Source organism: Glycine soja, chromosome 2 (genome assembly GCF_004193775.1).
Source record: "Glycine soja cultivar W05 chromosome 2, ASM419377v2, whole genome shotgun sequence".
Taxonomy (NCBI): domain Eukaryota; kingdom Viridiplantae; phylum Streptophyta; class Magnoliopsida; order Fabales; family Fabaceae; genus Glycine; species Glycine soja.
The window spans coordinates 4958707-5071538 of record NC_041003.1 but is presented as its reverse complement, the minus strand read 5'-3'; the positions used below and the strand labels follow the sequence as shown (position 1 = coordinate 5071538).

The 112832-nt window shown below is 31.6% G+C and overlaps 12 protein-coding genes, 2 non-coding genes and 2 pseudogenes across 20 annotated transcripts; 10 read left to right on the top strand and 6 right to left on the bottom strand.

The window, feature by feature from the left end:
• The first annotated feature begins 11928 nt into the window (after positions 1 to 11928).
• On the top strand, positions 11929 to 17993 carry LOC114382291 (cytochrome P450 90B1-like). Its single transcript, XM_028341603.1, has 8 exons — positions 11929 to 12337; positions 12578 to 12902; positions 13081 to 13236; positions 13368 to 13622; positions 13766 to 13858; positions 14265 to 14343; positions 14524 to 14630; positions 17603 to 17993. Exons 1-8 carry the CDS (start codon positions 12126 to 12128, stop codon positions 17840 to 17842), a joined length of 1467 nt encoding a protein of 488 aa, XP_028197404.1. The 5' UTR covers positions 11929 to 12125; the 3' UTR covers positions 17843 to 17993.
• A 1120-nt stretch (positions 17994 to 19113) lies between these two features.
• On the top strand, positions 19114 to 26160 carry LOC114382284 (succinate dehydrogenase [ubiquinone] flavoprotein subunit 1, mitochondrial). Its single transcript, XM_028341591.1, has 16 exons — positions 19114 to 19474; positions 19568 to 19744; positions 20842 to 20929; positions 21107 to 21253; positions 21328 to 21468; positions 22257 to 22342; positions 22438 to 22530; positions 22625 to 22688; positions 22810 to 22953; positions 23183 to 23370; positions 23856 to 24030; positions 24112 to 24282; positions 24400 to 24469; positions 24567 to 24687; positions 24785 to 24822; positions 25624 to 26160. Exons 1-16 carry the CDS (start codon positions 19376 to 19378, stop codon positions 25724 to 25726), a joined length of 1905 nt encoding a protein of 634 aa, XP_028197392.1. The 5' UTR covers positions 19114 to 19375; the 3' UTR covers positions 25727 to 26160.
• A 5213-nt stretch (positions 26161 to 31373) lies between these two features.
• Positions 31374 to 33029, bottom strand: LOC114370540 (F-box/LRR-repeat protein At3g48880-like). Its single transcript, XM_028327925.1, has 2 exons — positions 32649 to 33029; positions 31374 to 32224 (listed from the first exon to the last, which is right to left on the bottom strand). The coding sequence occupies exons 1-2, from the start codon at positions 33011 to 33013 to the stop codon at positions 31645 to 31647; spliced, it is 945 nt and encodes a 314-aa protein (XP_028183726.1). The 5' UTR covers positions 33014 to 33029; the 3' UTR covers positions 31374 to 31644.
• A 7355-nt stretch (positions 33030 to 40384) lies between these two features.
• Positions 40385 to 44215, top strand: LOC114382272 (phosphatidylinositol transfer protein 3-like). Of its 2 annotated transcripts, XM_028341581.1 has the most exons (7): positions 40385 to 40586; positions 40768 to 40976; positions 41287 to 41381; positions 41793 to 41969; positions 42676 to 42774; positions 42899 to 43144; positions 43705 to 44174. In XM_028341581.1, the coding sequence occupies exons 3-7, from the start codon at positions 41316 to 41318 to the stop codon at positions 44005 to 44007; spliced, it is 891 nt and encodes a 296-aa protein (XP_028197382.1). In that variant the 5' UTR covers positions 40385 to 40586; positions 40768 to 40976; positions 41287 to 41315; the 3' UTR covers positions 44008 to 44174. The 2 variants fall into 2 exon arrangements, with proteins under 2 accessions (XP_028197382.1, XP_028197373.1); XM_028341572.1 differs by lacking the exon at positions 40768 to 40976 and having other exon boundaries at positions 43705 to 44215.
• Positions 44216 to 46808: 2593 nt separating this feature from the next.
• On the top strand, positions 46809 to 51084 carry LOC114369747 (annotated as a pseudogene).
• Positions 51085 to 51729: 645 nt separating this feature from the next.
• On the top strand, positions 51730 to 51816 carry TRNAY-GUA. The gene is given in 2 exon segments: positions 51730 to 51766; positions 51781 to 51816. It is a non-coding gene; the product is annotated as a tRNA-Tyr (tRNA).
• A 1078-nt stretch (positions 51817 to 52894) lies between these two features.
• Positions 52895 to 52968, top strand: TRNAI-UAU. Its single transcript has one exon. It is a non-coding gene; the product is annotated as a tRNA-Ile (tRNA).
• A 716-nt stretch (positions 52969 to 53684) lies between these two features.
• LOC114382264 (protein N-lysine methyltransferase METTL21A-like) lies at positions 53685 to 54807 on the bottom strand. Its single transcript, XM_028341560.1, has one exon. The coding sequence runs from the start codon at positions 54742 to 54744 to the stop codon at positions 53965 to 53967; it is 780 nt and encodes a 259-aa protein (XP_028197361.1). The 5' UTR covers positions 54745 to 54807; the 3' UTR covers positions 53685 to 53964.
• Positions 54808 to 55587: 780 nt separating this feature from the next.
• Positions 55588 to 60162, top strand: LOC114382246 (AP-3 complex subunit sigma-like). Of its 3 annotated transcripts, none has more exons than XM_028341547.1 (8): positions 55588 to 55794; positions 55936 to 56015; positions 56103 to 56145; positions 56223 to 56284; positions 56757 to 56853; positions 58050 to 58120; positions 58440 to 58531; positions 59785 to 60162. In XM_028341547.1, the coding sequence occupies exons 2-8, from the start codon at positions 55947 to 55949 to the stop codon at positions 59849 to 59851; spliced, it is 501 nt and encodes a 166-aa protein (XP_028197348.1). In that variant the 5' UTR covers positions 55588 to 55794; positions 55936 to 55946; the 3' UTR covers positions 59852 to 60162. The 3 variants fall into 3 exon arrangements, with proteins under 3 accessions (XP_028197348.1, XP_028197333.1, XP_028197341.1); XM_028341532.1 differs by having other exon boundaries at positions 55589 to 55740; XM_028341540.1 differs by having other exon boundaries at positions 55589 to 55759.
• An 88-nt stretch (positions 60163 to 60250) lies between these two features.
• Positions 60251 to 66828, bottom strand: LOC114382232 (pyridine nucleotide-disulfide oxidoreductase domain-containing protein 2-like). 2 transcript variants are annotated; one of them, XM_028341515.1, is made up of 15 exons: positions 66372 to 66826; positions 65238 to 65417; positions 65046 to 65103; positions 64394 to 64444; positions 64087 to 64169; positions 63454 to 63541; positions 62894 to 62935; positions 62723 to 62797; positions 62568 to 62636; positions 61971 to 62086; positions 61696 to 61808; positions 61342 to 61421; positions 61032 to 61152; positions 60766 to 60832; positions 60251 to 60651 (listed from the first exon to the last, which is right to left on the bottom strand). In XM_028341515.1, exons 1-15 carry the CDS (start codon positions 66779 to 66781, stop codon positions 60519 to 60521), a joined length of 1686 nt encoding a protein of 561 aa, XP_028197316.1. In that variant the 5' UTR covers positions 66782 to 66826; the 3' UTR covers positions 60251 to 60518. The 2 variants fall into 2 exon arrangements, with proteins under 2 accessions (XP_028197316.1, XP_028197324.1); XM_028341523.1 differs by lacking the exon at positions 60251 to 60651 and having other exon boundaries at positions 60943 to 61152; positions 66372 to 66828.
• Positions 66829 to 69055: 2227 nt separating this feature from the next.
• On the top strand, positions 69056 to 73036 carry LOC114382221 (7-methyl-GTP pyrophosphatase-like). Of its 3 annotated transcripts, none has more exons than XR_003660214.1 (9): positions 69056 to 69192; positions 69533 to 69604; positions 69685 to 69759; positions 70704 to 70787; positions 71469 to 71538; positions 71632 to 71723; positions 72121 to 72162; positions 72274 to 72412; positions 72772 to 72836. XR_003660214.1 is itself a non-coding variant. In XM_028341496.1 (9 exons), the coding sequence occupies exons 1-9, from the start codon at positions 69166 to 69168 to the stop codon at positions 72841 to 72843; spliced, it is 615 nt and encodes a 204-aa protein (XP_028197297.1). In that variant the 5' UTR covers positions 69064 to 69165; the 3' UTR covers positions 72844 to 73036. The 3 variants fall into 3 exon arrangements, 1 of the variants encoding a protein (XP_028197297.1); XR_003660217.1 differs by having other exon boundaries at positions 69058 to 69192; positions 72121 to 72147; XM_028341496.1 differs by having other exon boundaries at positions 69064 to 69192; positions 72332 to 72412; positions 72772 to 73036.
• Positions 73037 to 75298: 2262 nt separating this feature from the next.
• Positions 75299 to 77245, bottom strand: LOC114382213 (GATA transcription factor 18-like). The gene is made up of 2 exons (XM_028341484.1): positions 76299 to 77245; positions 75299 to 75972 (listed from the first exon to the last, which is right to left on the bottom strand). The coding sequence occupies exons 1-2, from the start codon at positions 76758 to 76760 to the stop codon at positions 75676 to 75678; spliced, it is 759 nt and encodes a 252-aa protein (XP_028197285.1). The 5' UTR covers positions 76761 to 77245; the 3' UTR covers positions 75299 to 75675.
• Positions 77246 to 84266: 7021 nt separating this feature from the next.
• LOC114369739 lies at positions 84267 to 84699 on the top strand (annotated as a pseudogene).
• Positions 84700 to 92679: 7980 nt separating this feature from the next.
• LOC114382207 (epoxide hydrolase 4-like) lies at positions 92680 to 96536 on the top strand. Its single transcript, XM_028341472.1, has 4 exons — positions 92680 to 93433; positions 95348 to 95437; positions 95527 to 95594; positions 96385 to 96536. Exons 1-4 carry the CDS (start codon positions 92780 to 92782, stop codon positions 96521 to 96523), a joined length of 951 nt encoding a protein of 316 aa, XP_028197273.1. The 5' UTR covers positions 92680 to 92779; the 3' UTR covers positions 96524 to 96536.
• A 902-nt stretch (positions 96537 to 97438) lies between these two features.
• LOC114370531 (sugar transporter ERD6-like 4) lies at positions 97439 to 104223 on the bottom strand. The gene is made up of 18 exons (XM_028327916.1): positions 103999 to 104223; positions 103799 to 103861; positions 103617 to 103706; positions 102486 to 102545; positions 102262 to 102327; positions 101728 to 101793; positions 101558 to 101633; positions 100863 to 100927; positions 100570 to 100662; positions 100397 to 100477; positions 99950 to 100034; positions 99767 to 99813; positions 99591 to 99653; positions 99423 to 99482; positions 99259 to 99324; positions 99126 to 99185; positions 97790 to 97904; positions 97439 to 97671 (listed from the first exon to the last, which is right to left on the bottom strand). The coding sequence occupies exons 1-18, from the start codon at positions 104146 to 104148 to the stop codon at positions 97559 to 97561; spliced, it is 1419 nt and encodes a 472-aa protein (XP_028183717.1). The 5' UTR covers positions 104149 to 104223; the 3' UTR covers positions 97439 to 97558.
• A 2006-nt stretch (positions 104224 to 106229) lies between these two features.
• On the bottom strand, positions 106230 to 111598 carry LOC114382198 (sugar transporter ERD6-like 6). The gene is made up of 18 exons (XM_028341461.1): positions 111069 to 111598; positions 110557 to 110619; positions 110381 to 110470; positions 110206 to 110265; positions 110059 to 110124; positions 109892 to 109957; positions 109716 to 109791; positions 109084 to 109148; positions 108813 to 108905; positions 108593 to 108673; positions 108396 to 108480; positions 107693 to 107739; positions 107540 to 107602; positions 107386 to 107445; positions 107238 to 107303; positions 107085 to 107144; positions 106826 to 106940; positions 106230 to 106760 (listed from the first exon to the last, which is right to left on the bottom strand). The coding sequence occupies exons 1-18, from the start codon at positions 111261 to 111263 to the stop codon at positions 106648 to 106650; spliced, it is 1464 nt and encodes a 487-aa protein (XP_028197262.1). The 5' UTR covers positions 111264 to 111598; the 3' UTR covers positions 106230 to 106647.
• Between the last annotated feature and the right edge of the window lie 1234 nt (positions 111599 to 112832).

Below are 112832 nucleotides of genomic sequence, written 5' to 3'. Positions count from 1 at the left end.
TATTTATAATATATTTTTTCATATTAAAAAAAAGTGAAACCTCACCAAAAAATATTTATAATATTTTTCTTTAGTTACCTTTTTCCATCATATTAAATTACCTATCTTATTTTGTATTTCTCTTTTTCTCTTCTTATCTCTTATATAAGGAAGGTTTCGAAAAAACTGTTGAATAGTATATAGCATTAGTCTCCAATCATTACAAAGTATGTTTAAACAAACTCACTCAGTATATAGTTGATTCATTGTGATGGAAAAAGATAAAAGAATTTATGTACTTCAATTTTTATAGTAATTTTCTCATTTAACTTGTCTAAACATTAATTTTAACTTGTAAAAAAAAATACTCATAAATAAGTGATGGACCTTATGGTCTACATGGTTGCATAAAGGAGAGGATGCAAATACATATGTGATGGACCTTACAAAATTTATATCCTAGTCGTGGTTAATTATGAGCCAAGGCAAAGGGCTTTTCCTTTTCTCTTTACGAATGATCTTTAAATCCTATATTTTGCATTAAAGCTTTGTAATAAGAATGACTTCTATATTGTCAGTTTTATTCTTCCGCCTCACTTACTTATTGTTCCTTGTCTACTTTATTGTATATTTAACCTTCGAATCTTTTCTTTACTCTTCTTATTTAATTTTTATTTAAGAAATATAGAGTTATACGCGCCTTTCTTTTTCTAGTAACTTTACTTTAGACTCAAATAGAAGTAAAAATATCTAATTTTAACAATGATTAAAAATATTAGTTAAATTCATTTTTTTTATTTCACACAACAAATCACCGTTAGTCATATTTAAGTAAGAATATTTTTAGAATAATAACATTAGATAAGATTGAATTAGTTAAAATTTATTGATATTTAAATCCATGTACTTTTTTATTTATATTTTTGAATTCAAGGATAATATAAGAATAACACGATTGATTAAATCATATTATTATATAAGATCTTTTTAATTAATCCGGACCCTTTAATAAAATTAGTTAATTTAGTTAATTATATTAAATTTATTAATAATGTATATTATTTTTTTTAAAATCCTTTATTTCTCTTCTAACTTAATAATTTTTCAACTCTTTTTTAATGAAAAATAGTTTTTCACCTAATTAACTAATGTTTGAAAAAAGAATATTATAATTAATTAAAGGTATTATTATAAAAAAAAAAGTACCATAATTAAAAGAATGTGTTATAAAAAGGAACAAGTAATAAATAAGTGATACCATTGAGACAAATTAATTTATATCTCTTAATTAAATAGTATGTGATAATGTGCATTGTGCGTGAGACTACTCAGATCATGGTGTGGGCATGTTTTGAGCCACACCAGTGCGTGAGGAACGATTGAGGTCCCCCCAACCATGGGCCCTGGGGGCCACTTCCCCTGCTCTTTCTCTTCAATGCCCCAACACACATTTACATCAACTTCTTTGTACGTTCTCATTAATCACCCCCTGCTCTTTCAACATTCAACTTTCAACTTTGAAGCTTAATTTGTTTGCTTTTTGTTTCCTTCTTGCAATTGAATAAAAGCCCTTCGTGTGTCAGCACAGGCACCTCGTTTGTGTCAAAGACATAAAAGGCCGGTTGTTGGTTGGGTTCGGGGTGTACTTGTGGGGAGTGTGGACCGGAACATTATTGGACTTAAAAGCTCTTATGCATGCCAGATTGCTGCAGAGTGAGAATTGTGTTTTTCTATCTTACACTCGATGTTATGTGGTCTCCTAAAATACCCTACAGCTTAAATAACAAAAGTGTAAAAAATCAACTACCATTAGATTATCAACTTAAAAAGAGATTTTGAGTTGGAATCCTATATTTATAACTATGTTAAATATATTATATGTCCTAGAGACTTAGAACAAATCCATTCAACGAGAAAAACACACTTTTCGAGGCATGAACAAGGAAGCAACATGAATGTTGCGTTTGGAAAAATGTTGGTTACGGTAAACAGAACATTTTACAAACACGTGCATACAGTGTTCTTATCCGACTCAATTAGGATAATTTCTAATGCTATTTAAAACAGAAAGTGCAGAGAATCTGAATACTATTATATGCGCTAGGGACACAATATTCAACTCAAATATTTAAAGTCAAACGGCAATTACTGTAGCCTTCTGCCATGTACTCCCACCCCAAACTTACTCTTCATCTTTCTCTATCAATTTATCTGGCTTGTATTGGCTAGGGTATTTATTAGGACTTTTCATGGTCTCAACGTCAACTGAAATTTCAGTACTGAATCATCTTAGTAGCTTAATAACTCTATATATATATATATATATATATATAATTGTTAAATATGAGTTATTTTTATAATAAAAATATATTGAAATATCTTTAAAAATATTTATTTAGCAGTTATTTAATGATAGATTAAAAGAGGAAAATATCAAAAAAATATCAAAAAGAAAAATTTTTAGATTCACTTCAGCAACTATAAATAGAAAGCCAGACCACAGAGTCTAAGACCACGAAAAAACCCACTCTAGTAGGGGTTTCATTTACTCCCTTTTTTTTCTTTCACCCATTTTATTTCATCCGTTCTTGTACCCTAGTGTAAAGCCTTCAATGACCATAAGTGGTTAAACCCCTAGTTAGGACCTAACAAGCCTAAAATGTCAAACGATGTATGATGTATTTCTCATATTTATCAATGCAAAAGGAGTCATTTCCAGGTTTTTTCTATTCTATGATCTTTTCTATTTTATCTTGCATTTTCATATTTACATTCTTTTAGGGGTTAGACACTCGAAAGAGGGTAACTTCTAATAAAGGTTTAAAGAAAATATGCATGAATAAGGTTCCTGAAGATGAGGTGGTGGAGAAGTTCCTGAAGAAATACTTCCTGAAGACTCTTACACATGGGTTTAGCGAGCTAGTCCAGCTCAACATCTTCATTGACGGCTTGCAATCCCATTCCAAGCAGCTCCTCGATGCCTCAGCTGGTGGGAAGATCAAGTTAAAGACTCCAAAAGAAGTTATGGAGCTAATAAAGAATATGGCGGCCGGTGATTATGTCATTCTCCGTGATCGAGCCTACACGCCTACAAAGAAAAGTCTTCTTGAGCTCACTTCTCAAGATGCTATGTTGGCTCAAAACAAGCTCCTGGCCAAGACCTTAGAGACTCTCACAACAACTCTAAGTAATCTTCCTCAATAACTGCATGTAATGCAACATTCTTCATCTTTAGTCATGCACAATAAGAGATGCAACATCTGTGGTGACACTCATGAGTCAGGCTCATGCATGGTCCAAGACGACGCATCCAACGCAACATTATCATATCTTGAATTTTTTTTTATATTAATCTTTTATCTTTCTTATCTTTCACTTTTCTTATCTTATCTTTTTTCTTTATCTTCTATTTTTATCTTTAAATTTTTTATCTTTTCTTTTAAACTTTTACCTTATCTTCTATCTTTCTTTATCTCTTATTTTAAATTTATTATCTCTTGTTTGTAAATTGAGTTTGCATCAATCTAAGTACAAATAAAGTCCTTGTGGGTTCGACACTCGAACTTCCAAGTACTTTATTATTATTTATGAAAAATTTGATACACTTGTCAACAAGTTAATATATATATATATATATATTAAATTATATTTTTTTTATCACATGCCTTTTCTTTATTTTTCTTTTTTATTGATTTGTTTGTTTTTATTTCTCTGTCTTGTCAATAATTTTTATATAAATTTGTTATATTACTAACATTACAATATCTATTACTTGAAATAATGAAGCAAAAGACTAATTAATTTGACGAGTAACTAACGTGTTATTCAACGAGAACTACTAACAATTTGTCTTTTTAAACCAGTATGATATTGGTGTGATTATTGGAGAGTTTAACTAATGGATTCTGATTGGATTATGACCTAAAACTTTTTATATTATTAGTGTATTAAACTGTTTTATTAATAGTTTTCGTTATTTAAAATATGAACTATGAACAAGGTTAATTAGTTGCAAATTTGCATCACTCTCATTTTCCCTCTGTGGAGGTTCTTCTGCTAATTACTACTAGTCTAGGAACTAGACCATGCTTAGCAAAACCGTACTTGTATTGTCATGGCGTGCGCGTATGTCGTTTCCCTGCAATCGAATATAAATGTCACGGACAACAATTTCCTTGAAGTGCATTCTCTGTTTGACCTTGATCCTATGTCACACACGTGCTCTGCGTGCATTTCTCTTACAAATATTCCTACAATGTGTTTGGTATGATCGAAAGAAAAATACTGAAATTTATGTTGAATAGAAAGTAGCAGATGGAAAATTTTGAATTTTGAATTTTTATTTTTTCTCCAATCAGATAGAAAAAAAATTATATCATTATTTATATTTTCTAATTTTTTTTTCTCTCAACTAAATAGACAAACCTTTTATTTATGGTCAAAAACTGGTTGAAGAACAAAAGTGGAATTGACAAAAAAATTAGGACCAAAATATAATTAATCCAAAAATTATTTTATCAATTACGTATAAAAATTAAACTCGATTAAAAACCAAAAAAAGTTCTTATATAAATATTTTAAACATATTTGATCGTGTTTTTATCCAATTATATATAAAAACTATAATAACGCGGATCCTACTAAACAAGTGAAATAGTCCTTAATTTTAATCAACAATTTTTTTATTCATAAAAATAAAAAACAAGTACCGAAAAATTTAAAATACTTCATATATCTTATTGAATCACGTGAATTATAACAATCTAATTGGGATTATAACAAACACTTGGCATCAGCTTAGCCCCTTTTGCCTAAAAAAAAGAATGAAGTGAATTAAAAGCGGTAAGTAGCTATACATTTTAATTAAGAATTTGATTTGAAGACTTGTTTGTGTGCAATAAATTATGAGGCACGCGTTTGATCCCACACACACAGAGTCACATTCATCATAGGCTTTGTGGTGGCAGGATTAGCAGTGTTTCTCACCCGCACGAGTGCCTTACGGCTCCTCTGCGTCCTTTTCGTTTCGCGTCATCGCCAGCACCAGCAAGTGTCTATCCTCTGCAACTGCAAGCATAGAAATACACAGCAACAATAGCACTACACAAAACACATAAATAAATATACCAAAATAACAGTATTTATTTTAATTCTTGTAACTTTTTTTTTAAAAATAATAAATGTCACGTTAGTAAATAAACTTAAATATATTTTAAGTTTATGTAACTTTACCGTTTTTTCAGTTTTAGTTTTTCTATGTTTTTTTTTAAGTTAATGTAAGTTTGCGTTATTTTTATTTTAATCTTTGTAATTTGTTTTGTTTATTTTTAGTTGTTATAAATTTATGTTGTTTTAATTTTAATTTTTTTATAAAAAATAATTTTTTATTTTTAGTTCCTATACGTTAGTTTTCGTTTGCAAGAATTGAAAAATTGGAAAAATATAAACTTATATGAATTAAAAATAAACAAAACAAATTACAAAAATAAAAAACACACTATCATGTACTAAAAATAAAAAAATTACACATACCAAAATTAAAAAAAAATACAAATTTGCAAAGACTTATTTAATCTTAATAATAATAATATTATCAATGTTAACAAAAATACTTTCATAGTGCCATGTGAATAAGAATTAAAAATAAAAAAATAATTTACATAGATTAAGAATATAAATAATATAAGGAATAATTAGGCTTTTAGGCTAACCAGACCTTTAAATAGATTAGGGCAGACATTATATAATGTAAGATTTAAATATATTTTTTTATCTTTAGTCAATTTTTTATTTTTATAATTATTAATTATATTATTTTTATTTTTAGTTCATATAAATTATATCATTTTGTTTTTAATTTTTGTAACTTTTTTTTTCTATTACTCTCTTAATGATATGACATTTTTTGTGGACGTGAGACTAATTAGTGCCATCGTGTGTTGATGTGGGCACTTGCTGACATCAATAATCATTAGTCATATTAACCATTTATAATGACAAAAACTAATGAAAAAAATATGGAAACCTTCTAAAAAAATTAGAAGAGTTAAAATAAAAAAATGCATACATTATAGATATTAAAAATATATTTAAGTCATAATATATAATTTGGAAAGTTAAAACTATCACAGTCTCACTCTTTTTAATCTTTCAGTTAAAATTTTAAATTCTTTTTTTCCTTTTTATGCATATTTTATATAATACTATTCTTTTAAGATATCATCCTTTTATTCATGAAAATAAATATTTTAATTTATATTTTTTAAAAGAAGTTATATACAATTTAAAATAACTTTATTTTACAATTTAAATTATTTAATGTAAATCTAATTAAAGTATTATTTGTATATTAAAAGGTATTTATTTATTATGGATTTTCATTACAACTAACATTTTAACTTTGCTATGCATCAAATAAATTAATACTTACTTTTATGCAACTCAAATTTATAATAAATAAATATTTTAATACCTAAATCGTATACAATTAAATTTATAATAAAAAATATTTAATATTTATTTAAATTAACTCAAAATTTTCATTTAATTTGTTTATTTGTTGAATCTGTTTGAATTTGAATACCCTACAAAACTCAAGAGTACTATGATTAGAGCTTATTTTAAGTTTTTAAATTAATGAACGAACTCTTTAAAAGACGTGGCAGTGTTTAGACGTTGAAGCACATTGAAGACACTTAGCCAAATTTTCCAAAGCATTCTTATTACTTGATTTGAAGATCCTTTCATCCAACATAGATAACTTATAACAAGGTCAAATTGAAAAGGTATTGTCCAATAGGAGTGTTGGATGTTTCTATTGAAAAGCAAGTGTTGGACGACCAGTTATAAAAAAATATTTTTAGACGTACGTTTTTTGTGTACAACGATATTTTGGATGTTTTAAACATGTATTATTTTGGACGAAACTAATTTATGAGAAACTCAGTTTTTTTTAGAATATATGAGAAACTTAGTTATTTCAAAACAATTTTATGTGAGCAGTTATATAAACATCTTATTAAGAGATGTAACTTCCATAAAAAATGAAGACACATGATGTAACTACACATGTAACACATTAATTACTATTTTTTTTTCTGACTATGTAACACATTACTAATTCATTCACAATTTTAGAGATCGACATACGAATTAATTTAACCTAATTAGTATTATATATATGTAAGTGTGTAACTTTTCTATTTCAATTATTCAAATATATATATATATATATATATATATATATATATATATTTCAAAGATAAAAGTTAGGAGCATTTATGTGCTTTCGTATATTATAATATAAATCATACGTTCTTAAGTTCTGCTTTATATTTTCAAAAAAATTAATTTTTTTTACAAAATGAAAATTAGATTAATTTGAAAGATACTATTAAAATTAAAAGTGACGAGTTAAACTATATATGCATATTAGAGGATCAATAATCCTTCCCATGCATGCATCAAACATATATACATGAAACATATATAATAATATGTCACATGAGATAGCTGAATTATTGGATAATGATGATTTACGATTGTTCTTTATTCTTTTTACCCATCGTAGCTAATTTCTATTTTTCTTCTATTTTATTACATGCAGCCACGTTTGAACACACCATGAAAAAAAAAACAAATAGCACAACTCTTTAAATAGTTGTATTTTTGAAAACCTAATAGTATAAACAAGAGAGATAGATATAAATGATTGAGTATCCAATTTGTAAATTGGATGTTAAGCTTGAAGCCTTGAAAGTTTTTTATTACAAAATGATGTTTAATTGGTGTATGAACTTGCAATGACTGCAAGTATTCCTGGTGATGATTAAAGCATTTTTGTACATTTGTGTTCATTGCCATATATAACTAAACCGACAGATCTTATAAGCAACATCGAATTAAAGCCAGTATCTACTAAAAAAAACAAAGCATGCAACAGGTGGACGTCCACCATATTTAAACAAATTAAACTCTTTAAATATTTGATCCACGTATGGAAGACTAAATTATTTGCAGGCCGGGAATCCATTCTCAGAAGAATTGTTCGTTATTGTTATACTAACAACCAATTTGATTGTCCAAATATTTATCAATTTAGTTTATTTTATTTGACGGACCCCTCCTGGTGATCAATAAAGGTGACAAAACATTCCTTACAAGGTTTAATATAGATGCATTTTTAGAATCTGAATTCAAAATTATTGAGTAAATTAGAACAACTCCTTACAACTGGATATTACACAGTCGATGATTATCACATTAATCTTTAAAACATTGATACTAACTTGTTTGTTTTAAATTTTAAAATCTTTATAATGGTTGTTTGTTAACTAAGTTTTATATACTTGTGAAAGGATTAAAAGTAACCCCTTCTATTAAAAATGATGACTACTATTTTAGACGTGTGTTTGGAATAATTTATTTATATCATAAATTTAACTTATGACATAGGTACGTACTTGTGCAAAGAGACGGATGCTGGGGGACAAGTAAGGGTCTTAGCTTCCTTTCCTCTCCTCCATTGAAATTTCTCATGTATATACATGCATACTTTTAAATGGTTTAGTATAAAATGTGTAAAACACAATTTATATATGTTTTTTTTTATGAATTTATGTATGTTGTTATTATAATATTGATTAAGATCAACTAATAAAAAAATTGTGTAAAACTAGATATATTTCTTGTTATTATTGTAATGATTAACTGGTGGAAAATTATAAAAATTTTAATCTCTCTTTAATATATTTCTAGATTCATTCCTTCGTGCAAATATATTGAAAAATTTATGATATATTCATAAACTGATTTAACTTGTTTAAATGAGTTACCTAAGATAATTTATGAAATTAGTGTTAAAACTTATATGAAATGCGTTTAATCATATTTCCTCTTTGATCTATTTAGAAGAAACAATTTCTCTCTCTCTCTCTCTTTATATATATATATTAACATGTAATTTATGTTATGTGTGTAAGTGTTTATATCTAAGTATTTATTTATCTAAATAAATCCCAAATTGGTGATATTTTATGTTGTTATTATTATTATTAGTTTTGTTAATAATTATTGGCATGTGATTGAAGGTCAAAATTTTACCATATAAACACACCGTTGTGCCTTATGGTGGCGCCGCCATATCCGGCTTCCCTTAATAAATTACGTATGGTGGATGGGTGGAAAAAAAAATCTCACATCATCTTATATGGTGGCGTCATGGCCGCTATTTAACGACACTGCTCAAAATATGTTATAGAGGATTAACAACGATATGCAAACTAAATTTTTGAAGAACTCCCGTGTTCAAAGAATAAACAAGCTTATAGACTCCACAATAGATATTATTCTTGAAATGAAAGAGTGAAAGACTTATAGGCAATTGTGCATGGTTTGCGTTAAGCTTGCACCCGCCCATATTAGAACATATTGTTGAGTTGGACTTTGGTATATATTTCTATCATTAATAGTTTATGTGCAAAGGAACATCCTTGTTTGCAATTGTTGAAGAAGTGCACCGTATTAGTAAAAGGTTATTGCAAGTATGTTTTTCTCATGTTTATAGGTAGTTAATAAAATGACTGACTCATTCGGCCAAGTTTGGGTTGTCTTTGGATTGTAATCATCGTATTTTTTTTACTAGTATTCCTAGTTTCATTTAGATCCAAATTTTATATAATTTTATATTTCGAAATTATGTGTTATTGTTTCCACGTTATGCATGTCATTCGATGACAAACGCATATCCAAACATACCGGGGACATGGATTTTAGAATAGATACGGTGTTAACACGCTATTTAACCTAAACTATTAATGTTAAACAGTACATGATATATAGACATTTTTATATACTAAATACGTTTAAATATTATTTTGATCTCTGTAATTTTTTTTTTAATTTTGATTCCTGTTAGTTCATTTTTGTTTAATTTTAGTTTTTGTAAGTTTATATTTTTAATTTTGATTCCTGTAATTTTTTCATTCATGTTTAATTCCTGTAATTTTTTTGCAATTTTAGTCTTTTTAAGATTTTAATTTTTTATTTATAATTTCCATAAGTCATGTTTACAAGAATCAAAATTAAAAAAAAACAGAAATTTATAAGAATTAAAAATGAGCAAAAAAAATTATAGGAACCAAAATTAAAAAAAAAATAAACTTATATTACTAAAATTAGAAAAATAAACTTACAAGAACCAATATTAAAAAACTGTTAACTTACAAAAACAAAAAGCATATCTAAGGCTATTAAATATTAATAATATTTATTACTGTTTTTCTTATTTTTCTCCCTTTATTGTATCGTATACTTCCTTTGTCTTTATTACAAGACATGATTTAGAAGAAATTAATAGTACTTTTTATAAGACATTTTAGAATTTGTATGAAGTATTTTAATTTTTTTTGTTAGTGGTCCTTATTAAATATTCGATGTATTTGTGTTTATTTATTGATAGTGATATATAATACTCTTAAGCATTAATGTTTTAACATCATAATAAAAAATTAATGATATTAATAAGGTTATAACTCTTACATTAGTAATACTTTTTTTAAAAAATCAATTGAATTAATTACTTTATTTGCGTGATTGATGTTCAAAGATCTCAGGACAAGAAAGTATCAAATATTATATTTATAATTTTTTTTATCTTTCTTGTTTATTGAAATTTCCAGGTTGCCTATTTGGTGTATACTAAATTTTTTCTTATAATTTAATAAGAGAAATATAAAAAGCAAACAATATGAGTAACAACTTTTTCTTATTATATTTTGATAAATGCTAGCAAATGTTCTTAGGGTATTGATTAAGGAACTAAAAGAAGAAATATTTTTATTAAAATGTATAAAATTATGTTACTCATAACTCTTTTTACACTCTTTTATGATTTTCATGATAAATACTTTTTTCCTTTTAGTTCCTTAACTAATATCCTAAGGACACTATTTAGCAATACCATGTTTTAAATAACATTAATCAATTTTGTTAATTCTTGTGTAAGTTAGTGAAATTTTTTTATACCAGTATTTAGATCTAGAGTATTACTCCTTCTATTCACCTATGTATAAGATCTAATTAACTATTTTATTAAAATTAAGAAAAGTAATTAATTTAGTTGATACCAATAAATTTTCTTAAATTTATAATTTTTTTTAAAATTATTCTTATCATTAATACTTCTCTTTTTTAATAGTTTGTCAATACACTATTTTTTTCTTTTATTAGGGGATATTTTTAGTCTAAAATAATTAATCCAAAAAATATTATAAATTGAATCTTTCAAAAAGGAGTAGGCATAATTTAAAACTTGGATATTTTAAATAAAAACGAAGAGAGTACTATAATTAATTAATAGGAAGATAGACAAAAAAAAAATACTCACTCCCTCCCAAAATATTAGCCGTAGTATATTATGTTATATAAATCAAGAAAAAACAATAAATAAATAAAAGAGAATAATAATTTTACAAAATTAATCTTATATTATTATTAATTTATTTATCGATTATAATTGTTGTTCTCAGTTAATATTATAAGAAACATAAAAGAAAAAAAATAGTAAAATAAATGTAACATGTGTCCTTACGATGAATAAAATTATACTATCTATAACTAATTATTAGCATAACTCAAAAAGTTATTAATGTTAGGTTGAAAACTAAAATGATAATTATTGAATGATAATTTTTTTTTCTTATGCAACAATTTGTAACGAGACCAAGGCAGTATTAATGAGGTGCTTAAAAAATTTGAAAGTCTATACGCCATTACTCCTCTTAAAATTGAGTGACAAGTTAATCGACATGGATTCAAACATAATAAATTAAAAAACTGATTGGTAAAGTGCATGTTTTCCAAGTGTAAAGCCTACTTCTTCGCTACTTTCCGCTGTTCCTTTTCTTCTTAAAGACAGAAGAGAAGCTTATAAAAGGCCCCCTCCTTGGCTTCACACTTTCATTAGGCCCGATTCCATTGAAACACCTGCTTTTGTAATTTCACTAAGCCAAAAAATAGAAGCTCCTTTTCATCAAGTGTGAGACCTTTTTCCTCATCCTGTTGCACACTGCACATGCAAGTTTCATTTGTTTCTTTTTTCTTTTTTGCTTCATAGAGAGAGAGAGAATCAGACAGGTTTAGCTCCCATGTCAGACTCACACCTGATCACTTTCTGTTTTCTTTCTTGTTCCATCCTTGCTCTTATTCTCATCACCTTCATTTTCACCAGAAGAAAGAAACCAAAGTTTAATCTTCCCCCTGGCCAAATGGGGTGGCCCCTTCTTGGGGAAACCATAGGGTATTTGAACCCTTACCCTGCTGTTACACTTGGAGAATTTATGGAGAACCACATAGCAAGGTAAAATCAATCACCCCCCAATACACCATGAAAAATTAAAAGAAAAAGAAAAAGAAAAATAGGCCCTAAAGAGTGTATTTTTTTGGATAAAAGTTATGTTCAACTTAACTTGCTTTCATCCGAATGAGACAAAATACTCGTTTCTCGGTTTGGTACATTGGAATGTGTGTTTTTCAGTTTGACATACTTCTAACTGCAATTCAAACACTCACTAGCTTAATTGTTCAATAATATGTGCAGGTATGGTAAAATTTACAAGTCAAACTTGTTTGGGGGGCCAGCCATAGTGTCAGCAGATGCAGGGCTGAATAGGTTCATATTGCAGAACGATGGGAAGTTGTTTGAGATCAGCTATCCTAAGAGCATTCGTGATATACTCGGGAAATGGTCTATGTTGGTCTTAGTAGGGGACATGCACAAGGAAATGAGGAACATTTCACTCAACTTTCTCAGCAATGCTAAGCTCCGAACACATCTTGTCAAAGAGGTCGAGAGGCATGCCCTTCTCGTTATTAACTCATGGAACAATAATTCTACATTCTCCGCTCTACAAGAAGCCAAAAAGGTATCTAACTAACCACTTCTCTTGTCAAAATTTCATTACTACTACCTCCTATGTGGATGTTTTAGAATTTTAAAATCTAGTTAATGTTTATTTAGTATGCACTGCTACTAGTGTTACAAGTACAAACATCAATGAATTACTAGTTAAAAGTTAGTTTGGTTGATTAATAAAATTGCAGTTCACCTTCAATTTTATGGCGAAACGTATAATGAGCTTGGAGCCTGGGAATCCCGAAACAGGACAATTGAGGAGAGAATATGTGTCTTTCATGAAGGGTGTTGTATCTACTGCGCCTTTGAATTTGCCCGGAACAGCATACAGGAAAGCATTAAAGGTAGCAATAGTCAATTAATATTTAATACTACTACTACTTTAGACTTTAGAGAACCCTTTTTTCCCCATAAATAATTAATTAATAGTGCTACTGAATTTTTAATTTTTAATATTGTAAGTTTCCTTTTACAGTCTAGGGGTGCCGTAAAGAAGATTATAGAGGGGAAAATGGAAGAAAGGAACAAGAGGATCCAAAAGGGTAACGCAAGTTTGGAGGAAGACCATGATCTTCTAAGTTGGGTTATGACGCACACAAATCTTTCAAATGAGCAAATACTTGACTTGGTATTGAGCTTGCTCTTTGCTGGCCACGAAACCTCATCGGTAGCCATAGCTCTAGCTATTTACTTCTTGCCGGGTTGTCCTCGAGCCATACAACAATTAAGGGTAAGCATGTAGTACCACGATGCTACGTGGAATGTTTTCTTAGGACAATTAATTACAACGACATACACAAAAAAAAAATAAGATTAACTTTACTCCTAAGTTCTAACCAATAGGAATTATTTTGTTTTTGGAAATAATAATAGGAAGAACACGTGGAAATAGTCACTTCAAAGAAGCAGACAGGGGAAGTTGAATTGACTTGGGATGATTACAAAAGAATGGAGTTTACTCACTGTGTAAGTCACATATGAATATATGATAATAAATTGGGATTTATCTTTCTGTCCTTTTGTGTCTCTTTTTCTATAATACTTCTATATGATAGATGATAATCAGTGTATTTCGGATACTGGGTAAGAAATTAAGAATATAATTTTTTTTTATTAAAATACATAAAATTGTGTTTTAAATATTTTTTAATATTAAAATTTTATTTTTTCAATTCTTTAACCAATGACTTATTGCCTTTAGGACTTTGGACTCTGAGATATTGGTTGTTGAAACCCTATTTCTAATAACAGTAATTTTTCTATTTTATAAAGTTAACATTTTAAAAGTACTATCATATGGGGGATGAAGCCCAACATTAACGTGTTTGCATATGTTAATAATAAATATTGCTCTTTCTTTGTCTTTGTGAAGGTTGTGAACGAAACACTTCGATTAGGAAATGTTGTGAGGTTTATTCACAGGAAGGCTATTAAGGATGTTCACTACAAAGGTAAGAAATTAATATAGGAAGATATATATAGATGGTATCACTCTTTAAGTGTTTATTTACATTTTTGGTCGAAAGAAAAGGAAAACCAAAGAGGAAAGATAGGCTTAAAGTGTTATAGTAGAAGGGCTTTTTTTATGTGTATTGAAAATGTGTTTTTGTTTGTGTTTGTGTTTGAAAAAGGTTATGATATTCCATGTGGGTGGAAAGTCCTTCCGGTGGTTTCAGCTGTGCATCTCGATCCTGCACTTTTTGACCAACCTCACCAATTTAATCCTTGGAGATGGCAGGTCAGTTCCATTTATAACTTATAGACTCATTGCACATTTGCACGCCTTGCACGAGTATTATTATTACCCTTCCCCTTCTTTTCTTCTTTTCTAAAGCCAAGGTTTAAAGAGAATTTTAGAAAAAGGGGGAAAATATTATTAAGCACTAAGCAGAGGTCCCCATCATCCCCTAGCACTTGAATTCAATTGGTGTTAGCTTGCGACTGTGGATTCCCACATGCAATCACTCCCATTACTGGGAAGTGTGGCCCGTGAATGAACAAAATTCAATTGATGATGGGGGGTTGAGATTTTGCCAAAACTAGCAAAGGGTATATATTATTAGTTGCCTATAGACTATAGTCATAGTCTTGGCCAAGACAGCACGGATAATTCACAACAATGACATTTTGGATGCTTTGATTTAATTTTTTAATTTTTTCTCTTGCTACTCAAAAATTATAAGTGAGTTGTGTATCAGACACTCACTTACATCCTTATAGAATATGATTCATATCTTATTAATTAGACAAATCTTTGTTGGTATTTTTTAACTTTTATATTAATACAAATGTAATTATTATAATATATTGCTGATTTTATGTTTTGTGCATTATGGTATTTTATAATTTTAAAACTTATTAAAGTCATATGTACGTTCATGTTCGTCGCCTAAGTTTATAGGTGTTAGGTCCCTTTAGCTTGGTATTGTAGCTTCCTTTGTAGTTTTAGTACATAAAAACACTTTACATTCGGCGCTTCAGAATCAGCCCCCCCTCCCCCACGAGGTAGACACGCCGTACAGCTTTGACGAAGCTGAAAAGAATGCATGATCCTTTGATCCTTGTTGTTGACTTAGTCCTAACTAGATAGAGTCACATTAAAAAATATCCATACTTTGTGGTATGAAAATAATTAACTTACACATTAAAATAAAAAAAAAATGAACTATTTCATAGAGAAGTGACTATTAGTACCAATGTCATGTTCGTTGGCAGAATCACTATTACCTAATATATTTTATGGATTATAAGCAATCATAATAATAGTATAATGGATGAAACTTATGGTTGGTTTGATAGGAGAGGAAATAAGAGAAAAAATATGATTTGCAAAATGTTTTCTTTTGTTTGGTTGAAAAGAAAATATAAAAACAAAATGATTTCTAGAAATAAAAATTTAAAAATTTTCTTTATTTTATTTTATTTTCAAATAAAATTTAAAAATTGTTGAAAGGGAGCATTAGATAATGAAAAAAGAAAATGGTTGAGTTGGAACATTGGTAAGGAGAATAGTATAGTAGCTACAGATGAAGTGTCGTAATCAGCGGGAGAAGGATCTTGGGAACAGAAGGGGGACCCACTGGATGCGATGAATGATGATGGTGTGCACGTGTGGGGGCGGGCCCTGTGGTTGCAGCAGTAGCAGATAATAAATGCCCGTGTGCAAGTGGCCCCTCTCACATGCACGTGCATGTGTGCCTTTTCTTTTATCAGCCTCTTCTCTTATCTATCCTCTAATGCCCCTACTCTTTTTCAGCAAATCAATACTGCTAGCCCGCTAGGACTATTTAATTATACTACTACCTTTTCGTTCTAATTATAAGCTCTACTTATTTATTTTTTTTTGAAAGAAAATAACTAATATAAGAAAGTTTTAAAAAATAATTAATTTTGTTCAAAATATTAAATTTATTTAAAAAATTACATTGTGAAAAAAATTATTAAATATTAATGAATTATATTTCTCACTCTAAAATATTTTTTTATTTAAAATTACTTTAATGAAAAAATAATTAATGTAAATATTTTTTTATGAAAAAATAATTAATGTAAATATTTTTTTATGAAAAAATAATTAATGTAAAGATTTTTTTATTTAATCTTACTAAAAAAATGAAATCATATTTTTAATTTGGGCCTTGTAATAATGATCGAAGTAGTATTTCTAGATTTTGTAGACATGCCCTTCAAAAATTGTTAGTCTTGTTTGAATTTTTTTTTTTGAAAATGAATCTTAATATTAGTATTTAATAGTAATATTATATATATATATATATATATATATTTATACATGTCAACAATTACATTAAGATAATATGTGATGCAGTTATAAACATATTTTAATAATTAGATACCTTGTTTAAATAAGTTTCTCCATAAATACTTAAAAATAAATAATTAAATCTTTTTTTAGGTTAAAATCAGTTTTTTAGAGAAGCAAACATTATTTAGCTTTTCCAAAAAAAAAAGTGATTTAAACTTATGTATAAGGTTGTATTTTTTTTTATAAAGTATAAGGTAATATTTTTTTTCTTCTCTCTTATAGGTGTTTATAGATAACTTTATTGAAAGAGAACCAAAGTCTTAACTCAGTGAATTATCAAACATGTGAGTGATGTGCATACTTCGTTGCTCTCATTATACATAAAAAAATGTAGGTGACAAGTAGAAAAGGGAATAATGATAGGTGATTGGGAAATAAATTCCACTTCAAATGAAAATACAATGTTATTGTATAAAAAAATAATTTAAATTATAATTTATTATGCAGAAGTATTTAGTTTATCATTGATTCATTGAATTTTGTTACCAACAATTACAACTTAACACTTTTGAAAAAGTAATATATTTTTTTCACTAGAAGTGGATCCATCTTTTTATTTTTCCTGGATTCGACGAGTTTAAGAGAAATTAGGAACCCTAACCAATTGAAGCAAAAGGTATTAGTTTAGTTTACATAGGTTTAATTTTGTCTAAATCCTCTTAAGGGTTAAGAGATTCTGATTCTATGCAGGTCCATTCAAAGTCAATCATTTTGTGGCCCAAAATAAAAACATCGAGGCCATTTAATTTGTCAACTTAGGCCCAATATAGAAGCCTAGAAGACTATTTGTTTATACCTATTTATAAAGAAATCTATCGAAATAGAACTAATATTAAAAAATTGATTGATTAAATAATTTTGCTTTGGCAATGTGGTTGGAGATGCAGGACAAGAATAAGAGTGGAAGTTGCGAAAACGCGAATGTTAACATGAACTTGATGGCGTTTGGAGGAGGACCAAGGATGTGTGCGGGATCAGAGTTAGGGAAACTTGAAATGGCTGTGTTCATCCACCATCTCATCCTCAACTACAACTGGGAACTTGTTGGAGAGGATCAACCTATTGCATACCCTTACGTTGATTTCCCCAAAGCTTTACCCATCAAAGTCCAAACACTCCTCATTTAGTAGCTAGAAGAAGGAGGAGAAGAAAGATTATTAATGTAGTTTCTAGTTTTTTTTTCTTCATGCTTTTGGAAAAAAAAAACCATGCTTGTTTAGGTGCCTTCTTTCCAATGTGTAGAAAGTGAAAATAATGAAAATGTGTTTAGTTTATTAATTTTCATAAATTGCAACTTTATCAAACAATATATCAAATAATTTTCTGCTAAAATATTTTAAATAGAGATAAATAGGAAAAAAATATATTTTTTAAGATGAATATAACATAATAGTAATGATGTAAATTTAGTTATTAAGTTTTACATTGTATGAATAAATTAAAAATTAAAAAATCATGAAATTAAATCAAACCATAAAAAATGATTTGATTTGATTTGAATCACATGTTAATTCTTTGGTTTCAAGAGCTATTCTTTTAAAATTAAATCAAACTACACGATGAACCCCCAGAATTATCGATCGCCGGTCTAAATTTTTGTTCTTCTAAAACTTCCATTATTAGAAGAAAAGTTAAAAAAAAAAACACTTCTTTATTTTTCTTCTTACTCTTAGGATCAATTTGTTTAAACTTAAAATAAATGTTTTTTTAAAAAAACACTTATTTATAGAAAATAAACAAAAATAAATGTTTTTTTTAAGAAAATCAGTTTAGAGAAATACAGTAAAAAAATATTTATTTGATTAAAATAAATATCTTTTTCAACAAATAATTTTAATTAAACTTACTATTAATTTTTAAGTCAAAATACTTTCGGAACCCAAAGTCAACTTTGCATTGTTTTTGAATTCTTCTAAAATTAATAATTACACTTAAATTTGGGGTAAATTTACAACAGATATGCTGGTAAAATATTTTCCTTCTCCCATACGTTTGTTCCTCAACCAAACAGTCAGCAGAAACTGTCATGCAGACTATTCATATGATCATATCTACACTTTTTGGCAGTTGCGGTGCGTTTGAAGGCTACGTGGACTGTCTAAATCATATCAGTCGTGGCCAAAAGCACACCAGCCACCCCTCGCTTTTTTACGATGCAAACGTGTCTTTCTGAATCATCTTACGTCGGCCAAAATACCATCTAGGTTCAAAAATATCCACAGCTTCTTGCATGATTATAGATTTATTCTAGTATTTTCCTGCATTCCTAATAATATTCCACTTGATTAAAATTTAATTTCCCAAACAACCATAGTAGTAAAAATCAGAATACATCTAATATTTTTGTTTCACATCCAAGGTTTTAAATATAGTAGGGTTAGTCATGTTGTGACTTCGTTTCATTTGTTGATAAATGTGATTGATGTGGTCCAATAATTACAATCTTGTAACAGCAGAGTTTGCGTGGCATTTTTTCCATTTATTCCGACCATCCAATTTGCTACTCCTACTTGTCAAAACAACAAACGCGAACACAGAAAATACTAGTAGTATCAAATTTAAGAACCCGAGACCAAGAGTACTAGAAAAATAAAATAAAACACTACATATAAAATTAGAGAGAAGGAGAGCGTGAGTGTGTCTGTGTCTGCGCTTCAGAAATGTGGCGGTGCGTGGCTCGTGCTATTCGCGTACCAGCTTCGGAGAGATCCATACCTAATCACCAACCACTTAGATCTCACATTTCAAGATTTTTCTCTGTGCGAATCAATGCATCAACTTCAACTCTCTCTCAATTATTCGTTTCTGATTTCGCTGATTAATGAAATGGTGTCGTTTTGGTTGTTGTGCAGGGTGGTGGTGGTGGTGGGAGCTCCTCGTACAACGTGGTGGATCACAAGTACGATGCGGTCGTTGTGGGCGCTGGCGGCGCAGGGTTGAGAGCCGCCATTGGACTTTCGGAGCATGGCTTCAACACTGCTTGCATTACAAAGCTGTTCCCAACTCGTTCACACACTGTTGCAGCTCAGGTACCAGATCTTCATATGCACGTTACTTGTTTGTCGTAATTTACGATTTTTTGTTGTTGTGTATTTCGGTTGCTTATACTGTGACACAACTTGTTATTCATTTAGTGAGGGTTAATAATCAAATTAGTTCGTCGATCATGTTAAATTAATCCCTTAATGGTGGACCAAGGTTTCTATTTTGTTGACCAAATTAGTCCCTGAGGGGTGATTTTATTTGGTTAAGACGAAATACACATTCAAGACAATAAATGTAAGTTCGTTTTTACTTTTTTTTGGCTAAAATATATTTCTAATCTCTCAAATTTAAAGCACTTTTGGTTTAGAAATCTAATTCGTAGAATATTGTTTTTACTTTTTAGCCCCCCAAAGTGAATTTAAAAGACTTACAAGAACAAAATTCTTGTCTTTCTTTAGTTCCTCAAAGTGAAGTTGAGGGATTAAAAACAACAATTTACAAATTTGAGGGACTAATTTTTTTTTTTAATTGGGAGACCAAAACCAAAAGTGTCTCAAATTTAAGAGCTTAAAAACATATTTAGGACTTATTTTTTATTCTTTTTTGGAACTAGTAAGATGACGCTATAGCTTAAAGGGGCTAATTTGACTATTTGTTCTAAATAAATCTATTTACGGACCACCGAATGAGGGCTATTGGTAATGGTTTTAACTAGATGAATATAGCAGTGGTAACCTGCTAACTTTTGATTTATTATCTCTCTGATGATCATACACGCTTAGAGATATTTTAGGCATGAAGTATCGAAAAAAATGAGATATTTTAGGAATGTAATAAAGTTGATGTTACTCATTGGTTATAGTAGGTTTGGTGATGTAATGTATCCCCATTATGATTGTCTTATGGTCACTTAAATGCTACAACTTCATCCTTGTTTGACACTTTCTTTAGGGGATGAAAGACGCTTTAAGCTCAGTTATGTTGATTATAGCTTTTCATTGATGAATTGGGATTTTGATTGCCTTTTAATACCCTATCATTATGTTTTATCTGTTTGTATAATTCGTTTGTGAATTAAAAAGTATTGGATGATGCACAAAAGTGTATTAAGTTTTCATCATGGGAATAACTTTGTGTATAGGGTGGTATAAATGCTGCATTGGGAAATATGACTGAAGATGATTGGAGGTGGCACATGTATGACACTGTTAAGGGAAGTGATTGGCTTGGTATGAACTCACTCAATCTTAAAAACTTTACTTTACATTTTGTCTTGCAAAATTTTCATATAACTAGAAGTTGAGTAGTTTGCCTTTGTGAATATTGTGGTGGTAGAGATTCTTTTAGTATTTGCTCTTTCTTTTATTTCTTTAGTGGATGTGAAAAGGCAAGCTCTGTGTTTACAGGGGACCAAGATGCCATCCAATATATGTGTAGGGAGGCACCAAAAGCAGTCATTGAGCTTGAGAATTATGGATTGCCATTTTCACGAACTGAAGATGGAAGAATATACCAGCGTGCATTTGGTGGTCAGAGCTTGAACTTCGGAAAAGGTAAATGCAGATTTTGGAAGAGGGATATTAGCCTTTTTCCACTGAGAGTTCTGACTTATGTTCCTTTGCTATAGGTGGTCAGGCATATCGTTGTGCATGTGCTGCTGATCGAACTGGGCATGCTTTATTGCACACTCTCTATGGCCAAGCTATGAGGCATAATACCCAGTTTTTTGTGGAATATTTTGCATTAGATCTATTAATGAACAGTGATGGTGAGTTGCTGCAGAAAGTAGTTTGTTTTCAATGAACAATGTGCGATCAATTAATTGAACAAGGGGTCAGCATTCATAGGGAGTGATTTAATGGGCATACAGTGACTGGAAATTTCCTGCACAACTCCGCTGGAAAATTATACAGTAGTATACTACCCTCATTTGCATTTTTGAGTCTGATTTTTTTTTTTCAATTTTTCAAATTCTCGTGTATTTATAGGAATAATACCTCTCTTTTTTTGGTATGTCCAGAATGGTTTGCAAGCAATTTCAAAAGTTAAGTTTACAACAAGGGGGATTTATCACGTGTTTTTCCCAGCCAATCTGGAAAATAGAGTTAGCCAATACAATGTTATAGTAGAAAGTAAAAACTGAAAATTGTCTTTTATGCATATCTTTAAAATATAAAGAATTTGGATTTCCTTCTCTCCTTGCCTGCTGACTCATTTGGTCATGATCATATCATGACCAGACTGCTAGCAGCAATGGAGGTGACAGAAGAAAAAAAGTAATGAGAAAAATGGTTAAAAGTTCATTGTCACATGTTACTGTTGTAGACCATTTTTATGAATGGTACACCAAAAACTAACTTGTCTTCCTTTTTATCTGTATTTAAGATTTAAGATGTGAGATTACGATGGCTATATTTTCTTTTCACTTATTTTTCTCATGTCTATCATATTAGTCCTTAATATTTATAAATATGCTGTTACTTGTTGTGAAGACGATGCTGCCTGTGTGTTGGAGTTGATGATAAAGTTAACTAATTCTCCATATTGGAAATACAGGTACTTGCCAAGGAGTGATTGCCTTGAATATGGAGGACGGAACATTACATCGTTTCCAAGCTTCTTCAACAATTTTGGCCACAGGGGTACATGATTTTCTTTGCTTGTTTGACATTGAAGTTTTTAATTATACTTGTTGTGGATATGTGTGTGCTAATCTTTTGTTTCACTTTCACACCAGGGCTATGGCAGAGCATACTTTTCTGCAACTTCAGCACATACATGCACTGGAGATGGCAATGCCATGGTTGCACGTGCTGGGATACCACTTGAGGTCTCTTTTTGGGCTTTGCAATTTTCATTATTAAGCTGAAATCTTATATAGCAAGTATTTTATTACTCATGTTTTCTTTTCATAAATTTGGTAGGATTTAGAGTTTGTACAATTTCACCCAACTGGCATATATGGAGCTGGCTGCCTTATCACAGAAGGTTGGTGTTTTAAAGTTCTTATTTTCATATAGGTTCACATTTGGTTGTATACTGTAATGTACTCTGGGCTAATTAAGTTGAAATATATATTGCTTCTCATTTTCTTTCTTGGACCATGTAGGTTCTCGTGGTGAAGGTGGAATTCTTAGGAATAGTGAAGGTGAGAGATTTATGGAACGATACGCACCTACTGCAAAGGATCTTGCATCAAGAGATGTAGTTTCTAGGTCAATGACTATGGAAATCCGGGAAGGCCGTGGTGTAGGTATGCTGTTTTTAAGTTTGATAATAAGTCCTTATTAACATAATTGTTACAATATTACTTTTGTGGAAACCAGTGTTTGAATATATTCAGCTGTGTCTTCTAGAAACTAGAAATACACATTATTTTCTTGAAGCATGTCATGACCTCTATATTCTCTGTATTGGAAAATATTTGATCTTCCAGTTAAGCTGGATATCTTGTCAATATTGACAGTGGAAATTGTTTGCAGGACCCCTGAAAGATCACATCTATCTCCACTTGAATCACTTACCCCCAGATGTTCTTAAGGAGAGGCTACCTGGTATCTCTGAAACAGCTGCTATTTTTGCTGGTGTGGATGTTACTAAGGAACCTATTCCTGTTTTGCCAACAGTGCATTATAACATGGGTGGTATTCCCACAAATCATCATGGAGAGGTACGATCTTAAAACTAATCTTTTAACCTCCAATTAAAAAAAAAATAAACAAAAGAAAAATTTAAGAAACAGAGTAGAAAATAAATTCAAAACATAACATAATTAGTCACTGTCATGCCTGTATATAGTTTTTTTCTACAGCAACTGTTTATGGTTGTCATAAATTAGTGTTCTTTGCTTATTTAATACATGATATGCTTCTCCTTCAATTTGAATATGTATGAATAGCATTTGGTGCTCTCTGTACCCTTGCAACTGTCACATTGCAAATAGTGATATCTTTTTTTTTTATTAATTTTTGTTGTTGGCATACTTGATTACTTGTATGGATTTAATAAAGTCAATCTTATACTGTTATGTGTGAAGTTAGTATAAGAAAAGCAATCTTGTTCTTTGGATTTGTTATATTTCATTTCATTTTTCTTTAAATGAAAAAAGGAAATGAAAAAAAAAATTTAGTCTAATATGGCTTTTTTCTTATTCAGGTGATTACTATTAAAGGTGATGATCCCGATGCAGTAGTTCCTGGATTAATGGCTGCCGGGGAAACAGCCTGTGCTTCAGTCCATGGTGCAAATAGGCTTGGTGCAAATTCACTTCTTGACATTGTTGTTTTTGGTAGAGCTTGTGCAAATAGAGTTTCAGAAATCCAAAGGCCAGGCAAGATTCTTTTGCAGTTATTAAATGGATTGTGTATGCTGAAATGAGGTGATAAAAATGCACCTGTTTCTCGTTTTGCAGGAGAGAAACAAAAGCCTTTAGAGAAGGATGCTGGTATGAAAACAATTGCTTGGCTGGACAAATTGAGAAATTCAAACGGGTCGTTGCCAACTTCAAAAATTCGGTTAAATATGCAACGAATAATGCAAAACAATGCTGCTGTGTTCCGTACACAAGAAACGTTAGAAGAAGGTAGTACTTTGTTGATCAATAGTGCTTGGTCCTCTTATCCCTACTATCCTTTTCCCATGGTACATCTTTACTGCTCCTTTAATTTATCTTCTCTGAATTTCATCTTCCCTGTGGCAGGTTGTCAATTAATTGATAAAGCATGGGAGAGCTTTCATGATGTCAAGTTGAAGGATCGAAGTTTGATATGGTAAGACTTCTTTGTCCAATGCCACTTGGATTCCTATTATTTCTAGGAATCGAATCTACTTGTTCATTTTAAAAGTTTATTGGCTCAATATTCTCAGGAACTCTGACTTGATTGAGACCATTGAGTTGGAAAATCTTCTGATAAATGCCTGCATCACCATGCACTCTGCTGAAGCAAGAAAAGAGAGTAGAGGTGCTCATGCCCGTGAGGACTTCACAGTCAGTACTATGAACCAATTTGTTATCTACTGTGTAAATTTCACCCATTAATATGAAGTCTGTCTAATTGAATGTGTTGCTTGCTTTTAATTTACAGAAAAGAGATGATGAGAAATGGATGAAACATACTTTGGGGTAAGTCATGTTTCATTTAAATTGTTATTTACATCAGTAGACATTTGGATTTAGCCGGTTCTCTTCATTTCTAGTGGGAATCCTGACCCTTTTAGTGTATACAAGCTTTTTTTTTTTCTTAAGTGCATCAGAGTTTGAGTCTTGATTCTCTTGTATTGGTAGAGAAACCAAACAGTAAATAAACCAGTGACGCAAGTGAAATGGTATTTTCTATTGCATTATCTGGTATTTGTATTATCTTTAAATCAAGTGATCCTTGATTGAAGAACCTCTGTCACTGGGTTGTTTTCATTACAGAAAGAGATGAGCCTTTATGCAATTCAGGGTCTTTGCCATCTTTAAGTAAACGCCATCAAATTTGAAGTGATGGCATGATACAATATTGAGCTTGCATTGATTTTTGGTGGCAAATTATAAATGTTTCTGTTGAATATCGTATTTTTAGTTGAAAATTCCATATTCACTACAGTTTACAGTTGTAAGATTAAAGAACAATGACTTGGTTATTTTGCAACCAACTAGAGAAGTTGAAAAGCTTGTAACAGTCATGTGGGGAGTGAGGTATTTTGTTTGTGTTGCTAACCATGAGCATGGTATATATTTTGGTTAGTGAGCCATTAGCTTTTTGATTTGTCAAGGCACACTTGTAATATCGTTGCAGGGCTTGTTGGATCATATAGCCTAAAACAAAATTGACTTTAGTTTGCAGGATTTGTTACAGTAACACTTCCGTTTTTAAAATACTTATGTCTACGAGTTGCTTTCTTTCTGTTAACCGAGTTTTTGTGTATTGATTTGCAGATATTGGGATAATGAGAAGGTGCGGTTAGATTACAGGCCGGTGCACATGAATACGTTGGATGATGAGGTGGAATCATTCCCTCCTAAAGCTCGTGTTTATTAGGATACTTACTGAATTATTACTATGGATGATTTATACGGATTGGTTCACGAAGTATGAAGTATGGAATGGCAAGTGCAGGTGAAAAAGGATTCAATAAAGTGTCGTAGATGCATGACTTTGATGATAATCGTTTTATTCATCATCAATGCTGAACATGATCTATTCCAGGCAATCCTCAATGATGTACGATGTCTGTATTTAAAGCTGAAAATAATAGCCATAAAATCCCAATAAGTGTTCACTTTGTTGATCAACTTTGACCAGTGTACAATGTGCTAAGGGTTTATTTTCTGCTCCCTAGTAGTTTTAGTCTGTTTTATATTCATTTTTATTTTTCTAACCAAAGTAGCAAATGGAAGCCAGCTGCTAAAGTGGCTTATGGGAAGTAAATTGTGGAAAATAATTGAAGCATTATTTTAAATTGAGTTTGTTAATCAATTCGCACGTAGTTATTTAAGTTTAATCAGAAATTTCGGATTTAAGTTTTGTTCCAGCTCTTCTGCTGTTCGGTTTAGCTAACGTGTATATGCAGTATCCAATATCTGGTTTACATAATTAGGTACGTATAAAACTTACGCCTGGAGGACTTATTTTCTTAAAATTAAATGACATTCTTTCATTATATAAATTAAAAAATTAGCAAAAAAATGGTTTATATTAGAAAAATGTTATATGTAAAACAATTTATACAACATCATGTATAATCTTTCTTTTGTACATCATTTATCATTTATGTCATAATGATAAATGATTTTTTTTATTAAATTAGGTAGTTTTGTAAAATTATATATCTCATACTAAATGGTTCTGAAAATTATTTGTCAAAGATAAATGATTTTTATTTTTGACATAAAAAAATAACTTTTAACATTGTTGTAATCAAATTGATGTAAAAAGGTGATTGATGTCAAAATTCTTTTGAATTTATTTTTAAGTAATTAAAATTATTTAATATTATATATTTAATATCCTTTAAATTTTATATCATTTAAGAGTATATATTTAGTATATTCTTTAACACAAAATATTTATTAAATTAGATTGATTATATTAGATTTTACTCAAACATCAATATTTTTTTTTCTCTTCAAGTATTCAACCATTAATGTTATTTAAAACGAAATGCAGATTGATTATATTAAATGAGTATCTTAACTTAACAACGCAGCTAACATGACATGCTCCATCCCAAAAAATGGTTGAGATTAATAACAACGAACATATTAATTGTTATGACCATTAACATTTAAAAGAGTTTAAACGGAATAGGGTGATTTTCGATAATGCTGATTTGGAACCTGGGGCCATTCTGAATTCTATCAAGCATGTCACTTGGCAATGGATTGCATATAAAAGGGGTTTCACAGCGGGGATCCTTTTTTCCTCGTGGTGTTTGAATCCGTTTGGGTGTTAATGAGGGCATTTTTTGTTCTGCATATACTTGGTATAGCTGCAGGTTTTTGCTAACTCTTTTGGGTTTATATGTTAACATAGGGGTATATGGGATAGTGGTATATATGTATAGTGCCTTACTATACTTCCCATTTCTTATTTATGTACCTTCTTAACTATTAATGCTAATATAACTTTTGCCTTCCAAAAAAAGAGTTTAATTATATGATTGATTTAAATCATGACGTGTGTGTTGATATTTTTTAACATGAATCTCTTAAATATATTTTTACCATCTGTGTAAAAAAATATTTTTTCTCATTCTCTCAGTCTCTTAGTATTAACATATTATTTTAATTTGAAAAATATGTGATTTCATAATTTTAAATGTTAATAGCTAGATAAAACTAAATATTTATGAACATTGGAGCACGATTAACAGTATTTCACTTTCATGATTTTAATGACATAAAAAAATGAGGACTGACTATGTTCTTTTCTAATTAATATATACAGTAGTATTTATTATTATGTAGGTATTTAGTTAAGTGCAATTTACCCCATATAATATATATGATATTATTAAGAAGGGACTCTAGGCAGTAAAGCAGTAAATATGATATTATGCTTGTTGTTGGTCTATGGGTCGTTAATATAGTGGAGGAAGTCATGTTCAGAAATGCCTGATATTGAATATATCAAATTATTCACAAATGCCTCTCATAATCTTATGTTGTCATGTCTTGGCTACTATCAAGTATTATATTAAACTTAATCCTGTTTTGTATAATATCAGATGTCTTACTTCTGCCTTTTATATAACTGTATTGTTTGCATTATGTTTATGTTTAATCGGTTAACCTTACGATTTTATAGGCATTATTAGGTTATGTGCATGGAGCTCAAATTGTCCATGTATCTGAACCTATTCATGGTTGTTTGTGGTAAGGTTAAACATTTCAAAACCATCTGTTGTTTTTCAAGTACTTACTATGAAATTGCAACGTTCAAGAAAATAAATATACCTAAGATATACAACAATATTATCATTTAAAGGTTTTCATATCCATTCCTTCCCCATGCTTGTTAAATTTAACTATCTGTGTACTTTACAGTGAAGTTAAGCACAATGGCTGCCAGCTTTTTTGGATGTGTTTGGTTTATCGTTGAATTCCGTTTACATGCATTCAAATGCAATGTTTTGTGAGAAAAATAACAAATTATTACTTCTCCTTGATTATACAGTTCGACATTCTCTAAGGGAAAAACAAACGCACAAAAGGCGGTAGAAATTAAGATTTCAAGGTTTGTTCACCCTTTTTCATAATTCTACAAATTTGAATCCTTTTAAAGTCATTTTTAGTAATTGTTTGTTGAAATTCTTATGACTGTTCTATTGATGTGTTTGGCTGAATTGCAGGTTCATAGTAACCTTAGAGAAATATTGAAAGAATATCAAAACCATTTAAAGGATTAAGTATAATTTTAACGACATGGCTATGAATGGATGAAGTTTTGGACCCTGATTTTAAGGGAGAATAAATATCCTATTTGCAATTTCATCTTCATATTAATAATAGAAAAAACACTCAACGAGTATGGAAGAAAAGCATTCTTCATATAGTAAACACAAAGAATATCCCTTAGAATTATGTAATTATGTAATGGATATGATGGGTGTACATGATAGGAATCAGTATATGGATACCAAAGTTTATATGATGGAAATGACGCCAAGCTCGAAATCATATATTCTTTCAGAATATATATCACCATGAACGGCTTTACATATTCAACCTCTTCAGTCTTCATATAAATCAATAACTAGGCGTTGGTGTATGTTTAGTGCCTTGTTTTGTTTTTTTCCTTCACCTCATTTCTCCGCGCCTCATTATAAGCTTCATAAACATTCCAAAGAGACAAAAATTATCAGTACTGGATCTTAATTATTAGACAAATTAAATCATTATCCATTAATTCACTCCAAACAAGTTGAATTATTGAAGGGGGAAATGGCGGCATGATTTTTTTTCATATTTATGAAAAGCAAACCTGGGTGATTTTCATGGATGAACTTATCTTTCTCAACTTTTGTTGTGGATTGTTTTCCACCACTAGCCCCTTCAAATCCTTTTTTCATATTTAGACATCACATTCCTGCAATTGTTAATTATATTTTATTTTATTATTAACTACATTAAATCGAATTAAATCCTCGAAGACCTTAAATTAATTAAATAAAATAATGCTTGAAATACATATGTATTATATTTTCTTGATAAGTATTGTTACGGGATGGATATAGTTAACACAACTATTACTTAGTTAATAACAAAAACACATAAAATAAAATAATGAGATTTAGCATATGAAAAAAAAGAAGTTATAAACCAATAATATAAAATAATTTTATACTATTATCTAATCATAAATTATTATGTATAATAAGTTTATTGATTTTTACAATAATTATCTATAAAATTATATATCAATAATAAATTATGATTGGATTATAATAAAATTAATTTATACATTAAACTCTTAACATATACTATATGTTTAATTAATTTAGAGTTTGCATCGATGATCTATGCTTCTTAAAAAAGAATATTGGTTCACGATTAACAATATCTCCCTTTCATGATTTCCACAATAAGTTATTTTTTACTTACTCTGTCGCTTTCTCAGTCAGGTTTTGAGTCTTATCCATAATACTATCAGGGTGGGTGCTGAATGTCAGTGTCGAAGTTGATCCCCTACCTAGATTGGAAGAGAGAGATCTTGGAAACGGAGTAAATATTGGATAGGTTAGAAATTTCATCATGGTGTGAAGCATCATCTTTTTATGTGTTTGAATAATTCAAAACATGTAGCAAAAGGTATAGTTAAATTTATATATACACTAATTACACCGGATGGATCAATGTGGGGGATGGAAAGTTATGGTCAATGTGATATCAAATATGACTCACACAATGTAAGAATAACCAAAAAAATTTAGTTGCGGGTTTTGAGCTTTTTTCATAAGACTGTGTCAAGACATCAAGCTTGTGGGTTAACCAAACAAATGGCATGTCTGAATCATTTGGCTCACAAGCAGCGCCATGAAGGAGAGACCAACAAATAACGTGAGGTATTTCAGTAATTATATTTTTATATACTTACTATGGTTGATGCGATATTATATATGTTACCACAATTGGGTTATACATGTATTTTCAATTTCATAATCAAATTAAATATATTTATCCTAAAACTAAATAATTTCTATATTTATCATTAGTTAGTTCAAATGGAAAGTCCGATACCAAAGCATGGAAAATGTACCCACTATTAAATCAATTGTTTGATTTCTATTTTCAAAAAGTATTTTTAGTTTTCAAAACATGCAATTAAACAAAGTTGCTCAAACAGTTGGTGAAAGGTAGTGCAATTGAGGATGTGGTTGAATGAAATGAAAAACAAAAGAATACGAATTGAGTGAGCATCGTTTTTTCCAATGCAATTTTGCTTCGAAGATTTGGTTTTGGTTGCAGCAATCAATGGATTATTTCAGAAAGAGGTTTCTTGTGCAGATGCTAATCTTTCTTAAAAGACTCCCTCAATTAGTGTGCCCGTCAACTTAGGGCTTTATCTAGAGAGCAAATGTCTCTGCACCATGTAGAATCATTTCCCTTTGCACCATCTAGCTCCCCCCATGTCACGTGTTTATTACCCAACACCTTATAATTAAGTGAAGCAACTTAAACCCTTCATATCGAGAAAAATAATTAGTTAAAGAAACATGATATATCAATAACTCGTAATAAGAAAGATTTTGTTTCTCACGTGTATAATGAAAGAAATACGTAGCAACGGAAATAGAAAACTCACCTTGTATTACTATTATATTATCAAATATACATGCAACATTCACAATGAACACTCATACTTTGAGGCTACTGACAAGTGAGAGTTAGAAATCTTTAAATCTTAATTTGTCTTCAGAAAAGCTTGCAAACTGATAAAAAGTAGATATTTTATGGGTGCTACCTTTGATTAGTGAATTATCTTATCCGACTTTAATAAAGGTTTAAAATACATTTTCAGAATTTGGTTTATATTTTCCCTTGCATGGTTTTATATAATTTTACCACCAACAACTTATTAATGTTTTTAGAGATATATTATTATTACACAACAAGTTTTGCCATTTACTACCAGAATGTACAAATGTTCTAGCTTCTCTACAAAATCATGCACCCAGAAATTTGTGATATATATGTATTTCCAGCATAACCATTGCATTGAAGTATTTTCCCAGCAAAAGTACTAGCTTATACATCCTTATAGCAAATCAACACTTAACAATCAAAGTTTTATCCAAGTAAATGGATAGGCTAACAGCACAAGAAAACATGTTTAGACAGGAATCAACAAAAGGTAATTAAATGTCTATGAAAGTTAATTACTTGAAGCACAAAATGAGTGAGACCCAAATAATTAACAAGGTTTGATGCAGCACAAACAAAACATATTCAGATAGATTAATGTGCAAGAGAAGTTATCTCGTCCTCCCGCCACAAATCCTCTGAGGCATGGATAAGAAAGCTTGTAATTTGGAAAATTCCGGCAGGAATAATGCTCCTGTCATTCTTGCACCTAAGGCATGATCCTTCTTTACAATATATAAGCTTTCCGTAATTCGATGGCGGCAAATGCTTTTGTACATAAGTAATATCCACAACACCGAAATCAGAATATGGTGCATCTATAATGGAGCTATGGCATATATTCACCGCCTCCAAATGTTGGAAGGAAGTGAACACACCGCACAAAGCACCCATGCTTGTCATTATGCACCGAATGCTCAAAGCCTTCAAGTTAGGGGCACATTTAAGCAGCGCTTCAACATAATTTTCTTCAAAGAGGAGGCAACCGTGACTAAATTTCATCTCTGTTATGTTCTTGCAGTATTCGGCAATTGCAGAAAATATGTATTTATTGGGGTCATCGAAGGAAATGGTAATGGACTCTAGGCCCCCCCATGACTTCATTGCCGTATGCACTGCTTTTCTTGAAAAGACACATGTATTTGGTAGAACTAGTCGTTTCAGATTTGGGGTCCTACAAAACAAGACAAAAGCACCATTATGTATTAGACGATAGAAGATGAATATGGGTGTGGGATACTAAGCATTAACGGGCATTATTTCTGTATAACCATTATGTATCTAAAGGGTCATGATATTATGTTTGTTTAGTGTCTTAATTGAAGAGTTGTGTATTAATGCCTATGAGTTGCATTATTATAAATAGAGAATCAAATTATGTAACTAAGTATGTCAAATGAAGAGAATCTCCTTGATTTTTTATAGTCTCCTCTTCTTTTTTGCAACATGTAATACCAAACAACTTTTATATATATGCAATATTTAATTTAGACTTCTTAATTAATACTGATGGGTGTTTTGTTTTAGAAGGTTGTATAAATAATAGTCCAAATGCATGCACAAATTAAAGGGTAATTAAGAATAAGAGAATATGTTACCTTTCAGCAGCTATGATGAACTGCTCATCCGTTAAGTCAACATTGTAGTTAAATATTAAGCAATTTGTATTTCCATTACTCAGACTCAAAACATACTTTAAGAATTGAGTAATTTTCCCCCTCGAATGCTTGTAAGCTCCCGGCTTATTATTTTGTATGTTGAAAAGGTATGAGTTATTGAGTTCGGACAGATCAATTTTGCGCCAAAGAGACGGGTCACGACAAGCTTTGTTCCACATTTTGCAGACCAGCGAGGCAACTGCAAGGTCCACAACATTGAGGCTCATAAGTATTGTTATTATTATATCAATTGACCGAAAATCATTCCAGACACCGGTCGTTGCAGCTGAATTGCTATTATCCATTTCTTATTGATGCTTCCTGCAAATACATTAAATGTTTCACATCATCATTTCAACTTTCTCATGAATCGGAAAAACGCAAATCACAAAACCCTTAAAAGGAAATCACCATGCATTTGACTGCATGTGCTAGGAATTAATGAAGCCAGAAATTTAAAGATTCTAAAGAAATACTTATGCTTCATTCAAGAAATTATCACTATTTGATATGAATCTCATTGACAAATACCATTTCACATCCTTTTTAGCCCAATGTTTGCAGTTGCAATTCGTATCAATTAGGTGTGTCATTGGCAACCTAACATTTTTTTTTGCACTATATTATATGTATGAAATATCCTCTGACTTATCTTTATCTTATTTCCATATTTTTGTTCCACACAACATAATATGTAGGGATGAATTACATAAATCAATTTGGGTCTACTTTAAGCAAAAATTGAAATCAAATTGGGTAAACAGACTCGGTCAGATTTAGTAGATTTTCTTCAATTCAAACTAGACTTTCTTTTATTTGGGTCAAATTGAATTGATTTTTGAGTAACCCGACAAAAGAGGAAAAAATTATAAAATAGGATAAAATTGGGAAAATTGAGGGGAAATTGGACAAAAAGGATCATTTAGGGTTAGGGTTATTAATTTCCCTAAATTTGAACAAATTGAGGGGAAATTGGACAAAAAGGATCATTTAGGGTTAGGGTTATTAATTTCCCTAAATTTGAACAAACAGACCAAATAAAATTAAATAATAAACAAGAAAACTAGAAAAAGAAAAAAATACAGAAAATGAAAATCATAAAGATTACAAACCTTCAACAAACCTTTGAATGATTTGTGAAAATATGAGTATTTGTGAGTGGTGAAGGAAAGGATGAATAGGATTTGGAGAGGGAAAGAGAGACACTTGAAACTTGAAGAAACAAAATACCAAGTTAGGACTTGAAGTTGAGAATAAAAGAGAGAAATGACAAGAGAAAAGAAAAGAAGAGAGAACTCACTATGCAATCCAACGATATTGTCTAGAAAGCGGTAGAACTGATGACCAGATAGTGAAGATGTGACGTAAAGGATGTTGTTTACTTTGTTAGGAAAAAGTGCTCAACACAAAAAAGGAAAAAAGAAAAATGAGATTCTCAACTCACTTTCTTTGTCTCAATTCAATTCTCATCTACTAAAATAAAAATATATAATTATTTTAATATATTAACTAATCAAGTTGGGCCAAGTCGGGTTGAGTCTCAAGTTAATTTGTATAACCAATAAACTCTTAACCATACTTGACTTGATTGGCTTTCTCATTCTTTAATCCCACTTGATTCATGAACTTGATCAAACTAAGTCAATATCAATTGAATCAAGTAAATTTTTTAAGATTTTTTTGGATAAGTCTAATCCATATTCACCCCTAATATATTTCAAGTAAGATTTTGCTATCAATTTCTCTAAAAGGTACTCTATGGTCAATCCAATCCATGATTAGTCCGATTGAGTATTAGTTAAGGAATATTTAAAATAATTTATTAATTATTTAATATATTTTTTTGAAAAATATTAAATTCTTTTAATAATTGCTTTTAATAAAATAAAAATATTAATTAATGCATTTAATATAATAAAAAATCTATACTTTTAATATAATAAATGCTCTGAATAAAAAACTATTATTTAGGAATATCTACTATATTTAATTAATTATTTAAAATAATTTAAAAAGTATTAATTGATTTAATATTTTAATATGATAAATGCTTTTAATAATTTCATTACTATTTTTTATTTTATAAACTCATATTTAATTAATATATTATTATATTTTTATTAAACATTTTTGAAGTTGTAAAAAACTATATTTTACAAGACCACAAGGCTTCCTAGTAACATTATTCATCCAATCTCAAAATATTTTTTTTAGTAAATTACACCCATGTTACCAATATTTTATTCAAATTATATATACCTATGAGTTATCTGACATTACTTTAACACATATTATACATCATTAAAATCATATCCTTAACTAAAATATATTAGACACAATTCATAAAAAAATATTAAAGTTCGTACGCTTAACTTAAAGATATCATAAACAATTAGTAGAAAACATAGGTGCAAATGTAATTTCTCCATAAATTATACATAGAATATTTATATAAATAATATATTAATAAAATTAATTAAATATTACATTAATACTCGTGTCATCACAAATTTTATAAAAATTGGAATTCAACTTATAATTATAATTTTGCGCTATCATTTTTCATAATGAATATATGGTTATTATATTTTTTTTATTAAAATTAAGTCAGTCAAATGGAAATCATGAAATAAATTATAGTATAAATTCAATTCAAAACTTATACTTTTAATAATATTATCATTACATTTATTAAATTTAATAAATAATTATATTTAGTAAATATAATAATTAATACTATATAAGAAAAAAATAAATATACATATATATTTATATAAATACAATACTATATATAAAATTAACGGATGGTAAGAAATTAAACATAGGCTTGCAACGGTGCAAATGTAAAAGTTTCAACAATGTTTGTGAGGAAAGGTACTCAGCTTTATACGTAAAAAAACAATTAGGTGGTTTTTTATCGGTCAAATAATGGAGGAATATTAAGTGCATTTGGTTAACAGTATGAGAGTATTTCTGTAATGCCTTTCATATTTTTTTAATATTAACGTTTTCTTTTAAATTCATATAAAAAGTAACTCAAAAATAATGCTTTTGACAATAATTAAATTATGTTTAGTTTTTTTAATTAGAAATGCATAAGTGATTATTCAAGTTTTGGTATTTTTGTATATAGTAACATATAAAATTTGTTCGTATGAAAGATACGCAAAGAGATTGAAATGTCTACAATCCAAATTAGCACTATGGCTTGTTAGTTCATGATATTCATGTAAATTGTTTTATTTTAACTAAATAATGAATTGAATATTTTGCTGTTTAATAAGTACTGAGGAAATAGGTCATCGTGCAATTTTCACAAAATTATTTCGTAAGAAATATCGTTCTTCTTTTATTATTGCCGAAAGAAAGTAGTGTCTCCCAATAGCTCCCCCATATAAAAATAAATAAATATATTTCTTCATGGAGTAGTATGATTATGAGCCCCATGCATATCGCACATCATTTATACTGCATTAACATTACGTCTGTTAAATAAATTGAGCGTCATAGTTATATTTCATTATTCTTAAGTTGATGGCAAGATAAAATATGCTAACCCCCTTCATTTTGTGTTATTTCTTTCTCTTCATGTACATGGCAAAAGATGGAAGTGAAATCAAATGTTCCTCCTATATATGCTACATTTGTGGAAATGAGAAAGTAGATCGTCAAGGTTTTAATGACATTTATAAAGGGAGAATTTGAATCCTAATATGATCTCCCTATTTATTGTGGCCAATAAATTTAAGAGGCTATATAATGATAACTTTCTCTTTTTCCAGAATCTGGTAATTTACCCCACCAAACATAGAACATTCTCCTCTATAATTGAATATATATAGAGAGAGAGAGAGTGAGAGTGAGAGAGTAGTTTGACTGGTATTTGGAAGGAATGTACACATATGAAATAATGTTAGTACTCAAATATGATAATAAATTAGTGAAACTATGTAATATATACATATATATTAAATTATATAAATAAGTCTTATAAAATATGGGTGTTATATTTAGAGGTATTAGAGTCTCGTTCTAGTGAGTGTTGGGTAGGGACTAAGTGTACGTTGTGTCTACCATATTGGTGTGATAGTTAACAAATGGCAAGAAGAAGACATGTTTTAATGGTGGAAGCTATTCAGGCTATTAGGGAGATGGTTGCAGTTATGTTGCAACAAACTAATCAAAGGAATGAAGAAGTAGCCGAATTTCAAGGTTTATCTGAATTCAAAAGGAACAATCCTTCAGAATTTGTAGGAGGATATGGTCCGGAGAAAGCTGATTTGTGGATTCAAGAAATGGAGAAAATATTTTGTGCAATGACATGCACAAATAGGCAAAAGGTTACTTTTGCGACCTATATGTTGGTCGATGAGGCCAAGTATTAATTGGTGGGATAGTACAAGGAGACTTTTAGAAGTAGTAGGAGTGGAAGTAACTTAGGAAGTGTTTAAGAACAAATTTGTAGTAAAATATTTCCCTGATGATGTAAAAAGAGCCAAGGAAATAAAATTATGCAGTTGAAATAGGGAAATATGACTGTAGGAGAATATGCAACAAAGTTGGATGAATTGGCAATTACTCTGCTTACTTTCTGCTTCATCCCGATGAAAGGATGAAATGTATTAAGTTTGAAGTGAGTCCATATCAATTTAACATAGGAAGAGGTCCTATTTCTTTACACTTTCAAGTGTGTTGCTCCATTGAGACTTCACAAAAAATTAAGGCATCATGGAATATAAATAGTTTTTCTCCTCACACAGACAATATTGAATGGATATCAATGTTGTCTGCCTATATATCTAGGTATTTCTAAAGCTCATGTTGTACATGTTGCAATTTTGAACATATTCCAGTTTGAAGCATTGAAAACTTCTCATATCAATCCAATAGATTTTAAAAAAAGTGATCAATTACCGCTTTAAATTCTTAATTTATCCTAGATATGTAGGAAAACAAAAAGACGGGATAAAAATGGAAAATCAACCTCCATATATATGTAAAATCAATAAACAAAGATTTAACAATTTTATACAATCAAAATTGGATTTGAACCTTGGTTTGATACCAATTGATAAATTTTAGTCTGATATATAAGGAAATCAAAAGCACCAAATCAATCCCAAAATTGCAATATGTATAACAAAAGAGATTTAGAATTACTTCGATAGACATATTTGATCTATTTAGTGTCAAGAGTGAGGAGAGAAACTATTTCTATTCCATGGCGCCTTAATTTTCTGTGGAGTATCAAAAGTGCAACTACACTGCAAAGCGGAAAGAAATATAGGCACAGGAGATTTAGAATTACCTGGGTACACAAATGACATTTGATCTACTTAATGTTTACGAGTGAGGGGAGAAACTATATTTCTACTTCATGGTGCCTTAAATTTTTGTGAAGTCTCAATTGGGCAACTACATTGCAACGTGAAAAGAAATAAGGGTTTCTCCCTATGTTAAACTGATATGGAATTACTTACCCATCATAGTAATCCAACAAACAAGGCCAACCACATTAATATATATTACTAACATTATTCTATCTATAATGATATTAATTTCAATAAGTATCAATATAATTATCAGATAACTAGGGCCAACAACAATAACATGCTCTAATATTTTTTACATCTTTAATTTTTTTTATAAAAGACAAGGATTGCTTAAACATGGAAGATCTCAACTAGATTGACACCTAAGAAGATACCAATTGTTTGTCATGCTATGTGAAGTCCAAAAAAATCTAATTCATTCAAATCGAAGAGTGAAAACCTAGTTGGTTTGGTAAAAATCAAGGAAGATATCAATGATGCTCTAAGCGTGGAGGATGCAAAGAGGGATGTGGTGGACATTGAAGAATCTAGAACCAAGTGGTGAATGAAGCTACAAGGGTTGTTGTTTGTGAAGAGGAGCACAATAGTGATGAGCTTAAGATTAGCCTTGTAGTTTCATTCCCTATAAAGCTCTTAAGTTTATTACTATTGTATTTCTCTTCACAATCAATAACCATTAAATCTTTATTCTTCACTTGTCTCTTAGATTCCTTGACGTCCACCACATCACTCTTTGCCTCCTCCACGCATAGAGCATGGTTGACATGTTCCTTGGTTTTCACCAAATCAACTAGGTTTACGCATAGAGCTAGCATGGTTGACATGTTCCTTGGTTTTCACCAAATCAACTAGGTTTTCACTCTTCGATTTGAAAGAAATCAGATTTTTTGAACTTCACATTTCATGATAGATGATTTGAAAGGAATAATAATAAAATTAATTTCAAAAAATAAGTGTGAATCATATACCCAAATAAGATCTTCCACTGCTGGAAACGTTAACGCCCTCTATCTGCAAAAGATCATGGATCCTTTTTTTACTGATAAAAAATAAGGTGCACACGTTGCTTTTAATGCAATTTTACTTTAAAAACAATTTGCTTTAATTTGATCAAATGAGTTTATCTCCAACGAAGAGAGCAAGAGTTATACATCTTAAATTACGGCAATGTAAATTGTGTTGCATGTTCTTTTATCACATCAACCTTCAAAAGCATCAAACAATTTGCTCTAATTTAATCAAATGAGTTTATCTGCAAAGAAGATAATTTATGCATGTGTAAATTATATTTTCAAATTCATGATGAGTTGATGACTATCGTGATTAAATTGAATTTGAAAACTAACACATATGTAAGGAAACAATAAACATGTAAAACTGGTATGAAGCACCGAGAAGCAGTGAAGCACTAAGGCCTGCAGCAGCAGCAACAACCATCGCAGAGAAAGCAACCTTAGTTTGTTTTTTAAAACTGATTTGGAAGATTGATTTGCATAAACAATTTGTACTTATTTTTTAAAGTTGATGTACCGATATGATTAATCGTGATTTTCACCTTTTGTGGTTGTTAAATGGATTAGTTTGATTTTTTAATTCTCAAAACATCTGATTTCTACTAACACTGTCAATTTTTTCAATTAATGAATGTATCTATTAACTTGTGTCGCATGATTATTGGTTGATCAGGGTTATATCTAACATAATAATTTCAAACTATTTAATAATTTTTTATTTTGGAGGGTGTCTAATAATAACCGTGGGCTTTTTAATCGTATATATGAATTTGGATTTCAGTAGTTGAGTATGTTCAATAATCTAAGTACATAAAAGATCATGAGTGAGTTTGTTAAAATTTTAAAAAGTAAAATAAAAGAAGCTTTTCAAAAATATGTTTTTTTAAGAAATAAATGAAATTTGTTTCTTAAAAAACTACTTATTTTAAATAAAAATAATTTTAAAAAATACATAAAGAACAAAAACTTATTTATTTTACTAAAAAAGTATTTCTTTTTTAAAAAACAAAAAAGAAGCTTATAAACAAACGAACCATCCAAATAAATTATTACAGACACCTTTCTTGAAGGAAAATATTACACGGACCTAAATAACAGATAATTTTTTTCCAATCAGCAATTAATTTTTTTTTTCTTTTTGGGAAAGAAAGCACGTTGTCCTTGTAATTTTGCTTTAAATGGTATTAATTTCAATGTGACCTGACTTTAATTTCGTTGGAAAAATAAATTAAAAAGTCATTAAAGAAGTGAAAGGGAAAGCGAAAAAAACAAATTCCATTAAAAATCATGTGTCAAGTTACTATCTTTCTTTCCTTTGTCCTTTGCTTGCTTCCTCTCTCTATAGTCAGAAATGACACTCGCGTGGGAGTGTGCGTGAAACGTGATTGTGAGTAGTAGTGAAAAAGGCACACTCACACAAACGTCCTCTTCCATATTCTCTCTTCTCTCTTCTCAAAAATCTCATGCCATAAGTTTGGTACTACTAACCTTTTAGCTGCTTTTGCTTACAAGCTCCTACATTCTCTCTCCAGGTTTGTAATGTTTGCGTTCCCTCATTTCTCTCTTCTCTCATTCCCTGGATCTGATTCTGGAATATTAATTTTAATTTCCCCTATGTTCAAAAATTAAGAATTGTTTGTTTATTTTATATGTGCTTCAATTGATTTCTTTTTTCATTTTCATTTTCATTTTGTTCCTATTCGTTTCGTAAAGTCAACGCTGCCAAGAGAAGCGTGAAACTACTTCGCGTTATTGCTGATTCCGCAGAGTGTACGGTCAGAATAGGGTGTTTGATCCCAGTTCTCACGTTTAGTTCTGTAAACGGATCCGTTTCAGAAGAGAAAAAAAACAAAATTGAGATTCAAAACGTTGACATTCTTCGTCTATGTACCTAAAAACGTGTTGGACTCGGTGAATAATAGGTGTCTGTTTTTCAATTTTGTCTTTGTTGGAATAGATAAGTCCTTTACTTATATTTTATGCTGTTGAGACAGTTTTGTGCATAAAAAATTGTTAGGTGTTTCTTTATGTTACTGTGTTTTGGTTTGATTCCAAATAGGGTGATGTGCATGTGATTGAGTACAGTACAGGTGGAATTGTTCGTTCAACTTATGGAATTGTTGCAAAATTCTTATTATTCTCTTCTCATGTTTCGACTTTTATGATTTTGTGATGGTGTGGATGTTAGGTTTGAAGAGGAAAATTGATCTTACTTGAAGTTTTGTGCTGCAGGTTGGGAATTAGTGCCTTTGGTGATCATCATGTTCCTTCTTAGAAGGCAAACCCAGAATAACCAGGAGAATGATTCCTCATATCAAGATACAAAGGTAAACTTCTTTGTTTGACGTCTTTTGTTAACTCGCAAGTTCTATATCAGATCTTGAAAAAATTTCAAAGAGGAGTATTAGCAACACAATCTCTAATACACTCCTTCTATTGGACACTCTCTTCTTGGTTAAAATTTATTAAATAGGTGGGGTTCATCAAATAAGAAGTGGGTTCCACTCAATTTGTGATTTTCAACAACTTCCATCTAATAATAGAGAGAGTGTGTTGATAGCATTTCTCAAATCTCAAATAAAAAAGTAATTTTGAGTGCATTACACCTTCTCTGCAATGCAATTGGCATCCTGTAAGGATGATGCAAAAAAAAAAATTGTTTGTCTATAAGAATTAAGAAAACACATTCATGGAATGCTAGCTTTTATGAGGATGAAGTGTAACACATCTACAAACAGGTGGCTGAACTCAAGACAGGTCTTGGGCCCCTCTCTGGTCGTCGATTAAAGTATTGCACAGATGCATGTCTAAGGAGATATTTAGAAGCAAGAAACTGGAATGTTGATAAAGCTAAGAAAATGCTGGAGGAAACACTCAAGTGGAGGGCAACTTATAAGCCAGAGGAAATCCGTTGGGTTAGTTTGATTTAACTGGCTTTGATCCCTACACACTCAATTGGTGATGCCAAAAATGAAATTGATAATGAACATGACATACTTGTAACCTTGATCCATGTCACAAACAATTTGACAAATAGATGATGGATCAACATATCAGTACATGGTCTTGAATATTGATGTTTATCATCCTGTTATAACTTGTCTTGAGCTGACATAATGGTCTGTGTTGTTTTGTTCTTTCATGTGGCAGATGCAATTTGTTTGTCTTTTCTATATTGTCCATTTACTTTATGATCTGTTGCAAGATACCTCTCTGTAGTCTATACTGCAAACATATCTAGTTTTTTTCTTGGAGCAACATAATTCTCAGATTATAAATCAATAGTTTAGTATTAGATTACTCAATATAATGTCAATAACATATATATATATATATATATATATATATATATATATATATATATATATATATATATATATCTAAATTTTAAGCTGCAATTGAGTTGTGGAGCTGTACTTTTGAAATCAATTAAGATCATACATTAGCATCAGAATACATTTGGTTTCAAAATTATGATATGCTACCTTCTACATGTGTTTAATATCTGTATAGCCTGCAAGGACTAAATGAAACCGTCATCAAGTGATAGCCTATTTATGGATATTGCTCTTTCATGTATTATAAACCTGTATTTACAATTAAATAACATCTTACATCCAGGCTGAAATAGCACATGAGGGTGAAACAGGCAAAGTCTCCAGAGCTAACTTCCATGATCGACTTGGGAGGACTGTGCTTATTATGAGGCCAGGGATGCAGGTTTGGACTTAGGATGTACTTTCAATAAGGCTTCTCTGTACATGACTGGTTAACTTTTTTTTTTATGGTCAGCCAAAGAGATGACTGGTTAACTTAATCTGTCTAATCTGTTTCCTTTTGTTAGAACACAACATCGGCTGAAGATAATATCAGGCATTTAGTCTATCTGTTGGAAAATGCTATCCTAAATCTTTCTGAAGGTCAAGAACAAATGTCATGGTTGATAGACTTCACAGGATTATCACTTAGTACAAATATGTCTGTTAAAACATCTCGTGATATTATTCACATTTTACAAAACCACTATCCAGAAAGGCTTGCTATTGCTTTTATGTACAATCCACCAAGAATATTCCAGGCTTTCTGGAAGGTTTGTTCTCCTGCCCTGCAAGTTATATTTGTTCTGCTTTTGCTTAGCTTTATTTATATTTTAATATTTGTTCTACATTTAAAGATCAAGCAATACTTGCCTAATATTTCTTGCTTATGTAAATGTTATTATATTCTGTATCACTTTTAACTTTTCGAACATTTCATAATCTTTTGTGTAATTGAATATTCAAATCATATCATGTCAGTCAGTTAGGGAAAATTTAGTTGCCTTTCAGCAAAATAAACTCAATTAAAATTTTACACTGTAGTTATACCTGAAAATCAGCCGTGTAACTAATTTTGCTCTTTAATCTGTTTTTCTTCTCGAGTTCATTTGGGGATGGGGTCTGGAATTATGTAGAAACATGTGTGAATTTGGTCCCCCCCCCCCCCCCCCCCTCCTTTTCCTTTTCTATTTATCTTCTTCTACCTTGTCGTATTTGAAAATTTGGATGTTGGTCAATTTTTATGATTGTGCTCAATTTGTGGTTCGAATTATGAGCTTTCGACACTCACCTCTTCCATTTCACAAATTTGAAGTTTCCCTCATTCTGATAGGCCATCAGATTCTTCCTGGATCCCAAGACAGTCCAGAAGGTGAAGTTTGTTTATCCTAACAATAAGGACAGTGTGGAGCTGATAAAATCACTCTTCCCCACGGAAAACCTTCCAAGTGAATTTGGGGGGAAAACAAGTCTAAACTATGACCATGAAGAGTTCTCGCGATTGATGACCGAGGATGATGTGAAAACTGCCAAGTTCTGGGGACTTGATGAGAAGCCCTTCAACCCTCCTAAGAAGGGGCATTCGGGAGCAGAGGTGGCACCGGAACCAGTGCCTGTTGAGGCAGTAGTTAGTTAGTTGAGCAAGTTTGCATATTGTAGCCACTTATAAACTGAAGTGACTACATAACCGAATCATGAAGGAACAAACAATGTAGTAGTGGCTAATTTAAGGAGCCGAATAAGTGGTATTTTGTATCGTTCAACTTTTAACCATGTCATGTACCCGAAGCATCTTTATCACAATCGCTGCTACAGTCCTCTCCTTTTAGGTGAGCGGACTTCAATTCTGATTTGATGTTCCGACTATATATATTTGTCGATTCCCCTAGACTGCAAAATGAAGTTCTTGCTTGTGGTTAGAGGGATCCCTGCGCCTATTCAATCTATAATACAAACTATATAGAAGATCGAAAAGAATGAAAAATAATTGAAATTGATTTCTCTTATTAATTAGTATTGGAATATATATATATACACACACAAGGAAGGATTTCCTTACTCCAAAAGTATTTCTTTTATAGTTAATTTTTAATTTATAAAAAAAAATGAATAATGAGAATGATGTTGTACACATTTTTTTTTAGCATGAATGTATTAGCAAATTATAACTAAATATTATCTAAAAATACATCAATAATGTACCTTGTTAACACACTTTTTTTAGTACTAGAGTGTTAACAAGTTATAACAAGAGATTCTCTTAAAATATATCAATGGTGTAGAATACATTCATAATAAATAATAAGAATTTCTTATCAAATATATATATACATATATATATATATATATATATATAGAGAGAGAGAGAGAGAAGGGGGGGGGGGGGGGGGAGGAGGGAGGGAGGAGTCAATTTACTCAATGAGTAACTTTTAAAAAGTTACTCCTCATCGGAATCATTGATTTTTTTGAAATGTAATAGTTAAAATTAACTAGTTATTATAATCATTAGATTTTTAAAAAAAACAATAATTTAGATGAGGAGTAACTTTTTAAAAGTTACTCATGGAGTAAATTGATTAAAAAATGAATGGTGAAAATGAGGAGAAACTATAAAAAAGTTACTTTTGAAGTAAGTTGATAGGTTGTCAAGCATAACAAGCTGTTTTTTTGGTTTAATGCTTGAAAGGTTGTGGATCATTTGGCCAAGTAGGTAAATTGAACATAACAAACAAATACACCTTTTAAGCTCTACCCTTAGGAATTATGGATTATCTTGTTATGTAGGTTGATCGAGCATAATAAGCACTCACACTTCTCAGGTTTTGTGCTTGAAGGTTGTGGAACTCTTCATCAGGTAGATCGATCAAACATACTAAGCATTCATGTATTTCATGATCTATGTTTAAGGTGTTATGTTTGGCTAAGTAGGTCAATCGGGCATAGTGAGAGGTTCATTATGCAACAAGTCCAGTCAAGATTTGTTCACGAGAAAGCTTTTCAAGTAGTTTGGTATTTTTGTCTTGAAAATCCAAAATTCTTTGTTGAACATGATTTGAAGTGTTTTCAAACACACTTTTATTGGTTTTTAAAGTTAAACAACTTAATACAATTAGAGTAAATGAGGTGTAATAGATTTCTTATAAAAGTTACTTATATAAGTAACTACAACAAGATTATTTAATCATTAAAAAAATTCAATTAAAAAGAGAGTTTTTATGAGTGAAGAGAAAATGAGACTCACTATAAATAAGTTAAGAACTCAAGTTGAATACAATGATATGAAAATTAAATAGTTTCTAATCATATATAACAATAAGAAAACTACTAAAAAAGATTAAAAATCGAAGTTAAAAATCTATTTGTTACAACTTATTTTTCAAAAGAATAGCTTATTTTAAAAATAATGTTTTTTTTAAGCTTTTCAGGTGTTTATCTCAATTTCTCAAAATAATCAGAAGTTGAGAGAAAAAATCTAAAATCTAATTAAAACAAGAAGTTGGTTCAAATAGCTTGTCATAAAGTGATCAGCTTCTTTTAAAAGAAATAATATTTTCTATAACAAACATAAATTAGATTAAGTTTTGTTTTTAAATCTCTAAAGAATGATAACTAAATTCTTTTACACCAAATTCACTTTATCTTTAATCTTAAACAATTTGATACTGTAAAAAAAAATCTTAAACAGTCTAAAGCTAATTTTTTTCATTGGAGATAATATCACAGTTTTAATATCTTTAATCTATATCCATATAAGATTCACACACTTTTTTACTTTCAACAATTAAATTCCCATAATTAGATTAGATAAAGTGTTAAATTGATTTTTTAAAATAATTGTTTTTTGATAAAATAAACAATTTTATGTTTTTATGATATATTTGTCTAAACTGTTTTTATATAAAATAAATAATTTTTTACTTATTTTAAAAAACAAAAACATCTACTTCTTAAAGAAATATTTAAAAAAAATACTTATTTTAAAATTAATTCTTCTAAATTTAAACAACCTCACCCAAAATCATAAAACTACAACAATCTAATTTGCCAAAAGCCTACCAAGTCAACCCACACAGTCTTACCTGTCACTACGCTATTGGATCATGCTTGAGCCAGGCATTCCCCTTCCACATGCATCTAAATTTGGTCCTCTAAATCCGAATTTACACCATAATATATATATATATATATATATATATATATATATATATATATATATATATATATATTGATATATTGATAAATAATGAAGAATATGCATGTTTTTATATTTAATTAATTTTTTTATGTATGTTTAGGAAAAAAAATTCACCCCTTCTCTGGCTATTGCCTCCACACACGCAACTAAAATAAAAATACCCTCTCTCTCTCCAAATCAAAACCCATCACAAATTCACAACAGCATACAAATCCCAAATCCTCCGTTCTCTTCTCATATAAAAGAACCCTTCTTTCGAATCCTTCCCGCTCTCTCCACTCTTTCCCCTCTCCGATTCAATTCCCAAGCAGATCCCTCTCTCCGAGGTCTGATCTTCACACCCCAAACACCCAATTCGTGTTTTTCTTAAACCATATTTAAAACAAAAGAGGGTTTCGTTTAATTGGGTGAAACTGTTTTTTTTTTTTTTTTTTTAACTTTCGAGATCTGGGTTCTTTTTTAATTTATTTATTTGGATAATAAAGGTTTTATCTTTTTGTGTTTTTGAGTTGAAAAAAAGAGAAGCGAAGTTGATTTTTGGGTTAGTAAAAAAAAAAAAATAGAGTTTGATGGCTGACCAAGGATTGGAAGGGAGCCAACAGGTGGATCTACAGAAGCATCCTTCTGGGATCGTGCTTACCCTTCAGCGAGTATCTGTGTTTTGATGAACAAATTTTCACTTTCTCTTTTGTTTGGTTTCAATTGCGAGCTTCAGTTGGTTGAATCTTAAGTTGTGGGGTTACCCCCTTTTGTTAGAAATAAGTCAATACCCATGTTTGTAGTTGTAGAGCCTACCCACTGATCACGCTGTTGCAAGTTCTCAATTGTGTTGGGATTTTACACTCTTTATTTAAGTTTTGTCACTTTTGTCTATTTGGCACTTAAACATGCTTGTTGAGTGCTATTGATTATTGAGTACTTTACTCTTTTATTTTTTGCTGAATACCTTCAAGTTTCAATCATGACTGTAAAATTGTGTGTGCATTACATATTCGTGAAAATTTTAGATTGGATCCACTTTTTAGGGTTAGTGATCGCACTGTGTCCTGCTATGCCTCTGTAGTAATTGGGTTTTAACTTTTAAGAGGTGGCTGTTTATGTTGTGATCTACCTTCTGGCATTTGCTACTGTTGATTGATAACATTTGCTTCTATCACTATGTTGGAATGTATAATAATTTTCCCTCTATTCACATTGGAATATTAAGGATTTTGCTTCAATTTTCATCAATTTAGACTGTAAGTTGGACCTCAAAACAATTGTACTTCAAGCTCGTAATGCAGAGTACAATCCCAAGGCAAGTTTCATTTGCTTGTAGTGAATTTCACTCAAATATGCTATCTTCACAATGGTGCATGTATACAATAAAGGTTAACTGGTTTGTTGTGCTGTCACGTATCCTGCTTTCTAATTTTTTTTTTGTTCCTATGACCTGAGAAGTGTGGTTAAATCTAAGACTACTATTTTATATTAATATTCCACATTATCTTCTACTTGTTACTATGGTTCTGTTATTATCATTAATTTGCAGATGTATTATTTATGCTAGTTCTAATGGTTGGTGGTATACTGTTTGTTTGCAGCGTTTTGCTGCTGTCATTATGAGGATAAGAGATCCCAAAACAACAGCACTTATTTTTGCTTCTGGCAAGATGGTATGCTCCTTTGCTGCACTGCTATGGCTATCTTTTAGATGATAGTAGTGCATTTTGTTATTTTTAATGCTGTCCTCAAATTTGTAGTTGTGTGATTCTCTTGTTGAATTCTGTTTGGTATCTCTTCTCTTCTATTTTAATTAACTATGTTTATCAAATCAATTGACAAACTGGTGTTAATTAGAAACTCTATAAAAGTCAGGCTTGTCTTTACCTTTAGTATATCATTGTAGGTGCTAGTAATGAGGTTGCCAACATAGTTGTCACTTGTCAGAATTCCATGAATCATTTGATTCTATATAGCTGATGAGAGACAAATCATGGAGCAACCTCAATTGCCCAATCAGTAATTTATGTAAAATTAAAATAAGGAAGATATTCTCTTTCTAAACATATTTTTACAGTTTTATTTAGTGGAAAACTATATATTTTCTCTTGTTTTAATAATTGAGCATGAACCTTGCAATTTATAATATCTTTCCCATTCATGAATTAGATTATAGGCCTTCTGGTCTATGATTCACAGTTTGCCAACCATGGTTGCAAAAGTAGAAATTTGTCTTTTCTGCTTTCTGTTATGGCCCTAATTTTTCTATTACAAAACCAAATTAATACGGTACCCTTCTTGTAAAGTGCTTCTCTTATGAACTTTAAATTTAATTTTTTATGACTATTGACTAGGTTTGTACTGGAGCTAAGAGTGAACAACAGTCTAAATTGGCAGCAAGGAAGGTATGATACTGTTCTTTGTTTTTGTCATTTATTTCTCCATCATCCTGTTCTTATTAATGTTTTTTTTCTCAAATGGAGGCTCTGGTGAACCAAACCATTTGTGGTAGCTTGGTTTTGAAACTATTATTCCTGTTTTTGGAGTAGAGCTCTTAAATCATTTGGCTGGATGGTTTTAACTCTTTACATGTGTTTAATATCCATCCTCAAATTATTTTCTTCAGTTAGTGTTGTGCAGCTCATTCTGAAAAATTTACATTATTTTTTAAAATTTTCTATTTTCCCCCTTTCGGTATGCTTGTATTATCCAAAAGCTTGGCTTCCCAGCCAAATTTAAGGTACTGCATTCTGCTCTTTCTCAATCTTTGCTGGAACTGTTTAATCCATGTTTGCTGTTCTTTTCTCACTGTAACTATGTAGTGCTTGATTACTAATTGGTTCCTTGGGTATTATGCTTTAGGATTTCAAAATTCAGATCATTGTCGGCTCTTGTGATGTCAAGTTCCCCATATGCTGGAGGGTCTTGCATATTCCCATGGTGCTTTCTCAAGTGTAAGTTTTTATTTTTTATTTTTTGGGAAAATAATTCATAGGATTGGATTGGTCCCTGGTGACTTTTATATCAAAATATTTTTTGTTTTCACAATCGATGTTTGGCTATCTTGATGTTTAGTGGTCACTTATAATTTTAAGGGTGTTTTTTTAGAATTATATAACTTGATATGAAGTAACCTACAGAAAAAATGTATTGTTTAAAGCAGTATGCTGCAAAGTATGGAAAACATTGACTGGTACTGAATTGCAGATGAAAACTGAAACTAATTTCCATGGCAGCCAAAAATCAACAAGGCTGTTTTAATGCATTGCCCAATGTTGTAGATACTTCTAGATGGAAGGGCTTTTAGAGTTTTAAAAATTTAAGTGGAGTGAAATGGTTAAACTTACTAATAGTATTATAATCATGATGCTTGTGTGATGAAGTATAAATTATCAAAGGGCCATCTTCTATTATGTATATGCTTGTGAAATGGTTAAACTTACTAATAGTATTATAATCATGATGCTTGTGTGATGAAGAAAGTATAAATTATCAAAGGGCCATCTTCTATTATGTATGTGCTTGTGCTTTGTCTATAAATTCTAGAAGTAGAGGAAAATGATGGATTCACTGAGTCTTGCTTATTTGTGGTGGCAGTATGATACAGAGCTGTTTCCAGGGCTAATCTACCGTATGAAGCAACCTAAAATGGTCTTTGCTTATATTTGTCTCTGGAAAAATTGTCCTAACAGGAGCCAAGGTAATATTTTTGCTTATAATCCCCCCCCCCTTTGGTTCACTGGATTTTTTTTTCTGTTTTTATTTCCATTTTTTAGGGGACAGATGAGACTTGCACTGTCTTTGAAAACATATATCCCATGCTTACTGAGTTCAGGAAAAACCAACAATGGTATGAATTTGTCTTTACATATTTAACTTTTTCAGTACGTACAGATGTAATTTCAACGATTTTGTATAACCATCATAATTATAAAAGCATTACATTTAGATCCCGGATGTTCACAATGCAGATGCAGATACTTTTCTCTGTTGTATTTTTTGTACAAGTGTTGATGTTACATGTATTCATAAAATCGAACTTTTTCATGTGATTACCACTGTTTCTGGGTATCAAACTCTAATTCAATATTTGATATGGTTATGATGACAGATTGTTGTCAAGAAAGAGCAGGAGCATTGGTCTGGCAGAGAAGTTCGTGGAACTGTAAATATTAAGACAAAGGATACAATCTAGATTTGATATAGATTAAAGACAGCCGTTTGTGTTGCCTTGTCTTTGTTTTTTGATTGGTCTTGATTTAGTAAAGTGGCAGGCATTGTTCTTGTTCTATTGAATTGACATTTAAAAAAAAAAAGAAAAAAAGAGGATTTTGAGGAGTCAGAAATGAGAAAAAAAAAAAAGTGCTAACTGGAAAAGTAGCACATTGAGTCCTGACAGTAGTTTGAAAATGTTTTGATAACTGCTAATTGACCGTAGTGTGATCTGATTACTGAGTAGTTTTGAATATTGATAAACTAATAGAAAACTTGAGCCTGCTGAATTTGTAATCGTTTTTAGAATTTGGTTTCAATTGATAGATGGGACTACTTATTTAGTATTTTGGACCTGGACTTGGTTCTAAATGAGATGTAGACTTCAGAGAATAAAGGGAATTTAAAGTTGTTGATTAGAAAATCAATGGTTAAGAACTATAATAAAATTAAATTATATAACAAAATCATTTACTTTTTAATCTTTAAGTGCATTCACTTCAGACTTAAAAGAGTTATATCTGATTGAACCTATCGTAGTACACACTATATTTTATTTGATATGTGGGAATCGAATAGGAGATTTGTATTAACTTATATATTTTATTTAAGTTAGTTTTCTTTGACATAATATATTTTATATAAAATGTGTAGAATACTGTTAATTTTTCTTATTGTGATTTAATTGCCTTTAAATGTTAAAAATCATAATGATGAAGCTTTACAGCGCTTAAAATTCCCCTAGACTGTTATGAAAAGTTTACTAGTTAGCATATATATAACAGAATTTGTTTATAGTAACAAAAAGGCAGACACCTTTTGCTTTAAAAAAAAAAAAAGGCATGCACCTTATTCATCACCAAGGAAAAATGATGGAGGCGTAATAGTTTGTCTATATAACTGCTTTTGGCTTTGATAATTGAATAATATTTAAGAGAGAAATAGAATTTTGGGAAACGAGACAGCAAACCGACCTTAGCTCAGTTGGTAGAGCGGAGGACTGTAGTTGTTTAAACAGACATCCTTAGGTCGCTGGTTCGAATCCGGCAGGTCGGACTTTTTTATTCAATTTTTATTTTTAGTAATTAACGAAATAAATAGGAATCAGAGGGTTTTGCTTATTTGTATTTCTCAAAATGGTTACGAAACGAATCTGAGAAATCTTAAATCGTTATTGTCTTTACAAGCTGTACCAATTTACATAAATGTTATAAAATTAAACAAAAACGTAAGAATCGTAAAAATTAAATTACTTTAATGTAAAAACCATGCATGCATGCAATAGTGGTGTTTATAAATTAACTTACTTTAATGTAAAAATCGTAAAAATTAAGAGCTCATTTAAGTGACCATAAATTGCAAATTTTCTTCACTCGTTGTAAAAAAGAATACTCATCTTTTACGATTTAAGTTCACTCACTTTTATTTTTCATTTTAGGTTATTAAGACCCACAAAATAAAATAAAATAAAAACTCATTAAAGTAACCATACATTATAAATGTTCTCACCACAAAATAAAGGCACTATACACAAAAATAGTCCTTGTTAATGGGACCCTAGAATCACTTGTCACAGCATTATGTCAATTATCATCATTCTATTTATATATTATATGCATTGTAAAAAGTTAAGAAAATAATAACCTTGTATGTCTAGGCAATCCTCCTACTAGTCTTTTATGGAAAGCAACGAATGTGTTTTATATTTCCAAAATATTAAAATGATTAAATGCATTTACTTTTTGTTCAATACTTACTATCAAAGGTGGTAGAAGAATTTGTTAGGAAGCTATAGCATTACTCAATTATATATATATATATATATATATATATATATATATATATATAATTTAAATATTAAAAAAAATCAAATTTACACATTTTTAATTCACATTGCAAGTTCATAATTCATCTTTCAAATGCTCACCTTCGCTTAATTTGTTTACATGTCTGCAATTGCCTAGTTCAATTTATCATTCATAGTGCTCTATTCATTTGCCATAAATAAAATCATTACATTAATAGGTGAGTGAAACCACCTGTGGGATGCAAATCTTACGAATACTAATCTAAATTGGATTCAATTAGTTTGCTCTTGTTCGAACATAAACATCAGTGTAAATTTTAATAAAATGGTCCCGTAGCTCAGTTGGTTAGAGCGTTGGTCTTATGAGCCGAAGGTCGCGGGTTCGAGCCCCGCCGGGACCATAATTTATTTGTTTTTACCTCAATTTCTAATTATTCTGCGTGCCCTTCAGGAGTTGAAAATTGTAGTACTTACCCTCGAATTTCACTTGTAACTGACGGGCTGCATAATGCATATTGAATTAATTTGCTGCATCGTTAAAAAGTCTTAAAAATAGAAGAACCGCTTTAAATTAATAATGGTATGTATTTAAGTTTGGACTCACAATGGTGAAGCTGCCTTACCTTAGAAAACTCTTGCCATATCTTTTTTTCACTTGTCGGTAGTATTTAAAGATTTGGTTTTTAAATTGAGCCAAACTCTTGGATGAGAAATTTTTTTTTGCAGGTTTTGTCATGACACTTTGGACTTTATGGAGAAGAAGAAATTCTAAGCTATGGTATCCAATGAAAGAGCAAGAAGATCTTGGAGTTATTAATAGAGCAAATCATGTTCTTGAGGAGATGGAATTTGGGTCGTGCTCTTGAATCTTGATCGGAGCTTTTGATTTATCTGCTAGTAGTATCCCGTCAGGTTCATGGTCTAAGCCACCTGTTAAAGTTTTTAAATATAACTCTGATGCTGCCTTTTTTCTTCTGCAGATAAGAAAATCATGTTTTGGTTGCTTCCTAACGAATGATTCCGGTTCGTTTATCTTATAAAAAATTCGTCTGTGGTTGATACATGTTGGTTTTCAAGCTGTGATATTTTTGAGACAAGACAGATTGCAAACTTATAGTTGATTGCATAAAGGAGATGCAAAATGTGTCATGATATATGAATTTTGCTACATCATACTGGGGACATCCTTACAACTAATTCAGGTTTTAAACTTCATCATGTCAAGAGAAAACCACCTAAGTTAGCTAGAGCATCTATAGCTCATGCTTTCTCTAATATATTCCTGGTTGTATTTATCATACTGTTGAAATGGAAATGATTTGATATTCTTTGCAAGATACATTAAATTAAAAAGTTAGAATAATTCTATATGAATTGATGTCTCTCAGCAAACCCTATTATCCCTTGGCAACAAAACGGTAAACAACAACACCAACCCTAGACCCATCACAAGGCGTGTCAGTGTGCAAAACGTCGACGTTGAAGTGCTTCCTCGCCTTCTTAAAAAACGCAGACTCCTTCTTCCACCTCCTCATGTGAGCCATCACAAACACCATCTTCCCATTCCTTTCACTTAGCATCATTAAACGCAGCGTTTCGAGCAGTGGCTCGTACAGGTGATCGTGATACACCACATCCGACGCCAGAACGAGATCAAACTCCCGCCCAATCGCTTCCACGTCAGCAGCGTGGCCCCAACGGAGCGGCGCGACGGTTATTACCCCTCCGGTGGGCCCCACAACCGCGGCGTTGGCGTCCGCATTGAATCGGAGATTGGGAACCACGTGAGGAAGGTCCGTGAGAGTCACGTGGGCGCCGAGGGTGGCGGCGGCGGCGATTCCGACGAGGCCGGTGCCGGAGCCGAGCTCGATGATGCGGCGGCGGCCGTGGAGCGCGGCTGAGAGGGGGCTGGCGGAGGGAGGGTTTTCGCGGTGGAGGTCGAGGAGGGAGACGAGGGAGGTGGCGGCGGGCCAGAGCTGGAAGGAGAGGCCCTCGGAAGGGAGCTGGCGAATGGCGACCGTTGATTGGATCGAACGGAGGGGGTGGTGCTGGAGCAGGTGGTGGTTCGGTGCAGCCGCGGGGAGGGTAGCGGAGACGCTTGGTTTGTCTTCTTCGTGGATTAGGAGCATTGTGAAGGGGTTAATTATCTCGTCTTCTTCGTCTTCTTGAGTGGCCATTTTTCTTCTTCTTTGACCCTGAGAATGCGCCGTCGCGGGCGCCACGTTAGGTCTTGTTTGCCTCCGGATTTATATTCCCAGTCTTGTGCTGTCATTTACTTTTCTGTCCCTGTCTTTATTTATTTTAATAAAAAAATACGATATTAATTTAAGAATTAGTAGCTCATAAAATAATTAATGAATATTTGCTTATAAACTCAAAAATACAAATTATGTGTTTTAATAAAAAATATTTATTGTATTACTATTTTTAAAAATTAATTTATATATATATACATTAGTATAAATTAGATTTATGCAATTATTCGATAAAAAATTGCATTCTTATCCTATCATACTAAAGAATTTGATAACATAGTAAAATAACTAAATTTTAAGCCTCTCAAGTTTCTTGCAACAGAAAAAAAGTCTCTCAATTTTTAAGTTTTATAAAGAGAGTTATTAAAAAAAAAGATTTTAAAACATAGAAATTAATATCAATTTAAAAAAATGATAAAATTAAAACACATTTTACCTCATTTTTTGAAGAAATAAAAAATGTCACTATCACACTTATTACCACTCTCTATTATAAGTTTTTTTTTAAGAAACTTTTTATAATTAAAAATTATCAAATATTATAAAAACTTATTAAATATGTTTTGTATGTTTTTAGTAATGGATATCGGATGATAAATTGATAAAAAAATTATAAATTTAATACTTAAATGTGAAAAAATACTGACAATTTTTTTTCATTGACTAGTGTGCGGTACTTCTCACATTCAATAATTAAATTTAAATATTTTTATCATAAATTGATTGGTTTTTCATACTTTTAGGACGAAATGGACTATTTGTTCGTAATTTTAATAAGCTGGCTTTTTCGTTGAAACGGTGCGTTTTAAGTATTTCGTTCTTCACACTCTGCAGTTAGCCCCCGGAGGAAAACACTGTCCATCCCATCGGCGATCGATTTGATCGGAGACTCAACTGGTGTGGCCAATTCAATTTCAGGCTCGTTTTCTATTTCACTGTATCGTTCTCTTTCTTCTCCAAATCTCGTTTCGTGTAATTGATCGTATTTATCTTGCAATTGCTTCAATTTCATAAGTCAACGATGCAAGTTTGTGAAGTACGAAGTTGAATTTGAGTTATGATAAGGAAAAGGAACTCCATTATTCATTTATTTATCGGCTTTATTGGTTCCAGAAAGAAGCAAGATGATAAAAGCAGTGCTGGTGTTGAACACGCAGGGGAAGCCTCGTCTCGCCAAATTCTACGAATTTCAGGTCCCTTGCCGTCCACATTTCCATTTATCGTTCTATTGACGCAATTTTCACACAGTTTTTTTTTTTTGTGGTGGTGTGGTAGATCAGTCTGTGGAGAAGCAGCATGATGCTATTCGCAATGTGTTTTCAGGTTTATCTCACTCTCATTGATTTTTTTTTTTCTTTCAATTTTGCTTTCTTTTTTTCTCAGTATTGTGTCTTTTGCAGTCTTATGCAGTAGACCTGAACATGTCAGCAATTTTGTGGATGCCGAGTCCTTCTTTGGCCCGGTATTTCGTCCTTCCGTTTTTCTACTTCCTGTAATTTTGTTATGTTGAAGTCATGATTTGTTTATCCTAATTATCATTAGTTATATGTTGAAATTAAAAAAATAAATTGAGATTAGGGCTTTTTCTTTGCATTTTTTGTCGGAATGGTATTACTTAAAAAAGATTGTGGTAAGTATGAATTTGTATTGGCATACGGTGGTGGCAAGTGCTGGAGCTAGAACTGAATTACTATAAAGTTTGAAGGACTGCCTTGATCATAATTGTGAGTGTGCTTTTAGTTTAGAACTGAAGACTCTCTGTTAATTTCATATTTCAAGTAAGCTAGTGTAAAGTGTTTTTAACTTGATAGCCAACTTGTGTTGTAGTGTGCTCTTTTGAGCAATTCTTTGGCTTGTTCGTTGTAATACTGTTATCTCATCTTTTCTTATCCGAGGAAAGTAAGTGTGAATTCATTTGTTGTATTCTCCTGCAGGACTCCCGCCTGGTCTACAAGCACTTTGCAACTTTATATTTTGTGTTCATATTTGATAGTTCTGAAAACGAGCTTGCTATGCTTGACTTGATACAAGGTAGATTATGGTATTATGTAACTATTTACTGCATTGTTTAAATGTCAAAATCAATAATGTTGCATAGTCATGGCAACTTATTGGTGTGCTTGGGTATCAGTTAGTTTGTCTTGAGTGTCTCAAGAAGCTATGAACTTTTGGTAGCAAACTGGATGTAAAAATGTTTTGATTTTTTTTTTTTTTTATATTATCAAGAATGGGGAAATTTGAACAGCACGAAATGACAGATTTTTTAACGACTGGATAGAAATTTGGTGTGCCTCCAGATGCAAGGTAAAACTGCCTAGTGCCTAAAATAGACCCACACAGAGGTTTGACCCTTCATTGGACCCACTCACAGCATGAGCTTTATACCAATAGGCTTCCCTTTTTGTGGTTGACACCCCCTATCTTGAGTCAAATCTGTGTTCACAGAATAATGTATAACTTTTGAAAAGCACAAAAAGGTGAAAATCTGCTATGCACCATCTAATAACCTGCAAGTTTACGAGGTTGAGAACTGTCTACAGCATTCTGATGAAAAATGTGAATGGTAGGTATTAACCAATTTTTTTAGCATTAATCAAACTGACAAAGAGCATGACAGGTGTACTTTTTTTATCTGATTAAAAGATAGTAATACATTTAGTGTCGGTTCCCTTTAATGATTTCATTCAATCCATGAATGTAGCCAACCTTGCATTATGGGATATGATTTAGTTGTTGTCTTACACCATAAGCAAGTGAAAGAATATTCCTCTGCAAATGCATTTACATTCTAGATTTTTGAAGGGAAAGAAAAGAAATTTTATCCAAGTTCTAGGAAAAAGCTATGGAACCTAATTACAAATTGGTACAAACAACTCTTTTCAAGAAATCTTAATTTGAATTCTTATTTGAGCTTTATGTTTTTGAGGTCATTTTGCTTTTTTCACATTCTGGACTCTTTTCCTCAGAGAATTGGATTGGAGGAAATAGTGTTAAGCTTTAACAGTATATTCAACCTTCAAATTAGTCATTTTCTTTAGCCATTTCAATTTTATTGCTTATTATGCCAAGGATCCTAGTGGAATAATTATTTGCATTATCACTATGTATTATCCATTACATTCTGCATGGCTATTGTGCAAATGTGCTAACAGTTGTTTATTACTGCCTCTTACATTGTTGTTAATTTTGTGGTTTGATTTGCTTACTTTGTCCCTTTCTGCCTTCAGTGCTTGTGGAAACATTGGACAAATGCTTCAGAAATGTATGTGAGCTTGATATCGTGTTCAACTATAGTAAGGTTGTATGCTTTGTGCCCCCCGATTATGAATCTTATATTTATTTCAAGTTGACTCCATTATAATGTACCTCTGTAGCAAGAAATGAATTTGAAACTGTGTTATGATTTAGGGAAACATTTTATGCTGCCTATATAATTGCTGGAGTTTGCTGCAGTCTGAATTTTATATTTTCTCTAATTCTGGGCTGTTCTTGGAATGCCCTTCAATTTTGGGAAACCATTTCACTCTTTTGCTTAGTAGCTGTCAATAGTTCAACCCAAGCAAATTTGCATCTTAAATTTCCACAAATTCGATCCTAAAAATTTAGTTCATCTGCAGATGCATACTATACTAGATGAGATCATTCTCGGAGGCCAGGTGTTGGAGACAAGTTCAAACGAGGTTATGAAGGCTATTGAAGAAATATCAAGGTGTTCTCTCTTTCCCATCTGGTTTTAACATGGTCTTTCTTTTTTTACATTTTAGTCAATTAGTGTGATAGAACCGGTTCAGTATCTAAAGCAAAGAACGAACTTTTATTGATGAACCATAAATCCCAATTGTTTAGCTAATGTGGTGGCAGCCTTCGGCTAGGATTATAAGATGTAAAGTGAATGATTTCCCTGGATATTCAAGAGACTAGAACTCTCCCAACTGCTCTACTTGGACCAATCTCCAACAAATGTTGGAATCATCTTCAAGATTTGATATCCATTGTTCCAAGATTGGAGCTCAGATACCAATTAGTAGGACTACTTCAGAATCTATAAAATGAAAAAATGATTTTTTATTGATGAACACTAAATCCCAATTATTATGTCAATGTGGCAGTAACCGTAGGCTAGGCTTAGAAGATATAAAATGAATGTGGCAGTAACCTTAGGCTATGCTAATGAATGATTGTCTCTAAACTAACAAATGTCATTTGGTCCTTCTTGTAAAATTGTTGTATTCAATCCCTAAAAATCTAAAATTAGTATATAGCGGCTAAATACCATCAGAAAATGACAATGTGGCAATTTTAAAAATCTTAAGGGTATGTTTGGTTTATATTTTTATTTTCTGTTTTCATTTTCTGAAAATTATTTTCATTTTCAAAAAATTAGAATTCTGAAAACATGTTTAGTTTGACTTCTTGTTTTCTGCTTTCAAGAAATAAAAACACTGAAAATACGTTTTCAAAAGAAAATGTATTTTTAGATTTGCTTAAAATTACATTCCTTGTCACCGTGTTTTCATTTTATCCAAAATGAGATTCTTGGTTGCAACTGAAAACGAGATTTTATTGTTTTCAGTTTTTGGTTCGTTTGGGAAAATATTTTCACAAAAAATGAAAACAGAAATCTAACCAAACATATTTCCATCACCATTTTCTATCTCCAGTGAAAATGAAAACAGAAAACAACCAAACCAAATACCCCCTAAAAGAGACTACCAAAAAATTACAAGATCAAAGACCCAATTACAAAATTTTAGTTTAGGAACCTAATTAAAAATTCAAATAGTTTAAAAACCTAATAATTAATTTAGTTTTTTTTTATAAAAAGCTTATTTGTATTTTAAACAGATGAATTATTTTTTTTTACATAATGTCCATTTTAATTTGACATTTGTGAGAAATAGTTATATGTATTTTTGTGTGTGCATACCCCTATATCTGAACGTGGTTTATACGTGAAAGCAGGCTCGAATCAGCATCCAAAGCAATCAATCTTGTTCCAAAATCAGTTTCTGGTTGGAGGTCGCAGTAATATAATTTCAATTGAAGTTCCGGAAGGATCTGCGTCTACGCATCCTAGGGTTCAGACAGGTGAAGAACTATCTATATTCAGGGAAGTCCATAAGATGTCTTTGTCCAAAACCCTAGTGTAAGTGCTCCTAATTGAAACAACGATTGACACCCTGAATTACAGTTTTGAGTTGACCATGGTTTCTACTGGTGAGTTTGTATTTGTGATCGATTCCCTACCTTGTTGATAAAAAAAATGTTGTGTACAACTTTACTGAGCACTCATTGTTCCCAGCTGATCCCAATTTCAGTTAATCTGTTTGATTCAATTTACTTGAAATGTTGTCCTCGTATAAATACTTTCCTACACTACACATTATAATTCATGATCAACCGTGGATGTCCTGTGTCGACCAGTAAGTACTGGAATCAATGCATTGAACAGCTGTTAAATTATAAAAAAGGATTACAAGTTCTAGTTTTCTGAAATCCACATTACAGCTTCTGTATCTTTGTTATGAAGCTCATCCAATTTGATGAATCATTGTCACGATTCTTCATTCTTCTATCTTACGCATTGCAAATTTACATTAGTTACTGCATAAAATTCCAATGAAAGAGCCATCTTTCCAAGCCAGTTTGCAAGCAGTAATAATTTGGGCGAGAATCATAACTCAGTATATCACCACTTAAGTTCTTTCTCCAACCTCTTGAAGAACTAAACGAGCAGCATTACGTCCAGGTGCTCCCATAACACCACCACCAGGATGTGCCCCACTTCCGCATAAGTATAACCCTTTAAGCGGAGTCTTGTAGTTTGACCTACGTTCCAAAACATTCACGTAATTATCAGTAACGGGAACAGCATGGTTATGATCAGTTATATGTCAAAAAATAAACCAAGATTATATTTCAAGCCAGTTCAATTTAGCTTACCATCCCTTTGCAGGTCGCATGAGGAAAAGGGAATCCAACCCCATAGCACCATGGAATATATTCCCTCCTGCCCAAAAGAACAGTTCAAAATGTTAATGGTCACAATGTAAATGTGCTTTCTAGTAGAACATTGAGTGATTGGGAAGTTTGGTTTCATTTATGATTTCTCTAAGGTACCACTCTTAGAAAAAGCTATTTTACTTGCACTTGATTTAAAAAGATATCAACTGCACATGTTTTTGTTTGGGTGAATATGGCAAAGTTACCCGTCAAACCGATTTCCCTTTCAAGATCTGGTGGAGTCAGCATATCATAACCAATGACTGATGTGCTGAAGCCAGGAGCATATTCATCAATCAATGTGAAACATTTTTGTGCAAACGATTCCTGAATAGGAGGATAGATAAGATATAATGAAGCACCTTCAATATAAAATAATCAACGAGTAATTTTAGCATTAAGTGGCTGCCAGCACACACAAGTGCATGACCATGGTGGAACAAAACAAATCCAACCACTGCAATGCATAACAGAACATAAGAAAAAATGCAACTAGAACAACCAAAACAAACTAACTCTGTAGTCATGATCTTGCCAGTCACCATCCAATGGTTTGTAGGGTGTATACTGCACAAACAGGTTGATCACATGCTTACCTGTGAAGAAAGCACATTTCATAAACTAGAGGTTATACGAAGGCATCAAATACAGATAAATTAAGATGAGTGCTGAAACAGAACTCCAATGTTCCAATTCTGGTCCAATAGTCAGAAATTCAAAGGAAAGCTAAAGGGAAAACAAAGTCACTTCAACAATGCCAAGAAATAATCATCATCATAAATGTGGCAAATGCATTAAAAGCAAAGTAATGAAACTAGCTCCAGTGACTGAACAACATATGAGGACATTCCTAAACGAAGTTTCAAGTACCAGGTGGAGAAATAGTTTTGTCCAGTATGGAGGGAATTGACATCTCAATAACCGGTCTTCTCGACGGTACTCCATTTACTGCATCTTGACATGCAGAGTGAATCTCCTCCATGCTAAATGGAAATAAACAGGGGCAAAGAAAACTGTCATGTTCCAAGAAAAAATAAGTTGCAAGTTGCAACAGTCCATATTGAATAATATTAAAGCAAATATAGATATCGATTAGACATGACATAAATCCACAAAAGATGAAATAAGATTCAAATTTAACATACCTTTCTGAACCTATATGAATTGTGGCGACATGCTGTGGGCCAGCATGAGGGTGTTCTAACTTGCAACAATGAAATTCGGGCAATTTATCAACTGCTACATTTATTTTTGTAGTAGCCTGTTTCAGTAGATATTTACCAAATAAAAGAATGGCAATTAATGAAGAAAATTTACGGAGACTTCCCCAAATTCTGTCCTTTGTTCCAAAAATTTCTGGATCAAGAAAAGAAAACCCCTATAACACCAATTCAAAATCCGTCCGTGCCAGGTCTACTTAACCGTTGCAGTCTATCAAATGTCAACAGCATAGAATGTAATCATATTTAACAAGAGGGAGAAAATTTTCTCACAGGTTCATTTTTATAACTATCCCAGCTTTGTTTTCTTTATTTTTCGGTCATAATCCCCCCCCAGTTTGTCATCTGACTTTTCTCCAGGAAATGTGTGATTTTTCCCATTCACGAATTCCAGGCATTCTTCATTAGCAATTAAATACTATCTACATAAGATTTCAATCTTACCTATTATTCTAGTTCAGTATAACACAGTAGAGATTGAGGGTATTTAAAAAAAAAAAACTGAGAAAGTAATTAACTTACAGAACTGTAGTCAGTGTGCTTAATGGCACGAACAAAATCATCAGGAAGGACATCGTTGGACACTAATTCCTGGTTCATATAAGCAGATGCTATAAATTAATATCAAGTGTAGGTGCCAAAGAAGTTAGAATTTGCAGCCAATTTTAGAATTTTACCATGAAAGTTTTATATGGAGTTGCATTAGACAAAACAATTGAAGAATGCACTTCAGTACCATCAGCCAAAGCCACCTATATGTAAGTCATATCTACAAAATTTAATTGCTAAGATCCACCTTTATAAATCCACTTGATTGAGCAAATTCACGAGTCACGAACAACACTAACCCCACAGACAGTGCTAGAGTTTTCAATCAACAACCGAGACACCTATAAGAATACAGAATATCACATCTGATTAGATAGAGCCTAGATGGAATAAAAAGAAAGAAAAAGGGAGGGATGCGGAGGTTAGAAATAAAAACATTTATTCTCCTATCCCTTTTTTTCTCAATGAAACGAAAAATATTTTTTATGATAACACAAGTTGATTTTCCATTTGGATCAGCAGAAATTTTAGTGAATAAGGTCCTTTCAAAAATCAGCATGAAGATTAAAACAAATAGAGACAAAGAATGCACTGGCTTCCATTAAGGAATTTGAACTTTGAAAACTTCATTGGAGTTAATGTTGAAAACTACATGATTAAGACCAGTGCACACCAGCAATCATGCCTTAGGATGTAAAAAATGTTTGAATTAATTCCAAGCTTGCCTTCATTAGAAAGATTTTGATCACAAAAAAGGAGGACACAAGCCTATCAGAATCTGCTTAGAATGTGACAATTGATGCGCTGCTGACTATGGAGGAAGTAATTTGAAAGTTAATAGAGATTCTTGATAAGATACCTCAGCATTGGTTACAACATGTGCTCCAGCTTCAATAGCAGCATTACCAATAGCCTTGGATATTGAGCCCATTCCACCTTCAACATATCTACATGGAATAAATAGCATGATATTCACACTCTTTGTATGAACAGTACAAAACTATAACAATATAATTAAGTAATTATTCAGAAATGTAACTTCAGAATATTATTGAGATAAAATTGGCAGTGACATCTTTCTTTTAACAAATTTATCTACTCAAGAATTCCATGGTATTTTGTCTCTACCATTTCCTTTTCCTCCCTCTAAACCTAAAACCTATATTTTCAAGTTTCAACAACTAGTTATGAGTGAGAGTCAAGGACACCTATTAAAATATTTGCAATATAAAATACAACAGTTCTCAAATACAGTGCAAAAGTTTTTAAGAAACAGACAAACAATGCCTTTCTAGAATAAAATTGTCAAAAAAATCTACAGTGCCCTTTTGTTTAGTCATGGTTGTCATTTGGGTGATATGAACCAAACAGTAGAAGTAAACTTAATTTCAAATCACTCTAGCTGTCTAGCAAAAGAAAAATATTTTTGACATAGAGAATTTATTCTGATTATGCACTAAAAAGATATCAAGCTACCAAGAGAAATACATACGACCAAATTCCACGTTCCCCGTCAGTTTCTCCCATCACATGATGTAGCAGCACATAGCCACTTCCTGGGGTGTGGACACTGGCCTGCATTAAGGATTTAGAAATACTATATATGCTGTAAAAGACGAAACATTGACTATGCTATTTTTTATCAGATAAAACTGAGTAAAATGGTTGTACTGTAATTGTTAGTCTCTGTATCTTAAAGAAGGATTAAGAACTTCATGTATATATCTTGAAAATGTTTTCTATTATGGTGCATTTTTTTGGGTTAAAATATAATGGTGCAGTTAAGATAACTGTCTTACTGTACTGCCTATCACAGCATCAGTTGCAAGGGTTGCCTTCAGAACATCTGCCTGCACAAATAATGTCAGACAAAATATTACCCCATTAAGAGAGAATATGTAGAAATTAAAAACTTATTTATAAGACTTATTAAACAATGTATTAGAATTGAGAGCTAATTGGGCTTAACTCAACCTTAAAATCTATCTCATACAGAGAGGTTGCCCTTGCCCAAGTCAACCCTCTTCACACTCAAGAGTAGACATCTAGAGTATGAAGTTTGCCAGATTGGACATTTACAAGTGGTTAAACATTAGAACTAAGATAGACTCTAATACCATACTATAGGACAAAGAATTTCCCAAGTCATTATAAGGGGTACTTTGCTCATATTGAGTTGACATGGGATCTTAACACAGTGAAACAAGGAAATAGATGTCATCATATTAGTAAATTGAGAAAGAATTGCTATGAGATAGAATATATAAAAAATAAATAAATAATAAAAGGAAGTTCAGAAAACTTCTGAGACATGAGATATGAACGCAAACAAAAGCTACAACATCAGAGCATTAAGATGTGTTCAGTTTTATGAGATACAGTCAGAGAGTTTGAACTTTGAAGTTGAAGAACTAAATGAAAAGCAATTAAAATTTAAAACCATAAGATTACCTCAAACCAGTTGTTCAAAACCTTAGAAGCTGGGGACAACAGAAGGTCCATAAAGTCCCTGCCAAATAAATAAACAGTTTCACAATTTCAAAGTAGTTGCTATCATGCACTCCTTACTGCTTTGCTATTCAAAGGAACGCCAATTCATTGCTCATAAAAACAAAATCCTATTGTATAAACAAACACACTTACACCATATCCTTTTGCCCCAAGGAAGACACCTGTCGCAGACAACTTGCCCAAAATACAGAATTCTGTAATTTATTCTTCAATTTTTCATTAATAGACGATTTATGGTGCACAGATTCAGGTGGCGGCGAATCCAGCACTAGATCCATGAACTTACAGAAACTCTCAAGCTGAGTCTGATATCTGAAAGATAAAAAAAAAAAAAAAAAAAAGTAAGAAGAAAATGAAATGAAAAGAGAGGTGAAAGGACAGACAATAATCTTGTCAAATCATGTACATTGAACATAAGGTGGTCAAATACACATCTTTGAAGAGGTCAATGAACAAATTGAACAAAGAATACCAACACATATTTAAGCAATTTGCTTAAGTAAATTTACTTTTTACTATACACAGAACATTTTAAACTTTTCTAATTATCTATTCAAAGCTTTTGGACCATTTAAAGCGTGATTTCTACTCAACGGCACTATTCTACTCTATATCAGGCATAACAACCCTAAATCTTATGGACTAAATTAGATACAATTTCTTACATGCTTTTGGTGCTATTTTAAATTCACAATTGAAATTTCAAATCGATAACCTATGTTGACTTGGATTACAAAAGTCAAACTTAAATTCTAATTGATATTTGGTGTTGTTTCAAAATCATAATTGAAGTTTCACCTTGATAACTTATGCTTACATTGCCTACCTCAAAGTCAAACTATAATTTTGATTGAAGAACAGTAACAAAAATACCTAAAAAAAATGCATCCAACTTTTTTCCAACTCTTATTTTCCATCTTTTTTCACAAAAGCAAGCACCGGTGTTATTCATTCAAGGATAAAATATGTTTTTAGTTTCTATATTTTTGTTGAGACTTGGTTTTAGTCCCCAAACTTCAACTTTGATTAGTTTTATGATAAACAGCAATTTTCGTCCCTCCTGACCATGGACAATGTCTCTGATGAGGGACGAAAACTACCGTTATTCTAAAGTTGAGAGACCAAATCGATCAAAGTTAAAGTACCGAAATTAATATGAATTTTTACGGAAAGTACATGCACTAAAATCATATTTTTAGCTTTCGTCTTATCATCGAACTTCAATCCAAAGACACATTAGATTGCCGCAAGAAAACACTGAGAGACCTTGGATAAGCCTGAGCATCTTTGAGTGAGAATTTGGAGATCTCAGAGTGATTGAGATCCTTATCGGGACCTAAGAGAAGGTAGCGTCCGTCGAGGCAGGGCGTAAACGACGACGGATTGCTTTTCAGAAGCTTCAAGCCGTGCTTCCCCAACTCCAGCTCCTTTATGACCGACGGTCTCAGCAGGCTCTGGAGGTAGCTGCACCTCGAAAACTTGAACCCCGGAACCAGCTCCTCCGTCACGGCGGCGCCGCCGATCACGTGGCGCCGCTCCAGTATCGCCACCGAGAGGCCTCCGCGCGCGAGGTATGCCGCCGCCGTCAGGCCGTTGTGGCCGCCGCCGATTACCAGCGCGTCCCATTTCTTGCCCTTCAGAGCGGCGGTGCTGCTACTGAAGCTTCTTCGCCACATTTTGTTAATTTGTGGAGTTTGTGGTGTCTTTGGTGTTAATAATGATGGTGCAATGCTTTTAATATTATTGTTCAGTGCTGCAGGACTGGGTTCATGGATTATGCTTTTTTAACAGAGTAATGTTTGAGACTAATTAGCAAATTACATTAATTCACTCTTAAAGGAGTTAATAAAATATACAGTAAATAATTATTTTTGTCAACCAAAATATGTAAGGTTAACAAATTCATCTCTAAAAAATGAAAAAGTAAAATTTAATTTTTAAAAGTGTTAAAAGTGAAATAAAATTATTCCACTGCCATTAAAAGTGAAACAAAAGTAAAGGGGTAGTATAAGAATAAATAAAAAGAGTGATATGGTGTATAATTAAAAAAATTAAAAACTTAATTAGTCATAAAATAATAAATTATACATTTTATCATTCAACTTTTATTATTTTGTAAAATTTTTCATTTAAATTTTTCATTTTTTTATTTTATCAATGCTGACTTGTTAACAAGAAAAAAGTAAAAAAATATTTTTTTATAAAATGACGTCATTTTGTTATATAAAATACGTAAATATTAAAAAAATTTGATTGAGCAAATATTAAAAAACTTAAATAATGAAATTTACAAAATAATAATAATGGAGTGATAAAATGTACAATTTAGTAAAAAAATAAACTGTGTTATAAGTATATTTTGCTCTAAGTAAATTTAATAAAGAAACCTGTTAAAATTAGTTTTATTTTTATGGATTCTATTATAGTATTTATTTTATTTTATACAACATAACAACACTTTTTTTTATCTAGTAGTATAATGTATAATTCTAAAACACTTTTTTTTTATTTTTAATTTAACTCATTTTTGTTTTAAATTCAAATCATTGATCATTTTTATCCATCTTTTCCATCTTCTGATTACTCTTCTTGAGTAATTCACATTCTTTTGCTCGTCTTTTTTTAATAAGTGAACTCAATATAAACAATATCATATTATGTTTATCTCATGTGAATTGTTCCTTGGATTCCTATACCTAGACATACATTATCATGGTAGCTTCTATGTTTCCTTTTTGTTTGACGAGATTTTTCGCATTTGAGATTGTCAACTCACAACGCACCCTCTAACTAACAACATGTTGGGTTAAGTGTTGAATACTTTAATTGCATGTTTGGCATGGTTTGTTTTGTATATAGACAAAAACTATATATAAATGTAATTTAATTTTCATGTTTGACAAAACATTTTTGCATTACAAATGTGTGTTTAGTAGGAATGATAAAATAAGTTGAATCCGATAAATTCATCCGTTTAACCCATAAAAAATATTTGAATGTTTCTTTTTAGTTGATGCTAAACTTAATTTTGCATTGGTATAAAAATAGTGGCATTGAATTGTGTCAGCTAGGCCAACACTATTAGTATTGGTGTAAGCTTGACACTGGGCTTCAGATGCTATAAACGCGTTTGTTGTAGTGCCATCTGTAAACATGGTTAGAGATTAAGAATAAATGAATCCGGTTGTGTTATTAAAATAACATTATTTATGTTTGTCTCATAAGTCATTAAAAATAAATGAATATCAATTTTTACTTGTGACATTAATTATCAATTATGTCTCACAAGTACTTTTTTGGTATATAAGAAGAAAAAACTGATCTCACTAAGGAATTAATTAACCATTAAATTGTGTCAATTTCAAATATATATAAAAAAACTTTTCTTAGACTATCATTTATTAAAATTTGATATCAAACATAAACATAAGAAAAATCTTGTTACTGTTAAATAAAAAGGTATAATCTCATTAAATAAAATAAAATTAGTTAAGATTTATTTACATTTAAAATAAAAAATAAGATATTTTATTGTGTATATTCAAGAGTGAAGAGAATAATTAGTACTGTCACAACTAGTTAAAAGTAAATGAATTTGTACATACAGTTATCAATCTATACTTATGATATTAATAATTAAATATGCCTCGTCATAAGTGATTAATATGTCATAATGTTGAAATATTCTATAGTAGTTAACTATGCCTTAAAAGTGGTTAACATGACAGATGGATATTGGGTGAACATTTTTCAGTGAGAAGATTATAACTTTTATTTTTCATTATTTCATAAATTAATATTTCAGTTTCTTTTATCAACATTAAATGTTATAAAATATTTGTAAAACTTGAAAATTTTAGTGTACCAGATCATATTTTAGCCAAAAGATTTTTTTCCCCTGAAATCCATTCAAATCTAATCCATGATGTGAAGCAATCGGACGGTCAAAGTAAGTTTATTTATCTTCAGTTCTTGTAGCCTCCTATTCTTTCGGAAGCAGCTCTGGACTCTTCTGCAGCTGCATAACTCATAAGAGCTTGAAAATCACGCGTTCGCGGAAATGGCTACAAAAAATCCACCCTTCAAGGTTTGGGGCATTTTCTCTTTAATACATTTCAAATCATGTATCTACCTACCCATAAACGGTGTAGAATTTATTTCACTTCAGCCATACCTTATAATTGTTGTTATTATTCATAAATAAATAACCGAATAAACTGTATGAACTCTATTTTCATATCTTGCAACTCCTTAATGGATGCTTTATTACATTCTTATAATAATTTCACATTGCAATGTCCTTCCATGTAATCGACGACTACCCTGTTTTGTTTTGTTTTGCCTTGTCTTTTTTTTTTTTTTTTTTTTTAGTAACTGAAAAAGATAAAGCAATTAATGCAATCTCTGAGTTTGTTATCTTTCAATAGATAATTCTGGGCTCTTCTTCGAAGGCTCGTAGAGAGATTCTTGCTGAGATGGGATATGAGTTCGCAATAATGGTATGCGTTAGTGTTATAATGCAATTGCTTCTGTTTTGTTACCATAATTTTGAAAGAGCTTGGCTTGGCCTGTAATTTAGACTGCAGACATTGATGAGAAAGGTATTAGGAGAGAAAAGCCAGAAGATTTGGTAATGGCATTAGCTGAGGCAAAGGTATGGATTCCTCGGTTTCCTATTATTATTTATTTTAATTATGTGGATACAAATCTTACAATCACTTCCTCTTGGGATGCTGTGGGATAACTGGTTAAGAAATTAAGAATTACACCCCAAGAATAGTTATGATTTGTGTTGGTTGTTCTTGACATGATTGACTCCATCAATCTTCTCAGAGTTCTTATTTGACTTTGTGAAATCCTTGGGGTACTGTTGTGTTGTCCCTTTTCCTTTTAAAAACAATTAAACTGGTTTCTTTTATTGATAAATTAGTCTTCATTGGAGTCTTTATCTCTATAGTAAATGTTTTGCATTTGACAGTTATAGGTATCCTATGCACGGTAATTCATTGTGCATTATCTCCATGATACTAAAAGATTTAAGAATGCTGGTATTTTGTGTAAACACTCAGGGTTTGCTTATTTGAGATGAAAAAATGAGAAGTTGAAAAGTAGGGTGAGGAGTGGAGATGGGGTGGGATGAAATGATTTTGATTTTCTCTAATAGTCTCTTCTTAGTGGGTGGAAAATCTATTTTAGCTCATTTCATGTTACACTGCAGTTTCTATCTTCCTAAACTTCTTCTGTCACAAGTTCGTTCTGAATTTTAATATATCCTTAAACAAGCTCACCGTTGAGCATGAGAGGCAGTTAACACAAGATCGTGTCTTTACTCTTTTGCTTGATTTGTAACAATATTTATTTCTGAAGAATACAAAACTTATTTAAGGTCTCTGCATCAGATTGTTGTGATTGAATATGCAGAATGATTTCAGGTTGTCACGGGCCTTTCCAGAAATTTCTCTAAAAGCTAAATAAATAAAATAGTAGAAAAACATATCATAAAGTTGAGAGGTTGTACCAACGAGCAATTTGAAATCCTCCTCATCTATTGATTATTTCAAGGTACATTTAGTGCTCTAACCTTGATATTCTTATTAGGCTGATGCTATTGTGCAAAGGCTCCCTGTTGGGGGTCCATTGGAGGAAGATGCTTCTACAACACTGTTAATTACTGCAGACACGGTATGCCATATTCTTTCTGTCTCTCACTGTTGTTTGTTTCAACTATGTATCAATGATAAGAAATTACAGCTATCTTATCTGCATATGCATAAAGCAGAAAGGCATTCTTTTGCAGATAATATCTGCACTACTCTATCTCTGTTCTGGTTACAAACATAACCTTATTGATACAGTTGCCCATCCCAGCTCACATTCTAGTTGCTATCTGCAATCATATAAATCAATTTCATTTTTATACAAGAATATGTTAGTGGAAAGAAAGGAAAGGGAATTCAACATAGCAGAAGCATAATAGAATATGTTCCCAAGCCAGGGGCTTCACTTCACTTTCATATATGAAACAGACTAGTTATTTAGAGAAGATACACAAATTAAAGCAGATTAGCCTCCAGAAAATAAATCACACTCAGTTGTGCACTTGTGCTTTAATGTGTATAAACCTACACATGCAAATTCCATTTTATAAGTCAAGCTAAAGATTTGTCTTAGAGACTGCTTTTTTATTTGCACCTTTTTGTGTCTGGGGTCACCATATTTTATGTGTCTCACATTCTATATGTTCTTGCTTAAACTTCAAGTTACAATCTGATTCCTATATAGTCAGTCACCTTATACTGATTTTATTTTTGCTAAAAGTCTTAAGACTTTTGTAAAACTGTATGTGTTGCAAATGTTTTGCAGGTTGTGGTGTATCGAGGAGTAATAAGGGAAAAACCAACTAGTGAAAAAGAAGCACATGAATTCATCAAAGGTTTGCATAATGGATTTCAGTTCCCTTCTTTTATTGTGGTTATTGGTACTTGGTAGATATAAAAGCCACATCCACAAATTTGAATATTTGCAGGATATTCTGGTAGTCATGCAGCAGTGGTAGGATCTATTGTAGTAACTAACCTTGCAACTGGAAAACGATGTGGGGGCTGGGACAGTGCAGAGGTACGAGTTGCTTCTGCTTGAGCTTGTGTTATCTATTTTCTTCTGTGACAATAAAAAATCAAATTATTTTATTCTATTTGGGTCTTTGGGTGCATAAAAAAATTCATTGGTTCCTAGATTTAAAGAATTACCTTGTGACTTATGATTAGATGTGGGAAATGCTCTTTTGAGATTATTGGTTTGTTGCTCAGTATAAGAAAGTTCACTAGCAGGGAAATAAATTTCCTTCTTCATACGAAGTGTTACCATCTTAGATTAATTAACCCTTAATCCTTCCCCATCAGGCTCAAGTCTTTTTAGTTACCATCCAGGCTGCATTGTTTTCATTGTTACTTTTTATTAATTGAATGTTTCTCTTCGCAGATAACTTGGCTAACATTTGTGATTATTATGACAGGTTTACTTCCTTGAAATTCCAGATGAGGTCATTGATAGTCTGGTAAACTTTTTAGAAGTACACTTTTCACCCTTGCACTGAATTAAGTATGAAGGTGAAAAGGGTACTTTACCAGTTTCTCAAAACATATGATCTTTTGAAACTTTCTTTCAGGAAATTCTTGTCAACCTGAATACTATATGAGTTTTCTTATTTGATGGGAGCTTCTCAGATTGACGAGGGGATTACATTCAACGTTGCTGGAGGTTTGATGCTGGAACATCCATTGACATTACCCTTTGTGGATGCAGTAGTAAGTTATCTTGCTTTCCCAAAAACACACTCTCAAGAAGCATATGCTGCACATTAAAACAAGATTCTTATGGAACAGTTGGGCATCATGATAAGCACTAATTTCAATACCTTTTTTCCTGGGCTTCATAATTGAAACTTTGTAATCTTTTGTTGCCATTATTTTGGGACTTTCTTATATATATATGCAGGAATAAAATCTTTGCAGCTTTAGTCTTCACTCATTGCTCACACATCTATGCCAATGTTATATTTTCCTAGATGACCAATATTTAAAATGTTTGTCATTAGTCAGATGTAAATGTGGATTCATTCCTCTTCTTTTTCTTAACAAAATAAGCTGTGTGATGCTTGTGGTAGGTTGGATCGACTGATACAGTGATGGGACTTTCCAAAGCTCTTACAGAGAAACTCTTATTGGAAGCACTATAGCCGTTGCAACGATAGTACAATTAAATTCTGAGAGATACCAAGTGCTGGTTAACCGCAAAAATTACTGCCATTAAATTCAATTTTTTTGGTTTGACCGATTCATGTAATGCAAAATGCAAACAAGAATGCCCGAGACTTCACTGAATATTTTATCACAAGCTGAAAAAGTTTGTTATTTAACTTCAATGATTCATTTCCCAGTCTTGCATAACATGATTGATTGTATCAGCAATCCACTCTTGGATTACAAATTTATCACACCAATCAGACGCATAAGTGGTGATTCCTCTGAGGCTGTGAATTGCACTTTCCAGTCCAAGGTTGAATATCAGTTCCGGGTAGGGTGGCCATTTCTTTCTACAACAGTACAGTTAAGAAATTACAAAGATTCTCTCAGAATTCAGTACAAAAATTCTTGTTGCAGTCACATAACATAACAAAGACCAAGAAATTTGTGGCTTTGAAATGCTCATTTTGGCCCTTAGGGTTTCATGATAATAAGTGTTAATTACCTTGTGAGCATGGCGAGGATCTTGGGATCATTTGATAAACTTGAAAGAAAAAGAAAAGAAAAATCCCGTCTGGATCATCTCATTGATGCAGTGGATACTGTCATCCAAAGATAGCATATTAGGTTTAAGAATGCTCTTTAAAGTTTGAACCATTTCATGAATAATGGCATAACAATCATTAATCAAGATGTAGATTCTAGAGGCTATATCTTGGACCAACCAATCAAATCCCTCAAGCAGACCCTCACCAGTGTATCCACTACAGCCAACCATATATCTTCCAGTGCCGAGATTTATTCATGGCTTCCAAGTTCAGCACCTACACAATTGAGCATATTAAAAATAAGTTCAGAGAAATAATTATATATTCAACTTGGGATAACTACCTTGATCCCTTGTCATTCAGGAATCAGGATTTTCAGGATTCAACCTAAGCCATTTAATTACTGATTTTATTTAATATTCTTAAACTTTGTTCCCCGTGTTCTTGAAAAAAAGTATAATTCAAGTTTTGCATGATCAATTTCTTGTGCACTTCCAACTAATTGGAATCCTAAATTTCTAAAATCAGTTCAAAGCTGTTGAAACATTAACTGAACTTGACAAAAGTAGCTATAAAGCTAATCAGTAACAGATATAGTTGGAATATAAAAAACATGATTAATAATTGATTGTTTTTTCTACGTAAAATTGCCATAAAATGTAACTCTCTTTGCTTAAGGTTGTTCATTTTCATATTATTTTCCAGAGATTTTTATTTTAAAGGATTTTGCAGAGAAATAAAGAGGTGAGACCTACACCTTTTTATTTGGCTTCTCTCCTTAATTTTCTTCTATTAAATAAATAAACACATCTATTAATTTATTTATTCTCTCTCCATTTTATTTCTTCACCATTTATGCTGAACCAAATTAATCATTTTGTTGATGATTAATATGAATAGATAATTTTCATGAGTCAAGTCACACATACCAATTGGAAATAGTACCTCTAATGATGGTAGATTTGATGATGAAAAAAGTAGTCTTAGTTGGCAGGCAGTGCAACTCGATCTAACCCGACGGATTCGATAAAAAGACATTTCAGTTTTACTATTCTGAACCGCACGGTGTCCGGTTCAGAGAGAACAGTGATCCAACATACATATCCAACCGTCAGAATAACATCAACCTCTCTCTCTCTTTCCCAATGTGTACCAAATCAACCTATCAATGAATGGCTGTTGAAAAATGTTACTAATTGGATAAGGAAAATAACTCGTGTACGTATATCCAAACGATATTTGAAATTAAAAAATAAAATACATATGCCTAAATATAATATATGATTTTTTTTGACAAATAAATATAAGAAATGATGTAGTGGAGTAGTATAATAAAAATATTAATGTTTAATGCGAAGGACTATTATCACTTTATTATTTAATATATAAATAAGTCATTCATTCAAGTGAGATTGAATTTGATTGATTTTTAATTTAATTTTTTTAGATGAAAAAAAATATAATTATATGTATAGAATATGATTAAGTTTGAACATTAGTCATTGAGAAATTGATGAATATTGTATATCAACATAATTATAAAAAAAGTATAACGGTTGTATTTTGTTAGTACTTTTTTATATCTCTCTTTTTAGTATTACATTATTATAATACTTAACTTTTTTTCTCATCTCTCTTTAGTATTTTATCTCTCTTTTTTAAGTCACTAGTGCATATTTATATTTCTTTCATTTTAGGAGTTAATTAAGCAATTAATTTCCATGCCCGTTATAGAGATCTAAAAAAAGAGAAGGCAATGGAGGGGATAGAACACAACAAAATGGACCATAAAGCCTAGCACCAAATGCATATCACGGTCACGGTCATGGTCATGAATACAGAACAGAATAATATATAGTATAACAGAGAGGGAAAGTGAAGGAACAGAAAGGTAGTAGGATTAACAAGTAACTGAAAGAGAAAGTTAAAGAAGGAAGACCAAAGAAAAAGCAAACTAAGAACATAGAATTATCCTGTTCTCACTCCATCCATCATCTTTCACAAGACGGAGAAAAAGGAACCAAACAAAAAGGAAAAGGTCAAATAAAATATATAAATAATAAAAAAAAAACATCACATTGACGAGACCATAATGCGATGCAACCATCGCTATCAAAAACATCTACATCACCATCGTAAAACGTCGACGTACACCTGCGTGGTCTTGAACGTCAAGGTTGTAATTAATTTATAGCTACTTGGATTCCAACTTTTGTCATTTTTTTTTTCTTCTCTCTCCCTTTCTCGTTATTGTTAACGTATTAAGGATTAAGGATATCACCATCGTTCATCAACCAGGCTCGTTCGATCTGGAATGTTGAGTTTCCAAGAGAGGAACGGAATGCCATTATTATCCGAGTCTCTGTCATCGGAATCATCCATGAAGCGTAACTCGTTACCCATCATCTTCTGGCTCTGAGAGTGTGCGTACCATGAATTGTTGTGGTGGTGGCCGTACACGCGCGCCGATTCCATTGCGCCGCCGGGAACCGCCGCTGACGCTGACGTGGCCCCCGCGGCGCTCGCTCTTCTCTGTTCCTTCTTGAATCTGATCCCGCAAGCGTTGCATAGTGACTGCGTTTCAATTCAAAGGCAACACAACATTACAAAACAAATCCAATAAAATAATAAAAAATGAAAAGTATGTATTTCAGGGATCAATGAACGTTTCCTTAGTTTTTATGGCTGTCTTACTTGATAAGTATTATCAAATAAACGGCTCACCAATGTTTCATCATTATTAATAAAAAAAAGAATTTTGAAAATTATTTTATTAAATACTAATTTTATAACGAACATAGTGTGATTTTAATGAAATTTTCACCAAGTTTAGCAATTAGAAGCATTTTACAAAAGTTACTCATGAATTAGAGATAACTGGATTGAATATGGTGATATACCTTTGGGCCACGAGGACCGTTCCTCCAGAGGGGAGTGGAAGTGGTGTCGCAGTTAGCGCAACGACGAGCGAGGAGAGAGTCGTTGTTGTTGTTGCTTCCTCTGCTGCTAGACTTGCTTTGAGATTGCGTGATGTTGTTGTTGTTGTGATTGGAATGGAGCAGATCCCAGCAAAAACTGGTGACACCAGAACGACGTTGGTGACGGTGTCGTTTGTTGTCGTCCTCGTCTTGGGTTAAACGCGTGGAGGGGGTTCCGAGGGAGAGCGTGCAGTCGACGGAGGAATGAGAGGGCGTGAAGGAAGAATAGATGTCGTGTTCTTGGTAATATTCGTTGTTGTTGGGCATAGAAAACAGCATCGACCCATAAGAGCTGGCTTCGCTGCTATTGTGATTGTGATACATGCCGCATGTGCAAGTGCCCATCACGTGCCCCTGTGAGCTTCCACAACAATGATGCATCATTTCCCCGATTTTGATCGATCTCCTCTTGTTTTCACCGGCTGCTCCTCCTCCTCCTCCTTTGTGTCAAATTTTAAAGAGAGAGAGATTGGAAATGCAATGATAGAAGGTTTGAAATGGGAAGAAAGAGTTAAAATGGTACGGGAGAGGGGGGGAGAAGTGAGAAGTGGGTGTTGTCAGGTAGCTTTATAAGCTAAGAAAATGGCGAAATACCAGTCAGCAGCTGCAGTCCACGTTGTCGTTAACTGCGAATGGAGGTATGCACAAATGAATTGGAGGGACCCAGAGCCAGTAGAGTGGGAAAGAGTGAGGTGGTAGGGTAGTAGTGGAAGGAAAGGGAAAGGGAAGGGTTTTTGAGTTTGTATCTGTGGCACTGTTGGTGAGTCTGCATAAGATTTTCTGATGCATGATGTCAAATTTATAGGAAGAGAAAGAGTGCAATGGGTTTGGTCATTGGGTAGTCAAAAGTGGGCACGTGACAGTGGGAAACAGTATTCTCCGATCACGAGGCTTTATTAGTGTCTCAAACCCGATACCCATAAAAAAAACCTCTGTCTGTATCCGTATCACTGCCATCCCCCAAGGAAAATGGAATAGTACTTCCCTACTCTCTCTCACGCTCCCTTCATAAACACCCGCTCTAATCCCAATGCTGCTAATTAAGCATATACCCCGTTTTATTTCCTAAGATATGCTGACAAATTTTAATTTCTTGATCGGCTATGGAATTAGCTTTTGAAGCTTAGTCTTCCCCCTCCTCCCAATAATATATTTATTATAATCAGAACATGTGGCTCTTTAGAAGAATTCTAAGGTATTTTGCATATGTGATTTTTTTTATGAAGCTTAATCATATTTAATTTTTTTAATGATAAAGTATTTTGCAATAATCAATAATTATTTTTTTATAATTTTAACATGTGTTATCAACTGAGGTATAAAATTTATAACTATAACCTCATATCATATATTTTAATGTTAATATTAAAATTTAATTATTATAAAATAAAAAATATACCTTGGAAGCAATAATAGTTTAATTTATAAACATTTAAACACCCAATAAAAATTTACTTTATCTTTATATTGTATTAAAACTAACAATATATAACTGTTTTAAGCATGTGAATTAATTAATATAAGACTGTTTTAGTTAAATTAATAATGTTAAATTTGAGTCATAAATATATAAATGTTTTAAATACTCAACAACATAGTCTTACTCAATTTGATCAAAATTATTCTCATGAAATATATTTAGTCTATACTATGAAAAAATAATCTTAATTACTAAAAACTAAATAAGATAATGTATTAAAATGATCAAATTTTATTAAATATTTGTATAAAAATATTTTATATTGACGAACTATATAAATTAAAGTTAAATATATTTGTTGATAATTGAATGTCAATTAAATTAATAAAATATTTTAATTAAAATTAATGATAAATATATTCTTACTTTTTCTTATTGTGCAATATTCGTACTTTGACTGAGTCAAATTCAAATGTTTTAAAAGTTTTATTCATAAATATTAAACAAATAGTATTATATTATCAAAATATACGAATGCTTATAAAAAATAAGACGCAGGCTAGCGTGGGGAACCTTCTCAAGTCCTCCACGGTGAGAAACAAAGGTAGTCCGCAGGATAGGGATTTTTTCGAGATAAGTGTAGTTTCACCATAGATTTGCCTACATTGGATTAATTTCTAATGAAAAAAAAAACATGTCCCCTCTTCCGGTCTCTGCTTCTTCTCCCTTTGCGCAGGGACACATGGAACCAGCTCACAAGTGCAAGACAATGAGCGCGTGGAGGAGAAAATCTCATACACTCCCTTTGCCAAAACTGCAACTCCGACATCAAGAACATCGACGTCACTGCATCCCCGGCAATTGCGTGCTGAACGTTTTCTTTCTCCCATCCAGAGAAACCCCAAGAAATTGCAATAGAGACAGAAAGAAATTAAAGAAAATAAAACAATATTTTTTTAAAAAATTTATCCAGTGTGGCAGTCCTACAATAATCTCAAATTTTTTTGTACATCTAACAGATCTCCTTTGTTTCTCATGATGGGGGACATGTTGAGGTCCCCAGGCTAGCTTGCGTCATAAAAATAAACACAAAATTATCATATAACAAAATCACTTGAAATTTTGACGGGAGAGAATCGTAATTATATCATCTGTGTACGTACGTAAGTGAAACTAAAGTTGCAATAGTTGTCAGTTTGAATTGTCATGTGAGATGCATATTATATATTGATGGACTAAAGTTATAAAAATACTTCACACAAGATGTGAATAAACGTTTCATTTGCTTGTCACGCACTTTGATGAGTGGTGGGATAGGTCCAATTGGTGGGGTTAGTATAGTGAGTGTACACACATGCGAAGACTTATTATTATTATTATGCAAATCTTAATCGGTTGTGTTCTTAGAACAACTATTAAAAAAATCATATTGTTTATTATTTTTTTTATTCCCTTTTAATTTATATAATAAATATATATATTTTTAATTTCTTAAAGAGTGTCTTAAGTTAAGGATACTGGTTATGTGGCTAATAAGACCTTATTATTATTATTTTGAAGTTGAACAGAACAATGACCACCACTCTTGTTGCTAAGACAACAGAACATATCCACTGCTCCCTTAGTTGTTGTTATAGGCCGTCCAATCCGTGAAATGTGCAGCAAAAAACCACAACGACCAGTTTTTTTTTTTTTTTTTTGTAGATGATTCAGTAGCTGCTGGACCGTACCAAGGGAATCACGTGAATCAAAACAAAGGCAAGTTCGTCAATTGTCATGATAGTAACCTCCTGCCCCGAATCCAAACCCCATCACACCAACATTGCCTTTTAGGAGGACCAGTTGCTGATGGGGGCAACAGTATTAGTAGTAGCCGTAGAAAGAAGCTTAAGAAGCGAAGAAAGAACAAAACAACTGAATATATTGAACAACAACAAGAGAAGATCCTGAGATTTGGATTGGATCACATTTAGAGAAAATAAAAAATAAAAAAAGTGGCCAAAGAGAGAGAATGAGATAAAGGTCTCCCCAAATGAGATACCCTGCAATCATCAAAGCAACTGTGCACTGGCTTCTCACTTGGCTTCTTATGTGTCTAGTCCACTAGACAACAACACATTTCTATGGGTCAAAGATAGAAACTACTATACCAAAAAGAAACAAAGAAAAGGGTCGCAACAAACAACATTAAAAATTAAATTACTAATACCAAAAATGTTTTCAAGGTGAATGAATAAAAAAACGCAAAAAAAGGGACCCCACATTCATCATGGCCAAACCCAATACACCCTCCTCTGGAATATCGACCCCATTCGATCAAAAGATTCAAAAACATTCATCGCGGATAGAGAGAGAGAATCAGATCTTCTAGAGATTGATGAATGAACCGTATGATAGTTCGACAAACGGGGACGACCACCGCTTTCCAAAAGATGCTCTCTCTCTCTCTCTCTCTCTCTCTATTCGCTTTGTAAACTACGATTAGCCCAAGACAAACCCTTATGTTTTCATTTACACACATTTTCTACATCCTCACGCAACCTCATCTAACGTGGATCATACTCTAGCCACCACACTCTCTTTCAGATTAACTTTTAATATTAATAAACAATAATGCTTCATAAAAAAATTCTTTAAATTAATTGTCGTCTGTGGGCCGATTTAATTAATAGTTTTATCAAAATTTAAATAAGTCTTTAATTTAAAATTTTTAATCTGATTCTTATACTTTTATCCACTTAACTTTTACAAGATTAAATTCTTTAACGGTATTTTTAATCGATTTAGCACACTATCTTGAACATATGTACAACTAAGATTTTTTTTTTCACTTCGAAATTTGAGCCATTCCTCTTCTGCTCTTTCTAGTTAGCGTGTGACGTGTGAAGGAATGTATGTGTCTATTCCATTGTTTATCCATAAATAAAGTTCCTATTAATCATTATCTGTGAGAACCTAGAACGTGTGGAAATATTTATATATTTTGAGAAATTTATTTTTAAATACTCGCTAGATATTAGTAACTGTTGAAATTTAATTATAAATCAATGATATTTATCCGATATAGTATGTTTTTCTTGTTGTAATCCAATGTCTTGAGAACGAGAGCGTACGTGCATGCGAGTGGTGCAAGAAATGGTCACCGCCTCACGACCGCAGTTCTACACGGTCTTACATGTAATGCTCTCCCTAATCATGATGTTACGTGGCTTGTTGGATTTCATGGGACCCATATGTCACAGTGTTTCACTTTCCCAATGTAAAGGAGAAGAAAAAAGAAATAAAAATATAATTACCCAAATCGTATCTAACGCCTAATTCGACGAAAATCCTAGTAAAATTGATTTAAAATAATTAACAAGAATAGTAAATAATATCGTCAATCAAGATGCCACGTGGGTATCATGGAGGGATTTGCTTGCATGCATGCATGCAAATGTGTTAAACATCGCCGGTAGCCACATTTTTTTTAATATAATACTACTACAATGGAGTATTACTATTATAGAAGTACGTATATCGAGCAACATTAAATAAATAACACAATAATTACTATGATAAACTTTGGGAACACATAAAATTACATTCCTCAAAAGCAACAAGATACAACTGGAATGTCTGTCTTTCTCTCACTTGGTGTTAGGGACAACTCACTTTCTTATATTTTTGGTTCAAACGTGATATCCATTGAGACGAGAGAGAGAGAGAGAGAGAGCTACACTTTCAGTGGCTAGGGGGATTGGGATTGGTCTAGTGATCTTGTTGTTGACGGGATCTTCTTTGGCAGTGCCAGGTAAGGCCTCAAAGTACCAACATTGAAGAAATGGAATAAGAATATGGAGAACAAGGAAAAAAAGGAGGGGGGATTCGAAGAAAAAATAAAGTAGTATACTAACGAGGGTGGAGGCTGTGGACCAAGGTTTAGAAAAGGGGATTGTATTGTAAGAGAAACCCCTAATAAGTCATGCTTCCCTAAGAAAGTTGAGTTCTTGTCAGTATCATAACATCTCAGGCAACAAACTGTAAGCTCTAGTTGTCTCCTCTCAGGAGGTCTAACCTTTTGGTCAAAGGTGGTCTTAAACCACTGTGCATATACTATGCGCCTTAAAAGAGCATGTCTTTATCTTTTCATTTATTATTATTAATTATACTACTGTACGGGGAATGTCGATTATGTGGACTAATTATGCTAAAAGTATTTCCATCAACTTTGTTAATTTTTAATTAAGCCTCAAGTACTTTGGGTGACTACCTAATTGATTAAGCGATCCCTTGCGTACTATCCACTTTTTCTTTTTTTATGGCATACATACACCACATTTTTTATTTATTGTTTTTCCCAAAAAAACAATGTGGATGGAATTAAGATAATGCGATCCATGATGTGTATTTGCCTATATAGACAAGAAATAAATTGAAACATTTAAAAAAGAATACAGTGAGAATTAAATGGATGGATTTAATCAGAGAAAAAAATCGTGCATATTATTATTCATACTAATTTTGCAATACAATGAATTGTGAGAATATGAAAACTGACAAATTGTAAAAAAGATTACAAAAATTTCACGAAATTTATCTTTTAAAATTCAAGACTAATATTAACATGATAACCATATAGTACTTAATTAAATAATTAATTAGTTGAGAGTATCGATAACTTAAGGTGCGTTGATTCACATTGATGGATATCATTACAACTTTGAATATTTGACTATTTGGTGTTAACGGATTGCTCAAACAATTTTTGTGTTGTATAATACTACGATAATGAATAATGCAGAAGTTACCATAATATCCTTTAAATTATCTGGAGAGTTAGCCCCAAAACAAACTAGGTGTCTAAATTAAGCCACAATGACCCTGTGAAGTTTATTTTTGTCGACCAAATATGCCTCAGTGGTCGAAAACTGCAGAAGAAAACCTACCTCAATACCCAGTTTTTAGTTGTGCGTCGAGGTAGTCTATGGAAATATAAACTAGATACAGGACTTGATTTTTGGTGATCAAGTAGTCGGTACGATAGAGGATTACTATTGACTTCTTGGTTGTTAGTGATATAAATAAGACTTTTAAACATTTTGTAGTTACATGTCTCCAAAATTCGAGAGGTCAAATTTCCTTCAATGAGTGAATCATAGAGGATTAGGAAGCTAAAAGAAAAGCTTAAAGTGGAGCAAAACCTTAGAATAGGAGTCTATATAATTGGGCCCTTTTAGGACTTATGTTTGTGTAATTTTTGTTGGTTTAATTTGGCGTTTTATTGGGCCTTGTAATTGGCTTCTTAGTTTTATTATTTAGTGGTATATATAAAAGGACTCTTAAATATTTTGTAGGGACTTTTTGATCAATTGAAATTTAGCTTTTGCTAATAGAGAATGAGTTTTTCTTTGATTCTTCTTTGGAATTCTAAATTTTTATCAAATAATTTTTTATTTTTTTATGGTCAATTCTTCTCAACTTATCAATCATTAAGAATTGTGGCATTAATCTTTCATTTTTTGTCTTAATCCATTTTTACCCCTTTCTTCTACAAATATTTTCTGTGTTGACCTTCATTACAAGTTTACAACATACCAAGACTGCTATTTTTGGTTTACTTGATTGAATGTTTTCCATAACCAATCTTATATTGGCAAATGAACTATAAAAATCTCTAATCGAACAAGAGGTTGTATATATATTCAATTACTCACCATTATTTGAAGCATCTTGTGGTACAACTTCTTCAACGGAAGTTGTATTATCCATGGGCATGGAAAAGATTTTTAGAAATTTATATACAAGTCATCCACATCCTTTTTTTTATTTCATTAATGGAATTTTGTTTGTTGATTCGAGCTAAGTTTCATAAAAACATAAGCCTTTTTGAAATATCCTAAACAGTTTCTTTAGGTTGAGCGTCTCGTTCAAGAAAATATAGAATAACAAAAATATTTAAATATGTTTGATTCTTTATTGGATCATAAAAACTTACTTTCCGAAAATCTCTTCCCTTTCTTTGAGATCGAACATCAATTGCAAGATTGGATAAACGGCTTAGTAGAATAGAGATAGATAAATAATGCACCCCTAGAAACGTATAAAAAGCATCTCCATGGCTTCAATTTCTCGTATTGTACAATTACTAGAAGTATCGTGGTCATTATACTAGACAGGTTTTGTACAGAGTTGAACAATTTCTATAATTAGAAATTACATGCAAAAATCAAAATTCACATATTATAATTAAACTATTTGCCATAAATTATAAATAATTCAATAAACAAAGTGTGTTGGAAAAATGTGATATTAAAATGAACATTGCGTGTTAAAATACTTAATTGAGCATGAACAGGACAATTAGGATGCGATTCATTTAGTTAGAATATGAAATACTAAACTTTAATAAATAGAGCATGAACAGGAGTACTGGCTGTGAACAATGACAATGTAGATGTTTATAATAGATTGGGTGATGGCATCTTGGATTGGGGCGGCCATGAACAATGACAATGACCCATATAGAACCCGTGAAGCTGGTGGCAGCACAGAGGCCATTGCTACATTGCCTCATGAAGATGGCAGCTGGGGTGAAGCCCTACACCGTGATGAGTTTCTGGGTCCCCTCCGACACCATAACGAAGCCGAAGAAAAAGTACGAGAAGCCCAGAATCACCACGAGCCCCAACAAGCCCGCGGTGGTTCTGGTGCATGGCAATACAAAGTTGGCGCCTTAACAAAAAAATACGCCGTCTACGTTCCTGATCTTGTCTTCTTCGGAGGTGTTTCAAGCGCAGTGTGTGGTACATCAATGGGGGAATGGTGGCGTTTAAGATGGCTGGGATGTACCCTGAAATGGTTGAAGCGTTGGTTATCACAGGGAAGCAGTGGTCCTCCTTATATATATCAAGTCTAAATTAAAATTATAAAAATAAAAAAGACACATTATTGAGTTATCCAATTCAAACAAAACAAAAGAGTTCAAGGACCTATTTAAAAATCATAAATACTTGAGAGACCTAATTAAAAAAAGTCATTCTCACTCTTACAAAGATTTTAGAACAAATGAGAATACTAGCTCCAAAGGTTGATGATCTATTAATTAGGTTTTTTAACTATTTGTCAGTTTTTAAATAGATTCTTGTTAAATATGTATAATTTAAAAATAAATACAAATTTAAAGTTTAAATTGAAATAAAAAGTTCAAGGATTTATTTTAAAATTTGAAAAAAATTTAAGGATTCATAGAATTCCAGTCCACTCTCTGCACTTCTATTCGTTCCTAAAGACAATTAGATAAGAGTATCCAATTAAAAAAATACAAATTCTGGGACTTAATTAAAAAAAAATTAAAGACCTAATTGAAAATTTGATGTAAGTATAGGAAATGACCAGCAAAATAATTAAATCTTTAAATAAATATAAAATATACGGACAAAATTATGACTTTATTACAATAAAAAAAGTAATACTAATATTGACGACAATTGTTTTTTTTAAAGTAATAAAGTTTATATAAAAAAGTATATATTTATATTTAATTTTATTTTATAATGACGATAATAAAGATTGAACTTAAGTTTTCATTCATCTATTTCAACATCTATCACTAGAACCTAGTAGCTAGGTTACATATTCATATTTAATTTGAATTTATTAAGAATAGATGGATTTTTTTCATTTTATTATTAACACTTTTTTTTACATCTAAAAGAGTGGCAGAAAAGGATGAAGTTATAAACAGTTTCTGCGACTAAAGCATTTAAGATTGAAAACTGCATGCTGCCAATTAAAACAGCTTAATTTGAAAGGTGAATTTTGAAGTAACTTTGCTTACGATATAATTTTCTTTGAGAAATTATTTCCAGGTGATGATCACGAATAGGAAGGAATGAGGTGAACTATTGGAAGCTAAGCCTTAGTAGTTAGCGACAAAGATATCACCATCCCAATTTTTCCACAGGTAATAATTTGCATCGCTCTAGGTGCTAAACTCATCTTAATTATACGTTCTCATCATGTGCATTCTTATCATAACCTTCATGCTACTAATTTTCCGTTTGCAGAGAATACATCTTTTATGGGCGAGAATGATAAAATTTTCAACCTCTCTCTTGCGCAAAATATGAAAGAGTAAGACTTTACACAATATATATTAAAGACTTTTCTCTCTTTCTCTCTAATCTTTTACCGACAAAAGAGAAATTATCATATCCTAGAAAAAAATTAGTAACACACTCTTTTGAAATATTTTTTTATTAGTTAAAATTTATTAAAAATAATAAAATTTTATAAAACTCGATCATATAATATTTAATATTTTTTTCAACTAATTTCATAATTTTCAATAAGGTTTAACTCATTATAAAAAATTTGATTAAAAGAATGCGTTAAAAAAATATATAAGTTTTTAACACTTCTCGTTATAATTAAATTAAACTCAAGTCATGTCATTTTCTAATGAGACATGCAATAACACGACTTGACTCATATGCAGTAAATATTTTATCTGGATTAATTGACGATCAAATACCTTTTTTTATTAGAGAGTTGATGAGAGTAGTTGTAGATAGTAATTAACACACAAGTCTCTGATTCAATGACATGGTTAACATGGAACGACCCCGTCTCTACAATAGATGTCTCAAGCAGTTTAATGCAGTTTTCCTTACTAAAACAGTCAAACGCCCTCCAAACACTATGCAATTAGTATGACTAATTCTAAGCCGAAATAGGTCTTTCTGCATACCTCAGCCCAGACATACTTATAATCCAGTGGATTGGTTCATTGCCTAGAGAAAATCCAATGACCAAAGCCTGAACATTGACATTTAATCAAATTGACAAAGTACTGAAAATCTGAAGCACGAAAAGAGAAAGAAACGTGCCAAATCAATAAAATCATACCACAAGCCACATAACAGAGAGCATTGCCAATAATTTATAAAGGTTAGAATCATTTGATACCACTCCCTGGGTTCATTGAAACAACATTTAATTTTAAATTACTTACTGAGCTGTTAAAGTTGAATTGATGAGCTCCAATGTTGGTGAATTAGTATTACCAACCTCCAAATAGAATGCAGTGGCTACAAGGGGGAGGCTAGTGTCATTAATTAGAGGAGGATAGCTGCAAAAGAATTAATGATAATTAAACTTTTCAAAAACAATTTTCAGAAATAAATAGGTGATGGTGTATATTGATGAGAAGCAATTTTTTTCATAATACATTAGAAGCATCCTTCTTTCATTTCTGTCTACTAACGAAGTAGCAATTAATCCCAGTCACTGCAACCTGCATATGTAGGTTATTTATAAGTCTGACAATTTGATACTCACATGAAGGCAATGCCAATATCTATTCTAGAGAATGTAGATTTTGACCTGCATAGCTCCAAGTCCAAATGTAGCAGCATCGCTGGATGAAATTCCTATCATACCACCACAATTCAAGACACGAGACATTAAACATTTAAAAGGGGGTGCTTACTAATATCTAATTTCATGACACCTAATTGACAATTAATCAATAGAAAAAACTATCCAATTAATTACCTTCACTTGCAAATATCTTGCCAAAATAGAAACAAAAAAAAAACACCATTGATACCAGTTAAGTTGCTGGAGCACAAGAAGTAGTCCAATTCCTAGCTGCATGCACATGGTTAGTTGGTTACCAGAAGTCAGAAGTATATAATTTGAATTGTCAACCGAACAAAAGACCACAAAAAAATGGTGTGAGGAAAGAGGAAAAATGACAAGAGGAACACCAAAACGAAATCATTTATAACATTATAGACAATCACATGCTATGGTGGCAGTACTCTAAAGACTGCCATATGTTGCTGGACCTAGAGCACCTCTAGTGGCCAATCAATGTTACATTTAATCTAATTGCATTTTGGGGGAAGCTAGTCAACTTGTTTAATCATTGGAGCTCTTCCCAGATGCCCATAAACAATAAAAGCTTTCAAAATTTTGTACTCAATGATATCTGAATACATAGTTCCAAAGCTTAACTTCCCAAGCAAGCAAACATTAGAAATGACCATGTTTTTTGTTGCAATAATGATGAAATTCTTACAAAAATAGGTAAGAGTAAAAACTATTTACGTGAAAGGTGTAGTATGGGTGATTCTGTTTTTTGCATCGGTTGTTTCAGCAATTCCCTAGCAAAGGCAAAATCAAATAATAAATGTCATGTTGTTTCAGCAACTGCATTATAAAGACTGCATATAGAAACCACGGTGCATCTTTTGCTCCAAAGACACTCATCAATTGGCATATGATTATGAATTATCCGCCACACTAGGAAAGATTTAGATGGGGAAATGAAATTACTCCAAATTACCTTTACCCAATAAACTCATTGCCCTGCTGGGTTTTGAAAGTTGTATACTTCTTTTAGAGAAACAGAGCCCAAATCTGTCGTGCTCCACATTTTCTGATCCGCTGCATCTTGTAAAGGAATTAAAATTTGACTTAATTTGTTTTCCAAGTTAGGATGTCCCTAAAAAAGGATAGGGATATCCCAGGAGCCATCTTTTATAAAATCACTCATTATAGCAACTAAGGCTTGGACAACATTGGTTTAGTCCAAAAATTAATATCAACCTCATTTCCAATTTGTCTAAAGACATTCTCCATACTATATTTTTTTAATCGAAAAATATTAATTGTTAGTTTGTTAATTTTTTTTAGTAGAAGGGATCGAACTTGTGATTTTTTTCTTCTTTTCTTCTTTTTTAACCATTCAACCAACCTTATATCTCCTATTCTGCATGATCTGTATGAATAATATTTTTAAACCAGCCAATAATGGATTAATATAATAAGACAAAAGGCTTGTTTTTTTCTTAATACTCTACGTCGCAATAAGCATGCCGATTGATTGTTAAGACACCAACTCCCAACATAATTTCAAAAGAAAAGCACTATTGATAGCTTTGGCAGACCTCAATTTGAGCCTTCTGTCTAAAAAAGGACAGCGAACTTTGGTCCAAATCACGGGTAACTGTTTTTTTGTATATTAACATCGCTTGATTGATCAAATAAAGTTCCTCATCCATCTATCCATAGGCTAATCTATACACATGAAAACTATAGGTGAGCATGTTGTGAATGATAGATTTAACAAGAAGCACTCTGCCATAATAGATAACAGTGACGCTTTCCACTTAGCAAGCTTGTTTCTTATTCTATCAGCAATCGGTTGAAGATATTGCTTTCTTGGTTGTCCTTTGAATAAAGGAATGCCTAAGTAAACAAAAGGCAGCACCCAGAGGAAAGCCAAGAATGGAAGCAATTATGCTCTTTCTATTTTTCATATGTGGCACCAATATAGAATTTGAACTTGATTGGATTAATAACCTAACTCGAAGCCTCACCATATATATGCTTGGAAAAGACCCACCAAAATGTCCACATTCTTTTGAGACCCTCAGCAAAAATTCATAATACCATCAGCTTATAACACATGACATGAGTATGATAACCTTTTGGCCCTGCCATGAGTTGAAGCTTGCCATCATGAACTAATTTTGTAATGCCTCCCTCTTCTGAAAACTTCCCCAACAAGAAAGAAGAGAAGAGATAATTTACCCGATAGAAGAACCATCTTAACGCAATTGCAAAATTTGGCATGGAAACCAAAGCCACAAAGAACATCAAGAAGGAAATTCCAGTCCAAAGGGTCAAATTCCCTTCCTTATATCAATCTTCATTGGAACATTACCAGAAAATGACTTTTTCTCAAGCATATTAATAGCCTCAGAAGTAACACAAATACAAATACAAATTTGTCTGCCTTGAATGAATCCCCTTTAGTTTTCAGAGAAATTTTTGGTCACTTGAGGTAACCTATCAGCCATTACCTTAGTAATGATTTTAAATTGAAAGTTAGCTAAAGTTATAGGCCAAAATTTTTCTATCCTATCAGCTCCCTGCTCCTTAGGAATAAGAACAACTCCCTTGGAATTTAAATTAGGGAGCAACCAACTTGAAATGAAAATTTGCAAAACAACCATATAAACATGAAAACATCACCGACAGTTATATCCCAGTAATGCTAAAAGAAAAAGCCACCAAAACCATCCGATCGTGGAGCACTATTCCTATTCAAGGAGAACAAAATAGCCTAAATCTCTTCCATGATCGACAAATTGATTAAGAAGTCATTATCCTCACTAGATACATGATTAGGAATAACATCCTCAATTAAACCATTATCTACACAACATTTGACAAAGTTCTGTCATCAACTAGAAGCGAAGAAACCAGCTTGGTTACTCTCCTTATTCTAGTAATTTTATGGAAGTACTCAGTGTTCCTTTCTCCATGAAGATTCCAAATAATTTTGGCCTTTTCCATCCAAATCTTTTCGTGATAAAGTTTAGTAGAGCTTGTTGCAATTCTATTTGCGATTCCGCTTTTCCTGCAAAATCATATCCTTAGAAAAACTAATGGAATCAAATTGGGCTCGAATAAAATAGACCTTATTCGCTGCATTTTCCACCCTAAAGTGCACATCCCCGAAGACTTGTTTGTTCCATTTCTTTAACTTGAGCTAACAACTTTTTATTATTGAAAAGAATAGACATAGGACAACTTGTAAAGTTCATCTTCCAAACATAAGCAATAATACTGTGGCAATCCGAATGACTAGCCCACATTTTCATAAATTTAAAGGATGAATTGCATCTTCTCACTTCCTTCTTCACCATGAACAACAATGCAAAATGGTCAAATTTACTACGAGTTAAAGTGCAATAAGAGACACTAGACCAAAACTTGATCCAATCACCGATGTAAACAACCTTGTTAAGTCGCTTCTTAGTATAAGCGTTCCCTCTTCTTCCATTAGATCAGATAAATTGAGATCTTCTTGTCATGATGTGTCAGGTTATTATTCTAAAAAATCCAAGACCTTAACTTATCAACAATAATTTTGAGTTGGCAAACCACTAAATCGCATTGTAATCACCAATAAAGCACTAGGGGCCTTTATCATTTTGCAATGTAGTTAATTCCATCCACAGGTTCCTTCTCAAAATGTAAAAAGTAGAAGCATACACAGCTACAATAAACACTTCATTATTAATAAAATTGAGAGAAAAACCTATTATTCTCTGGGACATCAATCACTTTCAGTTCAAGATGTTCTACATAAGCACAACGCAAGTTTGGGATTAAAGAGCCTTTACTATTTACAACAAGTTTCAGATGTATTTTCCTCCAAAAACCAGCAGGGAGACAATCAATAGGAATCCATGGTTTTGAGATGAAAACAAAATCAGGCTTATGAACATTAAGCATTTTTTTGCAGAACCAACGTAGTATCCAGGCTTGCTATGCCTCTAGCATTCCAAAATAAAATATTCATTAAGCCAAGTTGCTAAGACCACCCCTTTCCTGATTTATGTGCTTCTCATTTCTAACCATTTGATTAGCCTACTTCCTTATCCTCTTATTTTTGGACTTTGAGAGAGAACCTCTATGAAACCAAAAGATTCATTCTCAATCAAATATTTGTACATTACTAGCTTTTCTTGGGCAGATCTGTCAGGAGGAGACTCCATCTCAATTTCTTTTTGCTTATTTTCTTAATCATGATCATCTACCTCATTCTATAACCTTCCAACAGTTATCATATCATGGTCATATGCATTAGTAGTGTGATTAACAGGGGCCACTAGAGTACAGATTGGACCATTACCTGCAATATCAATAGAATAAAATAATGTGTATGATCTGCAAGGAATCTTCCACAATATATGGTAGCATTGTTATTATCATTAGAACTAACTTCATCCACATCTGTATATATCTAATCTATGCACGCCATAATTCAAATTGTATCCATCACTACCTTTATTAATTACCCTCCAGCCCCAAACGTGAGATACATTTTTAATAAATGCTAGTTTCATATTATTAATGAAAATAAGACTGCATTTGACAATTAGATTCGAAAATCTCAATTGGGATGGTCTATCTTAGCATTTAATTAGTTGAAGGCCGCTATATCATATGCAATCTAACCCCAAGGTACAACTGTGAGTGTGTGACTAATAATTATTCAACAGATCCAATCACCATTTTAAAGTGACAAAGTCAAATTAGAAGATAAAGAACACGCATGCTTTAAAGTCCACAAAATAATTTCTCACCAACAAAGATGGGCAAAGGGTCCACAAAAAGCAAAACGCTGGAGGATATTAGGCGATGCGGTGGTTGATCAAAACTAAACATCGTTGTACGTGGTAGTGACTAGCTATATTAGTTCTACAAGACTGCTATGTTTTCTTTTTTGAAGAAACAAGACAGCTATGTTAAACCAACAATATATAGTATACTCGAGATTGCGTGCAAGAAAACCGTACAAATCCTTTGATTAGATTTCATTAATGTGAACACGATGCCGTGGTAGACCGTACAAAAAAAGCAGTTAGTGAGCGACAATTAACTGCCACAATTAAGTGTGGGATCATAGCGTACCATTGTTACAGCAACATTTTTTGTCCTTTGCAAAAAAAAAAAATAAAGAAATTGTAATTATGATAATTTTTTTCTCCCATTTTATTCTATTCCACTCAACCAACTTATCCATTAGTGAGGTCTGATAGAGAGATTTGTATTCATTGATTCTACTTATATTAAAGAAATTAAAATAAGAAAATAAATAAAAATCATAAAAGAAAAAAAAACATAAATAACACAATTTTTTATATCTTAATAATTTTTTTAAATTCCTTTATCAATACTCATACTACTTAGCATTTAAAAAAAAAAAAAAACTATGCATTGGTGAGCGACAATTAGCTGCCAGCCACTTGCGGCAGTGTATTGAAATTTGTCTTCCATAAATAGGTTTCCTATTTGTATGGCAATTGATAACAACCTAACACCAAACCTCACTAATCCAAGTTAACCCTCCTGGTATATATAATAAAACCCTCTTCCAATTCTCGTGAAGTAATCACACATAGAGAGAGTAGAGACCATGGTGAACCTAGTGGTAGCACAGAGACCATTGCTACATGGGCTTATGAAGATGGCGGGGATCAGGCCCTACACGGTGGAGATAGAGCCCGGGACTACCATGAGCTTCTGGGTCCCTTCGGAGACCATAACAAAGCCTAAGAAAAAGGACGAGAAGCCCAGAATCAGGGCGAAGCCCAGCAAGCCCGCGGTGATTCTGGTGCACGGCTTCGCGGCCGAGGGGATCGTGACGTGGCAGTTCCAAGTAGGCGCACTTACAAAAAAGTACGCTGTTTATGTTCCTGATCTTCTGTTCTTTGGAGGGTCGACGACCGATAAGGCCGAGCGGTCGCCGAGGCTCCAAGCGGAGTGTTTGGTGGCGGCATTGAGGAAGCTCGGGGTGGAGGAGTGCGTGGTGGTAGGGTTTAGTTATGGGGGGATGGTGGCGTTTAAGATGGCCGAGATGTACCCTGAGATGGTTCAAGGGTTAGTCATCTCCGGCTCCATTTTGGCCATGTCGGAGTCCCTCAGCGCCTCCTCCCTGCAGGAGCTTGGGGTCTCTTCTTCCTCCGAGCTCTTGTTGCCTACTTCTGTTAAGGGTTTGAAAGCACTCTTGTCCATCGCTGCTCACAAAAAACTATGGTTCCCCAATCGTTTGCACAAGGATTATCTTGAGGTATGTTTGCCACGTATCATTGCTTGGATTCTTCTTCCTTTATTATTACTTTTTAATTATTTGATTGTTAATTTGTGGAGAGGTCTTTGAATTCACATGACTGAGACATGCATTGTGACATGCATGCCGAATATGCCATGATTAACACATTAACTATTAGTTAGGTCTTACATTAAGCACAGTTATTGCTTTCGATTTAGGAGATGGATATTGTACACCCATTCCTTAATTTCTTGCTAATTCCTTATATTTTTTTTTTACACTTTGTTTGATTTTTCTTGTGCATTTTTGTCTTTATTTTGTTATTGTTAATTAAGTACGTTATAATTGATAAGGTTTTAGTATATTTGAATCTTTTCTCCATTAAATATCTTGGAATGATCATGTTAGTAAAAAAGATAAATTGTAAATTTGAAGTTTAATTATATATATTTTTGGTCTTATAATTAATCGTTACTAGCTACACCTAGGAATGACGAGATATGTATTTAATTATGTTACGTCAGCTATATTATTTTAGGATGTATTCCCATAAAAACTAGTACTATTTTAAGATAATATGTGGTGTCATCAATCAATATATTGATGATAATGGCCTTTTAAAAACTTTAAAATTTACGAGAACTAAAAATTAAATATATTTAACCATATCTTAGAGAAATTAAAAATATATTTTATGCACGAACGTGTTATGATTATATATAGTATACAATATTAAAATACGATAAAGGGGAGAGGGCCGAGAATTCTTTTGACAAAGTAAATAACATTATGGAAATGTAAACAAGAAAAGGTGGACCATGCATGATTGTATGGAGACAAAGAGGAAAAGCAGACTGTGGCTTAGTTCAACCACCTTCACCTAATAAGCAATAACATCATTAGTTTGAAGATAAGGGTTTTGATGGTCATTAAACTAGTCTATTTACTAGTTTGACGTGGATAATATTTTTTGGAGTTTCGTACATACATAGATTCTAATTAAGTAGTCCTGCAACTGCAACTTTACCCGATTTATAGGTGCTTAACCTGTCACACTTCGCACAGAATGTTGCCTGATCGGAATGAATGTTAGTTTAGAACAATCCATCTTAATTACTTTGCCCCATGCTTTCTGTCAAGGTTTAAATTTCTCGGTCCCATTGCAATTGCGGTTGATTTAAAACCCTCCCAGCTGTTGTCAATCATATCCATCTTAATTACTTTGCCCTATACTTTCTGTCAAGGTTTTAATTAAGATTTTTTAAATTTATATTACCATGAGTATTATGATTTATAATTTTTCACCATATCAAGATTTTTTTTAAGTATTTCACAACTGTAATTTACGGTTTAAATATATTTTAATTCCTAATAAAAATATTTGATTATTTATTTATTTTTTAATATATTTTTGTTACTTAAATTTTTAATAAAATAATAATTTTATTTTTAGTATTTAATATTTTTTAATTTATAATAAATTGAGGAATTTTGTGTTTGTTTTCTTATAAGAAAATTTCATTTATAAATTCACTAATTTATTAGAAAAGAAAACACAAAATTCTTTATTTTATCATAGATCAAAATAAAATATTAATGACCAAAAATAAAATTAGTTTATTAAAAACTCAATACAACAAAAATTTATTAGAAAAAAAATATTTTGTAAAATAAAAATATATTCAAGCTGTAATTTAAAACCTTACTATTTAAACAAATTAACATTGCAAACTTTAGTTTCTAATAAAGTTCAATCAGTCATAAATTATGAAGTAGAAATGCAGCTTTTCTTTTCTTTGTTATTATTCAAACATTTTCTGTGACTAAAACATAGAAGTTAGAAAGTTAGTAAAATAGCTAGATTAATTTGAAGGGTAACGACTTCTGAAGTAATTTTGCTTACGATGGTTTTCCATGAGGAATTATTTACAGGTGATGTTCACGAATAGGAAGGAGCGAAGTGAACTATTGGAGGGCTTAGTAATTACCAACAGAGATGTCACAATCCCAAATTTTCCACAGGTTATTAATAATTTGCACAGCTCTAATTAAGTGCTAAATTCATACGTTCTGATGTGCATTTCATACCATAACATTTATGCTACTTGCAGAGAATACATCTTTTATGGGGAGAGAATGATCGAATTTTCAAACTGGAGCTTGCCCAAAGTATGAAAGAGTAAGGCTCTAAACTTACCAAAAAAAGAAAACACCATGTATATGATCGATAGCAAAACTACTTTTATTAGTAACCATCACAATGCTCTCTCTCTCTCTCTCTCTCTCTCTCTATATATATATATATATATATATATATATAATATTTCAAATTTCTTTCTAATCAATAAAATTTTATTTTATTTATTAATGATTTACAACTATTCTATTACAATATTTAATATTGATTAAAGATATTTAAATATTTATTAATGAAATTATAAAAATATTTTTTTAAAAAAATTAATATTATTTTTCTCTTCAAATAATATATTTAAAGAGAGAAATATATTATTTAAAGAAACAATTTTATATTTAGACTATACAGCTATAGATGAATGATCCACATGTAATGGTTACTCAAAAGCTGTTATTCCATCAATATTAAATCTCTTGAATTGTATGGTTGTAGTAAATAGCTTCTCATGTGAGTGATACACTTACTCATACATGCATGCGTGGAGATGTAAGGACGCTTTAAATAACTTTTATTTGAGCCATAGTACTGTCAAACATGAATAGACAAGAAAAACAAAAAAAATCACTCATGTGTTAATTTAAGATGTGTCCCTGATTTTAGTCAATTTCTATATAAAAGCAAATTTGATTATAAAAAATATTTTTGTAAATTAAAAAAAGTGATCATACAGAATTAGTAAATTCATGAAATAGTACTCAATGACAATACTTTTATATATCCAATATAATATTTTGTAGATAGTAATGAGCTCACGTCTGATCAATGACTGCAGGCAACTAGGGAATGGCGCAACGTTTGAAGGCATAAAGAAAGCTGGTCACCTGGTTCACCTGGAGCGACCCTGTGTCTACAATAGATGCCTCAAGCACATTATTGCTTCCTTCTTGGACTCGAATGAACCCAAAAAATAATCTGTTATTGATTGGTCTTTGGCCTAAGATATGGAGGAGATATCAAAGATATATATATATATATATATATATATATATATATATTGTCTCTGATATTCATTAATTATATTGTAGTATTCTCTAATTAACAGTTAGACTACTTTTCGTATGATAATTTTGCTGTTCGTTCCTTCCCTTCCTTTTCATTTTTTTTTTAATTTTGAGAAAATTCTTAAAATTTTGAAATATTATTAATTAGTTAAAGACTCTTTTGAACTGGAACAAATTAATTCACAACTTTTTTAATAATTTAATATAATATTTTTCTTTTATTGAAAATAAATTAAATATAACATTTTTCTATATATAAGTTAAATCAATTCACAGGTCCCAAACTATTTTATAATTTTTAATTAAATCTTTGAATTTTTTTTCTTTTCAATTAGGTCCTTAGCTTTCTCTTTGTTTTCTTTAAATAGGTCTCTAATGCAAAGAGCTGTTTAAAAAAATAAGTATAAATTTAGGTACCTAATTGAAAAGAAAATAAGTTCAATGACCACAGACCACATAGTAATTAAACATTTCTTCTATTGTAATAATAATATTTCAACACATTTCGAAAGAGGTGTACTGGTAAAACCATTATCCAGCAATGATTTCCAACATAAGAGGAGAAATATATTTTAAATGATTTATTTTGAGAAATGTCAGTTTTCTAAAACATGATCAGCACTAAAGAACACATATATAGTGAACACGCTTCCAAACACACTATACATGTCCAGCAAGAGTGACATAAACTTCACTCAATAGAAAAAATGTTAATTAGCATTTCTCCTCATTAGCAATATCTGCACAAATTAAACATTACTCTAACATAATTATCTATCCCAATCTTGGAAAGATTTTAAAAATACATTAGCAAGGAAACGAAGATGGATGTGTATCCGTCGAAGAAATTAACCTACTTCATGCTAGCTTGCCTTTCAAAAAAAAAAAAATTATGCTAGCTTAAGTGATATAATCAGCATAATAATCCAATATAATTAAATTTATCTAATAAAAGGATGCCTGAATTTCTTCCAGTGTTCTGTCCTTGGTCTCGGGAACCCAAAGTATCGAAAAAGCAACGGTGAAGGCGGAAAAAATGGCATAAATTGTGAATGTTCCTGTTCACAACCATGAATTACTTAGCCTTACACAAATAATTAAGTAGCAGGCTTTCAAGTACTATGCATGCATGCATGCATGCACGAAATCCAATAAAATAAGACAGAAGAAGAGGACCTGAACTGCTCCAATGTAAGAGCAAATTTGCAGTCATGGTGATTACAGATGCAGTGAACCAATTCAAAAAGGTAGCTGCACTGCCAGCAAGGCCTTTAATATTTGGTGGAAGTATCTGAACAAATGTACATGATCATTAGCAGTTGAACTACTTGTTGCTTAAATACTTATTTTGAAGTTCTGAAATCACTTAATTACATGAAGTTGCTCATGAAGTTCTCTAAATATCAAACGATGATGATAGTTAAAATGAAAGATAATAGGATACAGTTGATGATAAAATAATAATTAATATTATTGTAAACTTTTAAAATGAAAGATAAAAATGAACAAATGTTAATGCTAATTTCAAATAATGTTGCTGCTACTACAGATCCTTAATGATGAGAAATTATTAAGTATGAGAGCATGTGGTTTCAACCAGTGGCCGACTCATTCAATTGAGGGTTGTAAGGAAATACTAATATATGTATCTATAGTTATTATTTTTTGCCCCCCTTAATTTTATAATTTGACTCCCTTCTTTCAATTTTGCAATTTTTATCAAATTTTATCTTTTATATTAACTATTTTTTTCTTATATTTCATTTCCTTTTCAGACCATTAGGTACTTTTATGTTTTATTCAGCCGCACATTTTATTTCTTTTTTAGCTAGCTCACCACACTTCTAATATTATGTCTTTACTTTTACATGTATGATAAAAATAATTAATTATTAAGTTAAATTGTAATTTTAATTCACCTTTAATTTTTTATATGTAATTTTGCCCTTCTATTTTTTTTCACAATTTTTGTCCCTAATTTTAGGAAAACGGCAAAATTGGTCTAATCTTCAATTTTATATATATTTTATTTTAGTTGAGTTAAAATTTGAAACTAACATATTAATTTAAAGTATTATAAAAAAATAAAAAAATATAAAATAAGAGAAGTAAATATATGTAAAATTAAGTATTGAACCAAAATAAAAAAATAAAACACCAAAATTGTGGTTCAATAATTAAAATATATCAAAATTCAAATTTAGTCTAATTATTATTTATTATTTTTTGAATAAATTACTTTCTGTCTCAAAGTCTTGGATTTGACACTGTTCCAACTAATTAACATTTGATAGCTATCAACTTTTTTTTTTGGTTAATTAAACAAATATTATGTATCATGTAATGATTGACCGGTGGTCTGTCCCATACATAATCTTTGTCTAATGAGCCATATGTTTAAAAGGATTTTTTATTTATTATTCTTTATGCTAGTATAATTGATCATTAGTACAAAGACAGGATCCAAGATCATATTCAAATCCTATAAGCTGAAATAATTCTCTCTGCATACCTCAGACATTATAATCCAGGGGATTGGTCCGATGCCTAGAGAAAATCCAATGACCAAAGCCTGAAAAGAAACACTTAATCAAATTGACAAAGTACTGAGCACCAAAAAAAATGCCGAATCAATAAAATCATACCAGAAGCCCCATAACAGAGAGCATTGCCAGTATTTCATGAACGTTAGAATCATCTGTTGCCACACCCTGGATTCAATAAAACAACGCCATTATTAATTAAGTTGATAATGTTGATTAGATCAGCTTCAAATGTTAGTGATTAATTAATAATTAGTATTACCAACCTCCAAATAAAATGTGGTGGCTACAAGGAGGAGGCTAAGTGTCATTATAGAGGAGGATAGCTGCAAAAGAATTAATAATAATTAAACTTTTTCAATTTTTTCAGAGATAAAGTAGGAGATGCATGGTGGATATTAATTGTTGAGAAGCAAAATTCTCTTAATACTCACTATTAGAAGCATCCTTCTTCCACTTCTGTCTACCAACGAAGTAGCAATCCCAGTCATTACAACCTGCATATATTTAAGATTAAGAAAATTACTTAACAATGACAATTATAAGTTTGACAATTTGATACTCACATGAAGGCAATATCTATTATTCTAGAACGTGTGTAGATTTTGACCTGCATGGCTCCAAGTCCAAATGTAGCAGCATCGCTGGATGAAATTCCTATTATACCACCACAATTCAAGACACAAAAAGACATTAAAAGTTTCTGCTTACTAATAACTAATTTACAAAGACTGACATGATACAAAAATTGATAATTAATTAATAGAATAGAATTATCTAATTAATTAATTACCTGCACTTGCAAATATCTTGCTAGAATAGAAAAAAACACCATTGATACCAGTAAGTTGTTGGAGCACAAGTAGTCCAATACCTACCTGCATGGCACATGCACTCAGTTACCAAGAAGTCACAGCCATTTAGATATGTTTGGTTTAGCTTATTCCAAAGAACTTTTATGAGAAAAAAAATGAAATAAATTCTCTATTAGTTAAAATTAATGCAGAAATTAATTTGTAAAAACTCTCATCTTTTAAATTTGTTCTATAAGAGAGTTCCTGTAAATTAACTTTTACAAAAATTAATTTTAGCTTATAAAAAATTGTTTTATTTTTAATATTTCTTTCTAAAAATTCTTTTGAAAAAACGTATCCAAACAAATCCTAAATTTATCAAACTAAACAAGTGACAGAAAAACAATGGTGTGAGGACACCAAAATAGAATAATGTATATATACACCATTAAAGGAAACCAATATCTTCTCCTCGTGAGATCTCCAAACTTTATAGTATCTGTTTTGTTATTCAACGTCAAAGATCCCTGACATGATAAATATCTCTCATTAAAAAGTTTGCTTCAAGTGAAGAGAGATTGACTTTTGAGTTATGTGTGTATGTGATAAATTAAAGTACCTGGATTTCTTGTGCTTCCATAGTAATATCAACGTTGGGTCCTCGTAAAGTTTGTAAAGAAGCTTCAAACTTTTCTAGCATCCCCATTTCGGCCTAGACATTAAAAATGGAAATTGAAATTCGAATTCAAGATGTGACAAAATAAGTGGTATTTGGATCCGGTTGTCTTTCCTCTCTTACAAAAAATTGAATATTAGAAATTAGATTGCACTTAAAAGTAACAAAGTGGCTGCATATACAGAATCCAATTATTATTATAATTATATAAAATATTAATTTCGTACGATTCATACCAACCATCTAGGAGACTCTGGAATGAAATATAGCCCCGGTATTAGTACTGCACAAGGAATAACCCCTGGAAAAAAAAGAAGAGAGAGAATGCTTCATTATATTAATAAATAATTCGTATTCATTTTGCTTAGTCTTAAAAAAAGTGTTGTATAATTTTAAGGAGTAATTACATATTTCAATTTCTATTTATGGAGGCTTCGCATATAAACCAATCTCTATTTGAAGAAAAAAAGTAAAAATACTATGCTTGGACCTGAAAATATTGTTGTTCATTTAATTTATGAGGAGATTCTTGCTTTTTCAGGTCATGTGGAGAGTCTAAGGTTTGTTTGCATTTGATAGTTTCTTATAATGTATAATAAATTATACTGAATATATTGGCATGACGCGTATAAAAGAAACCATCATCCGTTTATAATCTCATTCGATCTTTATGTTTATTTATGAAAAAAATTACTAACTTTTTATTACGTATCATAAGGAGGTGTACTTTAGATTATAAAATACATTTATAATTGTTAATTTAAATTTTTATACTTAAAAATTGTTATAAAATTGAATACATATATAAAGAAATTTTTTGAAGTTTTTTTTTTTTTTAAATAAGATATTTTTAGAATTAAAAGTCATAAAATTAATCCTAAAAACTTAAAAACTATTGAAATAAATTTTACTTTTTCCGAGAAAGTCTTACCTAATATTGCTAAAACTCTCCAGTTGACAAAAAGACCCAACAGGTAAACCAACATGATTCCAATGGTAACTGAAAGCTACGAGAAAAGAACATAAATATATGAATCCATAATTAAAATTAATTAACTGGAGAGTAAAAACTTATAACAAATGTAAGGCTCCGTAGCTAACCTGGTTCACGGATCCAAGACTACCTCTCATGGTTCTAGGTGATACCTCTGCTATATAAACAGGTACCTAAACAAACAAAAAATGAAAAACCAATACATAAATTAATTACCTGGTGGTTTCATGAGAAAGTGAACCAACTTGTAAAACATTTTTATATTATTATACGATTTCTACCTTTCCCAAATATATATTCTCAAAAGTCAAATTAGTTTTCTGATAAATGTTTTTCTTTTCACAGGAGTAAAAGAAAAGAAAAATATATGTGAAATGTGAATTGATGAGTAAAACAAGATATAAATAAAAAAGGAAAGCTCCTTAAAAAAACAATTATGTAAGGAATGAGAAATAAATGGGTGTTAATTGGAAAATCAAAATCCTAATATTATCATTCAAGTAATACTGTGTATTATGTTCCAACAATATATCCTTAATACTAGCTCCAACACAAAATAGCCAATATCTTAATAATCCATGCCTATTCCTATATTTATTAATCAAGGAATTAATAAAAAGCAATCAGGAAGCCAAGATTACCACATAAGAGATTATTCCCACGCCAAAACCTTCCAACAATCTTCCCATAAATAGAAGCGATGTGTCCTAGAACAGGAGTAAATAAAGCCGATTCAAAATAAGAAAAGAAAAGGAAACAATGTAATTAACGTCTCATTAATTAATTAGAAATTAATTAAGAAATATGACAACAACAATAAACAATAATTCATGGTAACAAATTAACTACACATGTTAATACTTACTTTCGCTATAGAAATGGCTAGCCATCCGAATATATTTGGAACTGCTGCGAGTATTAGTGACTGCAACACAACATCCCAAAATAATAAATTTAAAAATTAAAATTCCAACTTTTTATATTAATGAAATTTTCCTAGTTTAAAGGTGACTATATTTCCTTTTGTATTTTGATCGGAGTTAAGAATTAATCTTTCTAGATACGTACTAAAAATCATTTAAAAAGTTAATATATATATATATATATATATATATATATATATATATATATATATTAATTAATAGATCTTGGCTTACCATATATCACCCCATAAGTTCCACTACAGCAAAACAAAGCAACAACTGAATTACTACAGCAGCTACCTCTCTCAATATGCTACACAACTAACATTCATGCAGACATAACATGCTCCAGCATAACACACCCGAGCCATGGCCAACATACATTCCACCCCGTTGACAATACCAAAAAATAGGTACATACAGAATCTATTATTGATCCATCACAGACACAAGAAACGAATTGCATCACGAGAACACTACCACTCAATCACATACATTACACACGTAACACTCACACTTCCCATGATGCTTAGTTAATTATATTTCCTTTACATCCAACCCCCTCATTCTAATCACTTCGAAAACCTGTTGATTCTCTCCTAACTTGCAGTTTTTACGTTTTCTCAGAACACCCACCCAAGTTTTTGTTCCATCAACCTCTTCCCATCCACACAACCCACCCACTTAACATCAGAATAGCATTCATTGTTCCTGCCCACTACCACTTCTATATTCCTTATCCCTCGTTTACCACAACTTATAATGCTGACATTCCAAAGGATTAGATATCCAACCAGATAGAGGATAATTAAATCCTTTCAAACGAAATCTGAGCCACCTCCTGGTATTACACTTCATTCCAATTTTAGTTTTTAAAATTGGGAAGAATGAATTTTCTCAATTGAAATTTTTACTTTTACTATTTTTTTAAATAAAAATCTCCACCATCAAAATTTCATATTTTTTATTATTTAAATTATCTCTCTGTTATACGAGATTTAACTGCACAAAAATGTTAAATGACAGAATGAAACAAAACGATGAAAACGTATTAGCAATAGCTAGTATAATACCCCTTTACGTCCAAAGTATTCAGCTAGTTGACCACTTACTGTTGCTCCTACCATTGCACCAACGTTGGATAAAGATCCAAAGAGTGAAAACTGTCTCAATAACATATTCAACAAATTAGTAATCTGATTTTAAAAAAATATCTTGATGATTAAAAGGCACTCATCAAATCTAATATAAATACCCTTGAAATTGAGAGATTAAGATCTCGAATCATATCAGCTTGTGTTGGAGAAGAATAGCCACACTGTATAAACAATATATAATCAACAAGTGCAAAGAGAATCAGAAGAAAAGTAATAATTAATAATCAAAGTATAAAATAGGGGTATAAAAAAGTTAAGGGGAATTGTGAAATTATAGATGTATAATGTAAATAAACACCGTGAAACCGAATTGGATAGGACCCAAAGCCACAATGAGGACGCACAGCACAACAAAGAGATTCCCACTTCCAGCGTTGTTGTTGTTGTTGATGTTGATGAAAGGCTTCCTATGGTTCCTAGCATCCTCGTAGTCCTCCCCCAAAGGCATAGCGTTGTACACAAATTTCTTAAATGAGTTTGAATTTCTAAGGTTTCGTTAATTAGAAAACTAACACTAACTTGATTGATTTTAAAAGTTATACGTGATTGTAAGAATTCAAGATGAACAAGATCTGATAAGCTTATATAAGTGGAACTATGGATTAGTATCTTTACAAGGTCGTTCAGAATTGTCCGCGTCATTTGGACATGAGAGAAATGTGGCGATCCACCAAATATATTGTTCTTATTAACGGATCAAGATCATGCCATGTGGTAGCCTGTTAGGGATTAATTAAATCTGCAATGCCATGTAGAAAAGGAAAATACTCATTGTTCTACTTTATATTTTGTTAAGTCGTATATGATGTAAAAACGTTGAGATGAAATGTCATTTTGGATTCTGAATTAAATGTTTGAGTTTATCCAAAACTAGATAAAATCTATTAATGTTCACAGCAAATTTTGCTTTTATTATATATTTAATAAAACACTAAAATTTAATTGTATATGTAACCTGAAAGATGGAATCAAGTCCTTTTGAATTTAAGTGAGTCTAACATGAATTTGATCCTTCCATTTTTTCTATTTGCAAATTTAATTCCCACATAATTTTAGTTGTATAATCATTATTTTAACATCTAATATTTAAAACCTTTTAAAAAAAATCTATTATTTAAAGGAAATGTTGAAATAGAAATAGAGTGGCTACATGTAATTCACACACAAACAAAAAAAGAGTGGTTACATGTAACGCTTTTAGTTTCCTATTTTAGTTCGCACAGGTAATGTATGGGTTGAGAAAGTATATAATATACAATAGTATAGTTTAAAGGATATATATTTGTTTTAAAATGTACAAAATAATATATATAAGATGTAATTAATAAATTTAATTATAATAAAAATAAGTATGTATTTACAATTATAATTAATAGTTAGATTAAAAAATAATATTACAAATGGTAATATCATTAATTTGAAAAGATAAAGATTTTTTTTCTTATTTTACGTCTTGTGAAATAACAATTCTTATAACCCAATCACAATCATGGTCCTTAGATAACTTTTTTTTTTTTTATGTCCTGGTTCAGACATTTTTAAGCTTTGATTCTTGTAAATTTTTCCAATCCCTTATAAAGCAATAACATGCAAGGTCCTTATGGCAACTTATGCCTAAGCTTATTCTTTATTCTTTGAAAACAAAACATATATTTATTAACTTCTGCACTTTTTTTTAAAAAAAAAAAAAAACTTCTGCACATTCGATTCAGTTATGGTTCCCGTACATTTTATGCTTTTTAGTATAAACCTTCAAAATATTTTTCTCGTGTATGATAAGTCTATTTTTTATTGTCCTCAAAATAAGCTCTCAAACATTTCAAATGTTTGCCATTTTTTTTTTTTGTGAAGAACTACTAAAACAAAAATAGATGAGTATAATATTTCTTGGATGTTGATTTGAAATTTAAAAATTGGTTTGAAATGAAAGGAATAGGCTTGGAAGAGAAATAAATAGATGGTGAGCTAATGCCCAAAGGTGTGGAGAGACCATGAAGTGCGAGCCTTGCATCTTCTATTCAACATTTTTCTTTGATACCATAATATAAATATTAAAATCTAAGGATTAAAACTGGTCACAAATTTAAAAAAAAAATAGAAAATAATGTTTTCAATCTGATCTAATTTTTCTTCATCAAAATTAATTACTATTAATGACAGCATTCTTTTGAAAAAAAAAATCTATAAGAACAATAATCATAATTAATTATTAATAGTAACATCATTGGTCCCTCAAAATTTGGTTTTATTATTTTCATGATTTTTAAATAAAAAAATAAAAAAAGTAACATTCATTATTAAAAAAAATGTTTCAACTGGTTTGAATTTTACATATAAAATATAAGCTTCGACGGAATCTTATTCTTTTAAACGAATTCATTTGTGGTTTGCGCCTCTACATTTCCACATCATTGTTCCATAATAATATAGTAAAAAATAGCCCGAAATGACCATACTTCTGGTTGTTGCTGTTATTGTTTGAACACCATAATCATTTTTTTTTCTTAATTTGATTACCCAAGCCAAAACTAGGAAAGCAACCAGAATATTATGAAGTAATTCAAGTCATCAAGGGGAGTAACCAAGTCAATGGTTCATTTGGTGACCCCATGTTTACAATAGATGCCTCCAGAAGTTTCTTTCTTCCCTGTGCCATGGCAGAATACAATTTGTAATGGAAATAAACTCGATTTAAACAGCTACACAATGACTAGAAGTTTTTGTTCTTTTTCTGTCTCTCATTTTTTTTTTTTTGCTACTATATTTTTTTTGTTCCAATAGCTTGTACAGTGAAAAACAAGATGCACTGATTTTTCTCCCTTTCATTTGTTACAGAGAATTTGATACACGATAAAAATACAAAGGACTGCAAAAATACATGAAGTTGGTGGACTCCTCATTTAAATTTAAACATGGTAGACTACATGTGTGCTCTCTCCCAAAACATCTATCTGAAGGAAAACTGAATTTCTTCCAATGTTCTTCCCTTGGTCTCAGGAACCCATAATGCTATAAAAGCAATAGTAAAGGCAGCTACCACTGTGTAGATTGTAAATGTCCCTGTAGACAGACAAGTCAGCATTATATTGACAAGGATACAAGACATGAACTATACACACGCTCACCTCCACTGTTCCAATTCAAAAGTAAGTTAGCGGTCATCGTGATCACCCACGAAATCAGCCAATTTCCCATTGTCGCTATGCTGCCAGCAAGGCCCTTTATATTCACTGGAAGTATCTGAAAAGCATTATCAAACAAGTTAGAAATTACCCACATATTCAATGAACACAATTAATAGTGTGTTTGCATCAGATTCATAGTAAATAATGCAACAATTACTAGATCCTTCTGATCTTTTGCATGCTAAGAAGTATTTCATACCTCAGACATTATAAGCCAAGGGATGGGTCCCAGACCAAGAGAGAACCCAATGACCATAACCTACAAAAATCGTTGATCAAACGGATGAGTGCAAGAAATCTTAAATTGCAAACTGCACAAAGAAGAAATCCCAACCAAGCCCAAGTAACATACCACAAGTCCAACAACAGAAACTATTCCCAACATGCTGAATAGATGTGAATCCTCAGATACAACCCCCTGGTATCAATCAAATAAACTAGTTAAAAGCATAGATAATCATCTGAAATTGAATTAAAATATTACCATTACTATTACCAACCTCCAGATAAAATGCTATTGAAACAATGAGAAGGCTAACAGTCATTACAGATGAGGATATCTGCAAAAGTGATAACAGATCTAAAATTTTATTGAACTTCATAACCACGTGGAAAATGGTTATTATGAATGAATGAATTTTGTTTCATACTTACCATTAGAAGCAGCCTCCGACCACTTTTGTCCACCAACCACGTGGAAATTCCAGTTGCTATGACCTGAAAAAGAAAGCTGATTACTAGAACTGAATTCACTATCATTATATTCACATGAAACATGATACGTAGTCTAGGCTTTATTATGCAAACCTGAACGGCACCAAGTCCAACAGTAGCAGCTTCGCTGGACGAAATTCCTGTTACAATACATAAGTCAAACACCAGATCAGGTGCAGTGCAAATCCTGGAGGTATTACATCGATCATCTAATATCACAAATCTTGAAGATATAAGGTTGGCTTGGTGGTAAAGGGTGAAGGGAGGGAGGGATAGGTCGTGGGTTCTAACCCCCCCGCTAACAAACTAACAATTAACATTTTCCAATAAAAAAAAAAAAAGCAAGTGCTGAAACGAAAACTAACACAATAAAAAAGTGAATCAGAATTAGCCATCTTTACATTCCTTTCAGTAGAACACGTCATTAGGACAAAAATTTTATGAGTCATTAAAATGAACTAATGAAGTGGTTTAATGTCATTCAGGTACTATTTTCAACTTTACATTCCTTTCAGTAGAACACGTCATTAGGACAAACAAATTTGAGTCATTAAAATGAACTAATGAAGTGGTTTAATGTCATTCAGGTACAATTTCAACATATACTTGTATACTTCATGCACAGAAATTTTGAGTGTTTAAGATTTTGAAACTCCCTTCACTCTACAGATGACTTAACACCAATCACCCTCCTCGGTCTCACTCTCCCACGTCCCCACCCCCTAAACCAAAAAATAATAATAAAATTATCAACCATAATGAAAATTAGTTTAACAGCTGATATGTAGATCTACACCTGCATTTGCAAAGATGGTAGTTGAATAGAACAAAACTCCATTGATACCAGATAACTGCTGAAGAACAAGTAATCCAATACCAACCTGCAGGCCTCAGTTAGCAAATAATGCTTGACCTTTTGGATAAATGACAATAAGTCGTGCTTGGAAAGAGAGGGTTTACAAAATCAAAACTTACTACAGTGTCATATTATACCATTAAGGGGAACCAATATCTTTTCCTCTTGAGATCTGCAAATCGGATTGTAGCTCTTTTTCCCGTTGAAGCCACAGATCTCTAGAAAAGTAAAATGGTTAGTAGTGAATGTTCCTGAAATACATATTCTAAAGCTAAACTCTTAACTGCACCCCATATATGCATACTGTCGTGCATTTGGGTGGAAAATTTTAGCCATGATGATGAGCCAGGAAAATACCTTAATTTCATATACTTCAACAGATATATCTGTGTCAAATCCTCGTAACACTTGCAAAGAAGTCTCAAACTCATCTGTCATCCCCATCTTAGCCTACACTTCCCCGATTCCCCACCAACCAGGAAAATAAAATAAAATAAAATGAAAGAGAAGCAGAAAGATAATTACCAAGAGTAGAAAGAGTTACCATCCTTTTTCTGAAAGGAACAAGTATTTTAACAAAGATGAAAAGTACAAAACTTGATCAATATAATGCATAACATATCCATACCAACCATCTGGGGGATTCAGGTATGAAAAATAATCCAGGTATTAATACTGTACAGGGCAAAATTCCTGCAGCAGAACATAAAATATTTATTGTTATTATTTAGGTTGCAGAAACAGAGTAATGATATGCTCTACGCATTATTGTTTTAAAATATCAAACCATTATCGATTAAACCTTCCGTATGTTTTTAAGAACATTATGTCCATTCCATACCATGTTGGACATGTCTGACACTTAGAATACTTTGAACTGCTGGTTATAATTTGTTCTTTTATTTATAAAAATATTACACTAACGTAAATAGGAATATCACAAGAAATTAGATAATTTATAGCATTTTATAATGTCAGCAATAACTCATGCTCACTTTTTAACTCCGATTCCCTCATTTGATTTAAAATTTGTACTTTATGCTAATTTTATAAGTTGTATTATAGTTGTGTGGCTGTGCCATTTTTCTTCAAAACCCCGGGTCATATTCGTGCTTTCCATCCACAATCAAATTCACTCCTGTATATCATGGTCAACCAAATTTATTTTATAAACATGGCTCCTCTCCTGTACACACACATATTCCTTTTGTTCCTTTCTGTAAAAACTTAATGAAACTAACTAAAAAACTAGAAATTTACCTAGAATTGCAAGCACTCTCCAGTTGACAAAAAGGCCCAAAAGATAAGCCAGCATAATGCCAATAGTAATAGAGAGCTGAGCCAGAAAAATTACAAAAGTAATGAATAATAAACTTCAAATCCAACAAAAATAAAAAAGCAAGACTCTCATCAAGAAGCAACAATAAGATTTCAACCTGGTTCACTGATCCAAGGCCACCTCTCAAGTGTTGAGGTGCAATCTCAGCTATATAAACAGGCACCTAAACAGAACAAAAGAACCAGTGCACAGATCACTTTCATTCAGCATTCTTACCAATAAGCCCAAGCAATTAAAATGATTAAGAAAGGTGATCAAGTTTACCACATAAGAGATAATCCCAACGCCAAAACCTTCCAACAACCTCCCCATATACAAAAACGAGGAATCCTATAAAAGCAACAACAAGCAATGATTTACACATATAGAAGGAGCCAGCCACAGTATCGAAACCAAACCACTCATGCTTACTTTGGCAAAAGAAATAGCAAGCCACCCTATTATATTGGGAATCGCAGCAATCATCAATGACTGCAACATTCAAAAAACACGCCAAAAATCACCAATCACTCTTCACATTCATAGACTGTCCTTTGAAAGACTGACTTCAAAACATACGCTACAAATAAATAAATCAATAAAATACCCCTTTGCGCCCGATGTATTCAGCTATCTGACCACTAGCTATAGCTCCTACCATCGCTCCCACGTTAGACAATGATCCAAAGAAAGAAAACTGCAGCGAACTCAACATATTAAGCACCAAAACCTTAAACAACAAAAAATAACAAACCAGATAATTTTTTTTATATACAGCAAGACCTCCGAAATAGAGAGGTTTAGATCACGAACTATAGCCCCTTGGGTTGGAGAAGAATACCCACACTGCGCCAAAAAAATTCAAAATAGTTAAAAACTAATCATAAAACGCTTTTTTTTAATCCAACTCCTTTACCAATAATAACAAACATCAACAAAAAATCTTATCCAATAGATGATGTGGACTATGAAACACACACGATTTGTGCTCGATTAAATCTAAATTCTCAGATATTATCCTACTCCTTTTTTTGGTAGATACACTAGAGGCAGCCACAAAGTTTCTTTCAAGTATTTAACAGCAGTTACATATCAGGCTCGAACTCAAGATCACTAATTAAGCTAGAAAATCGTCTACCTCCTTTGAACTCAAGACAAAATGTCTTGTGCAAGATAAAGTACACCAATAAATCTGATGATTGTGATAAAATCAAGTATATGCATAACTAATTCTAAACATCAGATAAAAAATCTCAATGACTATTGTTGCATCTTGTTTGTGTGTGTTTTGGTACCGTGAAGCCGAATTGGATGGGACCCAATGCGACGATGAGGACGCAGAAGAGGACGGAGACGGCGCCGTCGCGGATGACATGAGTGGAGGATCCCATGATGCTGGACTGCCTGGAACCCATCTTGTACCAACTCCCCGTGTGGAGGAACGGTTTCTGAAGATCCCTCGCATCGCCACTCTCTTCCCTGAAACTCATCCTCAAACCCAACCACTACGAGTACTTGAAAACTGAAATCACTTTTATTTGTAGGCAGAAGGTGTTTGTAAAAATGTCCCACAGGGGAGTTGTGATTTTGCTGTGCTGAGCTGTGACGAGTGTTGTCGCTTGCGTTGCGAGATTGGAAGGGTCACGTTTCGGTGCTTAATTTTTCGGTCCACCGGTTAGGGAATTATGATTTGGTTTATGAACTAAACGTAAAAGCGTTGGGTTTGGTGTTATTAAAATTAAAATAAATATCTAGCATGTGGTGTTGGGACGGTGAGTGAAGTGGAGACCTCACTGACACTGTTGTTTTGGATTTTTCCAGCGACTTGCGAACAGTGAAGTGTGAAGTTCAATAATTGACAGTTGGTTTGATTTAACATGTTGTCCATTTCCATTTTGCACGAGGAGAATGCGAAAATAATTTTGTTCTAGTACCTCTTTTATCTGCTCTTTTATTAATCATTATGTCAAACCCTAATTTAAGTTTAAAGACGTAGCTAGAGATTTGGATGATTTGCGTGAGATTTAAGTTTAAATTTCAGTATCGTAGTTATTAAAAAAAAAAACTACTAAACGGGTCTAATTAAATTGGTTAAAAATGAAGTCAGTTATCATTAATTATCTTATATTTGTTTTTATTCTTAAAGATAAAAAAATAAAAATTTCCTGAGTGCAAATGTTATCAAGTTTTTATTCTTAATTTGTTTTATATATTTTTAATTACAAAAATATCATTTTGTTTTAAATATCTATTAAAAAGTTATTTATGTTTTTCTTATTTAACTGGTCCGTATATAAAAATAAAAGCATGAGGACCTTTTAAACAGTTTTAATAAATATTTATGTAAAATGATTAAATTAAGGAAATGTGACACGTATAGGATTAAATTATAATTATATATAATGTTTTTGTATTTCTTAACTTTTTATTTTCATGTTTCTTTTTTTCCACCACTTTGTTATTGTCATTATCTTCTGGTCAATATAATCTATTATTATTATTATTTATCCTGGTTGGTCTTGAATATAACCTGAGAGTAATATTTATTGTACACGTTAAGATATCTGACAAACATTTATCATAATTTTTAACAGGATAATTTCGTATCGATAAAATAATTAAAAAAAATCTATTATTAAATCAATTGTTTCACCGTGTTATCATATTGGATGCTAAAAACACACTATTGCATAAATGTCTTTTACTCCCTCTCGTTCCTCCTTCGATCGTATTTTCCTTTGACCATTTCATCTATCTCCTTCCTCTGAACCCTTGTTTCCTTCTCACTTTCATTCTTGTAGCGCTTTTTTTCTTTTTTCTTTTTTTACTTTGATCTTTATTACTTTCATTTGATTTTTTGCACAGGTTTGAATTTTGTATCTTCAGTTTCGAGAGGAAGCCTTTAAACACTGATGCTGTAATACCTATAATTTTCCATTTATAAAAAAAACAAGCTATAATCATCTCCGAGACAATGGCCCCTACAAAAGTTGCATCTGATCTCTCTTTCACCAACATCATAACTACTACTGGCAGTACTGCATATAACTACTGCCACA

Excerpts from the sequence above, each read along its gene's own strand:
- LOC114382291 (XM_028341603.1), top strand. The coding sequence starts at position 12,126 with ATGTCAGACTCACACCTGATCACTTTCTGTTTTCTTTCTTGTTCCATC. Across the intron at positions 12,903-13,080 it reads CTCTACAAGAAGCCAAAAAG|TTCACCTTCAATTTTATGGC; the intron begins GTATCTAACTAA and ends ATAAAATTGCAG. Across the intron at positions 14,344-14,523 it reads TAAGGATGTTCACTACAAAG|GTTATGATATTCCATGTGGG; the intron begins GTAAGAAATTAA and ends TGTTTGAAAAAG.
- LOC114382284 (XM_028341591.1), top strand. The coding sequence starts at position 19,376 with ATGTGGCGGTGCGTGGCTCGTGCTATTCGCGTACCAGCTTCGGAGAGA. Across the intron at positions 22,689-22,809 it reads TGGCTGCCTTATCACAGAAG|GTTCTCGTGGTGAAGGTGGA; the intron begins GTTGGTGTTTTA and ends TGGACCATGTAG. Across the intron at positions 24,688-24,784 it reads ATGCCCGTGAGGACTTCACA|AAAAGAGATGATGAGAAATG; the intron begins GTCAGTACTATG and ends TTTAATTTACAG.
- LOC114370540 (XM_028327925.1), bottom strand. The coding sequence starts at position 33,013 with ATGGATAATAGCAATTCAGCTGCAACGACCGGTGTCTGGAATGATTTT. Across the intron at positions 32,225-32,648 it reads TTCATCATAGCTGCTGAAAG|GACCCCAAATCTGAAACGAC; the intron begins GTAACATATTCT and ends CTTGTTTTGTAG.
- LOC114382272 (XM_028341572.1), top strand. The coding sequence starts at position 41,316 with ATGTTCCTTCTTAGAAGGCAAACCCAGAATAACCAGGAGAATGATTCC. Across the intron at positions 41,970-42,675 it reads AGCCAGAGGAAATCCGTTGG|GCTGAAATAGCACATGAGGG; the intron begins GTTAGTTTGATT and ends TCTTACATCCAG. Across the intron at positions 42,775-42,898 it reads TTATGAGGCCAGGGATGCAG|AACACAACATCGGCTGAAGA; the intron begins GTTTGGACTTAG and ends TCCTTTTGTTAG.
- LOC114382264 (XM_028341560.1), bottom strand. The coding sequence starts at position 54,744 with ATGGCCACTCAAGAAGACGAAGAAGACGAGATAATTAACCCCTTCACA.
- LOC114382246 (XM_028341547.1), top strand. The coding sequence starts at position 55,947 with ATGATAAAAGCAGTGCTGGTGTTGAACACGCAGGGGAAGCCTCGTCTC. Across the intron at positions 58,121-58,439 it reads TCGTGTTCAACTATAGTAAG|ATGCATACTATACTAGATGA; the intron begins GTTGTATGCTTT and ends GTTCATCTGCAG. Across the intron at positions 58,532-59,784 it reads GCTATTGAAGAAATATCAAG|GCTCGAATCAGCATCCAAAG; the intron begins GTGTTCTCTCTT and ends ACGTGAAAGCAG.
- LOC114382232 (XM_028341515.1), bottom strand. The coding sequence starts at position 66,781 with ATGTGGCGAAGAAGCTTCAGTAGCAGCACCGCCGCTCTGAAGGGCAAG. Across the intron at positions 64,445-65,045 it reads TTTTGAACAACTGGTTTGAG|GCAGATGTTCTGAAGGCAAC; the intron begins GTAATCTTATGG and ends TTATTTGTGCAG. Across the intron at positions 64,170-64,393 it reads ATGCTGTGATAGGCAGTACA|GCCAGTGTCCACACCCCAGG; the intron begins GTAAGACAGTTA and ends TCCTTAATGCAG.
- LOC114382221 (XM_028341496.1), top strand. The coding sequence starts at position 69,166 with ATGGCTACAAAAAATCCACCCTTCAAG. Across the intron at positions 69,193-69,532 it reads CAAAAAATCCACCCTTCAAG|ATAATTCTGGGCTCTTCTTC; the intron begins GTTTGGGGCATT and ends ATCTTTCAATAG. Across the intron at positions 72,413-72,771 it reads TACCCTTTGTGGATGCAGTA|GTTGGATCGACTGATACAGT; the intron begins GTAAGTTATCTT and ends TGCTTGTGGTAG.
- LOC114382213 (XM_028341484.1), bottom strand. The coding sequence starts at position 76,760 with ATGATGCATCATTGTTGTGGAAGCTCACAGGGGCACGTGATGGGCACT. Across the intron at positions 75,973-76,298 it reads ACGGTCCTCGTGGCCCAAAG|TCACTATGCAACGCTTGCGG; the intron begins GTATATCACCAT and ends ATTGAAACGCAG.
- LOC114382207 (XM_028341472.1), top strand. The coding sequence starts at position 92,780 with ATGGTGAACCTAGTGGTAGCACAGAGACCATTGCTACATGGGCTTATG. Across the intron at positions 93,434-95,347 it reads TGCACAAGGATTATCTTGAG|GTGATGTTCACGAATAGGAA; the intron begins GTATGTTTGCCA and ends AATTATTTACAG. Across the intron at positions 95,438-95,526 it reads CAATCCCAAATTTTCCACAG|AGAATACATCTTTTATGGGG; the intron begins GTTATTAATAAT and ends TGCTACTTGCAG.
- LOC114370531 (XM_028327916.1), bottom strand. The coding sequence starts at position 104,148 with ATGCCTTTGGGGGAGGACTACGAGGATGCTAGGAACCATAGGAAGCCT. Across the intron at positions 101,794-102,261 it reads TGGGAATAATCTCTTATGTG|GTACCTGTTTATATAGCAGA; the intron begins GTAATCTTGGCT and ends TTGTTTGTTTAG. Across the intron at positions 100,035-100,396 it reads GATATTGGTTTCCTTTAATG|GTAGGTATTGGACTACTTGT; the intron begins GTGTATATATAC and ends TGTGCCATGCAG.
- LOC114382198 (XM_028341461.1), bottom strand. The coding sequence starts at position 111,263 with ATGAGTTTCAGGGAAGAGAGTGGCGATGCGAGGGATCTTCAGAAACCG. Across the intron at positions 110,471-110,556 it reads TAAACCTCTCTATTTCGGAG|TTTTCTTTCTTTGGATCATT; the intron begins GTCTTGCTGTAT and ends AGTTCGCTGCAG. Across the intron at positions 106,941-107,084 it reads CTTGGCTTATAATGTCTGAG|ATACTTCCAGTGAATATAAA; the intron begins GTATGAAATACT and ends AATGCTTTTCAG.